At 47.4% G+C, this 113,344-nt stretch overlaps 12 protein-coding genes and 1 pseudogene across 14 annotated transcripts; 7 read left to right on the top strand and 6 right to left on the bottom strand.

The window, feature by feature from the left end:
- Positions 1 to 6,001: 6,001 nt before the first annotated feature.
- Positions 6,002 to 7,196, top strand: LOC117861685 (two-component response regulator ORR11). The gene is made up of 5 exons (XM_034745248.2): positions 6,002 to 6,259; positions 6,396 to 6,442; positions 6,546 to 6,623; positions 6,701 to 6,771; positions 6,868 to 7,196. The coding sequence occupies exons 1-5, from the start codon at positions 6,109 to 6,111 to the stop codon at positions 6,953 to 6,955; spliced, it is 435 nt and encodes a 144-aa protein (XP_034601139.1). The 5' UTR covers positions 6,002 to 6,108; the 3' UTR covers positions 6,956 to 7,196.
- Positions 7,197 to 18,335: 11,139 nt separating this feature from the next.
- LOC117863302 (regulator of nonsense transcripts UPF2) lies at positions 18,336 to 29,386 on the top strand. Its single transcript, XM_034746962.2, has 17 exons — positions 18,336 to 18,637; positions 19,009 to 19,144; positions 19,896 to 19,977; positions 20,822 to 21,024; positions 21,810 to 22,154; positions 22,713 to 22,817; positions 22,910 to 23,037; positions 23,658 to 23,831; positions 23,919 to 24,000; positions 24,346 to 24,627; positions 24,706 to 24,903; positions 25,235 to 25,336; positions 25,450 to 25,701; positions 25,805 to 26,023; positions 26,227 to 26,397; positions 26,882 to 27,067; positions 27,944 to 29,386. The coding sequence occupies exons 2-17, from the start codon at positions 19,067 to 19,069 to the stop codon at positions 28,919 to 28,921; spliced, it is 3,585 nt and encodes a 1,194-aa protein (XP_034602853.1). The 5' UTR covers positions 18,336 to 18,637; positions 19,009 to 19,066; the 3' UTR covers positions 28,922 to 29,386.
- Positions 29,387 to 37,349: 7,963 nt separating this feature from the next.
- LOC117863291 (uncharacterized) lies at positions 37,350 to 37,783 on the bottom strand (annotated as a pseudogene).
- Positions 37,723 to 43,755, top strand: LOC117863271 (uncharacterized). Of its 2 annotated transcripts, none has more exons than XM_034746910.2 (9): positions 37,723 to 37,863; positions 39,008 to 39,613; positions 40,104 to 40,206; positions 41,149 to 41,217; positions 41,627 to 41,741; positions 42,126 to 42,214; positions 42,536 to 42,597; positions 42,706 to 42,802; positions 43,237 to 43,755. In XM_034746910.2, the coding sequence occupies exons 2-9, from the start codon at positions 39,309 to 39,311 to the stop codon at positions 43,285 to 43,287; spliced, it is 891 nt and encodes a 296-aa protein (XP_034602801.1). In that variant the 5' UTR covers positions 37,723 to 37,863; positions 39,008 to 39,308; the 3' UTR covers positions 43,288 to 43,755. The 2 variants fall into 2 exon arrangements, with proteins under 2 accessions (XP_034602801.1, XP_072150266.1); XM_072294165.1 differs by lacking the exon at positions 37,723 to 37,863 and adding an exon at positions 38,158 to 38,297.
- A 190-nt stretch (positions 43,756 to 43,945) lies between these two features.
- LOC117863277 (photosynthetic NDH subunit of lumenal location 3, chloroplastic) lies at positions 43,946 to 49,769 on the bottom strand. 2 transcript variants are annotated; one of them, XM_034746916.2, is made up of 3 exons: positions 49,535 to 49,769; positions 45,227 to 45,509; positions 43,946 to 44,287 (listed from the first exon to the last, which is right to left on the bottom strand). In XM_034746916.2, the coding sequence occupies exons 2-3, from the start codon at positions 45,476 to 45,478 to the stop codon at positions 44,174 to 44,176; spliced, it is 366 nt and encodes a 121-aa protein (XP_034602807.1). In that variant the 5' UTR covers positions 45,479 to 45,509; positions 49,535 to 49,769; the 3' UTR covers positions 43,946 to 44,173. The 2 variants fall into 2 exon arrangements, with proteins under 2 accessions (XP_034602807.1, XP_034602814.1); XM_034746923.2 differs by having other exon boundaries at positions 45,227 to 45,503.
- A 4,374-nt stretch (positions 49,770 to 54,143) lies between these two features.
- LOC117863253 (uncharacterized protein At2g24330) lies at positions 54,144 to 58,352 on the bottom strand. The gene is made up of 5 exons (XM_034746890.2): positions 57,939 to 58,352; positions 56,516 to 56,660; positions 55,526 to 55,635; positions 54,978 to 55,398; positions 54,144 to 54,886 (listed from the first exon to the last, which is right to left on the bottom strand). The coding sequence occupies exons 1-5, from the start codon at positions 58,203 to 58,205 to the stop codon at positions 54,639 to 54,641; spliced, it is 1,191 nt and encodes a 396-aa protein (XP_034602781.1). The 5' UTR covers positions 58,206 to 58,352; the 3' UTR covers positions 54,144 to 54,638.
- A 10,675-nt stretch (positions 58,353 to 69,027) lies between these two features.
- On the top strand, positions 69,028 to 72,508 carry LOC117843799 (gibberellin 2-beta-dioxygenase 6). Its single transcript, XM_034724518.2, has 3 exons — positions 69,028 to 69,698; positions 70,758 to 71,091; positions 71,799 to 72,508. Exons 1-3 carry the CDS (start codon positions 69,217 to 69,219, stop codon positions 72,027 to 72,029), a joined length of 1,047 nt encoding a protein of 348 aa, XP_034580409.1. The 5' UTR covers positions 69,028 to 69,216; the 3' UTR covers positions 72,030 to 72,508.
- A 3,231-nt stretch (positions 72,509 to 75,739) lies between these two features.
- On the bottom strand, positions 75,740 to 76,492 carry LOC117863901 (defensin-like protein CAL1). The gene is made up of 2 exons (XM_034747843.2): positions 76,301 to 76,492; positions 75,740 to 76,190 (listed from the first exon to the last, which is right to left on the bottom strand). Exons 1-2 carry the CDS (start codon positions 76,362 to 76,364, stop codon positions 76,012 to 76,014), a joined length of 243 nt encoding a protein of 80 aa, XP_034603734.1. The 5' UTR covers positions 76,365 to 76,492; the 3' UTR covers positions 75,740 to 76,011.
- Positions 76,493 to 81,489: 4,997 nt separating this feature from the next.
- On the top strand, positions 81,490 to 85,335 carry LOC117863214 (phytosulfokine receptor 1). The gene has a single exon (XM_034746836.2). It carries the CDS (start codon positions 81,856 to 81,858, stop codon positions 85,009 to 85,011), a length of 3,156 nt encoding a protein of 1,051 aa, XP_034602727.1. The 5' UTR covers positions 81,490 to 81,855; the 3' UTR covers positions 85,012 to 85,335.
- A 2,396-nt stretch (positions 85,336 to 87,731) lies between these two features.
- Positions 87,732 to 90,918, bottom strand: LOC117863893 (aquaporin PIP2-4). Its single transcript, XM_034747803.2, has 3 exons — positions 90,153 to 90,918; positions 88,689 to 88,829; positions 87,732 to 88,155 (listed from the first exon to the last, which is right to left on the bottom strand). The coding sequence occupies exons 1-3, from the start codon at positions 90,765 to 90,767 to the stop codon at positions 88,045 to 88,047; spliced, it is 867 nt and encodes a 288-aa protein (XP_034603694.1). The 5' UTR covers positions 90,768 to 90,918; the 3' UTR covers positions 87,732 to 88,044.
- A 67-nt stretch (positions 90,919 to 90,985) lies between these two features.
- On the top strand, positions 90,986 to 94,444 carry LOC117863878 (uncharacterized). The gene has a single exon (XM_072291411.1). The coding sequence runs from the start codon at positions 91,286 to 91,288 to the stop codon at positions 94,442 to 94,444; it is 3,159 nt and encodes a 1,052-aa protein (XP_072147512.1). The 5' UTR covers positions 90,986 to 91,285.
- An 8,689-nt stretch (positions 94,445 to 103,133) lies between these two features.
- Positions 103,134 to 104,192, top strand: LOC117843530 (uncharacterized). Its single transcript, XM_034724151.2, has one exon. The coding sequence runs from the start codon at positions 103,323 to 103,325 to the stop codon at positions 103,851 to 103,853; it is 531 nt and encodes a 176-aa protein (XP_034580042.1). The 5' UTR covers positions 103,134 to 103,322; the 3' UTR covers positions 103,854 to 104,192.
- A 3,493-nt stretch (positions 104,193 to 107,685) lies between these two features.
- LOC117863865 (uncharacterized) lies at positions 107,686 to 108,710 on the bottom strand. The gene is made up of 3 exons (XM_034747750.2): positions 108,499 to 108,710; positions 108,195 to 108,260; positions 107,686 to 108,066 (listed from the first exon to the last, which is right to left on the bottom strand). Exons 1-3 carry the CDS (start codon positions 108,577 to 108,579, stop codon positions 107,851 to 107,853), a joined length of 363 nt encoding a protein of 120 aa, XP_034603641.1. The 5' UTR covers positions 108,580 to 108,710; the 3' UTR covers positions 107,686 to 107,850.
- Positions 108,711 to 113,344: the final 4,634 nt, after the last annotated feature.

Raw genomic sequence — 113,344 nt, 5'->3', positions numbered from 1 at the left:
CTTGCAGCCGGTGGAGTCAAAGGTGTCCGTGTATTCAGAAAGACACCCTCTTTCAGTTTAATTTCCACTGCATATCCAAAACTACTACCTTCTCCGACTTCATGCTCCTCACATGGTTCATTGGTAAACAAGGACGAAGTAGCTAGGTCACACTGAACTTCACGCTTATCAGTTTTCTCGTGAGAAGGGGAGACTAGCTGGTACACCTTCAAAAGTTCAAAATCAGCAGGAAATCAGAATTTAGAAACTAGTTATGATGAACGAAAAAGGCCAATAAGATGTACGAATAGCATATAGTTACCATCGCACTCGCAGCATAGAGGTGTTCCAAACCTGGGATCGATCCTATTAGCCAAATCCAGAAACCGGGATATGTTAAATCGATGCACATAGGCCGGGCAGGTACTGCACGCGCACAAGAGTCCTTCGCTTGAAAGAGCCTGGCAGATGGCGCGGCACTCATCCGTGGGATCATCAGATTGGTTCAACAGAAACTGGCCACAGCTCTGTGTTATATGACTCCACGCACTAATGTAATCGCATCCTGTGTAGCAGTTGCTGGTTTCTGGCTTCACCTGGGAGGAGGAAATGGCAACAAATAGAAGGAGTAAAGCAAGTGTGACAGTCTTCTCCATGTTGATGTTGAGGCAGAGCAATTCAAACTCAAGAGAAAGGATCAGTTGTATGAACTGTTTCCTCCGTTCCGAATCGTAGGTCGTTTTAACTTTTCTAGGTTAATAGATATTATTATGATGCGTAATAATATTTAGGACTTACGATTTGGAACGGAGGGAGTAGATACCAACGGGTCTCAAATATAAGCGCTTGGAGGCCACGAAGTAAGGCAGTATGTAAGTTCCACACGTATAGATTGTTCTCTTGGTTATTGTTGTTGGGGTGTGACAGTGACACTCAAAATTTAGAGTATCTTGCTTAGCTAGAGAGCAGTCCAAATCTGCATCAACGATACCAATGTTTCCAAACTACGATTCAGGAACTGACCAGAACACAGAAATTCGCATGCCATGCCAAAATTCTGAATATGCATGTTACTAGCTAGGTATGCTTCTGTTCTTCCATTAAAGTTGTTTGCTTATATGATCAGTGCATTTGACTTTTAAAAGGTTTGGCTCAATTTAACTAAATACATCCATATAAGAAGACACGGAAAACAGACAGCAGCAACATAACGAAAGCAATGCTTTCATGAAAGAGATGATCGTCAACATGGTGCACAATGGCAGCAGAAAGAAGAAAAACAAGGAATTCCATCAAGTATAATCTGATACTTCCAAAGACAAAGCTAAATGGATAGTGCAACACTGCTACAGTCATACTAGGTTTTGGGAAGAAGCTAAAAACAATACTACTAATAATGCAGGACAGGTGATTATTACAACACAAGACCTGATCATCTTTCTTTAAAGGTTTGCATTTTGGAAAATAGTATGCCTGGTAATTTATGTACTGTGCATCTTTTTCCCGTGGGGTAGCAATACAACTAGTGTGATATGAGGTTCGTTTGTTGCAAGCTACAACAGAAAACGATTTGATTTCTCAGTGCTGCGAGGTGAGTTGGTTAATTACACCTATCAAGAGATTTATCTACATATTTTGACCCAAAAATCAGCGCATGAATAAAACACTTCAGTGTTATAAGGGGTGTTCAAGTTAGATTTTGAAGCACATGCGACTCGATCGTCCTACAGAAAGAGCACAAGCCGAAGATATATATCAGGTTCCGTCTGGAAGTGATTTCCTGGCAACTAGGAGAAGTTACATCGATTCTCAAGCTATCGTTTTCGATGCAGTCACGTAGTCACACATCCCATCAGTAGTGCTTGTATTGTATCTGACAGTAAATAGAGGTGACGATGACATCTAGCATAATTTACCCGCAATGCAGTTCCTCCTCGCCATGCATCTCCGTCAGAGTCCCAAGAGCTCCACCGTCCACTACACACTACTGATGTTCCGCACCTCAGTGGGCGCCTGGGCGGTCTGCCACGCCATACCTCCGGAGTCTGGCGAGCGCGCGGAGGCCGCTAGTGATGACACGTGGAACTGTAAAAGCAGATAACGATTGATCCTCGTTGGCGCATGGCGTGTACAACCGTTAAGACCAACTGCTACTGTCTACAAATCCTCCATGTCACACAAAGACAATAATATAGACAACTTATACAACGGTCTGTTTGGCTATCTGCATACTATTTAATTCATACATGAATCCTAGATCATAGTGACCAAATATAAGTGTAATCTTTATGTACCATTTTGTGGGTTTGTGTATGAGATTACATTGATAACATTCAGATATATCACTTATCAGTGCAAAGTCTCACTCACAACTTGCGAAAAAAGCGGAAAAATACTACAGATTACATGCTGATCCTGACAACTTGATGATACATGACTATAAATTGTAAATTCTTTACATAATAGCTACAGTATCAAAACAACATTCAAGTTCGCTTGCATGACCAAAATGTTCCTTTGAAAAACTTTAAAATGACCTGCATTATGATAGCATTGATCGGAGCACAGATTGCTTGGGTAGTAATAGAAAAGATTCAAGTTCTAGCAAATAATACTCAAGCCCACAATCAGGCTAAAAAGAAGCATGACAACACACCATTCCTACGGAGTGTAACTATAATTGTAATAGCCTACGCCACAAATGCACTGCCCAGTTAGGGAGGCACTGCGATACGTACAGACGTTCAGTGGGGCATTTTTGACCTTATCTCTGTGACTTGTGTTTGATTCAGTAAATCCTACAAGTATCGAAAGAAAAAAAAAGTTGTAGCCAAGAGATTGAAGCTCAGTTCCACCTCCATAAAAATGACTTCTCCAACCGTATGGTAGAATAGTTGACTTCTCCAACCATACGGTAGAATAGTTAGGCTGCCATTTATAAGAACACTGGTTAACTGGTTATATTTGTAAGCAACTTATTTTCTGAGATACTCCCTCCGTTCCAAATTATAGGTCGTTTTGATTTTTCTAAATTCATAGATATTATATGCACCTACACATACACTATATCTGAACTAAGGTCCTGTTTGGCATGGCTCTAGCTCTGGGTGGAGCTGCTCTACTCCAAAACTCCAGGTAGAGTCAGCTCCACTCCAGAACTCCAGAAATAAAATGGGGTGTTTGGCTAGATGGGTACTCTCAGCTCCAAAAAAATCAATTTCAGTGTTAATTGCCATTGTTGCCCCCAATTCAGGCCCCACTTGTCATCCTCTCCCCCTCCTTTCTTTTTCCTCTCTCTGCTATTGCCCACTGGTCACTGAAGGAAGAGGAGGGGAAGGCACCAGCAGGTGGGTGGTGCTGCCGGCGGCGGGCGGCGAGGGGTGCGGCCGGCGGCGGGGCTAGCGCGGGCGGCAGGGGGGGCGGCGGCGGGGCTCCAAGGTCGGAGCGCGCGGGACGGAGGGGCCACATCGGCCGGTGGCGGGAGCGACGGGCGGCGCTAGCGCGGTGGAGACGAGCGCGTGGAGTCTCGGAGGAAAATAGAACGAACTATTTTTTCTACGTAATCAGTGGTATTGGTGGGTAATTACCCACCAACTCCACAAGGAGGTTCAAAAGAGTGGTTTCTGGAGTAGCAAAAGAGGTGCTCCAAAACTCCACCTCCATTTGCACTACAGCTCCATGGAGTTGGAGTTTTTGAGTTGGGGTGTTTGGCTGAATTTTTTGATGGAGTTGCTGGAGTTTAGGAGTGGAGTTGTCCCAAACAGGGCCTAAAAAAGCTAAATGACCTATAATTTAGAATTGAGGGAGTACCAGTTAAAAATCAATGGCAACATTAGCACCTCTTGAACAGATCAAGATTATTAGAATATCATGAACGTGTTAGCAGACAGCTTTGAACTGATATTAGGTTTCTATTGTCTTCATATGGAACTGTAAAACAACTGATGTTAGTACTATATAATGCTTGTCGAACAGTTGACTGAACCAAGCTTTCTATGATCGAAAGGATAACCAATAGACAGAGCAACTGGCCACATGTCAACTTGCTTAATATTTCATCATATTCTGAATCATAAAAATCAATCATGAAATTAAAAATACAGGTCTAAGCTTTAGGTTTAAAGACCATAATGTAAAAAAATTGAAATCGGTGATGCTGAAGTAAAAAAAAAAAAAGCAAGCAACGATGGCATTCAGTGATTCAGAGGAGCAAGCAAAACGCCGCATACTTACAAGATGGATAGGAAGTAGTAGAACTGAATGCCACGCACCCTTCGCCGGGGCTGGGCCAGATCCAGGCGTCGAGCAATCCGCCGCCATGCACCCTTCGCCCTGCTCTCCATATATTGCCGCGCCCGTCGGTGGAGGAAGCAATGGAGTCGGAAGCGGCCCTTCCGCTTCCCATTTGTCGTTGCGTCTCGACACCGCCGCCAGGCCCGTCGGTTCCAGCGATCCCGCCGCATCTGCCAAGCCTTGAATAACCTCCGCGTCCTGCATCTAACAGAGGAGGAGAAGAGATGGTGGCGGAGGAGGGAAGATGGTGACAAGGTTGGAGATTTTGCGCGCTCTCAGTACCAGTTTTGCCGCCACCACAAGTGATTTCGCGCGCACCGCAATCAATCCGGAGGAGGAGGCGTCGGCGGCGACGAGGACGTACAACGGCGTTGGCGCTGGCAGTTTGGCCTGGGAGGCGAGACGACGGCGAGTTTCTCTCTCATCATTAAACACGGCACACGTCGGATCGTTTTGCTGTCGTGGCAGTAAAAAGATGGCCGTCTATGCGTTGAACATGCCCGATGATCCGCTAGTGCCTGCTCACCTCACCGGACTGGGAGAACCAACGAACGGACGCTGGACTGGGATTGAAGCCTCGAGACTTGAGAGCACCTGCAAAATCTGTGTTGTCTGGTAACCATCATCGAATGAATCCAGACGTGGACCCACATGATAACATCCAGATTATATCGAGTGCCGTATGTGCTTTGTGCAAAACTGGTGCCTTAACTAGCGTCTGGGCCGCATGAACTGGGGTCCCGGATGCCGCCAGTAATGCACCTGCGGCCTTTTTCTCTCGATCGGTACCGTAGATTGATAGATTCTAAACCCAACGGCTGAACGTACGGACGCTCCCCTTCCCAATCGGGTGCCAGCCAACCGGAGCATGCGCCAACGCAAGACGCAACGCGCCCGCGCACGGCGCACGGGGGACTCGAGCAATCTTCCTCGCGGATCCCGTGCCCGTGTCAGACTTGATCGAAGGGCAATGCGCGCCGGCCGGACGCCCCCGAATCAATGCCGCGACGGGCCGCTTGCACCTGAAGCCCTTAGCCATGAACCTGCACTTGCCGTGCACCGATCGAGGTGAAGGTGGTGACCGAGCCGGACATAGCACCCGCGCGTACGCAGACTCGACTCGGCCGGACCGGCGCGGCGAGCGCGCACGCACGGAGTTGAATTAGCTGGCCGGTGTATCTATACCACTATGAATTATGATCATCAAGAGCCAGGAGGACAATTTCGTTGCCAAAACTAGTTCTGGAAAGAGTTATCATGGCACATGCAGATATGAATCACAGGGCTGTAACCTGTAGTGCAAGCTGATCTTCGCCAGCTAAACCTCGTTGATAAGATGGGGGCAGTGAAATCAAGGCTTGATAACCCAATCAAGCATAAGAGGAGCTCATTTAAGAAGGGAGATCCTTCGATCCGGAAAAGGAGACGGGATCCCCTGTCCTGTTCGGCGCCAGGCGGGGAGGCGTGAATGCCTGCACGCCTGTGCGCCTCCATTTCGCAGCAAGAAAAGATCTCCCTGCGGTACTCGCTTGCCCCTCGAGCACGAACGCGAGGCACGTGTCCGTCGCCCCGTATCGGAGCTCAAGGGCCCGTATCGAGATCTCGCGGATTCACTCGGCCGCACAGCCGCACTGGGGATCTCCTGACCGGATCGCTTCCGTGCCCCTTCCGTAACAAGCCCTCCTCGGCGCCCCAGCGCGCGCGTGTATATAAGCGGCGCCGCCGGGCCATGGCCCTTGGCGGAGTCGAACTGACCAAGGCGGCGGCGACTGGATTGTGCTGATCGATCGCGTCTCTCACGCGCCGCGCTCTACGGTGCGAGCGAGCGAGGCTGAGATGGCGAGCGTCGTCGGAGGAGCGGTGGTGGCGGCGGCGGCGGCGGCCGCTGGCGTGGGCGTGGGGGCGACTCCGCACGTTCTCGCGGTGGATGACAGCTCGGTCGACCGCGCCATCATCGCCGCCATCCTCCGGAGCTCCCGGTTTCGTGGTGCGTGGCCGCGGCGGCTTGGTTGCACTGCTGCATTTCAGGCTGTGCGCGCGCTCTTGGTGGTTTCGTCAGTATTCTCGGTCTCGGCTTGGTTTTTCAGTTTTCTGAAGTTGTGTTTGCTCTCGTGTTCGTGCAGTGACGGCTGTGGAAAGTGGGAAGAGGGCCCTGGAACTGTTAGGCAAGGTATGCCGTATGCTATTATTTGTTTGTGATTTTTTTTATTTTCGTGTTCTTCTACATGAGGATTTATGGGGTTTATTCCCCTCTTGTTTCGGGTGTCTCATAGGAGCCGGACGTGAGCATGATAATCACTGATTACTGGATGCCGGAGATGACGGGATACGAACTCCTCAAGAAGGTCAAGGTAACAATCCCACGACACGATCCGTTCTGCACCAGAAACGCAAAATCCTGATCTTCTTTTAACATCGCTGCATGCAGGAATCGTCCAAGCTGAAGCAGATCCCGGTGGTGATCATGTCGTCCGAGAACGTGCAGACTAGGATCAGCAGGTACCCAATCCTAATCCGTCAGAATATGGAGCCCTTGTTCTTGTATATTCAGACGACATTTGCAGCGTTTAACCCCTTGTTCTGATGACCGGCCAGATGCCTTGAGGAAGGAGCAGAGGATTTCCTGGTGAAGCCCGTCCGCGCGTCGGACGTGTCGCGCGTCTTCAGCCGCGTGCTCCGCTGAGTGAACGGTGGCGTTTTTCGTGGGGGCATGGCGCGCGCCGGCCTGAGTGAACGAACAGGCAGGCAGGCGGCGTTGGTGCGTGCAATCGTGGGACGATCTCGATGTAACGGTGTGGTTTTCTAGACGCTGTCGTGCTTTGTGGTAGGATGGTAGGAAGAGTAGGTCATGGTCTGCGTTTTACTAGGTCTTTATTTTAGCGAGCTCTTTTTTTTTTGCCCCCCCCCCCCCCCCCCCCCCCCCCCCCCCCCCGGCTTCTTGGACTTTGCAGTTCAGAAACCAGCGTCTGTTCTTCCTTCGGCTCTGGACGATGGGCTTCTTCAGTTGTTTCGGTTTTGGTCTAAGGACTTGGTTGATTAAAGATGGTGGTGAGAAATTGATGGTGTACTTTGTTCTGTGTCTCGTAATCGTGAGGAGGTAACCTCTGCGGCTCTGCCTGACGGTGCATTTAAGCACCCTGACTCTCGCTGACTCGCTGTGCTAGAAACCCGGAGGCGATGCACCGTGCACGGCCTGAAATCTTGTCCTCGTCGCGCCCATTCATGCCTCCGTACGTGCATACCTGGCGATGCTACGACGCCGCGCGAGTGGGTTGTGTGTACGCCGGTACGGGCAAGTACGTACAAAAGTAAAGATGCGGAGTGATACGCTACCATATACCGTAGAGGGCTAGCAGTACGGCACGGGCAGAAGCAGAACAGTGGGATACGAGGAACGGAAGCGTATCGGGAGGAAATGCTCCTGCCGGAGCCGGATACCGGATATCTGCAAAGTTTTTGATCGAATCCTGTACCAGCAGCCTTTGATTATGTCCCAACTCGATCCCAAGCCTAGCCCCTGGTTTTTCCTTGTTTCTCCAGCGTAGAAAGAAGCTTGGCCCGCATGGAAAATTCCATCATGCCGACGGCAGGCTTGTCACTGCCAGGATGCTGGACTCACCTCCGTATGCAGCTCCAGAGGCATGAGCGGAAAGGATTTGTCACCCTGTTCGCTCTGATCACCTCGGGAAGGAACGTAATACGAGTGTCTTCAGGAACGCCGAAACAGAACTGATCAAGCATACGAGGGGGAAAGCAGAAAGCTGGATAGCGGCGGAGTGGTTCAGTTGGGTTGCTTGTTCAGTTTTTCGGCATTTAGCTGTTTCGAGCAAACCAAGTGCTCTTCAGTTGTAATGATTTGCATAATATAGCATTAGTGAGCCGATGTTCGGTAAGGCGAGCGGTCTTTCGTCTCGCGTTGTAAGCATCCACGTGATAACTTTGTTTCCCTTCTTACTACAAAGATGCTCAGCTGTCCTGACGTATTCGAGAGAGAAAAAAAAGTTCAGAGTAACAAGACTATTCAGCATGAATCTATATATGGAGTCAGGTATTTAAACTACTGGGACCAAAGAACCGCAGCTAAAATTTTGCACCACGCGGAGCATCGCGGAGAATGAAACATCGCCCAGCCCGGTAGGTGTTTCCAAATGCCAATCAACAAGCGAAATCACATAGTGATAAGATAACAAAGCTGCTTTACCATCTTCTTCGTGGCACGATATTCAGATTGATCTCCTGGTAGCTCCTCTTTTCGATTAGCATGCACATTTGTGTGCACACATGACATGACACACATCTCGGGCTCTTTCCCAACTGTACTTGATTCCTACGCTTACGTTGCTGCTGCTGGCCTGCTGGTCGCCATGCATGTCTCCCAAATAGTACCAACCGGTGGCGCTTACCAACGGAGCAAGTCACGGTGTAGTCGTGTAGACCTTTTGGTCTCCATGTCGAACGCCATGGCCTCCGCAAAATCAGACGGGCCCACCCAATAGACGCAGTTGCCCTTCATCCCAGCCATGCCCTCGGCGTGCACCGACACCGCGTTGCTCAACCCGACGGACACCGAGTGGCCTCCCAGGTTCCCCACCGCCTCCCAGCACGGCCGGCGCGCGCACCGAGGCATGCCTCAGGACGAAGACCTCGTTCTTGGACATGTGGAGAGAACCGCCTCCCGGAAACTCCACATTCATGGCGCCGCCGGTGTTCCGCTATATTTGGTACAGGTTGCCTTGACAGAACACCAAGTGCTTGGCAAGCGTGTGTTCGGGCAATCTGGAGAACGGCGGGGCGAAGATGTCGGTTGGGCCGGATGGGACGCCGTCGTCGAGCAAAGGCTCGAGCACCGGCGTTGCCTGGAGGTCCCGAGGGACACGCAGGACGCGCACCTCGCCGTTTTTTAAGAGACAATAGAACTTGCCGCCGCCGCTGCCCTCGCCGGCGTGGTAGACCACGTCGACGGGCGGCGTGTCCACAGGGATCAGCTCGAAGGAACATGTCGCGTTCCTGATTCTCACGTAAGCGAGTAATTTAATGGCACCGGCTACCCAGGTGGCTACCGCGGTGAAGCCTTCCACACTAGGGTTCGGCGCGAAGACGATACGGTGAGGTGGCTGGAACGTCGGCAGGAGTGGCAGGACGAGCTTCAGGTTCTTACCCGTGAGGGGATTCATCAAGAGGACGACATTTGATCCGAGGTAGGGGATGATGGCGAGCCAGCCGTGGCACGAGCCCACTCATCGGCTGTAGCTGTTTATCGTGGTGAGGTGGAACGAACGCCGCAGCGGGAGGGAGACCGCCACGGCGTGCGCCCGGACGCGTATGCGGCATACGCGCACGACGTACGGGGATGCCGACTCCAGCGCGGAGCGCCACGCCTTACAGACGCCACGGGCGGCGAGGTAGCATCTCAGCGCCTTGAGCCGGTCGGCGATGCACACGAGACGAGCTCCGGCGGAAGGTCGGCCCAAGGCCGCGGCGGCGCCATGGTAGGTGTTGCCGTGTTGATGCTTGATGGTTTGTAAACTTTGGTTACGTGCAACAATGTTCGTCGTATAATACTAGCTATAGATGTTCTGGTCGCGTCTACAAGTTGCAGTCCGCGAGAGTTACGATTCCATCATAGAATCGTATAACATTTGTTGCGTATACTTGGTTGGCAGGAGGGGATCACGGGTGACCGTGTTAGCGTTGGACATTGACACTGCCGTTTGCCGCCATCCGAAGCCAACAATTGAGGAGGCCAATCTGCAAATCACACATGCTCGATAGCTGGGAAAACACAGAAGAAATAACCAATTGCATGCTCAAAAGGAAGGATATGTAGCTGTCTCAAGATTATTTGCTTCCATCTGGAAAGGGAATTGGTGAACTGCACCGCCGATTGAATCATTTCACTGATAGCTAGTGAACAAACCATTTAGAATTGAGAGCTTAGACTAGAAGTTCCTAGTAAAATTCATGGTATACTTAGATTTTAATAATTTCTAAAAGATTCAACCCTTCATGGAACAAACACTGAAGTAGAGGCTCAAAGGAGTAAAAAAATTAGAAATTAAAATTTAAGTATACCATGAATTGTGGTTTTGCGGCCTTTCAACATGGGCTAGAAAGAGATTGGAACTATAACGTTACCATTAACCTGCTCTGCCGCTTCAGACCAGCGGTCTCACCGGAGAACGATAATGGTGGTGGTGCTTTGTTGCTCCGTTCTGAAAGTCTGAAACGCTTAGGCATCGGCAGTAGCATGTTTTTTTTTAACTGGTGTCTCCTCTGAAGTTTACTGTATGAGTTGCCACGAACAGATGTTGAACGATAGGGTTTTTTTATTTTTAACCTTGTTTTAAAAATATTTTTAAAAATAACCCCTCCCCAACTTTATTTGCACGGCATGACCCTTTTAGTCGCGCCGTGCGCTGTGGCGCGGTAGTTAGCCGCTGCCGCACCACTGCATGTGGCGCGACAGCGCTGCCCCGCGGCCTGGCCAGCCGCGCCAGTGAGGCGCTGACTGGGCGAGGCACTGCCGCGCCACATGCACTGGCGTGCCAAGGATGTCACGCCAGACCGCCTGGCGCGGCAGCGTCTACGTCCAGGCCATCGCGCGTCCTTCTCCTTCCCTCTCCCCCTTTCTTCCAGCTGATGCCCCTACCCGAGCCACTCCCCTTGCTCGCCACCGCCCCCCCTCCCCCCGATCCCCCTCCCCCCAAAATCCGGCGTTTTGGGGTGAGAAAAGTGTGGGGAATCGATCACCACGTCCTTAGAAAGGTATTGCCCCACTTTTTTTTTGCTTATTTTACCGTTGCATTTCGTAGATATTTGAATACCTAAGTTAGACTAGGGTTATGGTATAATGTTAAATGTGCAAGTACATGTTGATAGATCGGAGCCGCGGTACACTTGTAGGTATCGTTCTGCCCCCGGATTTGACGATTAGAAAATGTAACATATGCTTATTTTGAGATTTTCTAATGACTTAGTTGGAGGCATGCAATGTAGATGAATGATAGAGTTCTTATTTTCGTATTTATACCTAGTCGTTGGCAACACAATGGTATTGTTGAGAAATCTTAATTCATTTTTGGCACTTGTTGTGTAGGTGCGATGATGGCGACCGGGTTAGAATACAAGAGGCGAATGGGCTATATCCAGTACCTAGATGTGTCGGATGCGGATACTCCCATACCTCCAACTCTTCCGGTCCCAGATTGTAGATGTGACGTGCCAGCTGAGGTGAAATAATCAAGGCACACAAAAACAGCCAGAAGAGCCTACTATGTGTGCAAGTGGAAGTTCGATCCTATGCTTGCAAGCCCTTGTTATTTTTTCAGTGGATATGGACCCGAGAAATATGATCCTAGGATCTGTCTATTTCCATATGACATGATGAAGCTTGAACCATACCAGCAGTTCAGGCATTGGGTTCCTCCTCCATCAAACCCACCTCCGATGACCGAAGAGGAGAAGCAGGAGGTTACCTGCAGGCGTGTGAGGGATCATCCCTTGTGCAAGTGTGGAGTTGCTGCTAAGCTTATACGTCCTAACATAGGGGTTCCACCTAAGTTCACTCCATTTTTTCGATGCTCGCTAAAGACACATGTAAGTTTGGTACCAAAATGTTTCAATCTTCTGCAAGTCGCACTTGTATTTTGTTGAGATGTAGCGTATAATCTTCTTATTCTTTATATGCATGACGGATGGCCACTATGTGATTTCAATGAGTACATCCATGGGCCTAAGCCGTTGTGGCTAACGGAGGAGCAAGTGCGGGAGTTCGAGATTGGAAAGGCACCATGGCCATGTGAGTCATTTCCTACTGATAGATGCAAGTGTGGTATATTGGCTACGCAAGGTGTAGTGCCCTTCGAGTTTGGCTATGGTTGGTTCTGCAATGCATATGGCGAGGATTGGGTGAGGAACTATTCATATTTTTTTTGTGATGATTTGTGTCATTTTGCATTGCTATAAATTTCTAAGAGCTTCAAGACTTTTTGCAGGAGGGAAGGACATGCGATTGGGAAGACTTTTATGATCGCCATGATCTAATGTTAAAGTTGGGTCGTACATCGAAATCATGGAAGTCAAGAGAAACTGAAGCTTTGAGAGATAATATTAGGTCTAAGTATGATGTGCCTATACCTGACAGTAACTTAATATGGGGAAAAATATACCAAGACATAGTTTGCAAGACTGGAGTGGAGCCTAAATGACTTTATGCGAAACTCTTATTAAGTATTGGAGATGGAACAAAACTAAGTATCCACGACCTTTGACTGAAGGTCAGAGGAGAGAAAAGAGGAGAAAGTTGGAGCAGGAGAGGGAGTTGGAGAAACATAGGTTGAGGGAGGAGCAAGTTTGCACAGGTTTTATGATTGATCCAAATGCAAAATACCTTAAGGGTTCATGGGAGAACATTTTCAACAGGTTGAAGCAAGAAAGAGGAGGATTCAAATGGAAGAGTTACAAAATAGGGTAGAAGAGGTACAGTTGGAGGTGATGAAGGCACTTGTTGCCGACTTACCTATTGGCATGGCCTTTGGCAAAGGTGACAAGTGCAAGGATGGAAAAGAAGAGATGGCAAAGGAGGCACAGATGGAGAGGGTCAAGGCACTTGTGAGAGAGCTGCCTCAAGATAATACTAATGTTGACAAGAAAGGAAAGGGAATTGTTATTACAGGGGATGATGATGATGATGATGATGATGATGATGATGATGATGATGATGATGATGGGTAGGGTGATGATGAGTTACTATATGAAGGTAACTCCGACTAGATAATTGTGTTCATGGAATTAGTACTTATGTTTCGTTAGTTGTGAGAACTATGTTTATTTGTGAGAACTATATTTATTTGTAAGAACTATGTTTATTGTTGAGAACTATGTATCCATATGATCTAGTCTACCCTGTATTTGTCTTGCATTGAACCATGGGTACTATAGATATTAATTATTGATGATACAACATTCGAAGTATATAAGTAGATGACGAACTACCAAATGGTGATACATCATTTGAAGTAGATAAGTAGAAGACAAACTACCAAATGGTGCTACAAAATTTGAAGTACATAAATAGATGACGAACTACCAAATGGTGATACAACATTCAATATATAAATTTATGACGAACAACCAAATGATGCAAGACAAGTACTTAAATATTTAGAAAAACTACGACTACTACCCGTAGTAGTTCCGGCGTCCAGGCACCGTTGGTGGCATGAAACGTCGATTCATGTTCCTCTCCCGTTCCTGTTGCAGTTGTTCGTCAAGCTGTCTGATGCGATCAGTTATTTCGTCCTTCTCTTGTTGAAGGTGAGTCACTTTGTTATCCTTCTGCATGTTCTCTTGCAACAACTGATTTATATGATGATGTTTCTGCATGTTGTTCTCTTTTCAATTGCTGTTTGACGAGATGAAGATGATGAATGTACTCTTGGAGATGTGGTTCCATCTGACCATCTATCCAATAAGTGAACCCACAATCATTGATATGCGCAAGAAGTTTAAACAAATGAATGTAATTCTTGAAAATAGACATAATCGATGAGTTAAGAATGTTACTTTGAAATGCAGACAATGGAAGAAACGTCTTCCGGCATCACCAATGGGTTCCATTATAATCCTTAGTGCTGACATCTAGATTTGGATGGGGAGGAGGTGGATCCAAGGGACCTTGCATCCATGCCATGGATTCAGTGTTCTACTTGTGCTAGGTGATGGTTTTGGAATACAGGCAAGGTTTGGTTTTATAGGGGCCCAAGACTAAAATCTGGATAAGTTCAGGATTTTATTTTGCATTGCAAATATTGTTTGTCCAGTTGATGTGCCAAAGTACTGAAAAGGCTATTAGAGATGCACCTCTGAAAAAGGCAGGCGGCCCTGAAAAGGCTAGAGCTGCACTGCAAAGTCTAGAGAGGCCTGAAAAGGCTAACGTGCTCTGAAAAGTCTACGTATGTAGCATGTTGTAGTAATAAAGTCCCGGCTTTCATTGCATACAACCATGAAAAGGCAATGGTGTTGTAGGTATTGTTGCATGACACTACGATAATACATGCAACATCCGACACCGTTGTATTTGACATACACAACCTATTACATTTTGCAATGGCATGTGTGGCTCACTTGTTTAGTAAACATGTTGAGCCTTACTAAATCTAATATGCCTTAGGTAAAGGAAAATAGCCGGTTGTAGTACCATAGATGTGTCATCTAGTAGTATTGACTTTGGGGGTACTGGGACGGTCCACCTTGTGAGTAGCCACCACCACTAGACGACGGAGGAGAGGGAGGCCTATTCTTCTTCTTCTTCTTGTGGTAACCGCACCTGCAGAATGGATCTGGGCATATTGGGTCATCCTTGATGCTAATGACCCATGCATTGGCTTCAGCGTTCGCCTCAAGGGTCTCATTCCTCTGCTTCAGATCGAAGATCTTGCACTGCAGATACTCGATGTACTCTTTTGTGTGCTCATGGATTGGAGGATCTACCCACTTGGCGTAGCGGCAATTTTCTTTATCAAGATAATTCTGATGAGGCTGTTAGTCGTAACCAAAGTACATTAATGAATGATTATGTAGGGTACGAGTACTCACCAATCCATAAGGGCACTTGAAGAAGCGACGACAACCATTCCCGTAGTCATCGTACATTTGCACGACACAAGGCTCTCCATGGAGGCAAATGGGCCACACATCCTTTTGATCATCATATGGCCTCAGTACCTGCGGCGGAACGAAATAACTCCTCCCTTCGAGAGGGAAGTGATCAACTGGTGCATCATACTTAGTAGGGCCAAATGAACCTGGTCAAGTGATGGTAGGAATGGCAGAAGTGACACCCTGACCCTTCTTCCCACGGCCTCTCCCCCCTGGTGTGGCCATAGTTTCTTATGGTGGAGGAGAAGAGAGGGCTTTGCTGATGCTGCTGCTTAGGTTGCATCAAGCTGAACGTGAGGGAACCATTTAATCCTGGAATTGTAGTAGGCCATAGTGGTGAGGACCCTAGGAACCATGGTATGCGACTCTTTCCAGTCTCCCTAAAGTAGTGCAACAGCGTGTTGTTTCGCCCGCCATGCCTTTGAATACTTGACACGGTATCCACTAAAGGCGAATATGGACTCCACGAGAGATGTCATCGATGTCTCGTTGTCGGTGCGAACAATGCCTAGGATGCACCGTCCAAAGTACGTAGTTGTGCACTGCACGTGCACTCACTTCGTCCGAGAAAAACAACAAGTATGAGGTTGCACAACTTCCTGATTCGGCGGGACGATGATCTTGAAGACTCGCTTGGACCCAAACAAGGGCCGTGCTCTTGGAAACAACGACTTTCCGACCGATGAGGGCATCATATCACATTACAGTTTACAAGGATAGCAAAGTTATTTGAATTGAACTTGTTTAAAACAATCAAATCCTCCTCCCTCCACTGCCTATTTCCCCACTGGCGCCATGTCATCCACGTCATCGTCGTCACTGATCTCGACCTCCATCTCAGCGAAGCCATAGAGTTTGTACTGCTCGAGGATGGCCAGGTCCCTGTCGCGCACCTTCTGGTGGCGGGCAGCGACTCGGGCCATGAGGTCGCGGAGGCTGTCACCCTTCCACGTAGGTGTCCTTATCGAGGATGTCCACGGGAATGCCACTGAAAGGCTTGTACGGCGTCGTCACGAGCCTGTTGGTGTACTCCTGCCTCACCCTCACCAGTCTCGTCTTCTTCGCACCCGCCTGGCTCTCATCCTGCTCCGCCACCGCGATCGTGTGCGCAGCCTTGGAGTGCTTGGCCACGCCCATATCATCGTTGACGCCCGCCGCCGGAAGAGGCAATTCTGCGGTTATATGCCCGGGAGGTGGTTTCTAGGCACCGTCAGATTCATGCAGGGAGATTCGTGCCCAGACAACACAATGGTTAATGACCATAGAAATAAAAGTGATAAGAGAGATGGGGAGCGTGGACTCCAAGTCCACGGTGGACCAAGGTACATTCTAGATTTTCTCGCAGGACCATGGAACTGTTTTAAATTTTTCCGATGGTTTTAGGAATTATAATTAGTTTACAAAAAATGATTAAGAGCATGTGTGGACGAACTTACCATTTTTAAAAAAATTATATAGTTTTCTACAGATTCTCGTATGCATTTTGAGCAAAATTATTCATCCTCACACTACAATAGGTTTTCCCATTATAACATTCATGAATGGATTTAAATTAAGGCACTTAAAATGTTTGCATAATAATTCTTGCCCCTGGAAAATCCGAAACATATGATTGCACTTCCTCTTCTCAAATCTGACAATAGAACATGGACATGATTTACAACAGAAACACTTGATCTGTTGTTGTTCAGCGACAAAAAATGGCCTATCCACCTAACTGCATTCAGATTTTAGTCAAAAACAACTCCAGGCAACTTCATTGTGCCGGTTAGCTAGAAAATAATCTGCACGCAACATGTTAAAAAAGTAAAAAATTTAGGAGACATTCTGGCAATATTCAAACAGCTAAAAAATTGCACTAACTAGTTACATAAATTTCTGATGATTCAGACTTGCATAGCAAGATTTTGGAAGGAAGAAAACCAAACATGCTACAACTAAAAAATCAAAAATACGCAATGTCTTGAAAAATATATTACAAATTGCAATTTCTCCAAGGATTGACAGATCCGCTTCCATTCAAAATCAAGTGAAGCAAACAAAAAAATCACACTGCAAGATGCATCGAAGTGGCCTACATTATTGCTCACTGAAAACAGGAAAGCCAAAGTAAAAAAAAAGGGAAGCATCAGAGAACTTGAACATGAATCTCACACAAAAAATGAATCATGACATACTAGGGAGGCAGGGGGGAAAGGGTGGGGGAGAGGAAGACGAAGCAGACACCACCACTCAAGAATGGATCCCGTCGCATCCTTAGTGCTTAGGAGCAACTCCATGCGGGAAACGCATGGGAAGGGCAGGGAGAGCCAAGATCCATGGCACCATCGCCAGATCCGGCCGGCACCCGACGGGGTGTTGTGCGCCGCAAAGGGAGTGCCATCTCTTAGCAGAACCAACCTCAGCCACATGCGTAACACGACGGCGCCGCCATCGCCGGTGGCTTGCTCCTCGTCGACTCCGCTTCCTCCTCGTGAGATAGAGAGGAGAGAGAAAAGTGAGATGAGGAAGGAGAGAGAGGGAGTCCGTCAGGAGGGCCAGCGAGAAATGCGGGAGGGAGGATAGGATTTTAACTTCAAAAAGATCATCCCAAATAGGCTCATCATGAGAAGAAAGGATCATTACTTTTAGAAGAAAGTATATATTCAGCAAATTGAGCCCAACAAATTATGTCACACCAGCAAGTTTATAGGATAGTTAACAAAGTTATTCGCTCCTCCTGGACGGAATATAGGGTGCGTTTGATAGAACTCTTAGAGCTGATTCCAGCAGGAGCTCTGCCAAACAGTTTTTCCAGAGAGAAGTGATTCTCTGCTGATTCTCTGAGATAAACTAAGAGACTGGGAGCTGGAAAAAGTAGCTTCTTCTGATTCTGTGAAATGATTCTCCATCCTATTTTTAAAAGTTTATGCTATAGAATTAAATAGAACCACTTTCAGCCACATAATTACTTCTCTCGTAGAATCAACCCCATTTCTTTATAATCAGATGCATCTACCAAAACCCGTGATCACGCGCACTGCAGTGTTGAGCTCGGGACGGGAACTGTGCGTACTTCGTGTCAGGAGACCGTGGGAACATCCTCTGTATTTTTTTGATAAGTAACACCCTGCGGTATTTGCAACTTTGTACTACAGAGACGCATGAGATGAGAAGGTAAAAAGGTCGAGTTCGGTGGTGATTGCCGTTCGATTTATGCTGTATACAGACTGACAACAGACGTCACACGGAAATATGCACGGTCTGTCCAGAAGAAGAGGAGAAAGGCCGGAGTGTCGACTTTTACCGTTTTAGGTCCTGAAGGATCAATAATTTCTGAAACCAGGCGTGCTTTCAGCATTTTGGCTGAAAAGGGAACAACACAAAAAATATCGAACTTACCCCAGGCCCCTCCAGCCTTTTTCCTCTTCCTCCTCACGCCCCCTTCTTCCCCTTCGGCCCTTCCCCTGCCCCCCCTCGCGACGGCAAGGCGAGGCCGCGAGGGATCGACGCGCGGGCTCGCGGCGACGCCTCCTGCCTACTCCCTCTCGGCTCCCCAGCTCGTTCAGCGGCGAACGGTCCCTGACGACCGCGTACGCCTTCAGGCCTCCTTCCGCTGAAAGGGAGAGTGGGATTCCTCTCCAGCCGTCTTCCTCCTGCTGTCCACTGGACGGGCGTGGAGTGGAGATCCATTCGGCTCGGATCGATTTGATCTCCCCGGTCCCCGGTAAGAAAGCCCTAGCTTGATTCAATATAAGGGTTTTACGAGCGAGTTCTGTCGTGGAAGATGCCTATCAAATCCAAAATTTCCGATGGGATGTTCAGTCCAATTTCTGTACTTTGTTTGTTGCGGGTTTGCTTGCTGTGGTGTGTGTTTTTGGGAGGGGTTGCTGGATGCAGCCTATTTTTCCGTAAATAAGGGGAAAACATTAGAAAAAATTAGGGTTCAACTGAACCACGCGCAGGCTGCCCCCGGGGTCAAACTGTGCTACTTAAGGTGTTGGGTTATGACTGCTGGTTTTGTTATGATGCTTATATTCTATTTTGCCATTATAATTTACCACTAACTGACTGTAGTTTACTATTTGCTGGCAACAGGTACTAAGGTTATTTTGGTTACATTGGATAGTTCTTGGTTTTTGTTCTGAAGAACAAAATGGATAATGCTCAGAATGAGAACCGAACTGACACCAAGCAAGATGATGAGGTGCGCCAAAGCAAACAGGATGATGAGGTAAGTGGAGACCTCTACTCCCTAAGTGGAAATGTGGGATGTTCATTGTTGTTGCTACCTTGTGATTTCACTATTGATGGTTATCCTTATCCATTCATTCTGCCGTCTAATTTTGCACCTGACCATATTGGTCATGAATCCACTCTCATCTTATTTCATTGTCAAACCCTATCACTGATAAGGCTATAAATTAGTTAGGGAGAGCATTTGGATCCTTATGTGCCATGTCTAGATTTGGTTGGGTATTTGATAGGCCTGCTATGATAGTGCCTTGTGAGTTTCAATCATGAACATCGCTAAACTTTTGTTAGTAGCCCTGCAATTTTGACCATAATATCATCAGATAAATAACTTTTATTTTATAACCTAGATTGCATCTTACAGCGCACTAGTTGACTCTGCAAACCAGGGTGTTACTCCAAGTTTCAACCAACCAACCAACCAAATGTCCCCACTTGGAATTATCCATCCGTAGTGGCTAAGATAAATCTTGGACCTAGCTTCACTCACAAAATTTTCTGGTCAGAGCGTGGCAGTACTACACAAATAAAAGTTTCTCTCCTACTCCTGTTGTCAACTTCTAGTTTCTGTGTCTCAAGCAAGCTGATTAAAATTGCACCCTCAGCTGCTGCTCGAATGGACTTGGCTACCTTCTCTAGTCTTGCAGATTTAAACATCTGTTTCTGTTATCTATCTAAGCGGCACATTGTTATAAATGTTATACTGCTCCCTAACATTTTGCTCTATACAGGAGGCCCGCCTTGAAGAATATAAAAAAATAATTGATCAGAAGACTTCCCTCCGCCGCAGCAACCTAAACCCTGAAAGGCCTGGTAGTTATTTCTTTCATTAATGGCTATTCCATATAATGGTTTATGCACAAATAACCACTTGATGTGCTGGAAGCATTCTTGGTTTTATTCTTGTTTGGTGGAGAATTACTTTCTACATTGATACACTTTTCTTAATTTGCATTAAGTTCTACTTTAGATGTTGCACATATTATGGGTTGCCTGCTTTATCTTTATCTTCATATAAAAGTTTGATGGAGAATGTTTTTTGATATGATTGTAAAAAAAAATCTCTAATACATACAGCAAAAAGCCAAAAACTTGGTCATTAGGTGGGAGTGAAAGAATCTATGTGCTGTACAACTGTAAATGCATGTAATGTTTGTAGCGGTCAGGAATATGATGAGAAATATAGCTGCAATAAAAGGAGACCAAACTGTTAGCTCCACTCTTAAATGTACCTCGAATTTCCAGATATTTTGGAGTTCTAGAAAGCCATATTGGAAAGTTTAAGGGTCTCTTCCTATAATTTTATGGAAAGATTCATTTATGTATGTTAGCTTAGAGCTCCTATTCTATCAGATGTCACTTCTAAGTTCTTTCTTTGACAACTAAAATCTGCTGTGACAATTTGGCATTCAAGAATTTCTGTTGTTTATATGTTCTTAGAGTATTGATTCTAGGGAATGATGAGCTACTTAATATTAGGTTTCATTTACTTTATTATTTTCTTATTTTGCTTATCTCTTCTGTTTTGTAATTTTGGGTTGTTTTGCATTGGCATATATGGTTCATGTTTTGTGCATATACGATTTTTTTATCTTGATGAGTAATGCCTAGTTTCTGTGTCATTGTTATGATCTATGTGATGATACAATAATTCCAGATGCAAACTACCTGAGAACTCTGGACTCCAGTATCAAGCGAAATACAACAGTTATAAAAAAGCTGAAGACAATAAATGATGAACAGAAGGATGGCCTAATGGATGAGCTGAAAAGTGTGAATTTGAGCAAATTTGTCAGCGAAGCAGTTTCTTATATTTGTGAGGCCAAACTTCGCTCTGCTGATATACAAGCTGCAGTTCAGGTGATTTGCAACAGCAGTGGTCTACACTTGTAAACAATGTCCATTTCTCATAGTCATGCTTATGATGTCATTTTTGTTGGCCCCTTCACCTTATGTGTGCAAGATCTTTTTTCTAAGCCAAGACTCTGGGTTACATGATGAAGCATATTCATTATCCTCCGTGTCTGCTATGGAAACCATGCATGGCCTCAGCCGGTCAGTATTAGGAAGGTTATCAATATCAGGGAAGCTACCCTTGCGAGAATGTACACCTAGTCGGTTAGTATTGGGAAAGTTATCCTTAGGAGTCCAACTTGGTTGGCTGTGATCTATTGGCGGGTGCGTAAACACTATCAAGGTTAGCCACACAATGAAAATGAATCAATTAGGTATTAATTCATGAAACTGGGCTTCAACCAGAGCCTCTTTTCGTGATGAGAAGTTTGATGATGAGAGGGTGATCTGCCCATATCGTGGCTGTTGTTATCTCTTACCATATTACTGACAACATTTGGACTTGTTTCTTGGAACTGTACGTTAGATACCAACCATTCTTACGTATGCCATAGCATAGTTATGGTAACCAGCAGCTACTGGCTTGCTGAGATGTTTGATTCACTGATTTGTGGTCGACTGGTAGTGGGATTGGGTGGAGTCTTTAATAGTACTTTTATCATATATTCCTATATAGTCTTGCTCCAGTTAATCTTCTTTACTTTACTTTGAGGTTTAAGTTTATTTTATGATAAATGTGTGAAGTTATAAGCATGTCTATGTGGATTTACCCTTGTAGCAATGTAATGTAGGTTTGCTCGCTTCTTCATCAAAGATACAAGGACTTCTCTCCTTGTCTTATACAAGGTCTACTGAAGATCTTCTTTCCTGGAAAATCTGGAGATGATTTGGATGCAGACAAAAATTCAAGAGCTATGAAGAAGAGAAGCACATTGAAACTTCTGATTGAACTGTATTTTGTTGGAATTGTTGAAGATGCTAGCATATTTGTAAACATTATAAAAGATCTTACATCAGCGGAACATTTGAAGGACCGTGAAGCAACTCAGACAAATTTGTCTCTTCTCTCCACTTTTGCTCGTCAAGGGAGGTTTCTTGTAGGGCTTCAGTCTCACGGTCAAGAAGCTTATGATGAGGTAAGAGAAATTTAAGTATTAACCTTATTTTCTTAAATTATGGTATCTTGAGAAAATTCTGATCACATGATTCAACTGCAATAGTAGATCTAGCTGATCTTTATTCAATGCACAATTGCACACCCCCAAGTTCAAAGTTACCAGTTTTTTCCTGAATAAGGAGGCATACTTTTCTTAGACTTTAAATGTGACTATATAAGACCTAATTGATTTGTGCCTCACTATAGTAGGTCAAAGTGAATTGATATAGTTTATATTTTCATTTCACTTCATTGGAAGTGTCACTGCCTAGTGATGCCCATGGGCTTAGGCAAGCACGTGATAAACCTGCATGCATAAAAATTATGACTTGATAGCCATTCTGCAACCATATTATTTAGCGTACTGTGGTGAGAGTTTACCAAATATAACACGTGCATTGTTACACAGTATATGGTTATTGTCAACATATTGATATGTCTTGGACTTTTGGTGATCTGATCAAATTCATTCCAGTTTGTTCACAATGTACAGTGTCTATTCTACATAAATTGATTTGCCAAAAATGAATTGATGCAGTTCTTTAAGGACCTAAATGTTACTGCTGATCAGAAGAAGTTCTTTAAGAAAGCCTTGAACTCTTACTATGATGCTGTAGCTGAACTACTACAATCAGAACATGCGGTAACTCCTTTTCTTTGTTTTAGGACAATCTTGTTTGTAACTTGAGTACCTAATATATTCATGCATAAACCAAATTCTTCGTTTGCACCCAGTCTCTTCGTCTAATGGAGGCGGAGAATGCAAAAGTTTTAAGTGCCAAAGGTGAACTAAGCGATGAGAACACAGCCTCGTATGAGAAACTCAGGAAGTCTTTTGATCAGTTGCTGCGTGGTGTATCCTCGTGAGTATTTTTTTGGCCATGTCAGCAGAAAGCTCCATTCTGTAATTTCTTCAATTAGATTGAACGTAATGACATGCCATTTTTTTGTATATTGAATCATTTCTGCAATGGCTTCCATTACGTAGTTCTGCCTTGTCGGGGTTAAATGTAATGTCATCTGTTCTTTTGTCTGTGGGGTTCATGATTGCACGAGAGCACACACGACTATTGGAATTTACTACCTGAATTTTTCTTGGCTCCCTTGAACTACCCCTACTTTTACAATCATAAGCTAAGACTTTTAAAGAAAACCAATAAGACATAGGCAGTTACTTGCATGAAATGGCAGTCATGTTCATCCATATCTCAGTTAGGATGCAGCATCAATTGGGCATATTAAAATAGGTAGGATATACGTAGTATTGATGCATCATTGTACTAAGTTTCATCCACACTTTCAACCTGTGCTAGGAATTAGTAAAATTTTGTAACTAGATGCAACAGTGTAGTTCAGCAACCACACACTAGCCTTTAGTATCATTACTGGAACATCTGCTGATAATTCTCTGTAACATGCCAATTAATATTCTACCTTTTTTTAATGTGTGATTCTTGGCTGTCTATAACGTTCTATTTTGCAGGCTGGCCGAAGCTCTTGACATGCAGCCTCCAGTGATGCCAGATGATGGAAATACAACAAGGGTTACTACAGGAACTGATGTCTCACCCTCTTCTGGAAAAGAATCATCTGCACTGGAACCTATTTGGGATGATGATGATACCAAAGCTTTTTATGAATCTTTACCTGATCTCAGGTTTAATTTTCACACTATGATCCAATATCTGTCTCCTTTTTAGCTTTCATTTGTTTATTCATTTGAGATTATGAAACTTTTGAGCAGAGCATTTGTGCCCGCTGTATTATTGGGAGAGGTTGAACCAAAGTCAAATGAGCAACACGCTAAGGGCCGTGAGCAATCTAGTGTAAGAATCTGAATCTTGTACTGTCCATTCTTCAAGTTCACATCTGTATTCTCTTCGTTCCTCGTTTTCCCCACTGGTATCTAAACAAACCAGTTTCAACTCCCAATCCATGTGAATCAAATTTGCAGTGACCGATAGATATTCACAGAATGTTGAATAAACTGGTAACATGTTTTTTTATATCTGGAATCTACAAGGTTGTTTCTGCACTCCTATTCTCTTTGTGTGCTCGTGTGAGTGAGAGAAGTCAGGAAATATGCATTCATCCCTTCTCTAAATATGCCTTAGCAGATATTCTCATTTTTGGGTTTGCCACTAAATCATTGTATGAATTTTGTTATGAAGGAATCCACTTCAGAACAAGAGATTGAACTACACGACAATGCTCAAACTTCTGCCAATGAACATCAACTGGAAGTTAAAGTAGATGATGGAGCCAAAGATAATGAAGACAAAGATAAAGAGAGGGGAAAAGATGGAGAAAAGGAAAAATTTAAGGAGAAGGATCTGGATAAGAAAAATGAAAGAGAGAAAGAGAAAGTAAGAGGCTTGGATGGTGCAAGTTTGGATAACCTCTTGCAGAGGTTGCCTGGATGTGTTAGCCGTGATCTTATTGATCAATTGACGGTATTAGCTCATCTTGTATTGTCTATCCTCTTTACCTTAGACTGATTGTCATAATGAAGCTACTTTTGATTTCCCCAGGTTGAGTTTTGCTACCTAAATTCTAAAGCAAATCGAAAGAAACTTGTGCGTGCCTTATTCAATGTTAATAGGACTTCACTGGAGCTGTTGCCTTACTATTCTCGTTTGGTTGCAACACTATCGACTTGTATGAAAGATGTTCCAAGTATGCTACTGTCTATGCTTGAAGAAGAGTTCAACTTTTTAATAAATAAGAAGGTATGCCCAGCTCTTTGTTGCTTGGCATTGTCTGTGCTCAGTTCCTCTGTTCTTATCATGAATATTGCTTCTATCATATCTACTATTTGTTTTTTGCTCTAGAATCCAAGCTGAATTATTAACATGAATATATACAATAAATCCATGGGAAAAAACTAGTTTCTACAATGCTAATGGCCATTTTAGTATGGTATTTACAAATATGTTCAGCATGTCACCCCAAATCCTCCTATGAAGTTAGACTTCAAGTGGAGGGAAGCAGCAATTCTATTGCCTCCCATGTGTTTTCTATTTACTGTGACTAACTATTCTCTCTGCTTGAAACTCTCAGGATCAAATCAACATTGAAACAAAAATAAAAAACATTAGGTTTATTGGGGAGTTGTGCAAGTTCAAGATGGCTCCTCCAGCTCTTGTTTTTAGCTGTTTGAAGGTATGCATTTATCATGCAGGGAATTAGTAAGGTCTGCCTTTTGTTGTTTTTACACGTGTTTCTTTGGTAACTCGTTTTCTGTATTTTTTATATTCATTTTCTGTATTTTGCAGGCTTGCCTAGATGATTTCAGTCATCATAACATCGATGTAGCCTGCAACCTTCTCGAGACATGTGGGCGTTTTTTGTATCGCTCTCCTGAAACTACAATTCGCATGGCTAACATGCTGGAGATACTGATGAGATTGAAAAATGTCAAGAATTTGGATCCACGCCACAGTACACTTGTAGAAAACGCCTACTACCTCTGTAAACCACCGGAAAGATCTGCGCGAATCTCAAAAGTTCGGCCACCTCTGCATCAAGTAAGATTTCAATGTATTCTTTTCTATGGTTTACTGTGCATTTCCATTGAACTTATCTACAAAAATGTACAATTAACTATTCTCCCCTCTTTTCCCTGTGCAGTACATAAGAAAGTTGCTTTTCTCAGATCTTGATAAATCAAGTGTTGAACATGTTTTGCGCCAACTACGCAAGTTGCCTTGGGCAGAGTGTCAACAATACCTTTTAAAGTGCTTTCTAAAGGTTCACAAAGGAAAGTACAGCCAAGTTCATCTGATTGCTCTTCTCACTGCTAGCCTCAGCCGCTATCATGATGATTTTGCTGTCGCGGTGGTAGATGAGGTTAGTTCCTTTAGTTTGGTGCATAAAAAAAGAAGGGAAAAAGAACACTTTTTTATATTCATAGGAGTCTGTTTTTCTTCTGTTGTAGTCAGCATGTAAAATTAAATTGTAACACCTTAATTAACTGACAGTTTCCAGTTGTTACTTTGGGGATAAATTAATTGACATCCAAGTTATATATTTATTTTTCCTTTTTGGTTTAGGTTTTAGAAGAGATAAGGGTTGGACTGGAGTTGAATGACTACGGGATGCAACAAAGGCGGCTTGCTCACATGCGATTCCTTGGAGAGCTATACAGCTACAAGCATATAGATTCATCAGTTGTATTTGAGACACTGTACCTTATCATTGTATTTGGTTATGGAACTCCTGAAGTAAGTAAATCATTGCTTCCAATTCACTTCATGACAATAAATTTCATTGCACACCATGCTGTCTAGATACAAGCCTAATAACTGTAAATACCTAGCAGCTCTCATTGATTCACATGTTTGCAATTGTATATTGGAAATCATTGTATTTTGATGTGTCTCATGATTATTTTGTGAGCAAATATATCAATGAATGTGCTGATTAATCTGATCCTTTGCTTGCAAAGCTCAATAGCTAAATCAATTTCAGCAATGCTTCTGGAATTATCACTGTGTGCCATGTTAGTCGTATCTATACACTTTGCAAATGTGTAAACAAGTCTACATACTTTGACAATAAAGAATTGCCAAATTTTTTGACTCTGCTAAGCCGGGCTCTTTCATATTTTGGAATAAATGCAAGCTTATGTTTGATAATGATCACTTGTGTGTCTGAGGAGCCATCATATATTCTCACTGAACATTTTTCCCTTCTCCACTTATGCAGCAAGATGTGTTGGATCCACCGGAAGACTGCTTCAGGATCAGGTTGATCATTACACTTTTACAGACCTGTGGTCACTACTTCAGTAAGGGATCTTCAAAAAGGAAGCTCGACAAATTCTTGCTACACTTTCAAAGATACATTATGAGTAAAGGCCCCTTACCGCTTGACATAGAGTTTGACATTCAGGTTAGTTCTTTTCATATATAACTTATGCATGAATACGTACATAAATCTTCTTTGCTACAGATGAATCATGAAGTCAAAAAAATTTAGAAGCTGCGTGATGCATGTAGTTAAATCTACATTTTGAGTGACCAAGAAAGCTTTCCTAGTAGGTCTTGCATTCTGAATGAGGTAGTGAATATGCATTTTGCTGAGAGTACTTAACCGACTTGTATTTGATGGTGATCCAATTGTTCCTATGCTGTCTTCTTATGTGTGGTTTGTTCCTTCAACAGATCACATAAAGTTTTATCTTATTGAGGAATCAGGGGAAGGAATCTCTTTATTTAAAATAAATTATAGCTTTACTCCTACTTGACCTGATGAGCTTAGGCAACAAAAAATAGATCAACCTAGGAGGAGCTGGGCGATTTTTCATTAAGAAGAAGAAATAGGCACCCAAATTCTAGCTAGAGGGGACTCGAACCTGGGTGGTTAGAGTGCACGACCACACCTCCCACCCGAACCAGTTGAGCTAGGCTCACTTCCTAGCTTAGGCAACAGTATCTAACTTGCTAATGCAAAGCCTAAAATGTGAATGATGAAAGACAAATCGAAGCGTCTGATCTTGAGCCTGACAGTAGTTAACAAGGCATATTACTATCAATGCTCCAGTAAATACTGAGCTACACGTCTGGCAGCAAACCTTTTGCAATGTACTGTCTCAGACCAACATGCTACAATTGGTGCACTCAATATTGCTATCAGTTATTGATAAATCATATCTGAAGTTCAAAGACAATCATAGGACTGTACACTTGAATGTTGAATTGTTTGATGATTCTGAAGATATTTGTTATTTTTTTGAGACTGAGGGCAGCTTATTATGTGTCCTTGCAGGATTTATTTGCTGAGATCCGACCAAACATGGCTAGGTATTCATCAATTGAAGAACTGAATGCTGCATTAGTTGAGCTCGAAGAAAATGAACGTTCAGCCCCAGTAGAAAAGGCTGAAAATGAAAGACACTCGGACAATGAATCTCAGAAAAGACAGCCACGAGATGCTGCTCCATCTGTGAATGGTCAAAGCACAACAAATGGAGTTGAGGAAAATGGCAAGGATCATGAAGTAGCAGACAGTGAGAGTTATTCAGGTAGTGGCAGCATTGATGGGCGGGAAGATGAGGAGGATATATTATCGGAGGATAAATCAAATGATGGCTCTGATAATGAAGGTGATGATGAAGACGATGGCATTCCTGTTGGTTCTGATGAAGATGAAAATGTTGGGGTTAGACAGAAAGTCGTGCAGGTTGATCTGAAGGAGCAAGAAGATTTTGATCGAGAGCTGAAAGCCCTTCTTCAGGAGAGCCTGGAATCACGTAAATCAGAGGCTCGTTCAAGGCTCCCATTGAACATGATGGTACCAATGAATGTCCTCGAGGGTTCAAAAGACCAAAGGGCCACAGAATCTGAGAGTGGGGAAGAAACAGTGGATGAAGAGGGTGGCAATGTTGGTAGCAGCAAGGTGCGTGTTAAGGTGCTGATGAAGAAAGGACACAAACAACAGACAAAGCAAATGTTGATTCCTGCTGACAGCTCACTCGTGCTAAGCACAAAGCAGCAAGAGGCTGCTGAGCTTGAGGAGAAGCAGAGTATCAAGCGGAGGATCCTTGAATACAATGAAAGGGAGGAAGAAGAGCTGAATGGAGGAGTGTCACAAATGGGCAATTGGGGTCAAGGAGCTAGCACTACTAGCAGTATCAGATCAGGTGGACGGGGCACCTGGGATGGTTCCACGCGGGGAGGTGGTCGGCAACGGCACCACATCGCGGGTTCAGGTGGTTTCTATCACAGTTATGGCAGGAGGAGATAAGTTGCCGGTGTGAGCTATTCAGCGCTGCTTTGATAGGACAAGGTTTTGTCCTGAGGTTTTTGACAGGGCAATGCTTCTCTTCTATTTAACCGCCTATTGGATCAGACAATGAAAACCCTTCCACCACCCTAATCTGAAAATAAGACAATACTGCCACAGATGGGAGAGAGCTATGTTTTGAAGTAGCTATTTGTCTGATTGTCCGAATGGCTTAATTGCGGCAGTAGTGATTGTACCATCAGAGCACATCATACTTTGGTTGCGCATGTATATATGACGTGATTTGCCAACTCGACTGCAGATCGGATGTAGGCTTGAATAGTGTGCGCACATGTATCTGAATTTATAGATAGCTTGGTTCTGTTTGCAGAACTTGCATGTGCATCCGTGTATGCTGTTTAGATGCTATGTCTCTTAACTACTGTTTGATGCCCGTTCTATTTTAATGTTTGCGTTTTGTTGACATCTTACAAATACCTCGAAATTGCACGACGCGTTTGTGCGTCTTTTGTCTCTGATCCACGCCTGACGAGGTGTTATAAGCGTGCGCAGATCTACGTTAGTGTGTGTTCACCGAAGGTGGAACATTTTATGCTACCCGCTACGGGTCATATTTCCTGCAAGTACGCTGAGATGCTCATTATAAATCGCAACTTCCAGTCTTCTGCAACGCAATGATGCATGCTTCCACGGGAACCACTGGCCCTGCGCGAACTTCGGACTGGATCACCGAACTCCTTCCATGTCGCGGCCTCTTCACGCACACCTCCAGACTCCAGTCGCGTCCTTCCCCCCCCCCCCCCCCCCCCCCCCGGCATCATTTCCAACTCTCACGTCACGCTCGTTTCCCTCCTCCCGCAGATGATTGCTCGCCGATTGTGCGTCAACGCATGCACGCATGTCTGCCTGCCATGAGCTACACTACGCCGCTTTACGTGGGAATAATCACGAGCGAGAATGCGGAGGCGCCCGAATGACCGGCACGACCACCCACCCGTTGGGGCGTTGGCCATGGCGCACACACCAAGCTAGCAGCCGTAGCTCGGTAGGCGGCGGTAGTTCCCCCCATGGGCGCAAGGCAACAGTGCCCCCCCCTGCGATCGCCACCACGCCGGCGTCGTGTCAACCGTCATCAGAACTGAAGCAGGCGCACGAAAGAAACCCGAGCGCGCATCCGCACGATCTACCCGCCGAGAACGCCGCCCGGCCGCTGCTCCATCCATCATCCCTCCCACCCATCCGTGGCAAGTGCGCGGGCACAACGGCAACCGAACTGAGCCGCGGCAGATCAAGCGATCCCGTCGCCGGCGTCGCGGTCGGGTCGGTGCCTTTTCCCGCGGTTCACCCGGCTTTTCTCCCCAGTTGCGACGACCGCGGAGGATTCACAGTTGGTGCACCACAGGCAAGGTGGCTGTTCCTGTTCGTACTTCGAAACAGGCTAACGAACAGCTGCCGAGACGGAGAGGTGAAAACCAAGGCTGGCCACCCGTAGTTGCCTGCAGGACGATGCTTCAGCCATGCAGTGCAGGAGCACCAGGGGTCAGGGGAGCACGACGTGCTGCAGTATCAGGTGAGTGGTGGCTGGCCCTCGGACGAATCTCCGAAGAGGTGAGTGGATTCCGCCGTCGTGTCGACCTCCGTGTGGCTGCCCGGGGGAGAATCTGCCGTGGCCGTGTCCAGGAGGCCGGAGGCGGAGGCCTTTTGACCCCTGGTGGCCGAAGTCTCTGAAGTCTAGCGTCTAGCTAGGAGGGCGGGCGAACGCATCCTAGATTCCACACCAACATTACGATCGAGGCCGGGCCGGCCAGACGGCTACTAGCTAGTTGCCATGATCTCCTTTTCGGTTCTTTCTCTGGCTTGTCAGTGTGAGGGCGAATAAAGCGGGCGGCGAGTGGTTCCTCTCAATGCCCTTGTTCGGAGTAGTGCTTTTCCGTCCCCCCCGATTCACAAAGCCAAGTTTCCGAGTTGGATAAAGACGTATTTCCCTCTCACCCTTGATGTGGCAAAGCGAGGTTTCGTCGTGCGCAAGGGTCAAGGGATCGATCCGTCCCTTTCGCTCACCATGTTGCTGTTGGTGCCCAGCCTCTTGCTACCATCTGCGGCTTGGCTCCAAGGCTTTCACTCCCTCGGCTTTTCTTCAGCGCTGCCACAAATAACTTTACTTGCTACGCGCAACTTTCCTTTTTCTTTCTTTCTAAGAGAGTACAGTAACGCGCACATATTCAGCACACATCGGTCGCGCTCACACCACTTGTTCACACATGCCAACACACGCATGCTATGAATTTACCAGTGACGCAGAAGGTTTCTCGTCATGTGTGTTGTCGTAGAATTAAAATTAGTACAGGTATTTCTTTTTAGAAAATTTGCGGAGAAAGAACAAGAAAAAAAGAGGGCCACCGTACCATTGTAGATGCTATATTCTGATTTTCAGATTAACCTGAATAACTAACTTTTAACACTTCGGTTGTGAAAACGGTGGGAACCATAAGCATGCATGTGGCAAAGCTGAAGTTTGAGGTGGCCAGCCCCACACTTCTTTTGGATGACGTCACCTCCAGTGCGGCACCAAAGAAAGAATCTGAAAAATGTACCTCACCGTAGGATGCAAATCTGTACATATCATGTGTGTGTGTGGCTCTTTGGCACTAAGACTAGAGGGATTTGATTTGATGTGATCCGCATAGTAGTAGTATTTCTCAGGTAGGGTCAAGCTCCCACCTTGGAGGGGCCACCTCAAAAACAATGCCTTTCTGTTTCACCCCCCGGTGTTAGTGCTGCTTCTGCTTGTTCTGGCAACCAGCACTGAATGAACAGCGACTCTGAATTTCTGAGATAGGCTGCGTGCATGCAGTGCAGCGCCCCTCACATTTTCACTACAATTGCTCGCTGCGCGCAAGAGGTTTTTTGGTGATGCACAAGTCCAGTTACAATTCACAGATCCATCGTAGATCACCATGGTGCCTACGTAACGACGTAACGTTGCCTGCCTAGCTAGGTGAGGTGATCATCAGGATCGGATGTTCGTCGCATATATGACGTACGGTCGGTTAACTAATTTGTTAGTTAAGTTAATGGTTTCTTTTTGTTTGTGTTGCGCAACTCCTGGCTTGGCCAGTCACTCTCTGGTTTGTCAAGGGTGTGGTGATCTATAAGCTTGTCAAAAGCGTGTTTAGTAGCTACAATAAACTATGTACAAATCATTAAATCCACGTTTCGTACGTACGGCCGCCATTGGTGTATGCTCCGGATTGCACCTCAGGTTCGTTGACCTAACTGCCATGTGTTTTATCTGGCTTATTGGTTCTCTTAAGTTCGCATTAAAAAAAGAAGAAAAAAAAATCATTACAATGCTCAGCTAGGGGATGAGTTCAGTTTTCCATCTCATCGATGGACTGAAAAATATTCATTTTTGAATCCTCAACTATTGGATCGAAACAGTTCACATTTAGAGTCATTTTTAGTTGAAGCGGTGTTCAAGTTTAAAAAATGGTTCCTATTGTACTTTATTTTAATCATGGCTCCGAAAATCAGTAGTCGATCGGCCAGCATTCCTTCGGGCACCCTAATCCACTATGGCAGCATGCAAAGTCCCTTAGGAAACATCCAGGATCCGGCACGTGGTAAAAGGAAAACGGTCATACCTAATGAACACAAAGTCATAAAATGTCAGAATAAAAGAAAAAAATTCCCTAGCACAAGTGCGTCGACTTTCGATTCATCAAAAGAGCTTTAGTTTCTGAGTTTCTTCCACCGTCCAAGTTGGCGTGCATGTCGAAATGCAGCGGAAACACGTCAGAGTGACTAGGGAGTTGAACAAATAAAGCGCTTTTCCTTGCAAAAGAAAGCGCTTTAGTTAATTTCACAAGTGATTAACATGAGGTGATGCACTGATGCGAGAGAAGGAAAACGATTGCAGATCGAACACGAACTTTCGACTGGCGGAAGAGGCACCACTGTTACAGTTTCAACCATTTGGAAAGCAGTAAAGCAGGCTAGGCAGTAGGCACTAGGTGTGTTTGTACATGTACACATATATCGTCACAACGTATCCTAAAGTGCTGTGGTATGGTATGGCTCGTTTGAGATGTGTGTTTTGATATGTTTGCGACTAGTTTATGAAAAGACGGGCTACCTTTCATACTCCCTCCCTTTCAAGTACATGTGGTTTTAGGATCTTGTTGGTCAAACTTTTTGTGAACTTTGAGCATCAATACATAAAAAATATATAGATGGATAACATAAGATTTTTTTTTGCGAGATGGTAATGTAAGATTGATGTTACTAATTCATCATGAGAATACATTCAAGATATTCAATCACTCTTCTTTGAAGTGCCATAAGAAATTATTGGTCCAAGGTTTATACCTTATAGAACGTGTTGATGTCATGAACGACATGTATTTTGAACCTGTAGGGTGCGTTAGCTAGAAAAACATGATATGTGTTCAGTCCAACAACGAATACGTACCCAAATAAGGAGAAATCTTAGTAGGATTATATGGTATAAATCATAGTAAAATTATAGAAAAAATTTACTAGGAGTCCGTCTTCCTTCATCCATGCTTCTTCCATGCAAACTGAGAATCTATCCCGACCCTATCTTGCCCGAAGCTAAGCTTATTTCTATTTTTCTGTGACCTGGTAGGCGGATCAAGCACACGGTAGAGCAAAGATAGACACGAGGCCAGAGGCCCCGTTCCAATTTTGGGCGCCACCGTTTGTCCCCTAGCTTTGCACGGCGACCAACCACCGTGCTCGCTTTCCACGCCACGGTACGGTCGTGGCGGGCCCCGCGTGCAGGGGCCACGTCACTTCGCCGCTTTATTGCTTTGCTCGCGTCTCGTCTACTCCGTCTCGCTGCCGCTGGTCCAGGTCGTCTTCCTGCGCAGGGGGCCTTCAGGGCTTGGCCGCTTGGGCAGGCAGCTGGTGCGGTGGTGCCTTCCGCCTCGACCGTGCACTACCCCCATGTGGCCATGTGTCGCGTGGCGGCCGCACCAGCCCTTTTCGCCGCCACCGAAAGCCAATCATTGGCAGCGGCGTGTCAGCGTCTCACCACGGCCGGCCCCGCCGTCTGCCGACTGACGGATGGCCGGCGTCCAGGTACAGGTGACAGGCCCGGAAGGGAAAGGGACCGACCGACCGGAGCAGCTCCACTGTTGGGTGTAACGATTTGCACACTGCAGCGTCAACAGATCCAAAGGCCAACCATTTTGTTGGTTCGCACCTCATTTTTAATTCATGATTACCATTTAATTTGTATACATGGTGGTTTCAAATTCTTTTTGAACATTAGTGGTTTCAAATTCTAGACCGCACTATATTGAAACGTTTTGCATTGCTATCAGTCTATCACGAATTCTCATATAGTATAGTGTTAGTTTAAGGGCGGTTATCTCAAACTCAATAATACAGGAGGAATATATTATATATCTCGTCGTGAACACCTTTTTTTCTTTCTCCCCAATGTTTATTAGTAAGGAACTCGTTATATGCCGATATCAGTGTGCTTATCTTTAAAAGGATCTGAATGTTGAGGCCGGACCTTTTCCATAATCTAAAAAAATTTGGAGGATCTAATAATGTATAAATATTCAATATTCCCTTACGTCATGTTTATTTTCCTCCTAAATTATATAAAAGATGGATTATGATCCAAGGTCAGTAGGGTAAAAGAACATTTTAGGACGAGATCACAAATAATCTGAATTGGTCATAAAGTGGTCTTTTACCATAGTATCCATTAACAATAATCCAACTTATATAATTTAGAGGGATTATAATCTCAAATGTCAAACCTAATTCCTATTTTGAACAGTGCGGTATTCCCTTAAGAGGATTATTAATTCTTTGTATTTATATTGGTCAAGTTGGAACCAAATTTTTTGCATTCATTATACCTTATTATGGATAAAACAAAGATATCTGGGATGCCAAAAAGACAAAATATTAGGGCATGCCACACATGAGCCATGAACCGCAGCATTTTATAAAATAATAGTTATAGAAATTAGTGCCCCAACATATGTGTTGCATATTGAGTCCATATTCAAAAAACAAATAAAAAATAAAACGAATGGAGGTAGTAGATTTTTCAAAATAACTTATGGAATTAAACCGGCTTGCTGAGCTGGTATGTAAGTAGCTCGGCCAAACAATGGGTGCTCATAGAACCACTCTCGGTTCATAAATCAAAGAAGGTAGAAAAAGCAAGTGTATTTTTAGTTGCATCCCTGTTCCTGAGCCTGATTATTCTTACACATGATATAGAAGAGCACCTTTCTATTCCTAAGCAGCTAGCTTTCATGGGACAGCTGCTTGAGCTCCATTACAGCTATTGCTTGATTAATGTGGTATAAATCATATATATTTACCCTTTTGAGAAAAAAGCTCATATGGATTTATTCCCATCCCCATTTAATACTCTACCTTGTCTATTCTCCTTGGAGTAGACTTCTTAGTTCTTAGTTCCACACGCAAGCATGCATGGTTGCCAGCTAGCTGAACTCAACTAAGTGCATTTTTCAGTCCTCCAAATAAAAGAAAAGTAAGTGGAATTTTCAAAAACATATAATACTACTTGGGTCAATTTCTCATCACATATTTCTATCGACCTTTCGTTTTCCTTAAACTGTGCTGTCCGTAGAGTAGTTAGGTTGACCTGACCATCCGTGAGTTCGTCCATATCCAGTGAGAGCGTCAGGCCGGTAAACAATTCGCCGGTAGCTTCACAGAAACCAGTGTCGGTAAACTGGCTGCCTGCCTGACACCTTGCACCTTGCATGGCCGACGCGTGGCTCCGTAGCAGGTCAGCATGCAGGAATGTCACTGTGATCCGGTCCAGTACTCCAACCCAAATTCCGCGAAGAAAAGAAAACGTTCACGCGCGGCTAGGTCATCCACTCGCCGGTCACTGTCCTCAAATTCTCCAGGTCCGGGGGCTCATGTGCTGCGAGTCAAGTGATTTCCGGAAATTTAATACTGCTATGAATTTTCGTAAAGGTTTCTTATCTTGGTAAAAGGACTATTGAGGTCTTATGCATTTATTTTTGTGGGAAAGCTTTTTTTTTTTGTAAAAATAGTCTAGCCACGGTTGGTTAACTGAAAGAGATGTCGTTTGCATGTGTTTCATTCTCCTTTTGATCAAAATTCCAGCCACATGGAAATGCTCCTTGTTGAGTCGAATACGGTGTAGAGATGATCAGGGATAAGCTTAAACTACACATCAAAGTTAACAAAAGGGCCAATGGAAGCACTTGCACGTTTCACCTGAATTATACAATCAGACCTTGCGGTTCACGAGATTGCTATTTTATAGCAGCTGTGAGCAAACCCTGGTGTCAGAGGGAGCACGCGTCGAGATCGCGCGCTGTGCGAAATGTAAGCAGGCATGGTCAAACAGATCCAGAAACCTCTTGAGACTAGTGCCTCCGTTTGCATGGAACTAGTCTTGATTGGTGGGGAAATAAAGAACATCTGAAGGCAGAATTAGCTTAGTACGTAGCTTGTCCAATGTCCATCGGCGAAATCTTAGTAAACGTACTTGTGATTTGCTCGGCAAGAATATGCCACTTTCGTTCCAACCGTAGCTGCTTACGCAGCTTACCTGGAGCCGTACAGAGCTAAGAACACCTGTTTGCTGGTCGCCCATGTTCTTGAATTCCACCATGATCATCCTAGAAAAAGGGCATCGATGATTAGTCATGTTCAGACTGGTTGGGTCAGATCTTGAGTCTAGGTGCTTAGTTCTGATCCAAACAACAGAAGAACAACTTGAAGCATTATTCTTCAGTATCCAGTTCGAAACAGCTGACACTTGTAACCACCGGTCCACCCGCACCTTGATTCACAACGCAACTATATGCAAGCAGCAGCAGCAGCCAGATGTATCGGCGCAACAAACACATGGTTGGATCCCAGGCCATGAGAGGATAAGCGAGAACACAAAAAGATCTCTGTCTCCGGCCGTCTCTTTTACCGGCCCGGCCACCAGTTGACCGCCCACCACGGTACCACCACTCCGGCCGACACATCAACAACCACTGTGAAGTGAATCCGCCGTGGCCTTTTGCGCGCACACTGCTGCTAGCTACTTGCCATTCGCACCGTGCCCGGCCGCACTCGATCTCGGCGACTAAAGAAACGAGCTCGGAGCTGTCATGTCCTAACTCCTGATGCCACCGAGCGAATACGCACACGACGAGAGACACAGGAAGAAAAAGAATTCTTCTTCTTTTATTATACCAAATGCATGCGCACAGTTGGAGCGAGTAAGCTGGTGACCAGGAAAGCAATTCCGGGGAGGCGAAGGGAGAGGGAGAGGGAGATTAAGAAAACAAAACAAGGAGACGCCAGAAAGGGAACGAGCACTCGATTCTTTCCTCACTAGAAAAAGTGGAGCCAGACAAAGAAAGCACGGAGAAGTAGTTTATAGTAGCAATAATTGTTTGGCAGGCATTGGGAATCCCGGTGCCAGTGTTTCCATCTACTCCTAACGAGCGCTGAATTCCAAGAGATCTCATCTGCCCACCCATCCCTCCTGCCTCTCGTCCTGCTCGGGCCGTCACGGCGGCGGCTCTCGCTCGTGCGGCCGCCCAGCTCTCCCTCCCTCCCCGTTGGTGCTGGTGTGCCCGCTGCAAGTTGTCTGGCTTTGGCCGTCTCCTTCCTTTTTGAGCCGCGCTTATAAGCGAGCAGCGTCTCGCCTTTGGGGAGGCGGGGCCGCCGCTTTTTGGTTGCGCTCTCCCCTCCTCTCCCCCCCTCCCCTGCCTTTCCATTGAGCGCACAAAGCTGGACGGCACCACCATTTAAAGAAGGCCAAGGGCACGGCGGAGGAGGAGAAGAGACCACCAGCTCACACTCCATTCACGCTAGGATCGCGCCGCTGCACGTTCGCCTCCTCTGCTCCCGCTAGCTCGGCGGACGAATCGTTGGCGTCGGCTCAGGTGCGTTTCTTGATTTGGGTTCTTGGAATTCGCTTGCGTGATCAGGAAAGGATCCTGATTTGGTAGGATCGGGACGGCGGCCGGCCGCGCTGCGCTCGTGTGTCAGTGGTCTCTTGATTCGGTTGCGTGACCTAGCGGAAAGAAGGGAGCTTGGCGGAAAGCGAGTTCCTTGGATAGTGCCTTGCGCGCCTGGGGGCCGCCGTCTTTCGTGCAATCATCATTGCTTCATATGGTTTCTTCCTTTCCGTTCAAGTCTTTCCGTGCTGCTTGTCAGTGTATAAGCAGATCGGTTACCTGCCCAGACACTCTTGTTTCTTGGTGCCTCTGCGTTTGCCCTCTTCAAGCTTCAAGCAGCGTGTTCTATCCTGAGGGTCTCAGCCATGCTGGAGTTTGCTTTCCTAGCCTCTGTTTGTATTGTAGAGTCCCTGCAGAAGGCCAGTACTTTGAGTTTTTTGTGTTCCTGATTTCTTCTTTGATTTATATGGTTGATAGCATGATTGAAGCTCAAGCTTTGCTTATTCGTTTAATTTTAATGGTGCCTTTCTTTCGGTTGAAAACCTCATGTGCCCTTCCTCTAAGAAGCATGTTCCTTTAGGTCTATCATCGACTCTCTTTTCATAATGTTTGTATGATCTTTACACTGAGGACATTTGTACGATCTTTGTGAATTCATCTATGATGTGGTCTCGATATAATTAATTTGTACTGGATATTTACACTCTTGGTTCGTGTGCTAGCTGTAATTTTCTGCTGCTGACATGGCTGAACTATTTCGTATGGTGCGCTCGTGCTTTTGATAGTGCTAATGATAATTCATCTAGTTGTGACAGCTTTGGTTAGGCACTTCTTGTAAGACCCATCTGAGTAAATAGTTATCCAGCACATTTGACTACAATAAAATAAACTGATTGAGCATTGGATGATGTCTCTTCAGGCTCTTATCATTTTCATTTTTTTTTTCTGATGTGATCACTGGTGCTTCTCTTTGGAAAAGTTGATTGTCAGTCACCAGCTGAAAGTTTTCTTTGGATTGGATTAGCTTCAGTGATTATTATAGTACCATGTGTGCTGTGGAACCATCTAGTATTTAGTATGTTGCCAAGGAGCAATTGCACTAATGTTACTTTTTTCATGTCTTCTGTAGGAAGTCTAGTGTAGAAGTTTCTCAAAACTGAGTATACTTTATTAGAAGAAAGATCTATTCAGTGAAGCTTTGCTAATCATCTTCATTGTTTGGATGGCATCCATGGTTACTTCAATGAGTTTATGGAGCCCTGGTTGTCGAGCTGATCTGGGCTGTATCACAATGGAACTGTAATATTTGCTTCAAAAGTTTCCTCATCTTGGGAGAAAGGTTCAAGGGGGGTTGAGAACTTACAAGTGTTGTTCTGAAGCTTGATGACACGTTTGTGAGGGTGAAGTGGGAGTGCGAAATTTCGTTTGGCATGCAGATGTCAACAGATCCTAACCACTTTGGAGTATTTCCGCATTCATTCTGCAACCAGCATGTGGTTTCATTTCAGACGAGTTCAATTACCAGTGGATCAGGAGCCATGCCAGTTTGTCTGGACACTTCCAGTGGAATGAATGGCAATATGGCGATGTTGAACACTACTTCTTCAACAATTGTATCCACTGGTTCACCAAACATGACTTCTGATTCTTCTGGCCAGAGCCTCAAGTATAGTACACCTATGGCTGTGGAGTGGTCCTATCCTGAGCTGCAAATGTTGAATGATGGCCTCATCAAGTAAGATATACTGCCATGCGATGAGTTAAATACCTTTTATCCTATATTAATAATTCAATGCTATTTAACAATCCGATCATGACCATACCTGGAAATTGGGGCCAAACTGCCAAGATTTTGTGCTACTTGCTTAAATGCCTATATTGTTTCGTAATACTGAGTTTTGTGATGTTTGTGGTTCACTCTAGTCAGAAATTCACCTCTGTTGTCCCTTTTTTATCCTCTCATGAAAGGAATACTCTCAATTTTTGTAAGGAATTTTTACATGAGCAAGTTTGTTGGACATATTAGCTCTTTGTTCTCTTACTAAAAAAGTAGGTGTTTCTTTCACTTTCATCATTTTTACTGATACTTGGTCCAATAAACAGGGACGCGATGCTTAATTTTGTCACAAGAAATCTTTTGTCTATATTCTGTTAAAGCTTTTATTTACTCATCATTTCATTCCTAATCTTGTATTCTTTGGTGCACTGGCTATTGAAATTTTCAGGTATGCAAATGAACCAGGAATCATGAAGTACATAAAGATAGCGGCCATGTTACCAGACAAGACTGTAAGAGATGTTGCCATGAGATGCCAATGGATGGCAGCGGTTAGCACCTGATTTCTTTGATCTATTATGCAGTTTCTGAACGTCATTTCCTTATCTGTTGTTTTCAGTCCACATTTCAGTTGGAAACTTCAGTTGTAGCTAAACAGTACTGATAGATGCAATAGTCATGCTAGATGTTCATCCACTCTTAGGTTATTTCGTTTGAAAGGAATATGTGGTCCCACTTCAGCATATGGATGGAGACTAACAGCAGTTTATACTTTCGTGACTTGTCAAGATGATATCACCATAATTCCACTAAACCAGTGCCCGTGTATGTGAAAGTAGATCATGTGGAAGATACACTTATTTGCCCACATCTATAAAAATACTATAATGGTCTATTTTGAACTTTAAAGTAGTGTGATCTGAGCTGGTCTCCCTAAGTATCCTTTTGAGTTGTTGGCCCATAGAACCTTTGTATTTGTCTAGTGTGTACTATATTAATATAAGGAAGGCTGAAAAGTCTCTGCTTTTGCATTACCAATAAGATTTCCAGCCTAAAGTTGGCCTGTTCTTGTTTCATGTCGAGATTTGAGAGCATGTATATCGCTTAGAAGGGTCACATCATTCATGTTTTTGTTTACCTTTTCAGTTAGTACAACTAAGATGCTATGTTTGAGTTGATTGATCAGTGAATGCCATTAACTATACCAAACTGACACTGCCAATGCAACAAATAATCCCCACCACTTTTTTGTATGTCCTGAATAAGTTTTAGTTGTAGACGACTAGCAAAACATTGGGCTGTTGTTCCAAGTTTTTTTTATCTTGAGTGATATTTATTCGTATCCTTATTGATGTTTTCCACTGGAATTTATTAATCTTTTCCATTTTGTTGGTAATAATGATTAAATAGTGATATTTCCTAAGAGAGTTAACTCATCAAATATTGTTTTCCTTTTCAATTCTATTGGTAATAATAATTAGATTTTCTTACAGAGAAAAGAAGCTACAAGACGACGTAAGCCTGAAGAACACTATCTTGGAAAAAAGATAAAAGATAGAAAGGTGCTCATCCTTTCATTTTTATGACATTGTCATCTCTAATTAGCACCATAATATTCTTGAAGAAATTACTGTTCTGACTCCTGATAAACATAACCCAAATTTGGACTTCTTTTGTGATATCAAATTTATTTTGAAAACACACCACAGTCCACAGCTCCAGCATGCACAAATGTTCTGGTGTTTGTGGAAATGATGGAATGAAGTGAACATTCAATACTCCAGTGGCATCCATGTGGCACAATATAATTGTCTTTATACCATATTAACCCACAAACAGGAAAATGCATTATAATGTGATACTGTCAAAAGTGAAGTTAGGATGAGAAATATACATGATGCAACCTTACAATTTTACAAGTCGCATTTATGAGTTTGTTTTTAAATGAGACTGATTATGGTTGTTTCTCAGGACAAAATGGCTGAGCCATCATCATGGGTTACCAATCCTCCTGTTCAAACTGATATGAGAGCTTCTGCCTTTATGCCTCGTAACACCAGACATAATAACGGATTTCTATCTGGAGGTTGGTAGGTCTCTTATAGAGTTATCAAGTAATTGACTATGTAAAACATACCTTTTCCCATTGCTTTTGGCAGCAATGAAATATTTCAACCCATTTTGTGTTCTTAAAAATGCTAAAATGTTGGTTCTATAATAGTAGAAACCTTAGTGATGCATTTATTAGAACTATTGATGGTGATTCTGCTGCTAAAAGGAATCACCACATTTGTTCAGCATATTTTAGGATTTTTTTTGTATTGTAAATGTTCTATAGTCCTCTTAATTTCCAGTATAAGCATATGGACTTTCCTATCAGCTAAAACTTTTTTTTTATATGGTTGTCTTGCTTATTTCAGAGTATTCAATTTTGTAAAAGGTTTGACATGTATGTGTTCCTTTTATGCAGACTCTCAAATTGATTGTGAAATGCTAAATATATTGGAAGAAAACGCTCGACTTCTCAATCAAATAGAAATAAATATTTTGACATCACAGGTTGGTCTTTTGTTTCTTTATTACACAATGCATCTGTTAATTTAGCCAGAAATTCAGTTCAAGGCCTAAGTGTTATTTTAAAAATATGTGTATTGGTCAAGAGTAACTCTTAATTTAGTCTGCCACAAATCTGTAGCATACACAATAAGGTTAATAGTTGGCACTATTCAGTGTGCTCATAACACTTCTCATCAGTGGAGAAAGAAAAACAAAACATTCCAGTGTCTGTTTGGCACACATTTTCATGATAAACTGTCATAAGAAGTTGGAAGATTAGCTGTGCAGGAGTAAGTTTCAATTCAACTTGACAATACTTTTCAGGCTCAGAACAACATTGATCTTTTTCATCATACGAGAAGGAACATCAACGGTCTTCTTCAAAGGTACAGCTTATCATATTTTATACACAAAAATTGGCTCATATTGAAAGTGAGAATGTGTGTTTATACGGATGATGCTTTAACTGACGTGATGCTCTCCTTAATTAACAGCATGAGCCAAATTCCTGGAATAATGAGCAAGATGCCTCCATTGCCTGTTTCGGTGGATGAAAGGCTAGCTAGTTGCATACTCCCTCGCTCTCCTATGGTAAACTTCTGCTTTGATCATGATCAGCAAGATTGCAACCCGAGGATGCACTGATTGTTAATCAGTATCTTAGCTACTGATGTGAAAAACAGAACCAAAAATGCACTTTGGCTTTGACCAATATTCAGCTGCCTATAATAATGCATGTCACCACTCACCAGTTCCTCACTTCAAAATCATTTTTATTGTCAAGTTGAATTTCCGTTTGGTCCTGCCACTAAATAATACTCACTGCATAGTTAGTGTTACTTAGATACATTCATTAGTAAATTTCATCATTTTCAATTGGCAACATGCATAATTAAAAGAATACTAGTGCTTTATATATATTGTTGCTCTTTTTCCTCGAAAAATAGTGTTGCTCCTTTCTCCATTGGTTTCTAAATTCAATAATGAAATTCTCACTCTTGGCATCCTCTCTTTTCCATTTGAAGGCACAAGTTCTTGGCAGCAGTCACTTAAAAGAAGAGCCAAGAGTATGGTAGGCCACTGCCAGACAGGGCAGCATCTCAATTTTCAGCAATAGTTTGATCAAAATATCTGAAGAGCCATGTGCTTGGGTATCTGCATGGAGAAGCATAGGTCCAAGAAAGATCATGCCTTTTCTGATGTCTGAAAGCTATGAAGCAACATGATCCACTGCACCATATGGCCTTCAAAACTCTGTCCAGCTTGACTTCTCAGGAAGCTCTATATTAGTGATTGAGAATTTGAGATAGGGCGAGTTTTCTGTAATATGCAGTTTTCCTCACCTTGGTTGCACATATTGATTCTTTTTTGGGTTTTGTCCTGGTGATCGATGTTAACAGAGGTGTAGCATAGAAACTAAACCTGATATGAATAATTAGCAGGAAAAGCTTAGCCTTTTTGTCAGTTACTACAAGGTAATCAACCTTCTGTGTGTATCTAGTATAATTCATATGAAGCCTGGCTCTCTAAACTGGGCTCCTTTATGTGCTGGGTGTCTCTTAAAAACTGCAAGAGTTTATCCGAATTCCAATCAAGTGTATATAGAGGCAATGCTGTAAGCCTACTTTGGATGTTCTTGCCAAATGTTTGGAGAACTTCTGTAAGAGTTTATCATCGATCGAACAGAATTTGATTCAGAGGGTAAAACGAACGAACGGCGCCGAACAGGAGCATTATCACGGGGATAAACCAAATGGCAGCTGATCTTTTTCTAGCTTTGCTTCATTCAGCTCTCTCGCCATGAATGTGCACGGGCGATGTAGCTAGTGGCCACATTTCTTACACGGTGACAAGTACATCTCGTCCTCTTTTCTGCAACAGTTTCTTCAGGCACGCTTCTCCCTCCTTTTTGTGCTTCTTACCAGAAGCACGCAAGACAGCCGATGTGATGGTATGAGCCCATCAAGCTGCTGCCGCCGGCGCAATGGCAGCGACCACCTTGCGGAGCGCCCGAGCCGTGTTGCCGTAGCACACCTTCACGACCGAGACGCTCCGGCTCGCCACGGCGTCACCCAGCTGCATGCACGCATTTATCCAATAGCAGTTTCAGTAAAACATCAAATGCATCCACAAACTCAGCTAGCTGACCTGACCCCTCTTGTGTCATTGTCCAACTTGTTTATTGTGTTGTCTATACCACAAGGACCAAAGTTTGAGTTTTCCAAGTTTGACCATGACCATCGCGCATTAACTTCAATTTATTGGGAAAATACTAGTCAAGAATCACAAGAACTTGATAAATGGTGCACAAGCATTGATCTGCAGTTAGTATATATGTAGATGATCTGACTGGTCTTTGTTGACCTGATTATGGTAGGTCCCTCTGGTTCAACTTTCTCAAGTGCTAAACAGTGTAATGGCTGGTTCAGAAATGATGGCACAGAAAGGGAAAACAAGGGCAATTTGAGGTAGAGTTAGCTTCTTGTGGACACTGTTTGTTAGAATTCAGAGACAGCATGTATTAAGAGACTGCAGAGTAACCTTATCTCTTTCCCTTTCTAGAAAAAGGAGGTAAACTGACAGAATTCAATGACAGCATTCACATTAAGCGATTGCAGAGCTACCTATCTCTCTGTCACCAAAAGAAAAATGGTAACTGTATGGTACATAGTACATGATATCACGGTAATTCTAAACAATAAACACTTGTTGATTGAGCAACGCGATATATATGATAAGATTGGTATCACGGTAATTCTAAACAATGAACAATTGTTGATTGAGCAATGCTATATCTATGATAAGATCTGCAATACCATCTGTTAAAATTGGTTGATAAGTGCGCGCAAATAGGGGTACATTTTAATGCTAAGAATTATGCAAAATAAGAGAAGAATTTGCCGTGTACGCAGTCTTTACTAACCAGTGAATTTGTCATGCTGACTGCCAACCAACAAGGGAATACTTCTAATCAAAGCTATCAAAGATGGGAGAAGAAGGAACCAATCACATCACCTCATCCATGAAGTAGAAGAAATCGTTGGCGAGAAGGGTGATCTCCTCCCTGCGCTCCTCGCACTCGTTATGGGCGATCACACGGCTCAGGTCAATGTACAGGAAGGTGGCTTTGAGCTGGAGATCCCTCCTGACCAAATCGCACAGATCATCATCCAGATCAGTCACCAGATCCTCCTCCATGGACAGAAGCTCAAGCGCGGAGCTCTTGATCCGACAGACGCATCCCCTCAGCTCCATCCCCTGATCCATTGGTGCTCCTGTGCAGTGCCCTCTGCTATATCTTGCAGTTGCCAGACGATAAAGGATCAGAGCCAATGATGTGGACGTATTTATGGAAAGGCGAAAAGTGAAACTGATTCTTGGAGGATGTCTAGAAGCAAACAGATGTCAGCATGTGCATCAGAGGAAAGGCCCCGTGTAGTGCAGCAAGGGGCAAAGTGGTCAGTGCAGAAGATTACAACGTTAGTTATGCATGAGACTTTTCTGCATATTGTTGGACCGTTTTTCAAAAAAAGAAAATACTGGCCAAATTTGGCTTCCCTTTTCCGCCTATTTCCCTATAAACAGGCGGAAAAGAGAAGCCAAATTTGGCCACCTTGCTTCTCCCTGGATATCCAGCAAGGTAGGCAGCTGAAGAAGGTACCACGAGTTGCTCACGAGGAAATTAAGGAGATAGTTACAACCAAACACCATTGCAACCATAGGAAAAGGTCACAGATTTCCGAATGAGATGCTCTTATTCAGGGGAAAAAAGCTAACAAATAACTGCGATACTATAGGGGCAAACTAAGATGCACAACAAAATACGAATATATTTCGGATGGATTATAGAAAGAACATATTTATCACTCATGACGTCCTTAACAAGTGATCTTAATTGCTGCTCATCTACCATGAAACGATCAATCAAACCTTCTGCTTCTGCATATGTACTTCTCACATGATTGTTACTTTGCAGGAATGGATGATTAGTCAGACCTCTAGATAGAAGTTCCTAACCTAGCAACTAAAACACCTCAAATTTGTACCTTTTCGACTCTTGATAAATTGGCATACAAATAACTTTCGTAAATTCTTAATCCTAACTAAATGATTAGCATAAGTGCATATGCTTTTACATCAGAATGTCAATTTCTGCTTTAACTGCACGCGTTGATTCTTATCAAATAACTGAGCGTCAAAAGAACTTCTGAACTCCACAGCAGCAGATTGTATTCCGTTTATTCTTTTACAAGAGAAGGTACTAGATTCTGCAAATATATGGACCCAATACTATTTTCAACCCTTTGATACATAAATGGACCAAAACCAAGCATCTGAGTGTAAAGAGTTCGAATCTGTTTAAAGTAGCCAAACAAGAAAAATAAGAACAATTCAACAATCCCAATAGGAACGGCCAAGCAAAGTTAACAAGATTAAGTAGAAACAGAATAGCCAGCCAGCCTGCCATAATACACAAATGAAGTAAATATTAGAGCATTCCTCCGTATGGGCAAACCGAATATGAACCTAATTTCTTTTGGCGTCCAGTAATCAGATTTAAGGGTCCCTACCAACTGAACCAGTAATCAGATTAAGTGTTTCTACCAACTGACCCATAGAATGGCTTGTTGATGTCCATCTTCAATCCTACCCTACTCCCTCATTGAAACATCTTGATTTTAGCTAAACTCCTTATAACAGAAGAAAACTGAATAGTTACTTTTCCAAATTTCCGTCGCCTTTCTCTGAAACAAAATCTGATGAGCACGAGGGATGATCCTACAGACAGCAGCACTGAAAAGGAAGGCTGCGGCTTTGCGGTAACGCCAGCCGCAGGCCGACGAAATCGGACGCCTGAGCTTGCTGCGTGAAGCAGGCAGCTTTGCCAGGTTCGGAAGCAAACAAGCCCTACAACTGCCAAAAACAAAAGGGGTGGATGAGTAGGTACTTTCGTTTATCCCCCTCACGGCCCATTTGTTCCACGTCACATCGAATGTTTAGATACTAATTAGAAGTATTAAATATAAACTAATTACACAAAACCAATTGCACAGATGCAGGCTAATTCGCGAGACGAATCTATTAAGTCTAATTAGTCAATGATTTGACAATGTGATGATACAGTAAATATGTGCTAATCATGAATTAATTAGGCTTAATAGATTCGTCTCACGAATTAGCCTCCATCTGTGTAATTAGTTTTATAATTAGCTCATGTTTAGTCCTCCTAATTAGCATCTGAATATTCGATATGACAAGGACTAAACTTTAGCCCACGGATCCAAACACCCCCTTAACTAACTGAACAAGATCACCGGATACTCTATTGTCCCGACCCCGCGTCGTCGCGTCTGTGGTGACTCGGGGGGCGCCTCCCTGCCCCGCCACAAACCCCCACCGGCAACCAAGCTGGCCATCGCCGCCGTGGCGGCGGCGGCGGCGGCCCCTTCCTCAGCATCCCTCCTCCCTCCTATTTCCCTCCCCCACCCTTCCTCTCTTTCTCTACCATTACCCTGCCTGCCCAGATGTGGATCTACTGGTGAGATTTGGTGGCTGTGCGACTGGCGGTAGGCACGGCAGCGGGGACGGCTGTTTCGGTGGCCGTGCCATGGCCGTGCTACGCATTGGGAGCCATAGATTGCTCTCCCTGGTGCCATGTTGCAACGAGGTGGCGCTGCAGGCTATGTGCTACTTGTGCTAGGGTGCACGGCTCCTGCGTCGGGCGGCAACATGGCCATCGTGGAGCGCCCCTCCCTCAGGTAGCTAGTGGTGGCCGTGCATGGTTGTGGCGGTGGTACTTTAGCGGCACCGTGTTGGCGTAGCCAGCAATGGCTTGCTCGTGTGCTTGCCGGCACCGCCGTGGTGGCGGGGCTAGTGATAGCCGAGCAGGGATGCGCTAGCGGTGCCGTGGTGGCGTGACAGGCGGCGCTGGGCTGCCTCTCTTCCTGGAGGGGCTTGCTCGTGGATCCGAAGACACCGATCGCTGGGTATTATGGCCGCTGCTCTTTGCTAGCGCGTGACATGGGGACGCTCGCGGCACGCAATGGAGTTTGGTGATAGCGGGGACGAGCGTATGTCACCAACGTTTGGCGAGGAGCAGGCTACGGCTATGGCTGGAGCAGTTCAGGGGACTTGAGGTCGTTGTGAAAGCCTTGCCTGTTAAGGCCGATGACAGTGACGTCTTCGGATGCCGTTTACTTCCTTGGAAGCATCATCGAATTGCTCCTTTTCTCCTTGTGCTGCTCGGGTTTCCTTGGGGTAAGCCTAGACCATCTGGTCGGACGACGGTGGCACCTTTGGTGTCATTTCTCTTCTTGGAGGTATCGCTTTGGAAGCTCATGCCACGCCTGTCTCTTGTGGCAATTCACCATGTAGAAAAAATACAAAAAGAAAAGAAAAAAACAAAAAATAGAGATGTGGCTGGTGTTGGTGGTGTTGGTGCGAGTGTCATGGTGGTGGCCATTTGGTGGTGTGCTGGAGTCAATGGTGGCAGCAATCGATGCTGCGGAGGTTTCAATCGAGTGGTGTGACCACGTTATGCGGTATGTGTTGATGTCCCAATCCAACCGGCCGACGAGGGTGTTTGAGTTGAGTAGCGTACTGTGATGAGTTGTGCGGTGCGTGTTGATGTCCCAATCCAACTGGCCAGCGAGTTTGTTGAGTTGAGTGAGTAGTCAGATAAATTGTGGAGCTCGTGTTGTTGTCTCAATCCAACCAGTCGGTGTATGTTTATTGTTGTACTACTCAGTAAAACAAGATCACCGGATAGGATCAAGCTACATTAGAAGCAAAATAATGACAGATTCCGTCCAACATTATTTGGGTCGGTGATTCCGCACCGCTTACCACAAATCCAATCAGGTTGGATTCCCAATTCGTCTGCCGCCTCCTCCTACTACTATTCTCCCAAAAGGCCACAGGCCGTCAAGAACCAGGGTAAACTCCTGGTCATATGTCCGGACCCATAAGCTAAATCTTTTATAAGTGGATAGAGATTAAAAATGTCGCCAGCGGGTTTCCCCTGAACAAAATAAAAAAGATGCCTATAAAAAAGCATTCTTGCCCCTGTTTTTGGGATTAATTAATCGGCTTGAGCCGTACGATCAAGGTTAAATGGGAAAAGAAAATCGATAACTCCAGTTTCCGCTGCTGTTTTCACACCAACTTAAGACAGTTTGTTGCTGGCACCAATCACTGATTGCAGCAGTGGCTATTAAGTATTAACCCAAACAGCGCGAAATTAACAGAGGAAACAAGCAGGAAAGGGAGAAAGATGGTTCGAGAAAGAAACGGAGAAAGATGGGTTCGTGCTGGCAGCTTTACCTCCACGGCGTCGGAGAACAAGGAGGGGTTTTGCTCGCCTAGACGCCAACGCTGACCCAATCCGTCTGTGCGAGGCTACGACGGATGTCCGCAACCGCAGCTACGGATGCGGCAAAATCGCGAGGGTAATTTGCGAGGTGAGGGTACGCCGGCTTCTGTATTCGTTGCCACTCCGGGGGTGGGGGTAGACGCCGGCTTTGGAACTTGGAAGTTTGTTATGGGTGAAAAGTTTAAACTGACGGTGAAGACGGGGCCTCAAGCACCTTAACCGCTCAACCAATATCGTACGAATAGTACAGGTCGCTCGTTATTTGGGCAATACTTTTGAGAACGCAGGGATTCCATGGATGACAGTTCAATCCTATGGGAGTAGACTGTAGAGAAAACTCTTTGGAGATGGGCGCCAGATTGATTCCAGAGCTAGTCAAGACTCTACCGACAACTATTTTATATTCCCTCCGTTAGGTCATTTTAGTTTTTTATTCATAGATTTTATTATACACCTAGACATACACTATGTCTAGATGCACTTATAAAAATCAAAACGTATTAGAAAGTATATGTGTATATTATGATGAATTTACCCTTTCCTTGTACTATATATATATATATATATATATATATATAAAGGACACCCCCTCATTAGTGTGTGTGGTGTTTTCCCATCTACCTTTCTACATGGTATCACGAGATTAGATCGTGGGCCTTCCTATCCCTGCGTCTTCCCCATGATCCGCGCAACCGTAGGCGACGCCCCCCCCCATACGTCGCCGCCAACCACCCTCCGTTGCACCTCCCCGACCGGCACCCCCTCCTCCCGCGGTCGTGCGCCATGTCCTGCATCGATCCTTTGTGTCCGGCGACACCACCGCTCCTACTGCTAATCCTGTGCCGCCTCCTGGACTACCCCCTGTTGCCGACGGTGGTGCATCTATGCCGCCACCTGGCACCGGCGGCTCCTCTGGCGGTGCGCCCCAAGCTCCTCCTGCCGGTGATGTGCCCGGCAACGGCGGCGGTGGCTTCATCGTGTACCCGACGCCACCGCCCGCCGTCCACCCCTACACCACCGTCTCCGTCAAGTCTCACATCCCCGTGACGCCGACGATGAAGTCCAACACCTACTCCAGATGGGCGTCCTTCTTCAAGTTCATGTGCGGCAAGTTCGACCTCAAGTCGCACATCGAGGGCACGGTGGCACCCCGTCCCTAGGACCCCGACTGGGATCAAGCGGATTGCTGCGTCCGCTCCTGGTTCTTCGGCTCCGTCCTCGACCTCGCCATGACCGACGATGATCATACCTCCCAGGATCTTTGGCTCGCCATCGAGGGCCTCTTTCGCGCCAACAAGCAGTCTCGGGCGACCTGCCTCAGCTACAACTTCCACTCCATGACACAGGGCGACTCCTCCATCATCGAGTACTGCAGCCGCATGAAGACCCACGCCGACGCCCTCCACGACATCGGCCATCCCGTTCAGGACTCACAGCTTGCCCTGAACCTCCTCCGCACACTTTTCCAACACCGCCGACGACATTGCTAACTCCATCGCCGGCTTCCCATCCTTCGCCCAGGCGCAGGACAGGCTCGCCCTGGAGGAACTTCGCCTCGCCAACGATGCGAAGATCTCCAACTCCACCACCCTCCTCACTAGGACCTCGTCGTCGTCTTCGTCTTTCGGCTGTATGGGCGGGTGTCGCCCGCCATCTGGTTCTATCCAGACTGGCGGCAACGACAGCAGCAGTAGTGTCCGTGGCGGCAGCGGCGGTGGCGATAAGAAGAAGTGGCAGAAGAAGGGCGGCGACAGCTTCAACGGCCCACCGACCCGTGGTTCTGCTTCAATCCTAGGGCCGACTCCTACGGTGCCACGGGCTTCCAGCAGGCTAGCGGGCAGCATCCGTCGGGCGATAGGGGCTCGCGCCGGCGCCCCTAGTCTCCTCGACCCCCCTCCGCAGGCCCACACCGCCTACGCCCCTATTCAGGCGCCCACTCAGGCGTCAACCAAGGACCAGGCAGGTCTGGTTGCTGCCCTGAACCAGATGGTGCTGCAGAACGGCAGTTGGGTGGTTGACTCAGGTGCATCCGGCCATATGTTGTCCTCGGATGGTATTCTTCTTTCCTAACTCCCTCCCTCTCACTCCTCCATTAGTGTCGGTAACGGTCACACTCTTCCTGTCACGTGCCGTGGCAACTCCACCCTTACCACCCCCACCTCTCACTTTCGACTTAACAATGTCCTTGTTGTTTCTTCTCTGATTCGTAATCTGATTTCTGTTCGTTAGTTTAATAAGGACAATAACTGCACGATAGAGTTTGACGCTTTTAGTTTTTCTATCAAGGATTTTCCGACCATACGCCTGATTCTTCACTGCAATAGCGTCGTCGACCTTTACACCATGCCTCTAGCAACCAGCTTTGCAGCGTCTCACGCTGGCCTTGCCATCTCCTCCAGTTTGTGGCATCTCCATCTTGGTCATCCTGGTCCTGCCGTCATCGCCAAACTTAGACAAACTTCATCCATTGCTTGTAATAAAGATAGTCATACTCTATGTCATTCATGTCAGTTAGGGAAACATGTGCGGTTACCTTTCTCACATTCTAGCTCTCACACTTCTGCTCCTTTTGAGTTAGTTCACTATGATGTTTGGACTTCTCGTAGCTAGCATCTCTGGTTATCGCTACTACCTAGTCATTTTGGACGACTTCTCGCACTTTTGTTGGACGTTTCCTCTAGTTCACAAGTCTGACGTCGCCTCACACATTACTGATTTTTGCGCCTATGCTCACACGTAGTTTAGTCTTCCTGTTCGAAGCGTCCAAGCTGACAACGAGACCGAGTTTGTCAATAAGACTCTCACATCCTTTTTGACTTCTCGGGGTATCCACTTGCGTATCTCGTGTCCCTACACTTCTTCCTAAAATGGGAAAGCCGAGCGTGTTCTACGCACCCGTGACTCACACATTGCTCATTCACGCCTCCATGGTCGCCCCATACTGGGTCGAGACGCTCGCCGCCACCACCTATCTTCTGAACCGGTGCCCCGATTCTGCCATTCAGAATGACATCCCCTATCGCCTCCTCTACTCCCAGCCTCTCGAGTACTCTCACTTGCGTGTCTTCGGTTGTCTTTGCTACCCCAACCTCTCAGCCACGGCACGCCACAAGCTTGCTCCTCGCTCCGCAGCCTGTGTCTTCCTTGGTTATCCCTCCTCTCACAAAGGGTACCACTGCCTCAACTTGTCCACCCGTCGAGTCATCATCTCTCGCAATGTTGTCTTCGACGAGTCCGTCTTTCCCTTCTCCCCCATCCTACTCACCCATCACAGCTCAACTTCCTTTTTCGAGCCTCTCCGATGTTCCTACTTCTACCTCGGTCGCTTCGTTGTCAGACGTTGAGCAGCCGCGGCCCTCACCGGCCGACCCCGCCATCCTGTTTTGCAGGAATTCACAAACGACGACCCCGCCATCCTATTAGTTTCACGATAAGTCTACTAACATGATTTTTATATTATTAGTGTCTAAAATTGAAAAGTGTTTGACTTAAAAAAATCTAAACGTAGCTTTATTCTGCAGAGTGAGTACGAGCTAACACCTCACATGCGTACACCTAGCGCCTGATGTAGCTAGTCAAGCGCGGCCGATAATGAGGTTGAGCTGTGGAGTTCGGGGTCGCTGAGTTAGGAAAAAAATTCCTAAGTTATCACGCCTTAAGCTATTTAAATAAGCAGAAACATGACAAACTCAGCCATCTAGTATAGTTTATTAACTGCAACGAACAATGGCCCCTCTAAGAGGCAGCTACATCATTCGAACCGCAAGCTTGTTTGTACGGCATATTATTAGGTATCAGCACGAGCAGGAGGAGCAGAAGCGACACTTGCACCCCTTGGCGACGCACACTCCATTGCCTCCGAACTGGATGTCGCAATTGTCTAGGCATGTTTGAGGGACGCACTTAGCCGGCCAAATGATTGTTGAGCAAATGACAACCTGCGCCTCCGCCTTCATCGGCCATGTCCCTAAAATTTCAGTTCAGCCGGATATGTCACGGTTGGGTAGAGCGAACTATACGATCAGGCGGCGAGGAAAAGTTGCTCTGATGTTACAGTATGTTGTTGCGTATAGGCCCCTTGGCTTGCTGGACTTGTATCTTCGATGTACTGCTATTCTGCTATGCATATCATCTTCGATTCAACGTTTTCATCACATGCTTCTCAAATGACTTAGTTAGCCATGTTTTAACGCTGTTTCGATATATAGAAATGGTGATGATCACCAGGTGCCGCAGCAGTTCGGCACAGGTATCAGTTATACTCCAGCAACCACGCAAGTGGATGCAACAATCTTTCGTCTTGCGCACACCACCACCCACTGCCACAGACGTGTAGCGCAGTTCGATCCGTCCCTGCAGGCGGACCGAAGGTGCCTAGCAAAGCAATCACCTAAAGCCGCAACTAATGATACAATTGGGCTGGCTGATCAGCACTCGGTCCTCCATTTGTTTGCCGGCAAGCAAACATGTGGCAGAGAGAAGAAAATCCCCATCAAACAACGCCAAACGAAAGTACGGTTTCAACATCATAAGAAAGCTATGGTGTTGGAGGATGTGATATGATAAGAATCCAATCCCTGCCGATTAAATGCTGCAAGGTGTAAGGTTACAATCGTCACCGGAAAGACGAAGGTCCAGACAAACGCAAAATTTTTCTCCATGTTCCTGGCCTCTGAATAAGGGCGTGCAGATAAATATGGTAGAAATAGAAAATGAAGCATCTTGTCTGAACGCTACGCAACTCACCTGCTTGCTTGCCTCCATCACATACTGCTTGCTTGCCTCCAGTACTTTTCAGCCTCATCTTGTCACGCAGCGGATAGTCTTCACCGACACTCTATTGACAACAAAATTCATCCACTTAAGGATGCTGGATGTACAGACCATGGCTCATTTCTCCTTTTTTGGGTGCTAAGTTTCTGTGGATCATATCAGTCACTATTTCCAATTTACAACAGTGCTAAATCTGTGGCTCTGACCAGTTGAAACATGACGACATGCGTCTAAAAAGATAACCAATTCCACACACATTGACAATAGTAGTTTTACGAACCATTAACTTGCCTCTGTTTCTTGCTTCTCTGCATTCCCTTCCTTTGGCAGCTCCTGCAATGTGGTCAGGTTACTCAATTCACCCTCCTGTACTGAACTGGAAGTGGACATTCCATCAGCAGGAACAGCTGGAGTTGACTGGCCTGAGTTGGAGCCTGAGTATTGGCCCATGGATTGCTTTGATGTGTTCAAAGCATGACAATGTGGGCAGTAGTACGTTACGTGTGGGTAATCTTCCTTCCGTGCCAAGCCTGCATATATTAGTATGTTAGGTAATGCATCCCTTTTTTTGGGTACAATATGTGAAAAAGGGATCAATTGAGCTTGGTTCATCGTACGCACCATTATGCATATGGCAGTTGCCACAGATCAAAGCATACGACTGTGATGGGTCCTCCCCCACAAGCAAGGCAGCAATTTTTGCAATCCATCCACCATCACTCGCCCCTGTGCCTTGATGGTGTTCTACCACCATTGGAGCTGGTGCAGTTTCCAGGCCAGCACTAGCAGTTGGACTGGATTCAGTTCCATGTGCTGGGGTATGAGCACCTGAGGGGCTCCCGGTCCTGCTTCCACTTGCATTGGGTTGCTTCCTGTTTCTCAAACCATCTGAGCGTAATATCTCAACATCGTTGCTTCTAGCCACTGCAGCATCCAACTTTGGTTCTTCTCCAACATGAACTTTCAAACCAGTCTCCTCCCCAAGCTTTGATGCCAAAACTGAAGCTGCTGCTGCCTTTGCAGCTGGATCAAGATCATATTTCTGCACATGTACAGTTAAGGGTACATTTCACCATTTAGTATCAATGTGGCAAAAGAGATGAAAAAAGTCTGATACCAGGAACTAGCGAATTTTTGTAAGCTTGAGCAATGGCTACTTGTCCACTTACCTGAATAAGCTGTTGGGTAAGATAATAATTCGTTCTCTCTTTAAGCTCATCAATCTTGGCTTTCCTCTCAGCCCTCAACTTTTCAAGTGTCTTCTGGTCTTTCCGCTCAACTGTGAACAGATACGAATACGAATTCATTAAAGCAAAATAGAATGTGATTACATCCTGCACCATATATGTTTATGAAAATATTACCATGATATTAAAAAACATAGTGACAAAGGTTCAAGATCTTTATTCAAAAACGAATTATATTACCTTCCGTTCTTTTTGTTATCATTTCTCTAAACTAAAAGAACGACATTCATTTGACAAATGTACAACAGAACAATCATTCAAATTTACACAATCCATGCAAATTTCTAATTCTTCATTTGCCAAGCAACTGTAAATTATCATTATCTCATAATCATTTTGCGGATGCAAACAGCAGTTGTGACAATGATACAGTACATACAGCTACATAACTTAATGTGTATCCAGTCACTTTACAGGGAAGAAAACATGACCAAGGATATAACCTACTTGGTATAACAGCACAAGGACAATTCTTTCCGTTTGTCTTCTTAAGGCTGTCTTCAAATTTCTCATGTCACTAGTTTTGGTGAACTCAAGTTTCCACTTACAGAGAAAAATGGAAACCAGGGGAATAATCGCGACACCAATCTACCCTCATTATTTGCATTGACAAATCTCCAATTTTGAAAACCATCAAATTTCAAAATGTTGAATGAGAAAATAGAGCAGCATCCAGGGAAAAAATAAAGCAGGTTTCATATTATAAGTTCTGGAAAAATACCAGCCACATATTTCAAGCACTGAAATAAAATTCCCCAGCACAATTTTTCATACAGAGCACACAAATTTCACAAAAGGCAAACAAAAGGAAAAATAACACCTCTGAAAATTTTGCTCAAAAGCAGAAGTGCAAAGACTGGTATTGCACAAGTTAGAAACAGTATTATCTGACAGGGGCTCCGGGGCACTTACGCATCCTTGTGAAGTTTACAACTGTTGAATATATCAGAGAGGATACAGCAGGAAGAACAAACATTGGCAGCACCCGAATTGCCCTCATTTGCCATGTTAGATCCTCATCTCTTGTCATCATGATAGCATATACAACAGCCAACACCTGAAAACATGTTTTAACAAAAAATGTAAAATGCATCATATAGTAAAGCAACAACCTAAAAAGGGAAAAAAGATCATTAGAACAGAAGAGAGAAGAATCATATAGAGTGTTTATTTTTAGCATTTGATTGTCAGAAAAGTTTTGGAATGCAGTAGTCATGCTCTGTGAAATCCTTAGAGCACATAGCCGCATACATTTGACAAATGCAATTCCTGCAACTTTATAATCCCCAGAATGAAAAACAAATCTGTGATTCACATAATAAAGGAGCATGAATAAACCAAAAAAAATGCAGGAAGGACACAAAGGGAACATTATCAGTGTGACAGAAAATCAACCATATCCTTTTCTGGTAGACACACCTATTCGCTATTGGTCCACTCAAAATATCTCATACCCTAAAGTTACTCTAATAAAATATCAATGTATTAGCAATTTAGCACAACGTTCCTGTAACAAACCTATTGGCTGTTGCTTTATCAAAATGCCTGCTTCAGATGTATAACCTATGTATGCAAGTAAACACCACTCTGAATGGGTAGCATTAGCACATGACAACCTTTTTTGTGCAACTGAACAAGGGTCTTCTATGAACTGAAAAAAAAATTGCCACAGGCAACATTTGTTTGGTGGTAACTAGAAATTATTAAAGAAACCCCATGAATACCATTGGATTCATGAACATTGAAGCTTTGACAGAAAGCGCAGGAAATTCAAAGCAGCAGTCAATTTCGCACTGCAATGGGATCATCCCTCTACAAAGAATTTTACGCCTAATTATCATATCCATCAGTGACGCTAGGCATGAATCTTCCACATCATGTGGCAATCCGTTTCTCAGTCTCACTGGAAACAATACATCAGTGGCGATAGGCATGAATGTTCCACAGCACTCGTAGATAATACATGTGTTTGAAACACCGTCTAATGTATTCCAGTAAAGCGGTTGACCTTTTACCCTTTGGTCGAAGCAGAAAAACATCCACATGTTCTTTAGCAAAGTCATCTTTTCCTGCTGTTCTACCCCAACTCTAAGCTAATCTCAAGCATCGTATCAATAGACCGCAGCACGCAGCAGAAAATCCGCAGGTCCTCAGATCATCAGAACACGCATAATACACAACATCTATCTATCACAATAATCAGCGAACCTAGCGACAGGAACAACCACGAACGCAACACCCGCATCACCGAACCATCTCAAATCAGGAGATAAAAAAAACAAGAGGGGAAGGAAGGAAGGAAGGAAGGAAGGAAGGAAGGAGAATCGGCGAGGACCTCGGCGAGGACGGAGAGGACGATGAGGTTGCGGACGGCGCGGCGCGAGAACTGCGTCCGGCGGCGCATCCGCGCGTGCACGGCGGCCTCCTCCTTGGACAGGTACTGCAGGCGCTTCTCGAAGTCCTCCCGGCCGCCGAAGAGCGCCCGCCACATCCGCCCCAGCACCCCGCCCCGCTTCCCCTTCCCCTTGGCCTCCGCCGCCTCGGGCGGGGCCGGCGCAGGCGCCACCTCCTCCGCCGCCGCCGCCGCCGGGGAAGAGGCCATTTGATCGTTCGCCGTGTGGATCCCCGCGGCGCTGGATCCGGTGGGCGTCGGCACCCGCGCGGGCCAGCTGGTTGCCTCTGGACGCGACCCGAATGGAAGGGAAGGGGGGAAGAGGGGAGGAGGAGGAGGAGGGGTTTGGGGTGGGGGCTGGCTGTCCTGTCCTGGCTGGCCCTCGAGACTCGAGAGCTCCCTGGTGACCGGGTCCCGGCGCCCGTAGCTTTTGGGTAGCTCGGCCGGCTCGGCGTCCCCAACTCCGACTCCAAGTGGGTACGGGGGAGGAAATGCTGAAATGGCACGGGCGCACGCGTGAGTCCGTGGAGGCCGGGCGTGCCGTGCCGGCACCAACCGTTCAGATTTCGGACGCCTCGGAGCCGATCGCGTGGCTTTCGGTGCCGGATCACGTAGAGATGCGGGTGATTTTCAGGAGCAGGCGAGCAGCAGCCAAGGCCAAAAGGCTTTTGGAATCGTAGATGACGTTGGCTGTAAACTTCTGGAAGGGAACGCTGGAGGAGTTGGCAAGGAACTGGATGCGCGGCGGCATGTGCACGGACACCCGGCCAGCCGCGCGCCGACGGGCGGCCCAGGCAAGTCAACACGCGCATCGTCGTAAAGGAGGGGGTTTGGGACAGATCACCCGGCGTCACCTGCCTTGCCACGATCTACCGGCGCCGGAGCGGGATTGGAGTCCGGAGACCGGCTCCACACGCGTCGCCGTCCATCATGCCTCCATGTTCCTCCCCTCCTCCCATTGGTGTTTCCGCCGCATTAAAAATGGAACGGCGCCCTATCCATGGGGCTAGGCAGCTTGTTAGGCCTTGTCCAAAGGTTGAGCCAGCTGCTGGCTCTTAAGCCTTGCGCGGCGCATCCACGTAGACGCACGAGACAACACGTCCATCGGTTGGGTTCATTGCACATTTCAAAGAGTTTGTGGGGCCCACGTATATGACTTTTTTACTCAAATTCTCTTTTCTCTCCGGTCCTCGCTCTCGTTTCCGGCCGGCTGCTGCGAGATCCTCCTCATCGCGAAGTGCTGCCTCGCCTCCGGCGCCGGCAACCAGCGCCGCTCTCTTTTTCCTCTTGCTCTGGCAGTGTGAGCCCGGGCCCTTCTCCTCCGGTTGCCCGACGCCCTGCTGGCCTGCTCCCTCGCCGCCGCATCCAGGCGGATGGCAACCAGAGCTCACGCGGATTCGTCGGCCTTCGCGTTCGCAGCTCCATCTGCGCGACGATGCCGAGATCGTTGGTCTCTACTACGATGCGGCGGCAAGCTCATCCGCCTCCGTCAACGACGCGAGCTCGGACTCCCTTTCCTCCGGCGGAGCGCATCCTGCGCGCTGCCGCCCCGCTTGCGGCCGCGTGTCGCGGCGGCCTAGCCGCTCCGCCGTTGACCGCCCGCGAGGCCACGGCCTCGCCTACGCCTGTCTGCGCGTCGCAGGTCAGCAGCTCCGCCGCCGCCTGGCCTCACTTGCGCCCGCCAGCGCACCGTGGCTCCGCCATTCCGCCGCCGACCGCCCGTGGCGCTGCGGCCTTGCGGCTGCGCAATCGCCTTTGCGCCGTCGAGGGGCTCCGCCGGCCCGTAGCCAGCAAGCAGCCGTCATCCACTCGTTCTTCAGTTCTGGCCGGCCGTGGGAGAGCAAGGAGAAATGGGACCCAGCATGCTTCGGGAAGCGTGTTTAAGCCTATCTCTTCGTCCCATGCTAGCATTGAGTTTTTCATGCCTTCTCTTTCTTCCACGCCAGCAGAAATCCGATGTCAGCTAGCTCTGAGCTAGCTGACGTGCCCCCGTTGGAGGAGGCCTAGCTCCATGGTCCAGGCTGCTGCGGCGGGCAAGGTGTCCCTGTTCGTGACGGACGGAACTACTGGTCTCTGCTTGTACAGTAGACAGTAGTATGTTGCGATCACGAGTTCGCAACCACGATTTTGACTTGCGGCCGTGAATTGCTCATAAAGTCGCAACGTTGACGTCTTATTCATCAGTGTGGAAAGTGACTATGATGTATAGTATGTTTGCAGTGTCCTTATTCATGACACCGCGTTGTACAGGTCAGACTTAAGAGGCAGCGATCACGTTACTTTTCATAGAGGAAGCATACACACCTGACGCGTTTTTCTTTTCACGTATACAGAAATGCCTTTTTTTAAAAAAAAAACTCGTACAGAGAAATGCTTTGCTTGCTGCCAGCCCAAATCGACTATGAAATGCTTTTACTTTTCGTAGTGGGCTGGCTGGGGGAGAGTGAGTGACAAGTGATCAAGCCCAATTCGACAATGCAACTGGCCCAATCCGTCTGCACGCCCAACGGCCCAAATTTGGAGACCTCTGCGAGCCCAGCTTGCCGTACACACAATCAGCAGCTACCGAGCAAGGCAAATGCAACACCATGATAGAGTATCCCTCTGTCTATTTGAATTTCACGGCAACACCATGATAGAGTATCCCTCTAACTCGGGCCTCTCGACGGGTGGTGGTTGGTCGTGCTCGCACGCAGGGCCCGACGTCTATGCGGACAAGACACTGGGACTGGATGCCTGCAGAGGCTGTTCCAAAGCGATCAGGAAGCCCCAGAATAATATCTCCGGTTTTCTCCCTCTCGATGGGGTCGTTGTTGGTCGTGCTCACAGGGCCCGACATCTATGCCGACTATGCGGACAAGACACTGGGACTGGATGCGCCAGCACGCTGTTCCCAAGCGATCAGGAGGCCTAGAATGTATATCTTCTTCTCCGGTTCTCCCTCTCGGTTCAGCTTAAGCGATGGCGGCAAATACTAATCAGCGGAACTCCGTCCCTCGTCGCAAACAATGTTTTTAATTCGTCCAGCTAATCGCGATTAATTGTGATTAGCCGCCCTCATACCGACAGGAACCACCGATCCGACTTTCCCGACTAGAAAACTGGTTCGTCCGACTAATCATCGACTAACCATGATTAGTCGACCGATTAGGTCGAGGACAACTAGGTTTGAGGGGCAATTTGCAGGAGTGAAAAACACATGTGCTTAGATTGTTTTAGACTGTCATTTGGGCCTATTAGGTTTAAGATATACACCTCCACGGTAAGATTGCAAGATCCAAGAGTGTGGGACAAGAAAATGTTGTTAAGGTAGGTATTTCACAAATCAAAACTCACAACTAATTTACCACCGAACCATCAAAATTATCTTAATCATAACTTTATATTATATACTATATAGTATATCGGTCCCAGTATATAGAGTATATAGGACGATTAGGACCGAATAGCCTCGAACTAATCAGGTTGAGCAATGACTACGACTAGATTCGATTATACGATTGGAAAACATTGACCGCAAAAAGGTTAAAGGGCATCGGGATCCTGTTCCATTCGGGTAACGATCGCGACTCAACTTTTGCCCTGACGAGCGGACCGCGCGCGGATGGAACAGACAGGAGGCTGGGGCTTTGAGTTCCAAGTAGTCCAGCATCGACGAGGCATGACATGAGCACGGAAGAGGTGCTCTCTGTGCGAGGAGAGGAGAGCAGTGATGACTGATGAGATAGCTGCCAGCTGAACCATATGCAATTATGCATGCCTGATTCCAAGCTCCAAAGATTGTGCAAGGCTAAAGAGGCTTTTTGTGGGCTACGAGCCTACGACCAAGCCGTAGATGCCCCCACGTTTTGTTCTCAGTTGGAAGAAGGTACTATTTGCGCCTGCACACGGGAGCTAGGGAGCACTCGTGAATTGGCGCCACCTACAAGGAAACACGACGATTGGCATAGGGTAGTGTGTTCAATCAACTCCAACAGAGTTGCTATCTGACTCTCCGAGTTAAAATTTAGCAAGTTAATAAGAAAATTGTGGTCCAACAGAGTTACTATCTGGCTCTCCATCCCATCCGACTTGCCAAACTTCCCCTCAGACTTGCCAAACGTGGCAAGCCAATTTGCCTTCCCAAAGTGTGGGTCCCACGTGCAGTAATGGAGAAGATGTTGCGGTACAAAATAGAGAGGTTGTTGGAGTGAATGAAGAGTGTGGATTTTTAGAGAGGAAACTAACTATTGGGATTTGGAGAGTGGGGATAGGTAATCTGTTGGAATGAGCAACTCATATAGAGAGGAATCTTTTTGCCAACTTAGATAGAGAGTAAAAATAGGTAGTCTGTTGGGGATGTCCTTGGAACCGGTAAGGACAACGGTTGGAATGCCATCACTGTATTTCTAGCATACAAATATAGTGTTGCACCAGCACTCCACTGCAGCTCGTGCAGTGCAGAAATACATACAAATATAGTGCTGCACCAGCACTCCACTATAGCTCGTGCAGTGCAGGCGTGTAGGCTAAGGGGGAAGAACGGGATTTGTTACCATTACCAATAATGCGGAATTACCTCCACGAATTTGATCTGATCGACACGACGTATCAGCTGACTGTATGATAATGGAACCTGCTCAGAAGATTACGTGATCGTATCATATCGTATCGTAGGTCTTGCTGTTGGCCTACTATAGTGGGCTGGCCGGACTGACAGCCATTGATCGATTCCAATCAAGCTTTCCCGACACGTACTGGGAACTGGTGCCAGAGACCATCTCTTCAAGGCAACTATATAAGTGTGAGTGTAGAATGTTGCATGTGAAGTATGTCTATGTGTAAGTTCATAATACTATAACTTGTACTTTCATAGGAAAGTCTATCTAGAAAAATGTGACTCTTGGTAAACTTCCCTGTAGTAGCAGCCAGTCGGAGCACTGGGTGAACCATGCACCACTAACAGAGGGTTACCTACTTTAATTAGCTTCACGACTCTACAAATCAGACAGTACGTACCAGTTGACCCCATAAATGGACGGGACGTAGGTTACGCAACGGCCACTCTTTTTTCACCAGCTTACCAGCGTGCTGGGCTTTACCCAGACAGAGTGCGAGATCCACCGATAGTTCGGTTCCAACAGCAAAACTTTGCTTCCCCGGAGATCTCGTCAGTTTCTGAAGCTGCGCAGTGGGATAACCGGATCGGGGCACGTACGTCGTATCGTTATCTCTCCGGCAGCGAGAGATCGAACTGACGGCCTGCCACCGGAGAGACCACTCGATTGGTTGACCAGTCTAAGGGAGTCTGGTCCGCGGTGCTGTCTCTGAGCCTCTGAAACTGAAACTGAAAGCCGTAGTGGCCAGGAACCTGTTCTTCTGCGCTGCGACTGCGATCGCTCACTCTCTATGTAGCATAGAAGTGCTAAAGCGTATCTGATCTAGAAACTAGAAACCATTCCCTTCATCACATCTCGCGCATTCATGGATGACGCTTACGCGTGTTTAACTATAGTCACTAGTCAGGACTCAGGACTCAGGAGACTAGCATCACGCCCCTGCTATCGGTTGCGGTTCTCTTTCCTGCACTTGGCGTAGTTTTTCAATAATGGCATTGGCGGTTGATAGAGCAGTCGTTATATAGGAGTGTTTTGGAATTTTTTTTAATAGCATTGCACTTTGCTCCTTTTTTCAGATCAACATGGTGATTTTTAGGCCACGAGAGTTAAACGCGAATCTTCTTTTATTCGCCAAATACTAAGATCATAGTAAGAAAAAAAAACATAAACTGGGTTTTATGGAAACAATTAAAAAATAGTAACATATGTCAGTGATTAAACTTTTGAAATTTTGAGTGCTACGTCTTTTTATTCACGTAGTTATTACTTATTACCTCCTTTGAGACTTGAAATCAACCACACGTTTGGAAGAAGGGACAAAATCGATGTTAACAAAAGTTCTGCGAATAGCGCTATGCATACATGTATGCATCTATGTTATACGGCGAAGAGCAACATCAGGAAATCTATGTTAACAAAAGTTGATGAAGAAGGGGGGAGGCCCGATGCTACCCATTTGATCTAGATCCGACGGTTCAGAACCCGCTTGTTTCGAGCCTTAGAAACACTCGGGTGTGTTCAATGATCTTTAGACACAGCGCTATGTAGTATATACGTCGAAGCATCGATGCTAAGCACGTGAATCCCTGTGCAGATATGTATGTATTGGAAAAGCTAAGCAGATCTTTGCACGAGTCGCGATCCGCACAGTTCCGCACGCGGCGTGTGACCACATCACATCCGGGTATCTCCTGCCCGGCCTTGACCCCAGCGCTAGCGACAGGGCGCGACCGCGCGAGTTCTGCAGCGACACACACAAAGAATCAGCCGTTTGCCGACATCAGAGAAAGGTGATTAGTACTTGTTAGTTTCATTGCCGGGTTCAGGCCTTTTCGATCAGGTGCGGCATGCTGCCGCGAGAGGATTGCACACTGGCGACGTGCACGCACACGCATTGTGCTCGAATTTCTTGCTTTGGTCACACGCACTCACTGCTCCATCGTTTTTTGCCGCCACCACACAGCTCCTCCGGCTTCGGGGGCACTGTTCCGTTGGGATCGCGAAACGAGAGCGGAAAGAAGCTGGTAGCATATATGCGGCGGTCCCTGGCTGCTGGCTCGGTCATCGGGAGCCGGAGCTGAGGAGGGTTTCCTGTCTTGGGGTCCGGCCGCACGCATCGAAAGGCCAGCGCGCGCCTGCCGACCTCGAGAGAGGGAGAAGCAATCGTCCTTCACGTCCAAATGACAGGCGGCCGGGGCGCGCGCGTGCGGGCAGCTGCGGGAACCAAGTCGATGGCCCGCGTAACGGTGATGTGATGTTGACATGTATGGCGCGAGAATAGCTAGCGCCCTCGCAAGATCGATCGTGTTTTACCGGTTCAAACTACGATCGATAATAGCCAGTGCATATGCTAGCTGCTAGTTTATTGTACGGAACTACAGATCAGGGCTTGGTTGGTAGCTAGAATTAGCAGTGTAATGCTCGTACTCCAGAGTCCAGATTGCATCCCCAAACAACCTTTCACATCGTACTATTGCTTGAGCAAGGATCCACACAAGAATGAGGGCCTTTTTCAGAGTCTATTTTCGTCTATTCCGATATGGGCATATGGCCGATTCATGCCTAGAGTCTGCAAAGACTGCATTACATCAAGGAGGGAAAAAAGTGTGTTCAAAACGTGAAATAATTAAACTTCGAGACATGCCTCAATAAATGAGGGCGGAATGGATGAACAGTTTTCCTGTTAGGACATTGTAACATGGCATGCTGTGATCGATCCTGGCAAATGAGATGGATGCTTCCAGCTCCTTCTAGCTCATGTTTTGTTTAATTTTACGAGAATTAATTATTTGGCAGCAGCAGAAGGAAATAAAGCTGGCCAGCTGATGACAAGACGAGATCGAATTAAACGCGTAGAATATGCGCTGCCCACGCGTGATCCGATGCGTGTGAAACCGTTGAAATCTTGCTCGATCAGTCGATCTGAAAAAAGAAAATGTTAACCTGACAGGGAAACCATTGGATTTTTGTGCCAAATCTCGGACCGGCCGGTAGCTTAGAACAAAGTTTAGTAGGTACTGCCACTTTGGGGCAGGAGTATATATTAGTGTAATGTAAAGCTGGTCTCTTAGAAAGTTTGTCTGGCCTTCCGGACGAGGAACAAACTGCCGCCCTTCACATTGCTTTATTCTTCAGGGTTGAAAAGAGCGGACTACTATATAGTTCAACAAACCTTTTTTTAAGCCAGCACCGGCGGTCCGAGCATCATCAGTTTGGTTTTGACCTACAGAGCCTGCAGCAAATATATTAAGGCATTCTTTGACTATTATAATAAGGCATTTTCTGTCATGAAATATTTCGGTAGGATCTAGGGTTGTTTGGATCATGTATTTTGTGAAAACCAGATTCCAGAACACTCGTTTTAAACCAACAACCCTAAAAACGTTGTTTGGATAGACTAACAAACTCGCATACAGACAAAACTGGGTTCCCACAAAACCTGAATTTTAAGTTTTACCAAAAACGAGTACTTGTTGTTTTTAACAAAACTACTTTTCCTTATCCTCATCTTGATGAGTTTTTTCGGCCTCACGTTCGGAGTACAATGATAGGATCACCAGTATTTGTGAAAGCATCAGTTTATTTGGCGCAGCCAAACACGGCGTTACTAACAAACATTTCCAGTTTTTTTTACCCAAACAAAGAATTCTAAAAAACAAAGGCTAACCGAATAACAACTTAAAACCAGTTTTCCTAAAAAGCCTCTTAAAACCTGTTTTAGTAAAACTAGTTCTATTTTTTAAGATCCAAACAACCACTTGTCCACAAATATAAGACATTCTTGGGCCTCGTTAATAAAGAAAAAAAGATTTTCTACCTCTACCGCTACTCCGCTAGTCATGCATAGTGCATGCTTGGGTCTAGACGTAGGGCTATCAAGTCGGCACAACATGTTGAGAGCATCGTGCTAGCCGCGTAATGCGGGATTTCATATCTATCTTTTTTAGATAGATAACTAAACATCTATAACTCAGTAGTAGTCCAATAACTGGTCCACAACAGCCCAACGTACTATTTCAACATTGTTGAGTAATAATGTTGGTGAGTGTAAAAAAAGTTAAAAATGTTGGAACATATAAAAAAATGTTGACTAACATCAAGAAACGTTGGTAATAATTAAGCCAGACTTTTTGTAAAAAAAAAAGTTGATGAATGTTAACAAATCTTGATGGACGTTAAAAAAGTTGTACATGAGTTTAATATGAGCTTAAAGATGAGTTGCTTATCTACCTTCCGTAAGACATATAGGAGCCCCCACATAATGCAACATGGCACGAGAGGGCTAGGCGCCATCGCGGCATGGCCCAAGTCCCGCTCCACCCCTAGTAAAATAGTTTTTAATTTTAGTAGGAAAATTTAATATACTCGCTTTGTCCCTTGATCTAAGGCATATTTTGATATTTTTTCAAATGTAGATTTTAACCTTTAATTCCTAATATTGTTAGTTGCTAAAATTAATCAGTATTTCATAAAGGTATTATGATCATGAGTATTTTGATGTAAATTTTACATACTAAATATGTATATAATTTGATTAGTTATCAATCGGCAAACTTAAATGTCAAAATAAAGTAGTGAGGAGGGAAAATGCTAGTAAAGTACCTTCCCCACCAAAAAAGATAATGTACTTCATATGTTGATTAATCCTCTCTAACTGGCATCATAGACGGTGATAGGAAATTGATGCATGGTCGACATATGTAGGTAGGAATCCTTATTAGCGCAGATCGATGCACCTAGTTTAGCAAAGCTCCAGCACAAAAGATATGCGGATTTCTTAGAGCTAGGTATTTGCAGATTCAAGAAATCTTGGATCTATAATTGGTGGTACATCGAGAGCATATAGATGTTTTTTCTCCTTCTTTCTAATTTTTTTCCTATCTACTTTCCTCTTTCACCTTCATTTTCTATCTTGTTCTTTTCTTTTGTTTTTGTATCACGCCACTTTCCTTCACTAAAATTATATCCACTCATATTACTCTTTATCAGCTTTTTTTTCTTTTTTAACAAAATTTTTTTTTAGAGAACTTGTTTGAATAGGTTTGGTAAATAACTTGTTTGAAGAAGTTTCCAAGAGAGTTTGTTTGGAAAAACTAGTTTGAAGCAGATTTTCTAGAAACCTCATGCAAAGAATTTTCTTTTATAGTTCTCCTAGAAAGGTTCTATTAATTTTGCTTGAGAAGTTTTGTGGAACAAGTTATCCTAAAAAATTAGCCATAAAAAATGCATGACTAAATTTTACCTTATAAAAATGGAAATATGTGAAATGGAAAAAAATGTGAAAAAATGTAGGTTGTAGGAACATCACGCCTTGGGAGGCTTCCTAGCGCGTGCTAACCAGCACGTCCCATATGTAGGCCTACTGACTAGACATGAGGTAACGGTATGGCATTATTCTGGAGAAGAGGAGTAGCAAACTTTTGAGAAAACATTGCGTGTTTTTTCTCTTTGTTTAAAAAAACTGCCATGCGGCGTTGTGCCTGTGCTGCCGTTGCAACCACCGAATCTAGTATTCTAGCTCCTCAAGCCATGCCCCACCCAGCCATGGTGCCCCAAAAGGAGCAGCATGCAGCAAAGGCAGCATGGTCCCTTGTCTGTTGGGACTCAAATCCCTTCCGAATCAGTGTCACAAACCCAATAGAGAAGCTCAATGATCAACCTGTAGTACAGGCACACCGCCGCATGGCAGGACCCTGTCCACTTCCATCTGCATTATATTGGCTCTCTACCTCTACATGTACATACCCATGAATCATTTTGCGGCTCTCAGAGGGAGAGATCGAGTAATCTAAGCGAGTATGCGACTACATACCCGGTGACTAGAGTGGGGAACTGGGGAATGTGCCACGGGACCATATCGCAGCAGGACTACGGAGCGGCAGGTCTGCATGCCTCCCGGAGGAACACGCAGCGGGCGGCCATGACCTGCTGCCCATGGAGTCCGGGGCCCGACGACAAGGCTGTACGCCACTACACCCTTCGAGAGAAATCCCTGCTGCATGCCTAGTTGCCCATACGTACGCGCACACGTACTCTGTCAGTATACACCCAACCCGTACGTACCAGTACTGACAACAAATTAAAATACGCTGTCTGCGTCGCCATGCACGCCCGCGTCGCTTGCTCGCCGTCGTCGTCGCCGCCGGCCCGGTCAAAACAGACTCGGCGCGTCGACGTCCCTACCGCCTCCAAGTGTCGGCCTTCGCCGGCGCGCGCCTCCTCTAATTAATCACCACTGGTGTGGTGGTGTCTGGTGGCAGCTTCACGCCTCGCCCTCGCACTCCGATCGGGCCGGACCCGCCACGCAGAGGTTAGTTAAAGCTTCGTCACCACGAGTGCGCGCGCGTATCAGCTGCGTGCGCGTGCTGTGCGACGGTGCACTCCGCAGGCAGCCAAGCCACCGCGTCGCCCTCGCCCCTATATATAGGGGAAGCTTCTTCAGCTTGTGTGCAGGACGCTCGCAGCCTCGCACAGTCAGGCAGGCAGGCACAGGCTGACAGGCGCACAGCTAGCTCCCGATCAGCGCAGCGCTAGAGCTTCCGTCCGCGTGCGCACACGCAGCTCCAGCGAGTTTGAACCTTGCACACAGCCTGTTCGTTCGACCGGGAGCCAGCCAGCCAGCCATGCCGGCCTTCGCGGGGAGCGCAGCGGAGCCGCCGCTGGCGGACAGCTACCACGCGCTGCTCCGGCGCCACGGCGGCGGCGACAACGACGATGGCGCTCACACGGCAGCAGTGCCCGTGGCGGAGTGCGAGCTCCCGATGATCGACGTAGGGTGCCTGACGCGCGACGGCGGTGGCTCGGAGGCGGAGCGGGCGGCGTGCGCGGCGGCCATCGCGCGCGCCGCCGAGGAGTGGGGGTTCTTCCAGGTGCGCAACCACGGCGTGGCCCCGGGGCTCCTGGACGCGATGCGCCGGGAGCAGGCGCGCCTGTTCCGCCTCCCGTTCGAGGCCAAGTCCACGGCCGGCCTGCTGAACGACTCCTACCGCTGGGGCACCCCGACCGCGACGTCGCCGCGGCAGCTCTCCTGGTCCGAGGCTTTCCACGTCCCGCTCGCCGGCGTCTCCGGCGACCGCTGCAACTTCGGCGACCTCACCGCACTCAGGTTCGTACGTACAGGCAGCATCACTCCACTCCACTCCACCCCTCCCCTAATAAGCTAGCGAGAAGTACCGTGCTTTTTTCTCATTTTTGTGCATAGTTTACCGAGCGACGACGAGCTTGCTCGCTCTGGGCGTTGGACATGTGTCCACCCTGATTCCGATTCTGCCGTTTCATCTCGTGCAAGTAGCTATTAGATCGATCGAACTGGTGTGTTCTGCCGACGCACGCGAGCATTTCTCAAGTACCAGGAATGATACCCATCGGAAAAATATTTTTCCCGTCCTAGAGCTAAGAGAGACCTGGTAATTAAAATACGATTCCATCTGCCGGGTCGCATGACTGCGACGCGGGTTATTGGTGCGGTTGCGGCGGAATAATTACCAGGACACGACGTAACCCGACCGGGAAAAGGAGAGGCGCTTCAATTTACGGCGGTTGTAAGCTGGCCTGGCAGCATCACCTTTTCTTTGGAGCCTTCTTGCTACGGTTTACTACTAGTCAGCAAGTCGGTGCAAAGTAGTTGGGCTGTAACTCACGTCTGATGTGGAAAATGCAACGGCCGTTGAGGCTCATGCAATCGTCCTCGTCGCGAGTACAACTACATGATGGATTATTGTGCATATCGTGGCTAACAATCGGTGCTCCTTTCACGGGTCTAGTGATCAGGGAGGAAAAGGATTAAAGTTAATGAAACATCGATGGACGTCCCTATATTTATTTTTTTATTAGTTTATGTTGCGTCATGGAAAAAAAAAAGTACTTGTGTGCTATCTAAAATAGTATACGTGTGATCCCTACCAAATGTCTGAATCTTCTATTTTTTTTAATATTCGAATTTGTTTTATGATTGGGCTGGAAGGGACTTTTCTAGACTTGTAGTCTCAAGTTGCATATATAGAAATAAAATTAAAATAGGGGTGAAATAATAATTGAAGTCTTCAGGTCGGCACAACAATATCTATAGTTTACACACGATGCTATCGTCCCATCATCATATATAATCAAGCAAAGCTGAGCCACGGGTTGTCGTTGTGCCACCGTCGCCGCCGCCGCCGCACAGGGACGTGACGCGGGAGGTGGCGGGCGCGATGTCGAAGCTTGCCGGCACGCTGGCGCGCGTGCTCGCCGAGGCGCTCCTGGCGGGGCGGCGCCCGGCCGGGGAGCGCTTCCCGGAGGGTTGCGACGAGACGACGTGCTTCCTCCGGCTGAACCGGTACCCGCCGTGCCCGGTCTCCCCCGACGCCTTCGGCCTGGTGCCGCACACCGACAGCGACTTCCTCACCGTGCTGTGCCAGGACCACGTCGGCGGCCTGCAGCTCATGAAGGGCGCCAGGTGGGTGGCCGTCAAGCCCATCCCCGGCGCCCTCATCGTCAACATCGGGGACCTGTTCCAGGTACACACCCATCACGTTGCTTTGTTTCCCTTCTGCACATGCCGATCGGTCGACGACGTCGTTCTCCCCTCCGAGGTACCTAGTAAAGCCTGACTAGCTACCTTGCTTTGTGCACGAAAAGCTAGGATCACATCGGCCACAATATACTTTCCTTTCTCTCTTTATCAGTGGCTGCCTGTCTGCGTGCAAGTACAGAATCCAGCATGAACATATTCCTTTGACTCTTCAAACTTGAGGCCTTGCCGCGTCAGACACGCACGCAGCCGCGCAAGGAGCTACGTGTACTTGCCTGCGCTGTTCCGGCGCGTACTGCATGTACCGCGGCTAACCAAAAAGTTTAACCAGTTCTAGGGACAGCAAAACATCGCAGTACGAAAGCTGACCTGTCCATGCATGCTACACTCACATCGCCACATGGTGTATTGCAGCTTTTGCGAGGGGAACCAATGGGAGATCACACCAGTACACCTACTATATGGAGTACTAAAGCGAATTTGCCCTTATCCATACAGAGAGATCACACACCCGACTTACTTTCAATGTAGTACTGATAATGAAGATCAGATTATATTACTAGGATTAATTGAGTAAATGTTTGCCGTACGCATGCTTCTCTTTTACAATCTGTCAGCATCGTGCATGCATTGTAATCCCAAGGTGGCCTCTCTTAGTCTTTGTTCTTTTTCTTCGTTGCGTTATTTTTGAAGGCTTGGAGCAACAACAGATACAAGAGCGTGGAGCACAAAGTGGTGACCAACGCGACGACGGAGCGCTACTCCGTCGCCTACTTCCTTTGCCCGTCCTACGACTCGCCCATCGGCACGTGCGAGGAGCCTTCTCCTTACAGGACGTTCACGTTCGGGGAGTACAGGAGCAAGGTGCAAGAAGACGTCAAGAGAACCGGGAAGAAGATCGGGCTCCCTAATTTCCTCGTCTAGATCTGCATGTGGCCTGCAAAGCGCTTACGCACAACCCGGCCATGGCGCAAACTACCACTGCCGCCGCCGCGCCAGTTGACAATACATGGCGTTTTAGACAAAGAGAATAAGCCAAAACAGCTTGTTTTGTTTTGTCCAATGAACGTCAGTGTAAGTTTCTGGTCCTTGTCAAAGCGTGTTCCTTTCTGTATGCCAGCATTGTACAGTGGAGAGCGCAGTGTGATTGGTACATTAATTAATTAGTTAATTACTAGGTTGTAGCTTAATTGGATGTAGCTAGTAGCTAGCTACTACGAGGAAGTACGTAGTAGGATCGAGGGAGCGTGCACCTAGGATAGCGATGTGTTTTCCTGTCTATTTTCTTCTTTAACCATATCCTTCTGCTAAAACATGTTGCATTGTATGTTGATGACAATTTCTATGTCTGTGCATGTACAAGGAGTACTGAACCTAGTATATACTTATGTTAGCTTGCTCTATTGAGTACTGCTTCGTCCGGACACAAAAACTGCCTTGTCGTTCAAAAGTGAACACTTTGGATCGGCTGCAAATTGGTTTTAACGGTTCCCCGGCTTGCAAGAATTATCTTATGGCACAGGAAGTAGAACAACAATTCTCCCACTCATAATTACTAAGGATCCGCAACAGAAAGGCTGTATTGCTCGCACGTTGCGATCATGAAATATGTATACCATGGTTAAGAAGTGGAATTCGTGTTGGACCCTGTGCAAAAGTGTCGGAGATTGTCGAAGAAGTGGCCGAGTGGTAGTGCCGGCAGCTGCAGATGCTTCTACGCATACAAAGTCCACGGCAAAGAGCTCGGCAACCCGCGCGCGCGGCGCGGCACCCCGCGCCCGATCCCGGCAGCTAGCCTTCCCGCACCTATAGACCGTGTCCAAAGAAACCGGTGATCCCTGTACCTCCTCTCTGTTTCTGCCCGATCCGAGTAGAGGCCGTCCGCCCGACTCCCTCGACGCGGGGCGCACCGCGCACGCGCGCCTCCGCTCCGGGGCTGACCCGCAGCGGCCGCTCTCCGGCGGTCCGGCCGCACGAATGAGCAACAACGTGAACGTCCCGCAGGCCGCAGCGGCGGTGGCGCCCGGGCCTGGGGGGGATTGAGGCGTGTGCGCGAGGTGCGATTGGAATCTGGGCCGAGGTGTCTTCTGCGCGCGGGGTCGTCGGGAATGGAAGTTGGGTCACTCGGGGCTGCTTCGTGACTCCGTCCGAGAACTAAAAACTTGCGTCCCAAATCGTAGTCACATCGTGCAGAGGCCTGGAGATCTCCACCCGTTGTGAAGGCTGAACTGCGGCGACAGCAACGATGGGCGCGCGTGGAGGCGCTTATATTGCAGCCTGGCAATTTTTGGGTGGGTCAGGCAAATTGTCTCACCACTCGATATGGCTCCGGGGTTGCTAGCTCAGCCAGTGGCGGTTTGGGGATGGCCGGATTTGGCCTGAGTAGGGCCGTCCATCCTCAACAATTCGTCAGGAGTCTCAAGCTCATGGGCTGCAGGTTGCTTGAGCCGCCATGTGATGCATAATGCTCTAGCTGCTTTGCGGGTGGCTGTCCGGGGATGGCTGGATTTGGCCCAAGCGGGGTTATTCATCCTCGATGATTCACTGATAAGAAGTTGGGGAGTCTCAAGCTCATGGGTTTTAGGCTGCTCGAGCAGCCATGTGGTGCATGATGCCATGGCAACGGTTTTGGCGGCCAGTTTAGTGGAGGTCGGGGCGAAAGCCTAGTCGACGACACTTGCTGGTGTCATTCCCTCCTTGGCAGGGGCGGATCTAGGGGAAAAAATAGGGGGAACTGAACATACTGCCAACAAAAGTTCATCATTTCTAAGTCGTATTACTGTTCACTCACAATCCACAGCGAGGGGTAGGTTTGGGCCGGTTTGACAGAGCATTCACTAGCAACGCCTTCAGTTTTTGTTAACAGCACGCGCATGCTTGGGAGTCTGGACCATGGGTGGACCATGAGTTACAGAGCTTCATTTGTTTTGGGCTGTGTAATTGGAAGGCCATAGGCCACGGCCCAACTCATTGCTAAGTTCTTTTACTTGGTGTTTTTCACCCTGACCCAATAATGCATAGGCTATCTTTTACCTATGTCTAAGCTAAGTAAAATCTGCAACTTCTCGAGTTCTCATCCATGGTGCCTCAATTTTGGAGGGGGCTCCATGATGTCGCAGGCAGCAGGGGGCTCGAGCCCCCTTAGCCCCCCAGATCTGCCACTGCTTCTTGGTGGCGGTTTGGACCTCCCCCTATTTAGGCCGACGATAACAATACTATTGATATCATGGTCCTTCCTGAACGCATTGTCGTGGAGATACATGTGTTTCGGCATTCCCAACCTATACTTGTGGCTGCGTCGAGGTGTTCGATGATTCTATTAGATGCTAAAGATGGTGTTTTTGTTACATTCCTACGTCGTTTTGGATATTACCTTCGCCAGAACATATTGGCTGCGACTCATTATCGTGGTGTAAGGATACTAGGGAGATCATCCATTTGGCAAGCAGAGTATTGAAGACTTTGGACATTTTTCCCAAGTATGGATAAATAAGCAATAATAGATATTATAGATATTGTTTGTGATTATTTCCTTTTATTCGTGTGCTTGTTTTCTTTTATTTATTTTTGATCAGCTGAATACTCCTTAAACACTTGGTCGGACTTATTTCCATTTTCTAAAAAGATACAGCAGCGAAAACGACATTAAAAACAGTTACAAATACCAATTTGAAAACAATGATAGTTTCGAACACCAAAACCTACGAAGTTCAATAGCCAACCCTCGGCAATTGACAGGATCGCGACATGTTTGGAACGAGATGAGCATGTCACGTGTGAAATCAAACAAATGAAATGGACGACCCCGATAAACTAGCAGGGCTTCTTGCAGAAGCACTTGCGCAGGGCGTTCTCGAACTTGCACTCTCCGCCGTGGAAGCTCTCCTCCATGCACACCGCGGCGCAGGTGTCGCTGCTGAAGCAAAAGCCCTTGAACTGGTGGCTCTGCGACAGGCAGTGGTTCTCCTCCTCCTCCTCCTCCTCCTCCTCCTTCATCAGGGACTTCGGCGTCTTCTTGGCATGCTTCGATAGCTTCTTGGCTTCGATCGTGCCAATCTCTGCACCGTATATACAAGCACCATTGATCACATTTCATCTGTATCCCATCGCAATGCGCTGGTTGGTTACCCTCTAATCTGCTTGGTGCAGGGTGCTGTTAGATGGCTAATGAGCAACTAACGCCTGACACCATAGCGAAGCTAATCACCTGCCACGAGGAGGAGAAGGAAGAAGAGGACCACGCCACGAGGCAGTGCCATCTATCGCTAGCCTGGAGCGAATGAACCAAGCAATCGGCCTTGAATCTTGATGGATGAGGTAGGTGTGAAGGAATGCGAATGGACACACTGGAGAAACAGAACAGGAGTATATAGAGCTGCCTTCGAGCTTAGATTAGTCGAGTGCTTAATTTGGGAAGCGAAAAACATGACCTAGTACTATATATGTTTAACAGCTGCTAAGCTGGGCGTGTTCTCTCGAATTGGAGGAGGGTTCTAGCGTTAACGCCGGAACTGCATGTCTTGTCTGCCTCACGATGTACTCGTACAATGTTTGTCTAATCGTGCACTGGCGAGAAACTTGACGGAATTTTTTTTTAAAAAAGATGATGCACTAAACTAATTTTTGCACGAAACTGCATTACATCAAATTTTTTTGTGGAAAAAAATAAAGGAGGACCTTACATCATCTTGCTGCCTACCTACGGATGCAGAACACCAGTGAGATGTTCCGCACGCGCAGCACCAGCACCGAGTTTATTCTAAGAAAACAGAGCAAAGCGAGAGCAAACAGCTCGCTACAGCATAGCCGCGAGAACCGACGAACAAAAGGAGAGTACACGGACAACGGCAGGAGTAGGACTAATGCTCGGCTTGCAGCGCGTGCCGGGCCGGCTTCCGGCCGGCGACTAGCAGATCCTCTTGCAGAAGCACTTGCGCGTGCCGGCCGTCGTCTGGCACTCGCCGTCGGGGAATCTCTCGACGCGGCACACGTTGGCGCAGTTGCTGCTGCTCAGGCACAGGCCCTTGAAGTGGTGGCTCTGCGACAGGCAGTGCCTCGCCTCCGCCACCGTCGCCGGACCCATCTCTGCGCCATGCGAATTAAAGCAACAAATTAAAGAGCGAGAGTTATTTGATTAATTTGCACGGCCACGTATCTAGCAATGGACGAGCACGGCAACAGCTAGAATCAGGCACCTGAGGCGATGAGGAGGAGCAGGAAGACGAGGACCGGCGCGGCCATGCGGCGAGAGAGTGCCATCTCTGCTCGGTGGCGAGGTTGGGCAGAAGCTGAAGAACAGGACCTAAACTGAGCTTACCACGGTCACCGGTTTTTGTTATTAGGTGGATGGGCGCAGGAGGCAAGGGGTGGGATGGATTGGGAGCAGGGGAAGCTCTTATATAGAGCGTCGGCACCGAGCTAAACACCAGTTGATGTTAAACGTGCGAGCTGATTAGCACAACCTAGAACCGGATTAAATTCAAACTAAGCTGGTGATCAAAGGATGTGCAGGAACAGGGCACGGGCACAATAGTACCATTCGATGTGCTACAGTGTAGCCATGTGGCCATTCACGGGCCGAATTCACCCGCTGGACTCTAGCTGACTGTAGCTACCAGGACACACACTATCCGATGACCGATGCACGCTGCCGCTCAGAACTGGGACCCGGATTCAGGCCGGATTCCAAGCTGGTGGCCAATGGCGCCTCGGGTCCAGGAGACGAGAGGCTATGATCGCAGCTTGCTGCTGCCATGCTTCAGTCCTGCCTAGGCGACTACACGTCGGCGGCATGGCTCTTCCTGCAGCCTGTTGGCGCTTTGTGGGTCGTGCATGCGTGAGTCACGGTGGGGAGCCGGGGGCGGGGGCGCGGGGCCCGATCCCTGATCTGATCGATCGGCCAGCGGATGCGCGCGCGTGAATCTGATGGATGGCAGGATGCCCATGGCGAAGGGTTGGGCCACAGGGACAGCAGATCGCACCCGAAAAAGGAACCAAATGGAGGAGGGGAGGGTTCGTCGGTGAGAAAGTTGAAGTTTGAAACCGTGTACCCAATTCACTCCATGCATTCTTGAGTGCTTGCTTTACCGCGAGGCGGGTATGTTGAAAAGTCCAAGCTATCGTTCGGGTCAGTTTGGTTGCCTCACGAGCTTTGCTAGCCGCGCCTTGCCCAGCAAAGCTTGCCTTGCCAAGGGAGGAGAGCTGAACTGCTGAACCGGCTCGCTGCAGCAAGCTACCCCAAATCTTGCTATCACAGGCCCAGCAAGCATGCCCCAGCCTTGCAAAGGAGGATCCAAACTGAGCCGAAATGAAAGTGGGCCGTGCTGCGCATGCCACAACTGGGAGCCTAATGCCCAGTTGATGTTTGACGGGCTTTAGGCTTTAGGCCTAAAATGGATCCGTTTTGCCGCTTTCTGGATTACTAGTAGTACTGGGCCGGATCGTTTCATTAAAAAAAAATATGGGACGGATCTAAATGGTGCTGCCAAAGGGCCCCCCCAGTGAGCTAGGCTCATTTGCCGTCCATTTTTCCATCTTTTGGGGTGTTTATTTTTTAAAAAAGCACATTGCTCTATTTTTCTCTCAAAAAAGAGGGAAAAAACAGAAAAAAAAAACAGAAAGAAGGGAAGTCGCATGTCTGGCGGACGCAATATTCCTGCGGTCTGCGTCACCGCGCCTCGCCGGGGGGAGCTCCAACCAAAAGCACATCACTCACTTGGCACTCGAAGCCCATGGTTTTTGCCCGTGTCGTCAGTCGACAAACCAACGTGCCACACGCATGGCAATGGCACTACGAACGCCAAACGTCGAGCGCATTCGGCCTGTGTCAGTGTCATCGTCCTTGTTGAAAAAACAATTAAAGCGCCTCTCTGCAGACGAGATGCAGATGATACGAAAGCGATACTATTTGACCATTGGAAACCGACCAACCGATAGCAGCTGGACTTGTAGCACGAGTACTAGTAGTAGTTAATATTGGCAGACATGGATGTCACCGTGCCCCACTCGCACTAGACCCGCCCTGCATTGAACCTTTTCTGTTGCCCTCGGCCACTCGTCGCGCCGCTCGTTCTTTACACACATCTCGTTCACGAGTTACATCACGCAATTAGTCGTGGCTACTGGTTAATTAGTGGCACCGGCTTCTTTACCGGTTACGGGCACTGACGAAATAATGCGCGCGGCACTAGTAGTGTAATTCATTGACAGCGCAGATAATAAAGAGAGCCCGGAGGCCGGAGGTTGCTTTTGTTTCCTTTTTTTTCTCTTTTGGCGGTAGATCGTGTACAAGTTGCCATGTTGGACTGCGCTTTAGCTCTTTTAAGTAGGCCGCTACCCTCTTATTCAGACAAGTATCTAGAAGGCTAGGCCAGGCTACGAGTGGGAGTACTTGCAGTTGATTAACACTTGACTAATTTAACTACTGCATTCTTTGCGAATAATTTTAGAACATAGGGCAAGTATCCTGTTACACATCAACATTCTTAACATCAACATTCTTATAGTTCGTCTCATGCAATATCACATACCTAGGATTTTTGCTGATGTGGAGGAGAGAGGACGAGGAGAGAAAAAAGATCGTCGTTTCGTGAAACAACTACCTCATAAGTTAGATTTTAGGACTATCAGAGGACGACTACACCATTGTACGAGTTGTAGTTGCATGCAACTCATATATATTGTATTGTATACGCAAATTAAGGGAATAAACCCATTGTACATGTTGTTTGTTAAGTCGTATCAAGATTACGTGTCAATGTATGAGACCGCTTATTAGACAACACGAGTGTACTTGCTCTTACCGGTACTCGTGACTGTTCAGCGTCCCTTAACTGTTCCCGTTCCTCAGTTCACGTGTGCAGCACCACTGACTCGTTCCATGTTCATTTCAAGGTACTGCACTTTACAGGCAAACATACATGCCATTGTAGTTTCATTGCAGTATTGCACAAATGCATGCATCCAGCGGTCCAGCCAGTCGTGCCCAAGCGTGCATCTGATCCAGGTCCAAGGAAACGAGGAGTCACGCAACGGCAACTCGGATAGGCCACAACCCCAAAGCGATCTCTATGCTACTACGCTACACCTACACCCCCTGGCACGCACGAAGCACCACGCTTTCTACGCGGCCTTGGATGGGCTCCTTTGACGCCCCCCATCCTTTGTTTGTGGTTAGGTAGTGACAGCGAAATAAAGCCGGCCTCCCGCGGCCCACCGGCGCGCGCGGCCACGGCCACATATCTCTCCCTCCCTGCTGAACCGGCCGGCGGGGCCGCGCGCTCGGGCAGCCATGCGGCCATGCGCTACCGGTGCGTCGCCTCCTCCGATAACGCCACGCCGCCGGTCAAGCAGCAAACCCCAGTGGAGTGGAGTGGAGTGACCGAGCCAAAGCGCCCAGGCCTTTTTTCAGCCCCGATCCGGCGGCGAGTGCGCGCGCGCGCGCGCGGCCGGCGCTGCGTCACGCCACGTAGAGCGCACGCACGAGTGGGTGGGTAGGTGGACGGGTGCCCGGGTGGCGTTCGTCTCGTGCCCCGCAGGCCGCGGGTGCAGGCGCGCGGTGATGCCAGGTGCGGAGGTGCCGGGTCGGGATGGAGGCATGGAGCCGAGCCGTGGGCGGAACGGACCGAGTTCCAGTGCAGCCGCTATAGGGTGCGCGCACTGCTGGGCTGGGGAGAAGAAGAAAAATAGCAATATCTCCGTCGCAGGGGATTGGCTACCGATCGGATCACCGGGCCGTGCGATCGTGCTGCTCGCTAGTGCGCTGTGCAGCGCGTCATTAGGCGCGGGAATCCGGTTCTGCAGCTGGGATTAGCGGAGCGGTGATCGTGTAATGATTGTTAACTGATCGTGCGGATATGTTCGTCCTCGCCTCGCTCCTTGAGGTGCTTTTGCAAAAAGAGGCGCGCAAGAGAGATACGCACTGGAGCGAAAACCAGCAAGGTCAGATGGCCGATCAGGTCCTCGATCGCAAAGGGATGCTTAGTCATCAGTTCAAAAGGCAAATGGTAAACAAATAGTCTCTCTCTCCCTCCATCCATCCCTGTGCAAAGTAATCGCCATATATTTAAGAACAAAGGGACTGTATGTGTTGTAGGTCAATTAATCTAGTTCGTATTCTATCCTGGGCCAAGTTCAACCAAAAAAGTCTTTGAGAAAATTTTACGGGCTGATGTGCTGATGGTTTAATTAACGAAGACGAAGGCCGGGTCTCGATCTTGGGTGGCGGAGACGACGGCGATGGGATTCCTGTACGAGCGATCATGGCGTGGATCATTGCTCAACGCCGGCGGTCCAACAGAGCGGCCGGTTGACGAGGCAATTTTGCACGTACCACGTCCTTCGTCGGAGAACTCCAAAGTCCAAACGCTGTCCGTGCGAAAAGCTGCCCCCAACAATCCCATGCGCGGCTCCGGCCACTCGTGGGGACGGGAAAAGGGGTAAAAAGGAAGGCGATGAAAAGTTGCCTGCGCATGTGGCGTTGCGCTTACGGTAGGTAACTGGCAACAGCAACGTCTGAGTGGCCGTGGACGGGACGCGCACTGGACCCGGGCGGTGAAAAATCGCGGAGCAACTGGTCAGTTACCGGCTCCCTTTACTTGGCCTGTGTCCCTGTCAAATGCGTGCGAACTTCGCTTGAGTTACTGAGGCCGGGCGAGAGCCGAGAGAGACGTGGTCGACCACGGAGAAATCCCTTGTATGTTGAGCTTGGCAGCTTGCGTTGCTTGGCGCACGCTCGCGTGCATGTTCAATTCACGCAGCGTCCGAAAGTAGTGGTGCTTGCGCATCTGCCACGACAAATCTGTAAAGTTACTTTAGTTTTTAGGTTCAAGGCTAGCACATTCGTGCCGTTCTATGTCGTCCTTTTGGCTGAATGCACCACTCAGGTGCCTACCTCAACAATTTCCATCAAGCATAAGAAAAGTAGAATTTCCATCAGTATTCGGATGAAGTAATAAAGATAATTAAAAAAAGCAGATCCGCGATAACCTAAATATCGTTTTTCTCGAAAAGGATTAAAGGAAAACAAGAACACAAATAGTAGCAAAAAGAAAACTTATTGCCGACATCGGATGCGATTTGACACTCCCGGGCCGCCGTGACATTCAAGAGAGAAAATTCAATAGAATCACATGTGTTAACCTGCCTTTAAATCCCCCCACCGGCCTGTCGATGGATCGGTGTGCCTGTGTGACGTGTATCTATCAAAATCGCGTCCATGAATATCCATTAATATCTATTTGGTATGCAGGTTCTATCCTGGGATAGTGGCCTGCTTTCGTGATGGTTATAATAATCGCGTCCATCACAGAGTGCCGCAGCCAAATGGGAGAGAAAGGGAGGCCGAAAACGACGGTTAGGCCAATTTTGAACAGAGGTCAAAAGATTTCCGACCGTGGATTCTTGCAGCAAGTTGAAAAAGACAATCAATTCGCCGAAGAAAACTCGGGCCACCCACGGCTGAGTGAGTGCCTGCACAATCACAAGTCAAAACCGACGCACGCCAAGCCACGCCGTCCCCCCTGACCTCCTCTCCGCAACACTACTGTCCCATCGTCTCCCTCCCACCTCACTCCCCTCCCTCCCTCCATTGTTGTTGCTTCCGGTGCAAGCGCGCAGGCCTCAGGCGAGGCCAGCTTTACGCACCATATGGCCTTGGAGGTGTCGTAAAGGTCCTGAAAACGCCGAGCAAGAAGCCTTCTTCCCTGCCCAGCGTCATCGTTGCTTGTACTGCCTCCTTGCTTCCATTTCCATGGAGCATTTCTCGATGCAACGTGCTACCACATGGTCACGTCGCTTCGTCCTCTGCTCCTCTCTCCTGGTCCTGCTGCTCTTCCCGTCTCCAGCCAACTCCCAGAACTCCTGTGACCTGGGTGATCTTAAAGCCCTAGAGAGTTTCTCCAAAGGTCTCGATGGAGGAGGCGTCGGCGGCTGGGCGTTCCCAAACGCGACCTCCGATGCAGCCAGCTGCTGTGCATGGGCCGGTGTCACGTGCGACGGCAGCGGGAGGGTCGTCGGGTTGGACCTTCATGGCCGGAGGCTGAGGGGCGAGCTGTCGCTGTCGCTCGCGCAGCTGGACCAGCTCCAGTCGCTCAACCTCTCCTACAACAGCTTCCGTGGCGCCGTCCCGGCTCCCCTGTTCCAGCTCCAGAGGCTGCAGAAACTCGACCTCAGCTACAACGACCTGAGCGGCACACTCCCAGAGAACATGTCTCTCCCACTGATCGAGCTCTTCAACATATCCTACAACAACTTCATCGGCTCGCACCCCACGCTGCGTGGTTCAGAGCAGCTCGCGGTGTTCGACGCAGGGTACAACTCCTTTGCCGGGCAGATTGATCCAGGCATCTGTGAGTCATCCGGTGCAATCAGGGTGCTGCGATTCTCGTCCAACCTCTTCACTGGGGACCTCCCAGCAGGCTTCGGGAATTGCACAAAGCTCGAGGAGCTGTATGTCGAGATCAACAACATCTCTGGGAGGTTGCCCGATGACCTATTCAGGCTGCCATCTCTCAAGAGCCTGTCTCTTCAGGAGAATCAACTCTCTGGTAGGATGAGCCCAAGGTTCGATAATCTGTCCAGCCTTGCAAAGCTGGACATATCTTTCAATTCATTCTCTGGGCACCTTCCAAATGTTTTTGGTAGCCTCCGCAAGTTGGAGTTCTTCTCTGCACAGTCCAACACTTTCAGGGGCCCATTGCCTTTCTCGCTGTGCCATTCACCGTCACTAAAGATGTTGTACCTGAGGAACAATTCGCTGAATGGAGAGATCAGCCTCAATTGCTCAGCGATGACACAACTTAGCTCACTCGACCTTGGCACAAATAAGTTCATTGGCACAATTGATAGTTTGACAGATTGCCATAATCTGAGAAGCCTAAACCTTGCCACAAACAACCTCAGTGGTGAAATCCCTGCTGGTTTCAGGAAGCTTCAGTTGCTAACCTACCTCTCACTTTCGAACAATAGCTTCACAAATGTGCCTTCAGCATTATCTGTCCTTCAGGAATGTCGAAGCCTAACAAGCCTCGTGCTCACAAAGAACTTCCATGATGGGAAGGCCTTGCCAATGATTGGGATACATGGCTTTCACAGCATCCAAGTGTTTGTCATCGCTAATAGCCATCTCTCAGGATCAGTGCCACCATGGCTAGCTAATTTCACACAGTTGAAGGTGGTGGATCTGTCATGGAATCAATTGACCGGGAATATTCCTGCATGGATTGGTGATCTTGAATCTCTGTTCTATTTGGATCTATCCAACAATTCACTTACTGGAGGAATTCCGGAAAGCTTGTCAAGCATGAAGGGCCTTGTAACAAGAAACATCTCACAGCAATCCACAGAGACCGATTATTTTCCTTTCTTCATTAAAAGGAACAAGACAGGCAAAGGGTTGCAGTACAATCAGGTTAGCAGCTTCCCACCCTCTCTAGTTCTCAGCCATAACAAGCTCACAGGTCCCATATTGCCGGGCTTTGGAGGCCTAAAGAACTTACATGTACTGGACCTTAGCAACAACCATATTTCTGGTGTCATTCCTGTTGACCTATCAGATATGTCAAGCTTGGAATCCTTGGATTTATCACATAATAATCTAACTGGAGGCATCCCATCTTCATTAACAAAGCTGAATTTTCTATCAAGCTTCAGTGTGGCGTATAACAATCTCAATGGTACCATTCCATCAGGAGGCCAATTCTCAACATTCAGTAGCTCTGCTTATGAAGGTAACCCCAAACTCTGTGGCATTCGCCTAGGCTTACCCAAATGTAATTCAACTCCTGCTGCTACAATGGTTGCAACAAATAAGAGAAAGAACAAGGGCATCATATTTGGAATAGCTATTGGTATTGCAATTGGAGCAGCGTTTATTTTGTCTATTGCTGTTGTATTTGTGCTGAAGAGTAGGTTCAGAAGGCAGGATCATACAGTAAAGGCTGTCACGGATACTAATCGAGCACTCGAGTTGGCACCAGCCTCACTTGTACTTCTGTTCCAGAACAAGGATGATAAGGCATTGACCATCAGTGACATCTTGAAATCGACAAACAACTTTGATCAGGCTAACATCATCGGTTGTGGTGGCTTTGGTCTAGTGTACAAGGCAACATTACCAGATGGGGCAACAATCGCCATCAAACGACTATCAGGTGATTTTGGTCAGATGGAACGGGAGTTCAAAGCAGAGGTGGAGACGTTATCAAAAGCTCAGCATCCCAATCTTGTGCTTCTGCAAGGTTACTGCAGGATTGGCAGTGATAGACTCCTGATCTACTCTTTCATGGAGAATGGCAGCCTAGACCATTGGCTTCATGAAAATCCTAATGGTCCCTCTAGATTAATTTGGCCAATAAGGCTTCAGATAGCAAAAGGAGCAGCAAGAGGTTTGGCATACCTGCATTTGTCATGCCAACCTCATATTCTCCATCGTGATATCAAGTCAAGTAACATCCTTCTAGATGAGAATTTTGAAGCCCATTTGGCTGATTTTGGGCTTGCTCGGCTTATTTGTCCCTATGCTACACATGTGACAACTGACCTAGTTGGCACACTGGGTTACATCCCCCCTGAGTATGGCCAGTCTTCTGTAGCCACTTTCAAGGGTGATGTTTATAGTTTCGGCATTGTCCTTCTAGAGTTATTAACTGGAAAGAGGCCAGTAGATATGTGCAAGCCGAAGGGAGCTCGGGAGTTGGTCTCATGGGTTACACATATGAAAAAGGAAAACCGTGAAACTGATGTCTTGGACCGTGCAATGTATGATAAGAAGTTTGAGAAGGAAATGATGCAGATGATTGACGTTGCTTGTCTGTGCGTAAGTGATTCACCTAAACTGAGGCCATTAACACATCAGTTAGTGCTATGGCTTGACAACATTGGTGTGAGCAGTGATGCACCAAAGTGAGGCAAGTTCAATAACAGCAAGCATTGGCGAAATCCTTGCGTTTAATTGATCCTCTCTAGTTAGGATGAATGTTCTTCTCTAGTGAGAGATGTAAGATAATGCATGATGATTGTATATTCAATAATGCATGCTTCACGGGAGTCTAACTTGCTAATTCAATAACAGAACAAAAAAAACTGTTATTTTGTATGCAGTAGATGCAACTTTCAGGTGGTTTATGGAAGTTTTGCTTCTTTTTTCAGCTCTGGTCTGAATATCTTGTATATAGTTACAGGGATTTTTTCTAGATAAAGGCATAACTACATGCTTGAGTTTGTCTAACAAGTTTGTGCAAATATTGCAGTCCATTACTATGTTGCCATGCGTTTCTTGCACCAGTTCATTGTTATGTGTTGCTCTACAACTAAGCACAATGCTATGCATTTCACATTAGCTTAGTAAGTACAATAAAAAACAAAATGGCCGATCAACATGGAAGGAATAACAGTCAACCTATTCATCCTATACATGTCACCATATGGGAAAGAAGTCATCTGGCTACTCGTACCTTCATCTTACCCACCGCAAGCTGTGACTCCTCTCCCTGGCACTTCTGTTAACAATAAGAATATGAGATAGCCGTTCAAAACTGGTGGCGGCTGTCCTTATCTCCTTGCAGCGGTGAAGGATTTCTCAGTCTGTCTCAAAAAACAAAAGGAAGAGAAGTCACGACAATCAGCTCACCCAGATAAAAAGGAAGTTGCTCTTCATGGTTGTATCCGCTAGCTTTAAAGCTGAAAATTGTTGTATATCCCCCTTAAGCACAGATATAGAGCTGGATTAGTCTAGCTGGGGCTGTTGTACCGTCACTTTTATTCTCCTCTTAATAAAAAAACGTGCTAAGGCATGCTCAATCTGAAGCACATGATGCAAAGCGGAGGGACAAAACTAGAACTAAGGGAGCGTCGTTACCTCACTAGCACACCTTGGTTCAGGCATTCGCTCGAACAGGCGGCGTGCATGTGCTGTGACCCTCGTTATCTAACAGAGCTTGGCCTTGCGAACCCGCGAGCGCACGTCCCCTTCGTCCCGCGCCGCCACGGCGGTGGGCGTCGCCTTCATCCGCGCTGCTCGGGCGTCACGGTCGTGCCGCCCGCGCATCAAGGCGGGGGCCCTCGGCCCTCCTCGGGAGAGCGATGGCCAGGGGGGTGATGCGAGCTCGATGGGACCCCGCGGATTCCTGTGCCCCGTGCCGAACACTATAGCATTCGCACGGGCATCTGCCGAGGAGTGGGGAGGGACGGAGGGCGGCGGTCGCGGGCCCAGAAACGGGTTCCATCCCGAGCTATTCCTCCTCAGTGAAATGAAATATTCATTACTTTGCAATGAAATGAAATGAAATGACAGTCCTACGTGGAGCAATTTCAAAAAAAAAAATTGGCATACCTGCCGGCAGCAATTTCAGCAGGGGGCGACAGGCAAAGCCAACCCAGGAGCTAGGCCGCGGTCAGGCGGGTGCGGGCAGGCGCTAGCAGGTGGTGTCGCGGTGACCTGGTGGCGCGCGGCCTGCCGGCGGGGGTGCGGGGCCACCGGCCGCGGGTGGCGGCACGCGGCCGCCAGGGATGCGCCGTGCGTGCGGCCGGTGGGAGTGCGGCGTGCGGCCGGCGGGGAGCCAGAGTCGGGGACGGCGGGATGCGGTCACGCGTGGGCACAGGGCGGTCGGGAGTCCCTGGGACGGGAACGGGAGGCGGCGAGTCGGGAGGTGGACGTCGGGGCGGACTCACGGATGGGACGGGAGGCGGCGAGTCGGGTGGTGTGGGCGGACGGAAGCCGGCCGAGTGCGATTTTTGCTGGGCTAGGGCGACGGTCAGTTGCTAGGCTGAGTTTTTCTCGGGGTGGGCTAATGGGTCAGAAAGCCTTTTTTTTTGCCAATTTTATGAAGAAACTTCCCACTACTCTTGAACTTCGCCCGGGCTGCAGCCCGGGCAGCCCGGGACCCAGATCCGCTCCTGGTCGCGGCGCCGGCCACCACCACCGTCTACCGGTGAGGCGGTGACCGGCTTCCTTCCCCTTCCCGTGATTTTTTGTTTTCCTAAGATGACTAATTGCATTGGGCCTAATTGCGAAAAAAATTCTGTGCAACCCAAGAATAGCTTGAGAGGGGGGGGAGGACAAAGGCCCGCGCTGGGTTGCTAAATTAGGCCGTGAGCCCAACCCATATTGAGACTCGTCATTTCCTTTCCTTTCTCTTTTCCGTTTCTTCAAGTTCGTAAAGCCATCTGGAAACTAGGTAACCGTGCCTATTAAGTATTATGGAGATAAAATTTCTCTTATATATGATAAAACTCTTATTTTTCTCTTCAAAGCAGCAAAATTACTGATATAGCATGAAATTTAATGGCTAATTTTCCATAAAACTTCCATTAAGAGACCTAAAATTGCAAGCAAAGGACGCTCTCTGCAAATAAGAATTCAGGACGTCACGTAGACTTTAGATTCCTTGGTTAGATTCTTTAAGACAAACCTGTCCATCCAGATTCAAATTTCTCTTAGCTAGTGTTTCGAAAAAATATTCTAGTAGTTAACGAGATGCTTATTATGACTGTTAATACTTTTATTCTTTTTATTAAAACATTCATAACAATTGGATATGCGTACGTGCATTTATTAAGGTGAGTGTGTGTTTTATTCGTATTTAAAAAAATTCTATTTTTAAAGATATGCAATATTGCTCCATATGATGATTATAACTAAATAAAACCTCACATAACTCGTTTCCAAATTCTCCATACGGAATACATACATACAGGAAGCAAAGATATATCACACTTCTTTTCGAAGAAAAACAGCGGCAAGCGGACGTGGCGGCGGACTCCGGGACACATCGAAACACGGCGCGGAGCCCGCGTGCATGACACGATTACTACGAGAGACGGAGATTGTGGCAGCAGATCCTGATCGGAACAGGGCGTCATGGAGTGGATGGAGGCGGGCGTCGGTTGTGCGCGCGTATCTACACTTCGGTGCCCCCCTCCTCGCCGCGGCCGGCCGGACTTAGGCGTTGCTCCGGAAGGACCCGAGCTTGGCGGCGCTGGCCCTCAGCACGTACTGGTGGTAGGCGGCGGCGATGGCGGCGCCGATCAGCGGGCCCACCCAGAAGATCCACTGCACAAACAATACGATCGGCAGTAGTGAGTGGTGGAGCTAATTAAACTACACCGTACCGCTGATGCTTTCCATGGTGCATAATGTAAGATATCCTAAGCAATTCTTTTACTTGCTTATCCTCAAGAGATTTGTTTGATTATGGCTTGTGGGAAGCGTAGTTAAATGCTTGACCAAGCCAAGGTGTACAACAACAGGTTAGTTAGTAGTTCCAAACAAATACTGGGCATCTTTTAGGTGTCTGTAAGGTAGGAGGGTGTGGCAAGGGATTAGGTTGTATATTTTTGGTTAATGAGTGTACATGTCATGCATAAGCTAAACAGCTGTACTAAATTATGGAATGGTGTGTGGTGATGGTGATAGATTAACAAATAGTCTTGAGGCCTATCCTGAGCCGCTGGTTAGCTTGCATTAGAGAATTCATGTTTTGTCAACTAGCAATTGAGCATGAGAAAGTAGCCAGGCATATGCATGTTGCGGCGACTTTTTTTAATTGTCGACGCTACTGAACAAGCACCGGTAAGCGTACGTACTTGGTCATCCCAGGCCTTGTCGTTGTTGTAGATGACCGCGGCTCCCAGGCTCCTGGCCGGGTTGATGCCGGTGCCGGTGATGGGGATGGTGGCCAGGTGCACCATGAACACAGCGAACCCAATTGGGAGAGGAGCCAACACCTGCACAGGTTGAAGGGAAAATCACGGTTATATTTTAGCTCACCGATCAGTTACACCAGAGTAACTTTAATTTCATACTATAATGAAAATGAAATAGTATTCTAGTACTAGTCTTTCTACCTTTTCAGCCGCTACATCAACAGAACAGCTACTGACAAAACAAGTAGTTCCACATTTTTATATTTTTCCCCAGAACATAGCTTAGGGTTTTAAAATCGTGGTCCTAGAAAGGGATGGGTTACCAAATCTGAAGGCAAAATAGGCTATCGCCCCACCACAATTTCATCTTGGAATTTTGCACCTTGTTCCTATCCATGATAAATTTTATCCTCAAGAAGAAGTGCCAATCATGGCAGACGTAGCCACCTCAAGTTCGCTGTAGGGGACAGCGATTAGGACAGGGACGACAACTGAAGACACTGCTGCCTACGCACAAGAGAATCTTCCTCTCTGCTTAATTGGCATATGCAGTGCAAATTCATGCAATCATCAGGCAGGAAGATGCATCTTCACATGCGCCTGATTTGGAGAGGTCTGCACAGCTAGGATTTGGGACCATTCGATATATTGCGTATCTTGTATGGCATGACTAATTGTGCATTATGTGACCTGAAAATGCTTAACCTGTCAGTCTCTTGAGAGCTTTTTTGCCTTAATTGCTATATGGTCGTTGCTATGTTCGTATGAACTGGTAACTAGTATGGTGCAGTTTCCCAAAAGTATAGTTGCTGAAGCAGGCAGCAGCAGTAAAATTTCAGAATTTAACTAGATGTTCAAAAAATGGGCTTAATTTGTTAGGATGTTGCTTTTATGTTACACGCTTCATTTACTGCTCTACCCAACTCGCTTACGAGTTACGGCATAAAGGTTTTGTGTTGCTGTAAACACCTCGCGCTGAAATGATTTGCGCTCTAATTTTCACCGTTAGCCTCTGCAGTCTGCACTCTAGCACCAAAGTCAGAGGACCCGCCCACTGGACCTACACTTGCATAGTTTTTTCTCCGATACTAAATAATTTGTATTCAGTTTGCTACATAAGTTCTAATAATTTGGTGAGCTAAGTCCAAAGAACTAGTAGTACGTCAGCTCAAAGTCCTTCATCAACACTTCGTAACCTACATGATCTAACATCCATTATATTTCTGCCTTTGGCCGTATGCTATACACTACAGTATACTGCAGTCTTTAGTCATCGACTACCCTCTATTGCGTGCACTAGCAGTAACCAACCAACAGTAACAGTTCACTGATTACTCTACTGTGCGTGGTACAGTACTGTGAATTTATCTTTGAGTGCAACGAGAAATAAGTGTGCGTACTCACCGGGACGTGGGAGTCGCGGGCGCTGCGCTTGGGGTCGGTGGCGGAGAAGACGGTGTAGACGAGGACGAAGGTGCCGATGATCTCGGCGGCGAGCCCGGTGCCCTTGGAGTAGCCGTCGCTGAGCTCGTTGGCGCCGCCGCCGTAGCGCACGAAGTAGGCGCTCTGGAAGCCCTTGACGAGCCCCACGCCGCAGATGGCGCCCAGGCACTGCGCGACGATGTAGAGGACCGCGCGGACGAGGGACACCTTCCTCGCCAGGAAGAGGCCGAACGTGACGGCCGGGTTGATGTGCCCGCCCGAGATGCCGGCGGTGCAGTAGACGAGGATGAAGATCATGCCGCCGAAGGCCCAGGCGATGCCGAGGATGCCCACGCCGCCGCACGCCGCGTCGGGGCCCGACGCCGCCGCGTCCGTCTGGTGCTTGTACCCGATGACCGTGGCCACGGTGATGTAGAGGAAGAGCAGCGTCGCCACGAACTCGGCGATCGCCGCGCGGTACAGCGACCACTTGGTCAGCTCCTCCGCGTCGATCAGCGGCGCCGGCGGAGGGTCCGAGTAGTCCTTAGCCGAGAACTCGCCGGCCTCGGGCCCCGACGCCTCGATGTCTTTCGCCATGCCGATCAGTACCTTAGCTTGCTCAGCTCAGGGCTCAGGCTATGAGCGCGCTTGCTTTGTGCACAGCTAGCTAGAGTGGTGTGTGAGGGGACGGGAGAGGCGAGGTATATATGGGGCGCGGGAGGTCGACGGCTCGTGCAGGGGAGAGGGCGAGCTCATCGCCTCAATGATGGCTTGCTTAGCGACTACTGATTGATTACATTATTAGTGAGGGATAAGGGTTCCATTTCTGGTTACAGGGTTTTGGGTTATAATTTTTGCCGCCCACAACCGACTAAGCCCTCACCATTATGTCACGCCGAAGCCAAACTGGTGGCCAGTGATCAATCGGAGGGGCTATTCAGCTTATATTCTATAGGTTCTGTGCTTACGTACTATACGTTCTGAAAAAAAAAATTAAGCGAATTAAGAGCTAGCCTGACGTCTGAAAGCACAAAACCACACTGGTGCTTGTAATCAGTGGTCCAGCTTAATTTCGTGGATCCAGCAGTGCTGCGAAGGGGGCTCCGTCCAACAGCATGAGAGGCGACTCCCATGGCGACCACCCACCAGAAACCCACTCGCCGCCCAAATCCACCATCCCGGCCAACAACCACACCAAATCCACCACAGATCAGGATGCGCCTGGCGACGATCTACAAATCCACCCAACCTTTGTAGCGGAAGAACCGAGGAGGACCGAGATCGAGTCATGCCAAGAGCAAGCAAGGTATCAAGGACCAGTCGAGGACACCGGTGTGCAGGAGCTGACACCAGCGGCGGCCCGCCATCAAGATGAGGATGCTCCTTCCCAAGATCATCAAGCAAGGCCGGAGGACAGCATTCTTCCGGATCTCGCCCAAGATCTGCGCCTACAGGCGGACATCACTCTGACAAGACCAGGGGCGAGACTTGATGGGCCAGATGAAGACCCCCTGGTGAAGGATCTCCTCCAACGGCTCGCCAGTAGGGAGATCCCGCAGAATCCACCAGTGGACGTCACCACGGCACAGACTCCCCAAGGTACGCGAGTTATGGGGAGAGAGATGAAGCAGTCCATCAGTTCAGAGAAGGGGAAAGGGCAGGTAGCTGAAGCAAGACCGAGGCAACATTCAATTCAGCTAGCAGCGAGAGAAAGGAGTAATACCACAGGCAATTGGAAGTTCCAGAGTGGTGAATGCTCGAGAGTATCAGGGGCACAAGGCAGGCAATCTTCCTATTACCAAGAACGATCCAAGCGACCTTCCCAACAAGAGTGTCCCAGGCGAACAGAGCGTCACTGGCAGCCAGAGGCACAGCTGGAAGAACACGGCTTCCAGATTGTCAAAGCACCCTACTGGTGGAGAAAGATTGGAACACATTCAAGAGAAGATTCAAAACACCACCAACCGGGCCAGGAAGAACGAAGGAAGAAGTACAGGGAGCACGTCAAAGGCAAATGCCTTAATTGCTATTCCACACAGCACAGAGTAGCACACTGCAACTACCAAGCTAAATGCTGGAGATGTTTGAAGCCAGGGCACCAAGCCCTCTCCTGCCCATCCCGAAGAAATCGATATAAGCAACCCTCACCAGAGCAACAACAGCACAGCCACACTCCTCCTCGTTCAACCCAGGCCGGCCAGGCCACTCGCACGGCCGACCGTTCTTATCTCCAAGCAGCAAAGGGGGAGTCCACCCCCATGGCGGCGTACCCGGGAGACCCGCGTGCTCGCTCGGACCAGGCCTTCTGCGCGGTCACGGCAACCGGATCAATCAAGCGCAGGAGGGAGGCGTTGGTGGGCAGGTCGGCGGTCTGTTGGCTCAATGGCAACAGCCACGACACCGGAACACACCACGTCGTCGAAGCCCTCGAAGAGCAGCTCCACATCAACCGTCATGAGGTGCGCGTCGTCAAGCACTTCCCCGAGCAGTACCTGGTGTTCTTCTCCGACTGCAGAGCATTCAACCGCGTCCTCCATCACCGTGGCATCCGCAACAGAGGACGGGTGTTCAACTTCGAGCCATGGTCTGAAGGCCGAAACGCGGTGGAAAGCAAGCTGGAGTACAGAGTCCGCCTGCGTATTGAGGGCATGCCGGTCCATGCCTGGTCCGAGGCGGTGGCAGCCCAAGTCATCGGCCAACACTGTGCCATCCACTTCGTCGAGGAACAGTCACGCCGCCAGGAACGCACAAGGACATATGACCTGTGGGCATGGTCATCCAACCCAAGTAAGATACCCAAGAAGGTTTTGCTAACCGTTACTGATCCTGACAGGGAGCAGCAACCCATTGACGTCCCCCGCAACCTCGTCGAGATGCACCTTGACCCACCCAGGGGCTTCAAAGGGGCCTACAATTACAAGCTGCACATTCATCTGGATGTGGTGGAGGACCTCTCCTTCCTCCACGGGAGGGGTGGAGGCGGCGGACACTACAGGAAGCCACGCCGGGAGTTCCTCTGGAACTACGGGGCAGCTGACTCCCTCGGAGAACGGCGCAGCGGCCAGGGCCACGACGACCGCACAGGACGGGACTACCGACCACGACACGACAGAGACGACTACGATGACAACTTCCAGCGTGGCGTGCGTCGCCACCGCAGCAACTCCGCCTGGGGGAGAATGACGCGCTGTCGGGGGACAGTGGACGACTGCTATAGCTCCAACCGCTACCGCGACAGCAACCACGACTACACCGGCCACCGTAGCAGGGTTGGGCCACCGGACAGCAGCAACCTGACATGGCACAAGAAGAAGGGCCCCCTCAAGAGTGTCACCTTCGCCAACCCAATGGTACAGATCTTGGGTGAGTCCTTGCATCTCCCTATCCAGTGCTACACAGATGAGGCCCTTATCCCCCAGGACAGAGCAGAGGAAGCAATGGAAAGGAGTGATCCAATGAGAGAAGAAATGCTCATCACTCACTGTTATGCAGGGTTCCCATCCAAGGAGCGGCGCATCCTGGATATGCTGGAGGCGCCAGGTTGGACTCCAGTCCCATCCCCAGTTGGCGGCATCAACACTGACAGCAGCACACTCAGCTTCAAGCCATTTGAGGTGCACAATCCTACAACTGAACTTTCCACTGCAAGTCATGAATTATGTTTGTGGGATAAGATAATTCAATTAGAAAATCAAGCACAAACTCTTGAGTCTCCTACACAGCCATCTCCAACGATCCTAGAACCTACTGAAGTAAACACAAACCTGACATTCAGCACTGCCACTACATCCGATTCGCCTGAAGTCGCTACCACTGAACCTCCTGAACACACATTACAAGTGGCTAATACTGTGAGAGTGCAAACCCAGGAACCAAGCAGAGCAGACGCCTCCACCTCCACAAACAGATCAAATAACTCTGAAAATGTGCTAGCTGATAGGGAGACAGACCAGGTGGACGACATGACCAGCTTCCTTAATTTCATCTCACATGTACCAGTTGCTCCCATTTTGCACACACCACCGAGAGTAAATCCCATCCAGCAAGAAAGCCATGGAAACATTCCAGCTCCTAGCCACAGGAAGAGCTCACGCCTAGCAGACAAAGCTAAGCTACACTCAGGCAAAGATAGCATTCAGCTTGCACAGAGTATTCTGATTAGCAAATTGGGGGAATTATCACCAAAAGCACCGCACCAAGATAAACCTGACTTTGATAATTTTACGCAGCATCTCCCGAAGCCTTTGACAAGCATGAAGATGGCTGCGATCTAGACTCTGGTGGAGCAAGGAAACAAGCCTAGGAGCAAGAAGAAAGGCAAGGTGACGCCGGCGCCTGTAGAGACAATGGAGGCATGACCATCGCCTCCCAGTCTCGACCTCCCAGTCTCTTAGTCGTTATATTTTTATTAGCATGTTTAAATTGAAAACTCAGAACTTCCCTCGGTGTGTAATTTTAATGGGGTCCTACGGCTTCAGCGGTATTTGGGCCACGACGGGCCCAGAGTCGACGTCCATGAAGCTCGTCAAGTTGCCCGCGACGGTGATTTGTTGGTGCCTGGCTTTGTATCCGACCTTTGCGTCTAGCCCCATCGTGGGTTTGTATCAGGCCTTTACGCCTAGCCCCATCGGCACAATCCCTTTAACAACTCAAGCTGTGCAAGTTGATAATCATTGTTATGTCGCAAAAAGACTGTAACATACTATGCTGGAATGTCAGAGGATTAAACGCGGCCGCACGTAGAGCGAGTGTGCGCAATACGATCATCTCATCAGGGGCAACAATCATTTGTCTTCAAGAAACTAAAATAGCCCATTGGACAACACGCCTTATCAATGAGACGCTGGGACAAGATTTTGCAAAAAATTTTGTCGCCCTACCAGCCAACGACACAAGGGGTGGCATCATCCTAGCAGCAGCGGATAGGCATTTCCGTCTACATGACACCCTCACTACGACATACACACTATCCGCGACCATTACCATGAAAGCGGACAATACGTCCTGGAAGATCACGGGGGTTTACGGACCACAGAGCGACCAGGAAAAATTGAACTTCCTAGATGAATTAAAGAATCTAAAAGACCAAGTCCCTGAACGTTGGCTAATAGTGGGAGACTTCAACCTGATATACAAGGCCGAAGACAAAAACAACGGTAGACTAAATAGAGGGCTCATGAGAAGATTCAAGCAAGTTCTTGACATAAACCAACTCATGGAATTAGACCTACGGGGCAGAAGATATACGTGGAGCAACGAACAAGATTCGCCAACATTTACCAGAATCGACCGATTCTTCGGAACACCAGAATGGCATACCCTCTTTCCAAACTCCGACCTGCAAGCTCTACCGACCATGGGATCAGATCATTGCCCATTATTTTTAACAGGGGACGTGGCACGGCAACACTACACTGGTTTCCGATTTGAATCATTTTGGGTGTCCATGCCAGGATTCATGGAAATAATTCAGGGGGTTTGGAATCAGTCAGTCAACACGCAGGATGCCATTCTGCGAATGCATGTTAAGCTCATCCGAGCATCAAAAGCACTTAAGCTATGGAAAAGGCAAAACCTGGGCAATCTAGCATTACGATTAGCCATAGCAAAGGAGGCTCTCCTCCTCCTGGACGCCGCACAGGAACAACGACAATTGACACTAGCGGAGCTTGAATTCCGTAAATATCTAAAGGCAAAATCAGATGGACTGGCGGCCATCCAAAGAGCCAGGGCACGACAACACTCCAGACTGACATGGATAAGAAAAGGAGATGCATGCACCAGATTGTTCATGTTACACGCAAATAACAGGAAGAGAAGACTACACATCCCCATGTTAAATACCAATCTGGGCCCAACTACTAATCATCAGCAAAAAGAAGAAGCAGTGTATGAACACTTCACGAGCCTAATTGGGGAAGCGCAAGAACGAACGTTGAGTCTAAACTGGACCAATTTGGGATACCAACCACATAATCTAAATGAACTTGAAGATCCTTTTGAAGAGGATGAGATAAAAAATGTGATCAAGCACTTACCGACAGAGAAATCACCAGGACCGGACGGTTTCATCGGCCTATTTTATAAGAAATGCTGGCCCATCATAGGCGCAGACCTAGTCGCCGCACTCCAGGCCTTCCACTCCTTACGAACACGACGTTTAGACCTTATCAATGAAGCCAACATTGTGCTACTGCCTAAAAAAGAGGACGCCACCAACCTATCTGATTTTCGGCCAATTAGTCTTATCAACAGCCTCGCCAAAATCATAACTAAACTGCTAGCGGACAGACTGGCTCCGAGGCTAAATGAGCTTGTCTCCGGTTCCCAGAACGCCTTCATCAAAAAAAGATGCATACACGACAATTTTATCTACGTACAAAGTGTAATCAAAGCCTTGCACAAGGCTAAAAGGCCAGCATTCTTCATAAAGTTGGATATCTCAAAAGCATTTGATTCATTGAGCTGGGCCTTTCTCCTTGAAGTATTGGAGGCACTGGGTTTCGGACAACGATGGCGAGATTGGGTCTCAATACTACTTGCCACTTCAACCTCTAGAGTGCTACTCAATGGTACTCCAGGGAAAAAAATCCGGCATGCGCGAGGAGTGAGACAAGGAGACCCCCTTTCCCCGATGATGTTCATCCTGGCCATAGATCCACTCCACAGGATAATAGAACTTGCGGCAAACACAAACATCATACATCCAATCCTCCCGCGGGCAGCCAAGTTGAGATGCTCACTCTACGCAGACGACGCAGCACTTTTTGCTAACCCAGATCGACAAGAACTGTATCGCATGCAACAACTGTTACAAACCTTTGGAAATTGTTCGGGCCTAAAAGTTAACTTGAGCAAAACAGAAATCTTCCCCATCCGTTGCAATGACGAATTAATCTCAGAGGCTTTGGTGGACTTCCCGGGCAAAGTGGCGGCTTTTCCTGGAAAATATTTAGGACTCCCATTGCACACACGTAAACTAAGGAAAATGGACATCCAGCCCCTCATTGACAAGGTCGGTGCCAGACTGTCAGGATGGAAAGGAAAATTGCTATCATCAGCAGGGCGCGAAACACTAGTTAAAAGTGTCCTCACAGCTCAACCAATTTACCACCTGACCGTTTTTCCTACTCACAAATGGCTCATCAAGCAAATAGATCGACTAAGAAGAAGCTTCCTATGGAAAGGAGAGGAACCAGAGAAAGTAAGCGGAGGACATTGTCTAATCAATTGGCCGACGGTATGTACACCTAAAGACCTTGGAGGGCTAGGAATCCTAGATCTCGAAAGACTAGCAAGGGCACTCAGAATGAGATGGCTCTGGTTCCAGTGGAGAAACAACGATAAACCATGGGCGGGACTAGAGATCCCTTGTGACAAAACTGATAAAGACCTATTCAATGCGTCAACAATAGTCAAAGTGGGCAAGGGAGCAAGGACGAATTTCTGGCATTCCAGCTGGCTCGATGGGAGAGCACCAAAAAATTTGGCACCGTCACTTTTCATTAAATCAAGAAGAAAAAATTTCACCGTACAACAAGCACTACGAAACAATTTCTGGATCGCGCAGGTCTGCCCGCTGACAACCGAGGATGAAATTTGTGAATATGTCAATCTATGGGAAGAAATTCAGTTACTAGAACGTGACCCAGAGGGCGCGGACCAAATCACATGGAGATGGACACAGACAAGAGAGTACACAACAAAGAGTGCTTATCGCATACAATTTCAGGGCAAGACAAAGACACAAAATATATGCCCGATATGGAAGGCAAAGACCGAACCCAAATGTCGTTTTTTCGCATGGATCCTGCTACACAAGAAGATTCTCACAGCTAACAACCTGGCAAAGAGAGGCTGGCCGCATGACCCCCAATGCAAACTATGTAACTCTGAAGCCGAAACACCAACACACATTTGCAAAGATTGCCCATACACTAAGACAGTGTGGTCCAAGCTTACAACCTGGTATAGCCTGCAAGGCCTACCAGCAAGTGATTCAACCCCCTCGGTAAGTGGATGGTGGAAGAAATGCAGAGCAAAATTGGATAAGCAAACGAGACCGACCTTTGATGGCCTCATCATCTATTTCTGGTGGAACATATGGAAGGAAAGAAACAGGAGAGTCTTTAATCATGAATCCAAATCAACTGAAGAGGTAGCGTACTTAATCAAAGAAGACGCCCAACAATTCAGCTTCGCTACACAAGGACCAACAAATCAGTAGTCGAGCATCTCGCTGGTTCGATCACCCTCGTCAAACTAAATATAAAGCTGGTGAAAGAAGCACCGGAATTGTAGCACTGTTTCTTGCTTTCGTTCTTCAGTTTTCAGGGAATCTAGTTGTCTAGTTTGCTTGGGAGTTGTTGTTTTGTTGAGTTTGGACGGCAGTAGATGAGATACTGCCTGTTGTACAGACTTGTTCCTTTTTCCTTTTTTTCTCTTCTAATAAAATTTACGGCAAAGCTTTTGCCGTTCCTTTCAAAAAAAAAAAGCTTAATTTCGTGGCGGTACATTACCACCCTAAGGTGTGGCTAGGAAGTTGACAGAAGAATTAGCTAGGGTGGTTGCATGAGGTTACGAGTCATCATGGAGCGTGAAGCAGTAGCGAACACTTATTTGCAGGTAGCTAGAAACAAGCAACCCAGAATATTGCCAGAGTGCATGCATTCCCTGTGCTATTGCACTGCTTCGCATGCGCTGTCAGCATGGCTGTCATCGTCTTCAAGCAACTAATCAGGGCTTCTTGTTTCTTTAAAACAAAAAAAGAATACTCATCACCAGAAGTTTCTAAACTGAAGTCAGCATGCCCTTGCTTGCTACATATCCAACTGCCAATTGCCAGTTGGAAAATGAGGCACACATTTGGCATGGACATTTATTCAGCTCATGACAAAGAATACGGTGTGGATATACTAACTAAACAGTTCGGCAGCGTTATCTTCTGGAAAAAGAAAATTTGGAGTAGTACTTATCCGCCAATGGAGATGCTCAGAAACTTGATAGCCAATAATGAACAACAGGGACAGCGAATCATTGCGTCGCATGCATCACGCACAGCCAGGCAGCGAGCCCTGTCTACGTACAAATAGAGATTCTTATCGCGGGGCACGATTAGTTGCAACCTAGCTACAAGCTGGATGAGCGCGACGGCATTAGCTGTCCTCCTCCATGCATCGCCCCCTCTTTCTGAAAGAAAACTCCAGAGGTTTCTAGCCCAGCTTGCCATGTCCTCTGTCGTTCCCAAGCGTCATGTAATCGCCCGCCCCTAACCTAATCCTGTACCCTTCTGGGACCACGAACTCTCCACAAGACTTGTAGATGATCATTGGGATTAGAGTACTTTGCATGATCAGGGCTTTTGCTTTAATTTGTTCGTGTGAGTTGTCCTGCTGATCGAGTTGTGTGATTTTGTTCTCTTCTCATTGCCTGATCCCTTCCCCCAATGACTCATCCACATGACCTAATTGAAGGGTCGGTATTGTCCGTTTGTCCTTAGCATTGGCTGTGAGTCCGCGCTTTACCGGATGATGAGCTGAGAGACCAGCCAGGTCACTCCCCCTGACGAAGACAAGCATGACAACGAAGCGGAGGGTTACGGAACATTCGCCTGCCCTGACGCCATTTCCACAAAGGTCACAGTACCGAACCGAATCAACCTTTCTCCCATTTCTCTTTCGTCCTCTGCTGTGGAAGAAGAAGAAGAACCTCCTTTTTTTTTTTTCCTACGCAACATACGTACGCATTCTACGCCCATACGCATCCTGCGGAGGCGACACCTGGCTCAACGGCGGCCTCCAGATCGCTGGCCTCGAGTACACGCGACTACGCGAGGAGCGGCGGCCGACCAATCAGGCGCTGCCACCTGCGCCCTTGTGGCTGTGAAGAGCCGGGCGGCTCGCGTCGCCGTCACGGGCCCCGGTCATCCCCGATGCATCCCCTGTGTCAGTGCTGGCAGCGCCGGACAAGGGTGGCGGTTTACATTCTTGCCACGGGCCGATAAAAATATGCGGCGGCGTGCGCTGTATGTGTGTGTCCTGTCCACTGGTTTCCGGCGACGTCGTCGGGCGGTTCTACTATACCGACCAGCTAGCGGCGGGCCGTCCCGATCCGATCGGCCTGTGTAAGCGTGCGGAGATTTGGTGCTCGATCGGAAAAGGACGGCGAGCCAATGGTGCGCCACGGGTGAACTCCGGCGAGGTCACGCTAGGCTGATCAGCGCACGAAACTGTAGTCCACTACATCTACAGCGTAAATTATTACGAGCATACGAACTCTGTCCAGCGCTGACCTCGAGTCACAGCTGACTAGCACGCTACTAGTACTCCTCTATCATCGGGTGTTGAGAAACCTGACACCAGCGAACTGGGGGGCATGTCAAGCGAGATGACTGGCGCTCTGCAACCTTCGTTCAGTACTTGTGTGGATAGTAGATTGAAGTGTAACAGAAGGGGTTGGAGAGAAAATTAGTTTATTTTATACTCAATTCTTCTCACTCCCTTCCAATCATCTTCTAATAAAAATGTCGGGGCAAATTAAAACGAGAGGCGAGGTGTTCTTTCTGGAGCAGCAGTCGTGCAGGACAGGGCAGGTCGCCTCCTGGCACTGAGCGGGAAGATAGCACATCGTTGTCAGCATGTCACCTGTGATAAGCACATAGGAGATAATGGAGGTGGAAATTGTTCTCTTTTATCATAATAGATGGGTACATGTTTCTTTATATAGCTTTGATCTTTTAGAAGTATATTTGATATGAGCCCACAATTATCCCTAGGTTTAAGGATTTCTCAACATGTAAGACGTTAGAGGAGACAAAGCAGTTTGCCGGTTTGGAATTTGGAAAGCCTGGTGTCAGCGAATGGCCCGGAAGGTTCCAACCGCCCGTTCCGTGGTGAAAACCGGGGAACACTGAACAAAAACAATTGGAATGGCCCTTGCATTCCGTGGTTCCAACCTTCCGGGTCGAACAAGTCCTGTTTTTTTTTAAGAAACGGGTTGAACTATACGAACTGTGTTTCACAGATTCAGGGGGTTGAATACGTCCTGATAATTTGGGCCGGATTCAATTCAAGAGCCGCCCGTGCCGTCGTGCGTAAGTAGACATCCAATTTTGGGCAAGCGGTAGCAGCCCTGCTTGACCAAAACGTTAAGCATACCGGACAGCCCATTTCACATAGGACTCTGCATTCCTTCTTTCCAGCCCAGGACCGGAGATTCATGCCGCGAAGCCCAGAAGCCTTCAACGGTTGCTGCGTGCGTCAGGTCGCTAGCATGCAAAAAATTAAGGTCCAGGCCCATGTTGAGCTTGGGGAGCCCAAATCTTGGTAACCGGCTGGGCTGAGTGCCAAATCTTCTTCTTCTTTTGAAATGTTGCGCTTGCGGCACAGCGTCCGATGTCCACGACAAGTCGTCGGGTTCCTCCTCGTCCGATAATTCATCAGAACCCACCCTAAAAAAAATCATCAGAACCCAGGAAGAAAAAGCATCATCATCTGACGAGCACGAGCCGATAAGGCGAAATCCATCTGCAAGGACCGCGGCGATCCATTCACGAGCCGGACCCGCCGCGCTGCATCGCCCGCGCCCGCCCTGTCAGGCTGCCACCTGCGCTGCCGTAGGACGTGGGCTCCGCGCAGGATTTCTTCTCCACCGCCGCAGCACACGGCCACGGGCTTCGGGACCGCCCGCCACCGCCACCGGCACAGTATGCACCAAGCAGCAGCCTCCTCCTCAATCCTCATCCTACCTCTCCGGCCTCTGCCAGCACCAACACCCCTCCTCGCAAGTCGCAAACAAGCGAGAGGCTCTCCACTCCATATAGTCCCATGCTATCGGCATCTCCTGTCGCGCGCGCGGCGCCAAATCGCATCGACATACGGGCGCTGTCGCGCGGCCAACCCAACAAGTCCGTATCCGCCCCGGCGTGCCGGCCGGATACAGCCGCGGGGGGCGCCCCACGTGGCCTCGCGGGGCGGAGCCACTCCCAGTTCGCCACGTTCGCCGGCGCCCGGCTCCGGCGACCGGGTCTACAGGTCTACTCGCCTCGGCGCATCCTCCACCACCAGTGCTGCGCCGCCGCGTCCGGTGCATGCGGCCGAAAGCGACAGGACCCATGCAGCGGATAACGATCCGGCCGGGCGCGCGTACGTGTGATGGGGTGGTGCTCTGGTACACGTCGGACCTGGGCCTCATGGGCCATGGCAATGCACCGTCGACATTAGCCACCCAGAATTTTAAAGGTCTGACGACGTCTGGCTCTCTGGCTCGTACGTGCAGATCCCATCATAATCAGCGAGAACAACTGGGTTGGGTGCACGATAGATCAGAAGTATCGTCCATCACGACGAACCAATCAACCGTGGGTACACGTAGGCGCACGGCAATTTCGCGGGGGGCGTGGTCGGTCGTCGTGTTGTTTCTGTTGGCCCTGGTAGTTTTTACACGAACGGATAATGCTCCGATAATCCATGCGATGCGATGCATGCACGGCCTCCTCCGTGGACGATGGGTGGTGGGTTGCTTGAGTGAGAGAATTTTTCCTGTAACAGCCACGGGAGCACAAGGAATTAGAGGACAAGTTGCCTAGAAACTCTCCTATTTCAGGGTGAGCTGATGCGGATAAGCCTAGGCTTCTTTCCCTGATACGATTGATCGAGTATAGTAGTAGTTTAATTTGCTGATTCACCTATCCCAAACAGAAACACGGTGGGCCCACCACACCTACCGTACTCCAGCAACGTGGCGGCACCTCACTTTTTTCGAAACATTGTGGCGGCACCTCACTACTGCTCGCTGGCTAGCGGGGCCCACCGCGCAGCGGCACAAGCGTCCCGCCGTCCCCGTCCTCCTCCTCCGCGATCCAAAAGTTGTTCCAGGGGCGAAACGGTCATTGCATAAACAGCCTTATCCGTTTCCACCCGCTTTCCGCTCTCGGCCTCCAGCGCGTATAAATCCGCGGCCCAACCACCGGCGCACGCGTTGATCTCCCCTCCCCCTCTCCTCCACGCGCGCATTTCTTCTCTTCCTCGTTCCTCCTCCTATCGCTCCTCTCCCGGAGTCGCCGGTCTCTCTAGCCTCGTGGCTTCACACCTCCCGCTGCTCGATCTGTCTCCGTCACCCGTGGGCACGTGGTGCCGTGGTGGTAGTTCGACAATGGCGAGGAGCACGCGGTCGGCGGCAACGGAGCGCGCGTACCTTCACTTCGCGCCGTCGTCGCACGGCGTGGTGGTTCCGGGCCCGGCCGCCGCTGGCACGGGCGAGGAGTTCGACGAGTCGGACATCTGGGGCGCGCTCGCCCCGAGCGCCGCGCCGGCCGAGCCGCCGCCGCGGACGCGCCCGCTCCCCGCGGCGGCCGCGAGGAAGGCGGCGACGAAGCCGGTGCCGGCGGCGCTGGCGCTCGGCGGCCGGGCCGCGCACGGGTCGCTGCCGGTGAACATCCCGGACTGGTCCAAGATCCTGGGCGACGAGTACCACCGGGCCCACCACGCCGCGGCCGGGGATTGGGAGGTCGACGACGGCGACGACGACGACGCCGCCGTCGCCGACGCGGTGATCCCGCCGCACGAGCTGGCGTGGCGCCGCCGCGCCGCGTCGATGTCGGCGCACGAGGGCGCCGGGGCCGTCGGCAGGACGCTCAAGGTGCGGGACGCGGTGTGGAAGCGGACCACCGGGTTCCAGGACTGACCGGGACTGGCTTGGCGACGACTTGGACGGCGCCATTGCGCTGCTACTGCTAGCTGCTTCGCCTTGACGACAGAGGATTTAGCTTTCGATCGGGACTAGTTAATTAATTACAACAGCTAGTAGTGCAGTTGATGTGGATTTTAGTAACTTTTAACAGCGTTTTAGTTACTCTCAGCTGGGTTTCTCCCCCGTAGCCTAGGCATTGAGGAGCTAGATCAGGGAGAGAGAGAGTGAGGAATCTTGTATTTGTAACATTGTTCATCGCTGCGTTCCTAGTGGATCATCTGTATTTTCGAAACAGAATGCAGAACACTAGCAGGTGACACCGTCGTACGTGTATGACATTGTTTAACTTTAGGCATAGCGTCATGCAAATACGCAATGCAAGCGACCAATCCGGTGTCGTTATCCGTCGACGGTGAAACTGACTTGTCGGGAGGCGGATTAGCTCGAATCATCGATCCGTTTCTCTTCAAGCGCATTGTCTATTTGTCTTTCATTCACTCTTCTCTGCGGCGCAGTCAGTCTGCAGTGACATCAATCATCGGTGATCTCACCCCCGTCGCGCGCTGTACCTACCGACAACTGCAAATTCAGGGGGGGGCGAGTCTGCAGCAAGAAGAAGGAATATGCCTCCGTGGTGCCGTGCCTAGGCTACCATCCGTCATCCCCACCAGGCGCCGACTGTTTCGCGACGAAACCATTGGCCGTGCACCCCGGGCCAGGAAAGTCTCACCAATAACAGCTCTTGCTTACCAAAGAAAACAACACCCTACTCTTGCTGTGGTTGGCGTTGTAGGCTTGTAGCTAGCGTGCGGAAGAACAGTGCCGTGTCATCCTCCGGTCATCGTCTTGACCGTGTTACCATCCGGTCACGCCATTCTGGATACAAAGTTTCACATTTATATTTTCAAGAGTTGAACATAAGCAAGAATGTATTTAATAATCCATAGATGAAATATCTCGTACAATACATAATTTCATCTTCTGTTGTTTCTAAGGCTGCATGCAAGACGAAGATCTAGTGTACATATGGTTCCATCCCTTTGTTATCCACGAAACTCCCATTGAGAATGGCTTCAGTACACTGACCCGTCCAAATTAAAGACGCCGTTAATATCAGGTTTAACACACAATCTTGACGTGAAGGATTAAGTTACTGCATGTTCGAACCCGAACGGATCACAACCCATTAGAACACAAGTCAAATTCAATCCAATCCAATCTTGTTACAACTCAACAAAAATTCATTTCAAGTTGAGGCATTGCAGGCTTCCAACCAGTCAGGTGGCACCACACGCATGGTGCCATGCACACCCACAGGCCTAGAAGCAAGGACGGCCATGCGCTGCAACCTCTGAGAGGTTTTAGGTGGCGAGTTTTCGGCGCCACAGTGATCAATAATTGACCCTCTCGTACGATACGACGGATAAGGCCGCCTTGATCGGCCAGGCCAGCAGGCCTGTCCCGTCCCGCGCGCATCGATCCAGCGTGTGCTGTATCCGTGAGCACGAATTGATCTCGCGCCCGTCCGTGGCTAGTCATCCCAACGCTGACGGTGACGGATGGGACGCTCTGGAAATAATCCATCCGACGTATCGCCCCCGCGTCGTCCGGAAGAGCGACACGGCCGGCACCGCGATCCCGCCACGGCCCTCCGCCACCGTCACTGTTGATCCTCCTCATTTCTCACCTCCGACATCTCGCCGGAGGTCTGAGGGATTGTGAATCCATCTCTCTAATAGATTTTAATAGATCGAATTCAGTTTTAAGGTTTAGATTTTTCCATGCCGCAGTTTGTGGTATTGGAGATTTATTTCCTCCTTCTCTTTTCCAGCAACGATGAGGAGGTAGGGTGGATTTGATCTGTCCATGGCGACTCCAATGAAGATGATGGCGGCAACTACGGCATCGGCAACTTTCTTAGCATGACGACATGTAGTGGCGGAGCTAGGATTTCAACATAGGGTATGCCAAATCAATACTCGAATATACAATTCAGTATACAACTATAAAACTCACCCAGCAATTCGGTATACGATAATGAAAATTTTCATTTAATTCGGTATGCAAGTAAAAGTAAAAGGATCTTATAATATCTTTAGTTCAACCAATAAGTTAAAAATTTGCATAGCTAACAATATAATAGCAAGTGCGAAAAATCAAGCCCAGTCAATTATGAATTCATGGCTGTCAATCAATGGTGACCTGATATCTAAATGATATGTTGTGAATCAACGGTTGTCAGGTTAAAGTAAACAATATCAAGGATACAAGACTTTGTAGCCTGATAACAGAAGGAATATTGCAATTGCAAAATAGAGAAACACTGATAGTATTAGCAAACTTAAGATTTAAGAATTGTCAGAAGTCACTCATATGGTCAAACCAACGATTACATATCTGTGGAGAGCTGCTCGTAGAATTGTGAGTGCAGCAGGAGCTACTCCAATAGACCAATAGCCTCTACTACAGAGCGATATCCCAAATTCAAAATAATCAAACAAAATAATCCTTAGCTTGGAGACCTGCTGGCTGTGTCGCTGCAGAGCCTGCGCCCCTATGCCCTGGCGTCCTGGCCAGTGGCCACCTCTTCGCGTCGCTTCCTCCTGCCGTGCTGGCGTGCGCTCGCACACGACTCGCCGCTGCAAGGGAGTTTTTCTTTTTACTGCTAGTACATGCGCCTGCCAATTCTTAGGGTACGCCGGGTGGCGTACCCACTGGCTACGCCCCTGACAACTTAGGTTTCCGGACGGTGATATCGAGGTGGGGATGATGTTGCCGTTGTGAAATAATTTTCTCCAACCCCTTCTCCATTTTGTCGTGGTTAGATCCAATCATGATGAAAAGCTTGTGAGAATAATTCTGCTCCTTGAGCTGATGTTGATCAGTCTTTGGTTGGGTAGATTGGGATCCGTCTCTCTTCTTCATCGGTAGCAGAAAGAGGAAAAAGAAGGATGCATGAAAGAAGAATAAGATTTTGCTCGGTGTAGCCTAAAAGGATGTTGGTCGTTGTTCTTTGGACGCTTGTTCTCAACCTGCTTGCTGAGCGTATGCCTGTGCGGCTTTCTATATGAACCTTTATACATGTTTGAGATTGAGATTTAAGTGAAGACGAAGAGCGGTGCTTGATTATTTTTAAATGTAATTTTATTTTCGTGCGTGACACGATGATGTACTCAGCATTGATTTAATACAAATTCTTCCATTGATTAAAAAAAGAGAGAGAAACGCGGCCGATTTCCTTTCCTCCTGTTCGAACGTCTACAGAAATTCAGCACTGGACTGGACGGAGTACCTAACCAAATACTGTGTACTTGCCCGACAGGAACTCGTGCCCCGCTCGGTTCGATCGGATAACACACACGTCATCTCAGAAAAGAGAAAGGACAAACTAAACGACAAAACAAGCAGTGCTCGATCCGTTCCACGCAAAGCCAACAGTCTTGATTAGTACGATTGAGAGGGGTTTGTACGGCAGTGCTAAATTTTAGTAGTGTTATATCGGATGTTCGGTGCTAACGAGGATGACTAAATATAAGCTAATTATAAAACTAATCGTAGAACTCCTGTGCGAATTTGCGAGATGAATCTATTAAGCCTAATTAATCCATCATTAGCAAATGGTTACTGTAACACTACATTATCAAATCAGGGATTAATTAGGCTTAATAGATTCATCTCGCGAATTAAACTCCATCTGTGTAATTAGTTTTGTAATTATATTACTTCTTCTAATTAGTATCCAAAATCCGATGTGACAGGTGCTAAACTGCTATTAGCAGGGTATCAAGCACCCCTGAGTAACTGGCAAACGCTGCGCAGCTCGGGCTTGTAACACAACGGAACATCTAATTATTCAGCATCCTGATGATTAGTAACTGAGAAACAAGCATATGGAAACTGATTGTTATTACTGGATGGGATAATCTGCCAGCAGAGAGGCAGAGGCGGCCCCCTTTATTCAGCGAGCGCAGGGCACGCGGCAGCTCTTGATTTACTGTTTGTCTCCCGCTGCTGCAGGTGGCGGTGGCGCTGCCTGGCTTGTGCTGCCTCCGGCCGCCGCCGCCACCTCGTCGACGTCGTCGCCGAGCTCCTTGAGGAAGCCCTTGATGATCCCGGCCAGCTCCTTGTAGCGCGCCCTGGTTTCCGGCGTAAGGGCCGGCGCCGGCGGGTCGCCGGTCTTCTTCTCCGCTTCAGTTTTTCTCTTCTTCTGCGAACACCACAGTGGACAGGTGAGAACACAGATTACGCTGTAGGAAACAGTTCGGCAGTCAGCACACACAGGCGATTAAATAAACAGAGAGATACGTGCATGTCAGAAGTTATTCGATCACTTACCGCGGATCGCCTGGTCTTCTTCTTCGGCGGATCCAGTGCGGCCGTCTTCTCCACCAGCACTGGGAACTGCATGGCACATGGAAATGGAGACGATGGAAGTTCACATCAGAATTCAGAAGCGAGCGAGCTCGTCAACATCGCTCGGTCTTATTAGGGCGTTTTCAGATCTACCACCACACTTTATTTTAGTGCGTGCACTGTCCTTTGCTGTTTTCTTTTAAGTTGTATAAGGATCATTATTAAATCAACCGGGGTGAGACTGATCTTATTATTAAATTAAAGTGACAAAGCAGCAGATTATTACCTGCTTGCGAATAATGTCATAGTCCCGGTAAGCCTTGGCTCGCCTCTTCTCATATTCATCGTCAAACGGCATCGACGACATTGCAATTTGCAAGGGGTTAACTCACTAAGCAAATGCTATTTCTGCTTTGTGTTTTTGCCTATCGCTCACTTCTAGATCTGCCTGCTCTGGCTTTTGAGGTGATAGAGATGATGGTTTTTATAGAGCCAGAAAGCATCTTTTCCCGTGTTTTCTTCCTATAAACACGCAGGAGAACTGCGTGTCTCTATGCTAAAAAAGAAAAAAAAAGAATCTTTTATTTACCTAGAGATTTTATTACGTCCTTTCTTCCCTGTGCGAAAAGATAATCACTACTGATGATAGCCAGCTGGAAACTCCTTTGAATTTCGCTAGCGGTCAAATGTAGTAGGGCGGTAGAGTGTACAAGCATCGCAAGGTATAAGTTTTTGCATGGCTGCATGCCGTGCTTCAGGCTTAGCTTGCTTTGGACCATTGGCAGGATGCAGACAAGGACGCCATGCAGCTCCGGGCGGGATGCAGCTACAAGGACGCCGCAAGCAGTCCCCCGGACGTCACCACGGCTCCGTGAGCGTTGCACATCGATCGCCCGTCGAAACCGAAGCTGTTTGCCCAGCAGAACCGGAGGAATGTACCGGCGTAACGGCGTTAGGGGAAAGGTGAGGCGGTGCTCCGCGAGATGTCCCGCTCCTAAAGCTCCTTGAACCAACTTCAGATGTCTTCTTCTCGTATCTGTTAGAGAAAAAACATAATGCGGCTATAAATTTGTGTAGTAGTGTGTGCTATACATGCGTGGCGCTGACAAATAATTCAACTCAAAGTCAAGGAAAACGGCCTAGACCACTGACTTTTGATGGAAGGCTTCTGAACATGGATCTGCAAATGGATCTGCAAATGCATACTGATGATTTTTTTAGGAATTTTGTTGTAAGCAGTTTATATGTAGATTAAAGCGCATCCCTCCGTGGGACCGCGACCTTTGCCCATGGCCCGTTTAAACACTGGTAGACTAGCAAGATGACCCGTGCAAATTGCGCGGGCTAGAGCGGTTATAATTTTCATAAGCATAAAATCGTCTAAATTGGTGCTTTATTGTTGACGTTTGTTGCAGTTCCACCATATGCGGTCTACATGCAACCTCACGGTACCACCTTCTTGATGGCACGATCCTCTGCCAACAAAAAAAAATTATATAATTTGATTAAATTTTGTAAGGAATTCAGTCAAAATTAACTCCACCAATCAACGGGATGCACGGTCACCACAGTTAGAACTAGAAGTAGCACCCCTTCCTTCCTCTTTCTTTCTCATCCAATATTATCGGTTCGGGTTAAAAAAATCATCGGCTCTACTGTCAACTATGGCAATCTAGATTACTTCAGTATAATAATAAGTTAGCCTGGATGAATTAATATAACTTTGCATTAGACAAAAGTATTGATCTCAGTAGATGAAAAAACAAACAACATAGCAGATGGAATCCTGGGATAGAACGTTTTTCTCTCTACCATCTGATTCCCAATTTTACTGATCTTATCCACTTCAATCTTGCTTTATTCAATTTGGTAAGTTCTCCCGTCTTCAATTTACTCCACTTCATCTTCTTCACCAAAAGCAATGTGCATTGCGAACTCAGGCGTAGCTCAGCTGCTAAGATTCTTTGCGGTGGAACATGACCAATCGGGTTCTAGTCCTCCACTTGTCACGGGTGCTTATATTTTCGTAATTTATTTTAGGATTTTAGCCATCACTATATTTCTAGTGGTAAGCAACATGTCTGTCGATACCGAGGTGCCAGTGGTGACCTCATCAATCTTGAGGAGCGGCTGACTGGATCTCTCGGAGGTGCTTATATGGATAAGGTTATGTGCGTGTATTCATAGGATTTATTAGTGTGCATGCATATACGTGAGTGTTGGGGTTTGTGCTATATTTTGCAAAATAAAAAGGAGCAATGTGCATTCTACTTGCTTCGCTCCCTCTCCATAGCACTTGGTCTTTGTGTTTTTGACTACCGGATGAAAGTCATGGCCTTACGGGCAAAAGCCGGGGTTCAGAGGTTTTCTCGACCCATGATCAAAGGTTGTCTTCTGCCTTCACATGATATGTCTTCGGCGAGATCTTCCCCCAACGGATCGATTAGTTCATTGTATACTAATTCAAAGGAATGGAGATGGAATTGGTTGTGCCCCATTTATTTGACACCCTTTATTGTCTTTTACGAAGTAGCTAATCCGCTCGAGCTGTGCAGTGCTACCATTTAGCTGACGCCATCACATAATATCCAATTGAATATTCTTCTCTGTAGAAGACCTGGTCTAGGTTGTTATGATTGGTAATTTAGTTAGCACGACTACTCGAATCTATCATGTAAACATATATTTCCTGCTTGCTCTGTCTTGATACGAAATGATCGAGTGATCATTACCCACGATCACTTCCTCTGGCTGTATATGTACTACGCAGTGGTGGTGAATACAATCTGCGCGTCCTGCCTTATTTAGCTCTTAGTACATGGTATTAGTAAAATCTCGATTCTTCTCTTATACTTCCGCAGTCTACCGTCCTCCATGGTGAACTCATCTTCCTCCAGTTCCATGGCGCATGGCACCGATCCTTTTGTTGATCCTCCTTCCCATCCTGTTGCCACTCTTGCTAAACTGGAATTTTATATATCTTGTTAGGGGAGCCATTAGTGTTGTTTTCAAAATTTGGTCAAAAATTTGAATTTTAAAGTGGAAACTTGCATAGCTTAGGGAAGTTCTGGCCCCCAGTGTCCCTCCTCTGCCTACGCCACTGACTCTCGCCAATTTGCCATGATCAATATCCACAGTCATATCCCTATCACACTTGACATCTAAGGCCTGTTGGCGCTCAGTTGGCATCAAATACCCTTCCACCAGATCAATCACCTCCATTTTCAATACCATTCGAAGACAGCTACAATTACCATTCTTTATGGAAATCATAATTCTCATGACTTGGAGTATTTGAACAACCAGAAACGACTGGACTTTCAATAATTCTGCTCCGACGATCAGGGACGTCACAAGGAAATTTGTTTCAGATTTTCGTCTGGTGGCCCTTCATAGGGCCAGGACCCAAATGCAATCCCTTATGTTAGACTGGGTAGACGCTTTGTAACCTGTTGCTTGAACCCTTTTTCCTCTCTTTCTTTCCTTTGTTTTTGTCTCTATTTTCTTTTACTTCAGGTTTGTCTTGCATTTGTTTAACTCTTTAATAAATTCAGTAGGGGTCACCCTCCTGTTCCTTAAAAAAAAAGAGTCCAACTTCCATCTGTGTGTACCTTCTTCGACCTCGTCTTCGAGAAGTTTGGCCTGCTCAACCACATTGACGGCCTGCTCGACGCCATCCTCATGCGTGATGATCTTTAGTTGTTGCGGATCGATGCTTGCATCGTTTTCTCTACACTGGATTGGAACACGGAGCTGAAGTTGTCGTGTTCGATTTTCTCCCCTAAAACTGTCCAACCATGTCTCCAGCACTGGGTACCGTCGGCGGCAGCGCCCACAACAGCCTTGAGCCAAGCCGTACTGGAGCGCCACTCGTGCCTCGCTTAGTCACAATTGATAATCGGTTGTCGGCCTGCAGGCGGGATTGAAGATCTGTGGCGGACAGAGGGCGTCATGGTGATGTAAAGAACGACAACTGGGTTACGACTGTGCTTCATGGTCCTCCATAGGTCCCTGCTGATCCCTACTTTAGACATGACATGGTCATAGGGCAGATATGGCTTTATCCGATCCCTACCTTTGCTTCTAGTCATTTATTGTGTGCATCAATGGCACCGAGACACAGATCGATTTCATGTCGAGGCTGAAGGTCTGGTCACGATGTTTTCTTTCCTCTAATTGAGAAACATCTTTTTCCTAACGCAGACACGAAACATCTTTCCTAACACGGACATGTTTCCATCCCATACAAATATACAATGTCTTATAGAAGTTGGATTGGAGTGTATGGAAGATTAAACAAACGCAAATGAAATTGCTTTAGATGGCATGCAATGGAACTTGGTCCATAAAGATCTGCCGTCTTCTTTCAAAAAATAAAGATCAGCCGTATAGATTTTTGGAAGTATTGGGAATATAAGATATCATCATATTGTTTTGTTTTTTAATTCCAAATTTATCTATATATAAGTTTTATTTCCCATAGACCTTTTGTTTAATCTGGACAGTTGGATCTTCATAAAATCAAACGGTGTGTATTCTTCTCTTTTTTTTCTAATTAACGTGGGAATTTCAAGATCCTCTCAACGAACGTGGTGGCTTTTTTTTAACACTATTGTATTGAGATATTAGATTGCCAATTTGCACCCATTGCTTATAATGTTATAGATTGCTAGTTTGTTCCCGTTAAAACACTAGTAGATTGCCAATTTGTGCCCATTGGTTTGTATTTATAGTTTGATGAACTTGTACGTTATTGTTTTCTTTTCTGCCTTATCATAAAACAATTTGTCGCGCGAGCTCATCATAGTTCAATTAGTTGGGTTCTAAGATGAAGGCTAGGTACTTGGATTTGAGTTTCCGGCCCAACAATACAGGTGCGTGTGAGAGCGATGCATCTGTCGATAGCGAGACACCTGAAACTTCATTAGTCTCAAAGATTTATTGGCCCATTCCCTTTAAATATGTAAGCCATAATGTAGATATGTGCTGGAGTATTTGGTGATCAAGTGACATATAAGTAATTATAAACAAAATTGACATATAAGTATCTCGGTGAAACATTGGTGCCCTCCACGACAAATACAGAGACACGCCTTTAGACATTGATGACAAGATCAAGTAGAATAATAGTG

This window comes from Setaria viridis, chromosome 1 (assembly GCF_005286985.2).
Source record: "Setaria viridis chromosome 1, Setaria_viridis_v4.0, whole genome shotgun sequence".
Taxonomy (NCBI): Eukaryota; Viridiplantae; Streptophyta; class Magnoliopsida; order Poales; family Poaceae; genus Setaria; species Setaria viridis.
The sequence above is the reverse complement of the archived record's forward strand: the minus strand, read 5'-3'. Positions and strand labels throughout refer to the sequence as shown.

Bases quoted from the DNA above. Each gene is read 5' to 3' on its own strand.
- LOC117843799 (XM_034724518.2), top strand. From the start codon at position 69,217: ATGCCGGCCTTCGCGGGGAGCGCAGCGGAGCCGCCGCTGGCGGACAGC. The intron at 69,699-70,757 runs GTTCGTACGTAC...GCCGCCGCACAG, and splicing joins GGCGACCTCACCGCACTCAG to GGACGTGACGCGGGAGGTGG. The intron at 71,092-71,798 runs GTACACACCCAT...TTATTTTTGAAG, and splicing joins ACATCGGGGACCTGTTCCAG to GCTTGGAGCAACAACAGATA.
- LOC117843530 (XM_034724151.2), top strand. From the start codon at position 103,323: ATGGCGAGGAGCACGCGGTCGGCGGCAACGGAGCGCGCGTACCTTCAC.
- LOC117863253 (XM_034746890.2), bottom strand. From the start codon at position 58,205: ATGGCCTCTTCCCCGGCGGCGGCGGCGGCGGAGGAGGTGGCGCCTGCG. The intron at 55,636-56,515 runs GTAAGTGCCCCG...ATCTGTTCACAG, and splicing joins TGTAAACTTCACAAGGATGC to TTGAGCGGAAAGACCAGAAG. The intron at 55,399-55,525 runs GTAAGTGGACAA...GTACATGTGCAG, and splicing joins TTACCCAACAGCTTATTCAG to AAATATGATCTTGATCCAGC.
- LOC117863277 (XM_034746916.2), bottom strand. From the start codon at position 45,478: ATGGATCAGGGGATGGAGCTGAGGGGATGCGTCTGTCGGATCAAGAGC. The intron at 44,288-45,226 runs GTGATGTGATTG...GCGTGCATGCAG, and splicing joins TCTTCTACTTCATGGATGAG to CTGGGTGACGCCGTGGCGAG.
- LOC117863865 (XM_034747750.2), bottom strand. From the start codon at position 108,579: ATGTCGTCGATGCCGTTTGACGATGAATATGAGAAGAGGCGAGCCAAG. The intron at 108,261-108,498 runs GTAATAATCTGC...TGTGCCATGCAG, and splicing joins ATGACATTATTCGCAAGCAG to TTCCCAGTGCTGGTGGAGAA. The intron at 108,067-108,194 runs GTAAGTGATCGA...TGGTGTTCGCAG, and splicing joins AGAAGACCAGGCGATCCGCG to AAGAAGAGAAAAACTGAAGC.
- LOC117863214 (XM_034746836.2), top strand. From the start codon at position 81,856: ATGGAGCATTTCTCGATGCAACGTGCTACCACATGGTCACGTCGCTTC.
- LOC117863878 (XM_072291411.1), top strand. From the start codon at position 91,286: ATGAGAGGCGACTCCCATGGCGACCACCCACCAGAAACCCACTCGCCG.
- LOC117863271 (XM_034746910.2), top strand. From the start codon at position 39,309: ATGCAGATGTCAACAGATCCTAACCACTTTGGAGTATTTCCGCATTCA. The intron at 41,218-41,626 runs GTGCTCATCCTT...GTTGTTTCTCAG, and splicing joins AAAAGATAAAAGATAGAAAG to GACAAAATGGCTGAGCCATC. The intron at 42,803-43,236 runs GTAAACTTCTGC...TTCCATTTGAAG, and splicing joins TACTCCCTCGCTCTCCTATG to GCACAAGTTCTTGGCAGCAG.
- LOC117863302 (XM_034746962.2), top strand. From the start codon at position 19,067: ATGGATAATGCTCAGAATGAGAACCGAACTGACACCAAGCAAGATGAT. The intron at 23,038-23,657 runs GTGAGTATTTTT...TCTATTTTGCAG, and splicing joins TTGCTGCGTGGTGTATCCTC to GCTGGCCGAAGCTCTTGACA. The intron at 24,001-24,345 runs GTAAGAATCTGA...TTTGTTATGAAG, and splicing joins AGGGCCGTGAGCAATCTAGT to GAATCCACTTCAGAACAAGA.
- LOC117863901 (XM_034747843.2), bottom strand. From the start codon at position 76,364: ATGGCACTCTCTCGCCGCATGGCCGCGCCGGTCCTCGTCTTCCTGCTC. The intron at 76,191-76,300 runs GTGCCTGATTCT...CGCATGGCGCAG, and splicing joins GCTCCTCCTCATCGCCTCAG to AGATGGGTCCGGCGACGGTG.
- LOC117863893 (XM_034747803.2), bottom strand. From the start codon at position 90,767: ATGGCGAAAGACATCGAGGCGTCGGGGCCCGAGGCCGGCGAGTTCTCG. The intron at 88,830-90,152 runs GTGAGTACGCAC...CAACCTGTGCAG, and splicing joins CCCGCGACTCCCACGTCCCG to GTGTTGGCTCCTCTCCCAAT. The intron at 88,156-88,688 runs GTACGTACGCTT...TTGTTTGTGCAG, and splicing joins ACAAGGCCTGGGATGACCAA to TGGATCTTCTGGGTGGGCCC.
- LOC117861685 (XM_034745248.2), top strand. From the start codon at position 6,109: ATGGCGAGCGTCGTCGGAGGAGCGGTGGTGGCGGCGGCGGCGGCGGCC. The intron at 6,624-6,700 runs GTAACAATCCCA...CGCTGCATGCAG, and splicing joins AACTCCTCAAGAAGGTCAAG to GAATCGTCCAAGCTGAAGCA. The intron at 6,772-6,867 runs GTACCCAATCCT...ATGACCGGCCAG, and splicing joins GTGCAGACTAGGATCAGCAG to ATGCCTTGAGGAAGGAGCAG.